Below are 142,496 nucleotides of genomic sequence, written 5' to 3'. Positions count from 1 at the left end.
AAGCAAAAAAAAAAAAAAAAAGCAGGGCATTCTTTGGTTTGGAATTGTGTTAGCCTACTACACTTTATCTTGGTATATACCCATGCAATAAATAATAATAATCTAAACCCATTTGTTTCTCTCTCTCTCCCTCACTCAACTTTTAAACCAAAGTATTTTAAATCAGTCTACTGCCAGAACTTTCTGACAAGAATCTTTGTTAAAAAGACTCACTGCTTGATTCCCAGAAACAAAAAGGAATCAAAACATCCCTGATGGCTAATGATTGTGTTTCCATACACATACCTCAAAGAAGGAGTATGGAGAAGTCCCATTCAACCCATTCAAATTAATATTCAATATTCAAATTAAAAAAACACAGGTCGGTTAGATTGAAATAGATTTAAAATCAGTGCAAAATAGATTCCATCCATGAGTTATTCCCTATCTTTGGTTTCATTAGTAGAATCCCCCACATCAGTCTTAAGGGGTTTCCTTTTAAGTAAGCAAATGAAATATCAGCCTGTAAATAAATTCAGCCAGGCCAGCAACAAAGTTTAGCAGCATATAGAAGGTGAAAGCAGCTTTCCCTGAAAATACATATAAATAAAATGTAAACATATCATCATATGCCTTTTGTGCCTTGAATCAGTTCTGTGTAAAACAGCAGGTTTTCATTCTATACAATGGACTTCTCCATGGTCAGCGTAAAACATAGTGCAATTATTGTCTTCTTTTGTACCTTGAATTCAAATTTGCATGATTTCATACTTTTCAGAGCTGTCTGATTTTTGCTTTTGAAGTTTTAAAGTCTTTTCAGTATCCTGCATCTGTATCCATTCTTAGTGTTGTCATAATGCCATAGTATTAAGGTGAGTTTTTGGTAGGAGAAGGAGCCACAGAGCACATCCCTGAATGTCTGGGGCTGGATACCGAAGGTGAGACTTGAGTAGGCACTCCAGGAATCACTATTCCTTCCCTTTCCCTTTTCTTCTGCTTCATCCTCCGATTTTGGAACCAGATTTTCACTTGAGTATCATTGAGGCCCAGAGACTTTGCTATTTCCACACGCCGGGCTCTGGTGAGGTACTTATTGAAATGGAACTCTTTCTCCAATTCGGTCAGTTGCTTAGTGCTGAAATTGGTTCTCACCACACTGGGAAGACTGGAAGACCCGCAAGCTGTGGGTTTACCTGAAAACAATAAGAAAAAGATGGGACTGTTACTGATGGTCATAAAATATGTAAATTCCTCAGATTAGATCATCAGGATAACACTGGGGGGGGGGGGGGGTTGCCACTTTTAATTCAAAGTTATGCATTTATGGAGCCCTTGGAGGGGGGGGGGGGAGAGCCCACTATGTTTCTCTCTGGATTAGATAAGAGGATCGAAACGAATGAAATATATTAAGTCCAGCCCATCTCAGAGAGTTTCCAGCACTGAAAGCGACTGGGATCAGCACAGAGCACTAAATAAGTTTTTTAAAAAAGCTCTGCGTGGCTCTTTGTACAATGAGAAAGCTAAAAAAAAAAGTATTCGCATTTAGACAACTACACAGCAGCAACAATTCGGGCCCGAAGACCAACCCACCCAACCACCGGGCAGGCGCTGACGGAGCCCCGGCACTTACTTTTAGGGGGCGCGTTCCTCTTGACTTTCATCCACTCGAAAGTGCTGACCGACGCTTGGCCGCCGGCCTTGGGGCAGAAGTCCGGGGGTGGCGGCGGCCGCAGCAGCGCGTCCTTGGGGCAAGGCTGAAAAGTCTCGGCCAGTGCGGTGTAGTCCATTTGCAGGTAGGCGCCGCCGCCTCCTCCTCCGCCGCCGCCGCCGCCGCCAGGGAAAATGGACGTGGCGTAATGCAACGGCGCGCTCTCCTCCGGCCCCGCGTAGGGCGCCTCGGGACGGAGCAGGTTGAACTCGGCCGAGGGGAAAAGGTGCGAGGGAAGCGCGCAAGGTGCCAGCTGTTGCGGCTGGAGCCGGGGCGTCTGGCGGGGAGGCGCCAAGCGCTTGGAGAAGTCCGGCAAGCTACCCGCGGGAGGAGGAGGAGGAGGAGGAAGACCCGGGTAAGCGCCATCCACAGCATCGGCTGACAGGGCGCAGGACGACCGCAAAGCCACGCTGCCGGGCTCCGCGCTGCTAAACTTCCCGGCTAAACTCAAGCTGTCCCCGCCCCGCGACAGGTACTCCAGGAAAGAGTTCATGGTGGTTCCACCCCGAGGAAGGCACGTCGAGAAGGCACCGCGGCACCAGAGAGTGCGAAGGGGGCAGCAGCACCCGTCTCCTCCCTTTCTCCTCCTCTACCTGCTCCAGCACCAGCTTCGGCTGCTGCTGCCGCCTCCCCCCACCCTCCTCCTCCTCCTCCTCCTCTCAGCCCTCAGGAAAGTCGGCCGCGAGGCAACTATTCTCCTAATATAGAGCCAGGAGGACTGGCACGTGCTTGTCCGCCGGCCAATAGGGGCCTCGGGAGCCTTGGCGCGCGCGACCTGGGTTGCTGCTCCTGGCCCGGCTTTGGTCTTCGCCACTTCCAACTTTGAAGGGCGGCTGGGACGGGGCTCAGGCAGGGATGGGGTGGTGTCGTTCGGAGCCTGATCTCGTCCTGCCTAGAATCCAGGGAGTCGGATGGGAAGTGAATGAGAGGAAAGACCCTGACTGTAATGGTGAGTTAAAAAGTTAAAGGTTCCCCTCCTACATATGTGCTAGTCGTTCCTGACTCTAGGGTGCGGTGCTCATCTCCGTTTCAAAGCCGAAGAGCCAGCGCTGTCCGAAGACTTCTCTGTGGCCATGTGACTGACATGACTAAATGCCAAAGGCTCAGGGAACCCTGTTACCTTCCCACCAAAGGTGGTCCCTATTTTTCTACTTGCATTTTTACATGGTTTCGAACTGCTAGGTTGGCAGAAGCTGGAACAAGTAACGGGGTGCTAGGGATTCAAACTGCCGACCTAGCCACTGAGACATGGTAGCCTGTTTCCCCCTTCCTTACGGGAGGGAGACAGCTTAACATTAAGGGGGGCTTAACTGTTTCCATATACCCAGTAATGGGAAATACCTGGCTTTCTAGGCAGAGGAGAGCTTCCAATCATGGTGCAGATGATCCAATCTCAGCCCAAACTCTGCAGATCCTCCCTAACAGGTCAATGGAGATCATTCCTGATAGGGTCGGTGTTCAGGAAGTAGTGTGCCAGGGAAAGCAGGGGCTGGAAGGTGAAGGTGAAGTTAAGCCGTCCTTTCCATGAATCATCTTCTATTCTCCTCCAGTTTGGAATTCTATATCAACTTCTATGCTGCTAAAGATCTGAGAATTAGACTTGTGCTAAGTTTGTACAGGATGGCTACAGATAGACAGAAATGCCCCCTATTTCATGAGACTTTATAAAACTTCTCTGTTGAGGAGATGTGAACAACCTAAATGTTTTTTTTAAAAACTGTACAAGTATTCATTGTCTCAGTATCAGGCATTTGACAAAGATTTTTTATTTATTTAGTTGTTGCATTGTGAGGCTGCAATTCTGGGTAGAGTTCTGTAAAACTGCGAATGATTTACCGGAAGTACTTAACATTGCAGAGGATTAGACTATAAAGCACTTTGCTATGCTGCTAATGCTAATTATTTCTGATCTTTAAAAAAATGTATCTGATTTTTAACCAGTTCTTCTTAACCAAGATATTACTTTCCTGCTTTGTTTTCTGTAAAACGAATCTCTCAATGCAGGCCAGTTGCCCAAGATAATCCCTTTTTATTGTGAGCTATTGCAGGAGACAGTCTAAGGCAGCGGGCAGAAACTGGTGGTCCATGGACCACTGGTGATCCATGAGAACATTTTGGTGGTCCACAGAAAAATTATTTGCATTATTTATATATTGCACAAAATACTATTTTCTTTTTAAAAAAAATCATATTAGTGGTCCGCAGGATTTAAAATTATGAATTTAGTGGTCTCTAAATTGGTTGGTAACCCCTGGTCTAAGGTATACTGACTTTTTGATGGAAACCTCTTTTTTCTCCCCATGTGGCCTTTCAAACCTAAACTGAAAATTTCTCTTTTCTAACCTCTGACCTGAAAGGGGTGGATTTTGTGGGTGGAAAGATGATGGAAATTAAGGTTCTCTGTGTAATCCTGGCAACGGAGAGGCTCCCCCTATTTTTGAGCATAAAGAAACAAAAGTCAAGCAGCTGTCTGAATATGATGAAAAGGCAACAAATTTGTAATTGTTAATTTTTTTAGTATTGATGTGGATCCAAATTATCGTACTTTCAGTAAAATCACTGAAATAAATAACCTACATGTCATTCTTCTTAATGGCTATACTCAAAGTTTAGGTCCAATCATTCCTTTAATCAGAAGAGAAGAGGTGCTGATGGTTTTTCTCCCTTAGAATTAGAATCTCACGACTAGCCTTGTATCTCTACTATGGTAGGGTGGGACATTTGACACACTACTTTTGGAAGTCTCATACCTTAAACTAGTTTTGGTATTGGACGAAAGGGCTGCCTTTCTTTTAAATGTAGATCCTCAGCATCTTTAGGAAGAGCTGCACGATTAGCTTTCAGCAGAATTTACTCACAATTGCCCAAAAGGATGAGTCTGTGCAATATTTTAGTTTTGTCTTTATGATCTAAGAAGCATTTCATCTCTTGCTCCATGTGGGCTTTCTCTGATCTGGACTAAAAAGCATCCGGAAACCAATACAGATCAGGATGGTATCAACAATGCATGCTACTATACTGAGTAGTAGCTATTAATGGTCCTTGGCCAGCTTGTAAGTGCTCTGCGAGTCTTCCTTGCCAGTGAATGTGAGGCCTCATGATGATAATGGGTTTCGTTGTTTCCCTTGGTAATAATAATAACAGTCTTGTTGCTTAATGACTGCTTTCAGTTGGCATAGTAGAAAAACAGAAAGAAGAAGGCACACAAGTAGTACTTTTTAAAAACTAAAGTCTCAAACCTCTGTCTCCTTCACTGCTTTGAGGGAGGATATATTTTCCTTCAAAAACAGAAAAAATTCCCATGTTGGCATATTGAGTCATAACCTTTCTAAAATAATTCACAAATAATCATCTGAAGATGTGAACTTCTGGACCACAAAACACATTCCAAAACAGTTCTGAACTTTAAAAATTCACTTTGGGGATCTGTTCAAATCCAGGTGTGTCTATAATAATTTGTATTTAGAATTACCAGCCATCAATTTTAGCAAACAGTCACAGCTTAAACTTGGTCCAAAATAGTTCCCTGTGTCTTGTTTGAGGCTTGTTTTTCCAATATTAAAGGTAACTTACACAAAAAATCCCTAAAGCCTCTTCGTTATTATTTCTCATGTGTGAAGCATAGATAATGCAGAGTTTCACTATTAAATTCTTGAAAACTTTCTCAAAACTGCTACTTTAAGAGATAGTTCCTTGAAACAAACCTATTGAAGTCTTGGAGGTGGGAGGAAATGCAGTATCAGGTAGTCAGCAACAAAGTCCTAGACATGGAATAATCACCTATTAATTTCTAGAATTTATAGATGCTAATTGCTAATTTCAACTTTTTTGCAGTCAGATTGTATATAATGTATTTGAGCAGCGATTAGAATTTCAGCAGCCAGTGTTGGGAAAAATTGGAAGCTGAAGCATTGAGTTGAGAAAAATTCCTTCAGAGGACTCAAGTAACTATCAATTTTTTCCAGCATTACTTACATAATACCTATGCCGAGAGGTGAAAATTGCAAATTATTCTATGGCCTTTCAACCCATTCTTCCCAGATTTATCTTACTGAAGAAGCCTGTCTCAGAGAGCCCCATTCTCAGAGATACTCAGAGAATCCTATCGGTTCAGGTAGAACTGTCATAAAAGTACCTGGAGTTCTCTTTTTCAAAGACTTTACTTCAAAGTGTCATGAAAATACCGAGAACAAAAGATGAAGAAGATTGAAATAGGAGTTGTTTGTTCCATCATGGAATTAGTCACCCTCCTATAACCTCTTCCCTTTTATATTCCTGGAAATTCTCACCTGTTCAATTGTTTCTGCAAACAACCTGCAATAGAGGAGGATGTGACCACTATTCTGTCTGATTAGTAGAGAAACTGCATTCTGCTGCAGATTTTAAAGGGTGATTTAAACAAATATTGAATAGTAAAATCCAGACTATAGTGAACTGTACCCAAAATCAAAGACATATTGTCCTGAAAATCCAATGGATCCCCTTTTCATGCATGCTTGCTTGGCCTGTGTAGTTCCAATATTGCATTATATCTTACTTACAAGCTAAAACTGCAATTGTTCCTGTTGCTCCCCACAAATCCACATAGAAGTAATTTAGTGCTATACTAATTCATTGGTGCCTGTTCCCCACTCTACCACCAATAACTATACTGTACAGCGGATGTATAGAAAAACAAGTACTGATCCATAATTTCCATGACTTTTCCAACTAAGCCACTTTCTCTTCTCCCTTTTCAATTTTTTTTAAAGAAAAGAAATAGAGGCTAACAGTGTTCTTGGAAGGCCTGGTTTCTCACCCTGGCTTTATGCCATTATCTTCTGTTAAGAATTATCCTGGGGGCAAATATGTGGATGGAAAGTAATTCCTAAGATTAGATCCTAGAGTGATATAGCTAATATTGAGCCATATAAATGGTAGTTGTCCCTTCACCATATGCTGAGTTTACTGTAAAACATGGAACTGTTACAAAACAAATGGAAGATAAAACAGTAGGCTATAGTGATAAACAGGACACCTAATTGTCTTTTTATTAGAGCTGTATGTATTATTTATGGAAACTACTAATGTGGTCCTCATTCAACTCAGATGTTGGGCTTTGATTCTTTTAGTACTATTCTACATGTTGTCGCAATCTGTGTGATTTTTCCTCCATGTTTTAATTGTGGGAAATTTGTTGTCATGAATATACAGTTATAAAACTGAATCTCATGTACTTTGAATGGGTTTTGCATAGATTTAAATTTTAAACTGAACATATACATGAAGTTGTTTTTGTAAAATAGTACTATACAAACTCTGCAAGACTAAAATAAAATCTATATTTCTTTTTTTCATAATACAGGAAGTTTTTGGTGCTGAAGAAATGGGCAGATTGAAGATTTTTTTTACAGGAACCAAAAAGTAACTACAAATGGAGTGGCAAATGGCAAACACTAACTGCTGAGGAGGGGGTTGCCCATTTGTTACATACTTTTCTCTGCAGCTGCAAAGCAACACTTTGGTAGAGAGAGAGAAAAGAGAAACTCTTTAAAACATTCAATACGGTTTAATGGGAAGAATGGTGTAATAACTGGAACCGGAACTAATAATGGGAGAGGCTAAATGGTAGTACAAGTGGTATCTCCATTCCCAACCAATATTGGCTAGATTAGAAAAGTAAACATATGAACTGCAGTGGTGGGAACAAATGGAACAACAGTGCACCGAATCATCATTTCATGATCTCAGGTTTTTACGAGACATTTGGTACTCTAGGTAAGTACCAAAAGATTTATCTGCACAAACTGACCAGACTGCAGATGACTGCTACAACAGAAGAGCTTTTATCCTTTTTCAAACTGACGTTTGCAGATATGACAATTAACAGAACAAAAATAGGGAAGGTCTGCCTTCTCGTTCCTTGCTGAAACTATCTGTCACACAGCATCTCCTTCCTGGGACAGCCATAATGCTGTGCTTAATAGAAGGGCAAGACCTGTACACCCAGTTGCAAAAAATAGTCAGTGTAGCAGAACAGGGTGCTTGGAAGACATCCAATGATGAAAAGTCATAGCATTAAAGTTTCTAGAATGGGGTTGGGCAGATTTTGAAATCTTCCAAGATTGCATAGGAAAGAATTCCAGAGACATAAAAAGTGGGAGAAACACATTCAAAGTCTGTGAAACACCATATGACATGATGTTTGCATGAACAAACATTCACATTTGTTCCTCATGTGCAGTATAATGAGGTAACCAAATGGATAGAAATACCATTTTTAATGCTTTCCATTATGTAATATACTTTATGAAAACTGATGTTGAAGTTTTGGATTTGGTTTAATATTCCTCTTGCCTACAGGGATGAGATCCATATTGAATATAGAACAAAATAGTACAATCACACTATAATTCTATATAGAATAGAATAGAATAGAATAGAAGCTGGAAGAGATGTTGGAGGTCATCTAGTCCAGCCTGTTGCTCAAGCAGGAGAACCTATACCAGCGATGGCGAACCTTTTTTGGCTCGCGTGCCACAAGTGGGGGGAGCGCGGGGGGGGGTCATGTGCGGGCGTGCCGCACCCATAATGTAACGTGCGACCCCAGTGCGCATGCACGCACAACGCGCCCATTTTTGCATGCTTTTTTCGCCCTCCCCAGGCTCCAGAGACTTTATAGGAGCCTGGGGAGGGTGAAAAGAGCCTCCCCTGGCCCCCGGAGGCTTCAGGGAACGTCCGGAGGCCTCCCCGAAGCCTTCGGAACGCCCAAAACCACCCTCCGAGCAACCTGGGACTTCCAGGTTGCTCGGAGGGTCGTTCCAAGGGCTCCGAAGGTTCAGGGAAGCCTCGGGACAGTCCCTGCACAAGCACGAGACGTGCGTCTCCATCGCCCAGACCCGGATTGCCTCCGCCGCGTGGCGCCTCGGGCCCGGCATCCTTGCGCCGCTCCGCCCAGCCTCGGCGCGTTCGCCAGGGCCCGGCCTTCACATCGCCGCCGCCGCTGCCAGGACAGACTCGGCCGAAGGGAAGTCTGTCAGGCCTCGGCCGCGCTGCCCTCACCTCCTCCTCCTCTAGCCGCGCCACGCCGGCCGCACAGCCGCCTCAATCCTGGCCTCGGGCGGCGCCGCGCTGCATCGGGCTCAATAGTCGCAACTCGGCTGCCTGCCGCCTTTCCCCTCCTGTCTCCCAGCCAGGGCGGACCGCCGCCGAGTTGCGACTATTGCCGCCGCTGCTGCCACTGTTCAAAGGACCCGCCTCTCACCATCTTCCTCCAGTTGACAGGTTTCGATTCGTTTGCTGCCTGCCGGGGCCCGGCACCACGTTCGAGCCGGAGGGGGAAAGGAGGAGAAGGAGAAGAAGGAGGACAAAGCCCCCTTCGCTTTTCCCGTCCCCCTCCCTTTTGGCTTAATCCTTGCGACACCCGCGCAAAGCCCCAAGGGGACGGATTCCTGTGCGGGACGCATGGCAGGAAGGCTATAGAGTCCCCCCTCCTTCCGCCGTCCAGACGGTCCCTGAAGTCACTCCGGTTTGCTCGGAGGGTGGTTTTAAGCACTCCGAAGGCTTCAGGGAAGCCTCCGGACGGTCCTTGAAGCCTCTGGGGGGGGCGGGGGGGCTCTTTTCGCCCTCCCCAGGCTCCAGAGGCTTTATAGGAGGCGAAAAATAGCTTTTAAAAAGGTGAACTCAGCGGGCGCATGCACGCTGGCCAGCTGACAGGGCAGCGCCTCACGTGCCCTGACAAATGGTTCCGCGTGCCACTTGTGGCACACGTGCCATAGGTTCGCCATCACGGACCTATACCATCTAAACCTATACCACCAGACTAATCTTATTGCATTCTTTGATAATGTGACAAAATTAGTGGACCAGAGGAATGCCGTCGATATAGCTTACTTGGACTTCAGTAAGGCTTTTGATAAGGTAGACCATAACCTACTACTAGATAAAGTAGAAGAATGTGGGTTAGACAGCATCACCACCAGATGGATTCGTAACTGGCTGACCAACCGCACTCAACGTGTAGTTCTCAATGGAACTGCATCTACATGGAGGGAAGTATGCAGTGGAGTACCCCAAGGCTCTGTTTTAGGCCCAGTACTCTTCAACATCTTCATCAATAATTTGGATGAGGGAATAAATGGGGAACTCATCAAATTTGCAGATGACACCAAGCTGGCAGGAATAGCCAACACTCCAGAAGATAGGCTTAAGATACAGAAGGATCTTGACAAACTTGAACATTGGGCACTATCTAATAAAATGAAATTCAATGGTGAAAAGAGTAAGGTTCTACATTTAGGCAACAAAAAATGGAATGCACAGGTACAGTATAGGTGATACCTTGCTCAGTAGTAGTAACTGTGAAAGGGATCTTGGAGTCCTAGTGGACAACCATTTAAATATGAGCCAGCAGTGTGCAGCAGCTGCCAAAAACGCCAACACAGTCCTAGGCTGCATCAACAGAGGGATAGAATCAAGATCACATGAAGTGTTAATACCACTTTATAATGCCTTGGTAAGGCCCCACTTGGAATACTGCATTCAGTTCTGGTCGCCACGATGTAAAAAAGATGTGGAGACTCTAGAAAGAGTGCAGAGAAGAGCAACAAAGATGATTAGGGGACTGGAGACTAAAACACATGAAGAACGGTTGCAGGAACTGGGTATGTTTAGCTTAAGAGAAAGAAGGACTAGGGGAGACATGATAGCAGTGTTCCAATATCTCAGGAGTTGCCACAAAGAAGAGGGAGTCAAACTATTCTCCAAGGCACCTGAGGGTAGAACAAGAAGCAATGGGTGGAAACTAATCAAGGAGAGAAGCAACTTAGAACTGAGGAGAAACTTCCTGACAGTTAGAACAATTAATCAGTGGAACAGCTTGCCTCCAGAAGTTGTGAATGCCCCAACACTGGAAGTCTTTAAGAAGATGTTGGATAGCTATTTGTCTGAAACAGTATAGGGTTTCCTGCCTAGGCAGGGGGTTGGACTAGAAGACCTCCAAGGTCCCTTCCAACTCTACTATTGTATTGTATTGTATCTCAGACAAGCGACTCTCCAGTCTCTTCTTAAAAACTTAGTTCATTGACTCACATTTGGTGGGGATATAGAGAAAAATAGTAGGGGTTGCTGAGAGAGACTATAGTGTTCTTAGTGTTGTCCGAACTTGGTTATTTGGTTGCAGGTGCTTCATTTGCTTGCAGAAATGTCATTTCCCAGCTAGGTAACATTTATCTAATGATATTACTTAGTTGGGTAATGAAACATCTGCAAGCAAACAACCAAGTTCAGACAGCACAAATACTCCACAGTTCATATAATTCATATAAATATAATCTCTTCTATTAAAATTTTTAACTTCATCAGTGGAGTGCTCAGATGAAACAAATGTGTCCATGCATGCATGTACATACAATCCTGTGGGTGGAACTACAGGATCCCAGTCTAAGAAATGCAAGCAACATACCATATTTATATGTTGCTAACGAAAGTCTTCCAAATTTTGCTTTGTATAATTGAATGCCTTTAGCAAGAATCCCATCTTCTTGATTTAAGTTTAATACATCTGAGTTAGATTTTGTTTTCATTTCTTGAGTTATTTCTCAGTGGTCTTCAGAAGTTGAAATATACTAGTTCAAAAACCACTGGTTTCCATGTTCGGTTGCTCCTTTGCAGAAGGATTATCATTTTTCTTTATCAAAAGTAATTATAGATCGATCCAGTTTACTCTGGGTAAAAAACAAAAGCTCAAGGATGCCTCTGTGATGTTGGAAGAGGAATATTTTAATGAGCTTATGGCCAGCCCAGTCCAAAATAAATGATTTCCCAAAGAAAAGCAAATGATGGCTGTCTCCTTATCACCCACACAAGTTAGGATGCATAATATACCAGAGTATTTTGATACCAGATCCCCCAAAACAGGAATCTTCTAATTGAATTTTCTTGATACAACTAATGATTTGCTTGTGATTCCTATCATAAGCTAATCTGAGATAATTGATTATCTTATAGTGGGAATCATAAGCAAATCATTAGTTTATTCTCCTGCCCAAGTGCAGTTTGAATCTGATAATATAAACTGCTAGTCCTCAAGATATTCAACACTTTCTGATGTTTTTGTTACAGCATGTAAACACTTACACTTTTTGAGCAATATTTTAAGAGGCCTTATCTAGCTTATGGGATTTCTTTCCTAGTTCTTACTTATACAATTACATACTGGACCATCATTAATAAAAAAACACAAAATTTGCTTTATTCTAATACTATACAAAGTAATATCCAAATCTTTATTCCTATTTTACAAATGTCTCTGAAAAAAAACAATTTGCCCAGGAAATTCACTTTGTTATGAAAAACACAAATTTTGAACTTGGCTTTGCTCCCCTGTTTTAAATGCTGAAAAGTTGCCTGAGAATTTTATTATTATGTTTTTAGCCCATTTATATATATATATATATATATATATATATATATATATATATATATATATATATATATATATATATATATATATATATATATATATATATATATATATATATATATATATATATATATATATATATATATATATATATATATATATATATATATATATATATATATATATATATATATATATATATATATATATATATATATATATATATATATATATATATATATTGTAACTCAAGGTAGCGAACACATCGCTTCCTACTCACACTTTCTACTTTCTCCACAACAGCAGCCCTGTGAGATAGATTGGACTGAGAAAGTGACTGAGAAGTCACCCACCTGGCTTTTATTGTCTAAGGGAGGACTAGAACTCACCACCTCCTGGTTTCTAGCCCAGCTTCTTCACCGTTTCACCAAACTGGCTGTTACAGTAACAGCCTTCTCTGTGGTAAAAAGTCATGCTTATGGAAGTTCACTCTTCCATAACCTTAAAGAGAGGGGATTTGCAATAGCAGTTGGACATCATTTGATGCTTGGGGCTAACCCACATCACAGTGTTAAAATAGGTTGCCTAGAGTTTGTGGATGACACAGCTTTAAAAAGGCCTTCATGTTGGTCTCAGCCTGTCACTAAGGCGGATCAAAGAGATCAACAGGAGACCAATGTTTTCATTTGGAAAATGAATATGCCTACCTAAACATTTTGTGATACGTGAGGGAGGTTAGTGACCTATAGGGCTTCAATTTACCTGCTCCTATCCTGCCAGAAGGCTCCATGCTTCCACAGCTGTTTCTCATTTGGCTACCAGATTGATCAGGGCCTCCCTGGAAACTAAAGTCCTTTTTGTTTTCTCAAAGGAATATCAACCTCATGGAAGGCTTTCCATGGTCAATGTTGCCATTTGTACCCCCCCCCCAAAAAAGTTCTATGTTTATCCTATTTCTGGGACCTACCTTGATGTTCTTCCCACCTCCTCCTGTTGGTAACACCATTGCTTCTCTTAACAGCTGCTGTGATCATTCACAGCCAATCCAAGCACCCGCATCTATCTGGGCACTGCAAGAAACTGAGGGCCATAGAAGACCTGAATGGGGAGGGGGCAGTAGCTTTACAGGTAGTCCTTGACTTCCTGTTCTGACCTAGGCTTCCTTAACATGCCTGAAGCAGAGTCTTGGTCCTGGCAAAACCTCTTTTATTTACACGACACCGAATTCCTTTCATTCACAGTCAGGAAGGCTTGGAAAACAGTCTTTCAGAGGAATATTTATCAACACAAACCTTATTCCACTTAATTATCTTGCCGCCAGATAATTAGTTACCAAACGCAGGGCAAGGCAGCACTTGGCACAGAGTCTCTTATAATTACAAATGGAACTTGCCTCTCTTGAAACGAAAGGAACTAATTGTTTCCTGCAAAAGCTCACTCCCCATTCGCTCCTCTTTTGTTTCCTCTGGGAGGGGCCAATCACTTCCAAGGTGTGTCTTTACTCCCAAGTCGACCCTGCTTTCTTAGTTGTTCTTGTCTTCTGGCAGCTCTGCATATGCGCACACTGCGAACAGGCTCCAGCTGTTCCTCTGCTTCACTGCTGTCTAGCTCCCTCTCTGCCTCTGATGCAGAGCCCTTGTCTGAGCTTTCCTCAACCCCAACAAGGACTGGTCCATGTTCCTCCCCAACCTCTTCACTGTCCGACTGCTGCCAGCTCTGCTGGTTGCTGGCGGGCCACAACACTTACAACCACAATAGGGATTGGAAAATTTGTCAGGAAACAACAGAGCCATTAAATGAGGCATCACGTGACCACACCCAATTTTACAGCCTTTTCTTGCCATGGTTTTAAGGGAATCATTACAGTCATAATGGAGGACATCATGTGACTACAATTTGCAACCTTTCCTGTCAGCTTCTCTATTGAGTTTGCTTATCAGAAACTGACTTGGAAGGTTGCAAATACTGATCACGTGACTCTGGGACGCTGCAAACATCATAAATGCATGATGGTTGCCAAGCACCCAATCACAATTGTATGACCAAGACATTGCAATGGTCCAATGTTCAGGTCCTAAATTGCTTTTTCAGCATCATCTTAACTTTAAACAAGTCACTAAACAAATGGTCATAAGTTGAGAATTACCTGTAGTAGAATCAATGTCAGGGTTCCAAGTAATATCCCTAAAGAAAGAAGACTTGAGTTTCCTCAAAGTTCCATTTTATTAGAGATGTCAAATTGGCACATCTGAGAAAACCTGAATCTGAAAGTTTCCAGGTTTTCCCCACCCAAATGAAAGTTCAAGTCCCTGTCCAGCAACCACATGTCCATCACACGGTCCAATCAGGCACTGTCTCAACTGGAGATGTCTCCCAGTAACACCATCACAGCTGCAGGGCAAGGTGAGCTTGACTCTCTGAGAAAGCAATGTTATTTTGACTATATATCACCCTTATTCTATATCAGCGAAAAATAAACTTTTTTGGCTCGAGTGCCAAAAGTGGGGGGAGCACAGGAGGGTCGTGCGAGGGCGTGCCACACCCATAATGCTAGGCGCACAACCCCAGCGTGCATATGCGCATTACCAACGCTCCCCCCCCCCCATTTTTGGCATGCTTTTTCACCCTCCTCAAGCTCCAGAGGCTTTATAGGAGCCTGGGGAGGGTGAAAACAGCCTCCTGTGCCCTCCCCAGGAGGCCCTCCGGAGGCTTCAGGAGCTTAAACCAGACCTACGGGCAAACCGGAAGTTTGGGAACTGACTTTCAGTTTGCTCGTAGAGCCGGTTTAAGCCCTCCAGAGCCTTCAGGGGCCTTCAGGAGGCTTCCCTGAAGGCTCTAGAGCAGTGTTTCTCAAACTTGGTGACTTTAAGTCCTGTGGACTTCAACTCCCAGAATCCCCCAGCCAGCATAGCTGGCTGGGGAATTCTGGGAGTTGAAGTCCACAGGACTTAAAGTGGCCAAGTTTGAGAAACACTGCTCTAGAGGGCAAAAAATGACTCTAAGAGCAAACCAGTTTACCTGTAGCATTGTTTTTTGCCCTCCAATGCTTTCAGGGAAGCCTCCAGAAGGCTCCGGTGGGCTAAAACCGGCCCTGCAAGCAAACTGGAAGTCAGTTCCTGAACTTCTGGTTTGCCTGTAGGGTCAGATTTTCATGCTCCAGAGGCTTCCTAAAGTCTCTGGAGGGCGAAAAAGGCCTCAAAATAAGGCTGAAGTCAGCGCGCGCTGGCCAGCTGACAGGGTAACACCACACGTGCCCTGACAAATGGCTCCATGTGCCACCTGTGGCACGCGTGCCATAGGTTTGCCATTACAGCTCTATATAATCCCCCCATCCATTTTCCCACAGTAGAAAATGTGGCAGGCCTGAAGGCCCAATGCAAAAGATGGCTTCCAGGCCTGACAATCAAGAAAATGAGCAGCTAGCACTTATGATAACCATTCTTGTCTATTGTATACTAATATTCATTATTTGTAAACCTCAAGATGGACTCTGGAATGAGTCCATCTTGAGCGATACAACTCTTATGGCATAATTAAACTAAGATACATTTCAAACTGAGGAGCTTATTTTTAGACGTTGGAACTGGGCCTTAATTTCTTAGCAACAGCAATATTTCTTTTAAGAATTATTTCACAGAAATTCTTGTTTTCCCCACTATTCTCTCTCTGTCTCTGGAAAAGATTCAGCTACTCAAAATTTAATGTATCTTGACTTTGAAATATTAGATAGAAGGCAATTTAAATGGCCATCACCATTTCAAACTTTGGCATTTACCGGTAACTCCAAAACGGACTTTTGACCCAGTTAAAATGATTTCCGGAACCATCAGTAATGAAACTTGAGTGGATTAGTGGCTGGGATGGATCAGGCATATTATGGAACATGGACATGTGCTGTGGGAACCCGGGTTAATGGTTAATTTAGGGATTCATGTATTGATCAAATTCAGAACTGAGTTCATTTAATAAATGATGGTTCCCTTAACCATAGCAAAAATTGTTGTGAGTATAGCTATACTGAGAAAGGAATTTAACAGATATGGATCCTAATCTCACTTTTTAAGGCAGGATATATGGAGTTTAGGCATTTCCAGGATACTCAAGTACCTTAAAAACTTATATGGAAACTTATCAAGTTCCTAAGAAACTTCCAGAACTGGGAAACCCGAAAATCCTTTGTATCATGCCAAATTACCTACTCCCAAATTCCTCACAATTTCTTATGCTGACTGAGCAGTGGTGGGTTCTGGCAGAGACTATTGCTGGTTTGTGCACTACATGTGCATGTGCAGTACAACGAAACCCTGTGCATGCGCAGAAGAAGAAAAAGATTATGGCGCCACTGGGAGAACCAGTTCAGGGGCATGGCAGCCGTGGGTCACTGCTGGTTCCAGCGACCCAGGCTGCCAAGCTACTACCGGTTTGGCCGAACCAGTCCCAGCTGGTAGGAACCCACCACTGTGGCTGAGGCTACTGGGAGTTGTATTCGGCAGCAGCTAGAGAGCCACAGGTTTGCCACTTTAGATTTCTTCTATTTCCAAATTGCTTTTTGGCATGGAAATGTTTTCCTGTAATGTTTAGGTTAAAAGAACATTCTAAAATTTGAAGTGATAGGAAATGTAAGTATAAATATTGAAGGAGGGTGGTTTCTATTTCAGATACATTTGACCTCAGAATTAAACTCTGATCAATTGGGGGGGGGGGTTTGACAGCAGCTGCTATCTCCAAAGCCATATCCAAAAATGCTTTTGAAAATCCATTTTAAAAATGCTTTTGTACTTTATGTAAGGATAGTGAATACACAACAAATGTCTAGCATGTACTTAAGCAGATAAAACTAACGGTTTCTGAGATTCTAGTTTATATGTTCAGTACTGCTAATATATCAACATTATTGTTTATTTAAAGCACACTTTTTGTTTTTTATTCTTTTTGTTTTTAATAAAGAATTCAAGGTGACGAATATACCAAATATTCTTCCCTCCTTCTATTTTCCCCACAACAATAATCCTATGACATGGGTTGGGTTGAGACAGAGTGACTGGTCCAAAGTCACCCTGCTAACTTTCATTTCTAAGGCAAGACTAGAACTCAGTCTCCCAGTTAGTAGCCTAACGCCTTAAACATTAAAACAAACTGGCTCTTTTGTATATGCATATCTATTTAAATGCAGCCTTTATCACACACTTACATGAAGTTTCTTTGTAGATACATAGAACTGCAAGCCAACAGTAAAATTCTATTACTTAGAAATGTCACTGAATTCAATAGACATTATTCCTAGATTAACAGCAATCAAATCTGACATTTAAAACTGCTCTAGAAATTTCTATATGTAGACAAATCATTAAACTGATATGAACATACTTTTGATTCAGACTTGTTTCTATGAAGTAGTCTAAAGAGCTGTTATTTGGAATCAGAATCAGAATAACAGAGTTGGAAAGGACCTTGGAGGTCTTCTAGTCCAACCCTTTGCCTAAGCAGGAGACCTTACACCATTTCAGACAAGTGACTGCCCAGTCTCTTCTTAAAATGAAGAAGAATGATGAAGCATCCACAACTTCTGATGGCAAACTGTTCCACTGGTTATTTATCCAAGAAATGTCAAGAAATTACTGCTGAGTTCTAGGTTGCTTCTCTCCTTGATTAGTTTCCATCCATTGCTTCTTGTCCTACCCACAGGTGCTTTGGAAGAGGTTGTTCCCCCTTTCTTTGTGGAAGCCTCTCAAATATTGGAACACTGCTATCATGTCACTCTAGTTCTTCTTCACCCAATTTCTGCAACCATTCTTCATATGTTTAATCTCAAGGTCCCTAATCAGCATGCTGCTGGCTCATAGACTCCAAGATCCCTCTCGCAGTTACTGCTATTGAGCAGGTTTCACCTATTCTGTACCTGTACGTTTGGTTTTTCTTGTGTAAGTGTAGAACCTTACTTTTCTCTACACTGAATTTAATTTTGTTAGATAGGCCTCAGCATTCAAATGTCAAAATCTATTTGGATCTTGAGCCTATCTTCTGGGATATTGGCTATTCCTGCCAGCTTGGTGTTATCTGCAAATTTGATGGGTTCCCTTTTATTCTCTCATCTAAATAGTTTATGAAGATGTTGAAGATGTTGGGCATAGAACAGAACCTTGAAGTACCCACTACTTGCTTCCTCCATGTAGATGCAGTTCTGTTGAGGACTACACCTTGAGTGTGATTTGTCAGCCAGTTACAAATCCATCTGATTGTGATGCTATCTATCCCCCATTTCTCTAGCTTACCAAGAGGTAGGCTGTAGTTCTTGGTAAGTAGGGTGTACCTAGATTTAATTTTGACCATAAAAAATCTGTGATATGAAAGGTGTCTGTTTTGTTATGTCTCCAAACATGTTATCTCCTTGGAATTTGCTGAAGCTAGAAATGATTTTTATACGATATATTTCAAAACTTGCATCCCCTGGAAGAGGCAGACTCATCTGAAAGCTGGATATCTTGTGAAAGAAGAAATAATTTCCAAAGCTGAGAAGGAGGCTGCAAAAAAGATTAACTCTCTAGCACCTGCTGTGGGTGAAGCAGCTATTGCAACTTTCTTGCTTTATATTTGAGACAACACTGTATTTGGAGAGGAGGGGGTAGTCCACCCAGTTCTTCCTCTGCTCTTTGGGATGGAAAGGCTGAAGATAAAAGGGCAACATGCTGGTTTGGGAAGCAGACCTATCAAAAGATCTTCTGGGGGGGAAATCTGCATTTTGTATAGAATAAAATGTACATGCACATAAAGGCAATTTAGTGCCTTCAGATCTTCAAGACTACAATTTCCATCAGACCATGCTGCCACAGAACTGGACGATTCCAAGTTAGAAGTTGTTATTCCAGCATCTGGTCGGCACCACGGCTTCTACACCCTCTTATTAAATACACAGGCTGTAAAAAGAGAGATGGAGAGAGAGAGAGAGGGAGGGAGAGAGAGAGAGAGAGAGATCTGGTGACTCGTACTAGTCTCTCGCTACGCAATCCGCAGTTTCTGTAAGCTGCTACTTACAAGTAGCGGAGGTAGCCAGATGTAGAATATAAGCAAGCAGAGGATGGATGTTAACGCAACAAATTTCTTTCTCTGTAGTTCTCCGGTGTACTTTCCTCTGCGGGCTATTCGAAAGTTAGTGGAGGAGGTTTAGGGGACGTGTTGGCTTCCGCCCAGCCCTGGGCCGGTGCTTCTGGTCGGGTCCCAGCTGCTCCCGGACTGGAGCGTACAGAGGAGGGGCGGCTGTCGAGCGGAGAATGCACACGCGGCGTGATTGATGAGCCCTCAATAAAACAGCCCCCCTCTCCCCCTGTTTGCTCTTGCTCTCAGCAACGCGCTCCCAGTGAAAGCAACTGCTCGGTTGTAAAGAGGAAACGTGCTACTCTCCTGGGGGAGTCGCTTCCCTTGGAGCTCCTTAGAAATCCCGCACCAGATCCCGCGTCTTTTTCAAAATTGCGGCTTTGATTGCATGCGGTGCCGGGGCGGGTCTTCCACGCAAGCCTCACAAAGCGTCCCCTTTCTGGCTAAACTCAGCCGGTCGGGGACGAGAGGAGGAGCCTGGTGGCTCGCCCGCCCGTGATCCCGGTTTCTTTTCGCTCTTGGGCCTGTTGGTGGCACTGTTCTCCAGAATGGTTACTGCCTGGCCTGGCTGTCCGAAGTGGGAGCAGACTGCGGAGTCGGGAATTCATCCCTGAGCTCGAGTTTTCTTTCGGGCACAAACTATATGCAAAGCAGAAACCAAGGCAGTGTGTAGGCCAGCCAACATGTGAGCGTGGCCAGAAGAGAGCAAAGAGCAAACATTCTAAATCCCATCTTTACTGCTGTTTTGCTTCAAGCTGAAGCCATACAGATTTGCCTAACCCGGATACTGTATAGAATCAAAAGTTAGCCTTGGTGTGTTCTGCAGCTAATGGGTATTTCAAAATCTCAGAAGGTGACAGGACTAGAATGATCTCATTCCGGTTCAAAATTTAAGTAGAGTCAAGGTTGTTTAAGTAAGTAAATGAGAGAAGAGAATCCCAGGAATGTAGACTAGATGGGTAAGTAAAACAAAAACAAAAATCTGACAGAACAGAAGTGAGAAACCACTTCTGTTTTGCTGTCTGGAAAACTACCTGGACATATCTGTTAAAGCACCAGGAGTCAAGCTTGACTGTAGGAAACTTTTACCATTATTAATCAGAAAAGTTACATTGCTTTAAGGTGGGCTTAGAGGGACAGTATGTATGTAGTGGATAAGGCAGCAAGCTAGAAGTCGGGAAGCTGTGAGTTCTAGTCTCACTTAAGGCACAAAGCCAGGTGTGCCACACTCTCTCAGAAGAAGGCAAGGGCAAAATCACTTCTGAAATCTTGTCAAGAAAATTGCAAGGACTTGTCAAGGCAGTCACCGGGATCAATACTGACTCAAAGACAACGTTTGCGTGCACGCACACATGCACGAACACACACATTCACAATCAGGCTTACTATTAAAATATTCACATAAATGTTTGGACTCTAGCCCTCAGCATTCCCAGTGCCCCCATGTTTATGATGGCCATTGAAGTTGGATGCTTTCCTAGATGCCTGAAAGGTGACAAGTTGGAGAAACTCAACTAAAAAACTCATTGGGATGTCCCACTGGTAGTTTAAAAAAGATAGTCATGCAGGTCCATGAAGAAAACAGAAAAATACTGTAAGTGCCTTAACCATTTCTATTTATCAAATGACACAAAGAACTTTTTCCCAGATGCCCTTAAGGCACAAATTTTGCCAGGAAATATCTTTTTTTTTCTGTATGACCCCAATGTTACCTTCAGCTCATCACCAGAAACAGGCATCAGAGGCAGTATTGGAATTGGCAATAGGATCAGCCAATTCTAGGCCAACATAGTTTCCCTAACTCAGGGATGGGTAAGAAACAACTCAGCTGTGGGGAAGGGTTAAAACAGATACTTGAGTTCTTCTAATGTTGTAAAATGAAACAATATATAAACCCTGATAAAGAAATCCAGAAAGCACACTTTTAAAAATCATTTTTATTGATCCTAATAGAAGAGTTAATCTACTCTGACAGGGATACCCAAGGCCTTTTTCCATTACTGAAGTACAGGACTGCCCAACATAAGGATAGCAAACAGATCCAACAGAAAAGATTAAGGGCTCACTGCTCTCTTGCAAGTTTGCCTTTTGCAGATGTCTGGAAATAACCCTCATTGAAATCAATGACGATTTAATATGTTGGGACCAGGACACAACCTTTCCCAATGTCATTTAAAACCATTGCATCTGATTTAGACAGAAATGAACATCACTCGTATTCTATGCACCTTCACTGTGAAGAAATTCATAGAATTTGATGGTGCTTGTTTTCATATTTGACTGATCTTGGTAAAAATGTCCTCAATTGACCTTGATTTCAGTTCTTTCAACTAAATATAAGAGAAGATAGCTTTGTGTGCTCAGTGCAGTACTTGAAGTCAGAAAAATTAGAAAATGAGAAATTACTTTGCTCAACCTATTCATTTTAATGGTACATTCCATGTGATGATACATTCTCATCTGGCGATTTTAGCACTAAGGGCCACGTCATAGATGAAGAGTTCAATCGTGAATTTTCTCATATGTTTAAGAATGTGTATTCATTCTGCAGGGCTGAATGTTGTGTATGTAGAACAGAAACAGCATGGTTGCTCTAGCAGACAACCTTGTTTGGGACTGAATGGGAGGATCTCACAGAGCAGCCCTCTTAATCCCATTTGACCTCTGATTTGTGTCCAGTATCACTGGCTATGGTATTTTCTCTCCTAGATTACCTGTGAGGGTCGGTGGTTGGGGTAATGCTTTATACTAATTCCACTCCTTTCTAAATTGACAGTACCCATCAGTGGCAGGTCTCATCCCATTCAAGCCCTCTTGTGCAATTCTTCGGCATCTTGAGCCTTTCTCTGGATGATGTAAGGCCAGAATGGGATGGAACAGGTTGAAGCTGAACCCTAATAAGATGGAACTGATGCTGCTCCACAGCAGAAATGTTGTGTTGTTGCTCTGGTCTTAACTCTTGAGTGGGGTGGTAATTCTTCAGAAGAAAGAAATCTAGCATTTAGGTATCCTCCTGGTCTTGCTGATATTATAGATTTCCAGGTGAAAGTTTTGGCTGGGTGGGCTTTTGCCAATTTTGGTTGATACATCAGTTGCAGTTGCATCATTTAAAGCAGGAAATCCTGGTAACAGCACACTGTCATTGCCACTTCAATTCATTTTACATAGACTTTGAAGTCTACTCGGAAACTATAATTGGTGGGTAAGAACTGTTAGGGACATATTATACTCTATGTATTATAGAGACTGCTGTGGGTTTCAGCAGATTTCTCAGTAGAATTAAAAGTGTTATTTTACATCTGCAAAGCCCTATGTGGCTTGGCTTCTAGGTATCTTAATGACCTCTTCCTCCAAACTGAACGAGCCTTCTGGTACATTTGCTCCTGGTGGGAACACTCACTTCTCTGCAAGAACTCATAGCCAGAATTTTTACAAGGTAGCTCCAACCTGTGGAACAGCCTATTCTCAAGAAGACAAGTTAATGTTCCCATTACATTTTAGCTATATAGATTTGCATTTAAAATAACTGTTTTACTACGGTATTTGTATCCTACTGCTTTCAATGAGATAACTTTTTTTAAGTCAGAAAGATTAGTTCCCTCACTATGGAGATGGCCTCTTGTTGTGCTATGGTTGCTGGGAGTTTGGAAATTGTGATCTTAAGATCTAAAAAGGGAAGGTTAGATTAAATATAACAATGTCTCAAAATGTTATTCAAATAATGCAATTATTGAATCATTATTTGGATAATACAATAATAATAATGGAATGCAAATATCAATGGACATTTGTTTTGAACAAAATCAATAAACAGAATAACATACTTGCATTAATATCTACCTAAGCCCAATCAAAATATAGTGTTTCACCAAGAATAAAAAGTTTCCTGGAGTATCTTGCCCAATGTTGTTTTAATAAATTTATGAATGGTTTATATAATTATGTTTGTGTTTCTGATAAGTAATTTTAGGTGCTCCTAAAATCATATCATTGCAATAAATGCTTTAAAAATTATCTTTTTAAATGATTTGGACTAAGTAGGGACAATCATATCTATCTATTTCTGTGTGATACATTTGCAGAGAGCCATCCTGCCCCAGACCCTGGCATGCGTTCCCGAGAATCTCCAAAAGCTGCTGCTAAACACTTTTCATGTGATAGAAGGAATTAAATTTCTACCCTCTTCTTTATTCTGCTTCTACCCACTTTTTGAGTGTATCCACATGCTTGATTCTCAAAGTCAAGAAACATTCTTGAGTTTTGGAATCATGCTAGAGAATACACTCAAAAAATGGGTAGAAGCAGAATAAAGAAGATAGAAATTTAATTCCTTGCTCCAAAAGGTTTATTTAATTTATTGCTCCAAAAATGTAATTCCTTGCTCCAAAAATAGTTTATTCACTCCTGCCCTGGAGACAAAAAGAAAGTTCAAGATGATTTTGACAAAATATAAACTAAAGTTTCCAAACATAGAAAAATCCAAAGTTTTGTATTTAGGGCTAATGTAGTCAACAGAGGTATTGTATGCTACAGGCACTACAAGTAAATGAACCGGTCTATTTGATTTTGAGAAAACTTCATCCAGACTGCTTACCATTTAATAAGAATTTCCATAAAATTAAGTACGTACCAATGAGAGCAACAAAGTTGGTTATAACCTTAAAAACAAAGTCCTGAGGGAATACTGCTAGTTAGGTTTGTTTAGCTTTACTACAAGCTAAATCACAACTAAGAGTCTGAACTATAGCAATGAAAATTACTAGTGCTGAAGGGCTGCCATATAGCTGATGAACAAATGTGCTTTCTGGTGCTCCAGATGATAGAACTTGAACCAATGAGTACAAATTTCAGTAAAATTAAACATTAACTAGAACTTAATAGAAGCTGTTTGGCAGTTGAACAGAATGACTAAAAAGGAACTGGAATTTTTTAAATTAAGTTTTCTGACTAGAATTATGTTCTGTATTAGTACAGGATTGACTAGACTAGATGTCCTTTGATGTTATTTCCAATCCTATGAGTCTATAAGAATAATTTAGCTTATTCCTGTGCTAAAAGAACTTGCTTACTAATACAGGGTAGAAGTGTATTTTTAATTTGCAATTAACTATTCAAATGATTAGTTAGAACCATAGAATTAGAAATGGGTGAGGGTCACCTATTTTATTTCCTGCCAGTTAGGATCAGCAGTATAGAATTCAATTAAAACATCCTTAACGGCTGGTTGTCCAGTCTGTGCTTAAATACCTTCAGCAGTAGAGTCTTTGCTACCTTATAAATCAGTCCTTTCTGCTGTTGAATAGCTTGTGCTTTCAGAGAGTTTCTTCTATTGTTAAACTGACATCGGCTTCTCTGTCATTTCCACCCAACAGCTGTAGTCTCTCTGAAGCAATGGAGAAAGGTTTTCTTTTCCATCCTCTGCAGGTTACCTTTTCAAGTTTTGAAAGTATCTGCATATCTCCCCTTAATCTTCTCTTCTCTAGGGCTTGAACACCCACTTTCCTCCCCTCATTCTACATCTGCGATATGGGCAGCTACATAAATATGATGCATAGATATAATAGAACTTGTATGACATCTTGCTCTTCCATCTCTGTTTATCCATGTGGCCTTCAGGCCTCCTTGCCCTAGCTCCGAGACAACTTGTTGATTATTTGTTGAGGAAACATCTTTTACAATAAAGTCCCCATCCTGGGACGATACCATTGTTAAGCAGGTTCAAGATTGTTCAAGGTAAGCAGGTAGGAAAATTATTTTTCTTTTTTTTTTAAATGACAAATTTATGCAAACATTCAATTTCATATGAAAGTCATCTTTAGAGGGTTCTTGACCTGTTGCGTACAGTTGGCCAACTACAGGACTGCCCTTCCAATTTTAAAACGGGCTCTGGTTCCTCCATGGCCATTTCTATTTTGGCTGTTGGAGAGAACAAATCTCTCAGAAATGTTTTTCTTTTTCTTTGTTTGGGGAGAGGGTGACAGCAGTAAGTTAGTCAAGGAAATATCAACCAGGAAAGATCTTTCAGGTCAAAATTATCACTGGAAAATGCCCAGTTAGAGTGGGCAGATGTACCAATTGCAAATTTAAAAGGCAACCTTGCATCTCATTTCCACCTCCTCCTCCAGTTCATTTTGGAGACAATTCTCTGTGTCTGTCTTGGTCCTTTACAATGCACAAGATCCTAATTAAGGGGGGGGGTGCCTCATCTCCAGATGCGTCTTCAGGTCTCCTCTTCCTTCTGCCTTTCTTTAGCACCGCTCCCTACCATTTCCCCCAGCAGCAACTGCCCTTGTTTGATAGCAAAAATTCTGCTGGCATCCAAATTCTGTCTATTGCAGAAACAAGACAATTTCCTAAAGCAACAATGTCTTATTGCACCATACTGGCTAGCAAATATACGACATATTTTTTCGACATATTTTGTATGGACCATAGTCCACTTCATCATATACTCACTATCATTTGAACATAAGTGTATTTATTGTATTTGCTAAGGTTCCTTCAAACTCCATTGTTGGCTCCCTGTATAGATTAGACATGTAATTCCTTATATTTAGTCCCAATCATTGCCTCGTTTAGACAGTGTAATATTTCTAATATCTTTCAGCATTTTTCAGAAAAGCTGCAAAAGATTGAATACTGGCTTAATTATACAAAGACATTACTCTATTTCATTATATTCTATTTCACTTAAGGTGTTTTTGAGCTGGTTATACATTGGTCACTTGAAACTAGGAGATCTACTATGCCCTTGTAATTCAGTACTTGCATTTAGGATGACATGTAATCTCAAATTCAAGTATTTCATCTGAATCTCTGCAATGGATCCAAGACAAGACATTTTCCCACCAAAATTACACTACTTGCTTTGAGTTACCATTCTTTAAAAAAAACATTGATACAATACTCTTTGCCTGATCTTTTGCATCTTACTATTTCAACCAAAGGGAACTGCTTTAGCTAGCATACACGGTGCGCTACTGTTGGGGGGTGGGGGGGGGGAAGGAACTCATCCTGTTAGAAGGAAAAGCTGCCAAGTAAATGTACAATGACTGATGCCCTCCCAATGGCAGACAATAGCATAGCAACTCCCAATTTTACTCCACAAGGCCTGTTCTCAGAGGTGGTAAGCCTTACGAGGCTATCTATCCTCCATTTCTTAGATGCACCGGGTGAGCCTGCTGGAGTTTATTCTGAGGGATGCCCCTTGGTTGAGTGTGGCGGCTGTAACTTATAACCTCTTCTGGAAGGAAGAAGCATTTCGGGCTCCCCCCACCCCCACCCCCTCCCCAAGAACAGGAGCCGCCCCATCCTGAAAGATCTCTCCCGTCTCTCTCCCCCCCCCCTCCAGGATCCAACCGCGCCGCCTTGCAGACACGGGCGACTTCGGCATTTGAGGGAAGACTGAGAGAAAAAAACATGGCTACCGGGGGGCCCTTTGTTCGCACAGACGGCAGCGCGAGCGGCAAGAGAAAGGAGAGGCGGGAAAGCGGGAAGACTGGGCAGAGGCGAAGCGAGGCGCGTCTCTCTGCAGCCTGGCGCAGCATTCGGCTCAGCGATCCCCGTTGACCCCGCCTTAGCGGTGCCCTCTCCGCGCGAGGTTGCTTAGCTACCGGGCTCCGCTCCGAGCCAATGAGGGAAGAGGACGCCGGCGGCAATTTTCCTCAAGTGTGGGAGGGTGAATCCCCTGAGCGCCTCGAGCCCTTCCTCCGCGCCGCTGCCCTTTGGAACGAAGCCTCGCGTTAGGGGGAAAGATGGGGGAAAAAACAACCTTCTAGGGTTCTTCGGCGCGCCGAGGCGCTCGCTACTGCCCCCTCCTTTTTTTTTCCTTTTAGCCCCGCGGGTCGCAGCTCCCGACTGCAAGGGGAAATAGGAATCCGCGGGCAGGTTGCTGGCGATTTCAACCGAGTAGAATAGATCCCGCGTGATCTATCCAACCCTGGCCAGCTCGACAAGCTCATCCGCCGATGGAGAAGAAGGGAAGAATGGAGGAAAGGGGGGGGGCAGGAAAAAGGATGAGGGAGGAGATAGGCAGGCAGGGCAAGCAATGCATGCTTTCTTTTGACCACGGGGACAAAGAACGTTGAGGGAGCAAGACGGTCGCGATCCACTCAAAGTTCCTCCCCGAAATTATTGCTCTGCTGCTAGGATTGCTGTGGTTTCACGCTACCGTATTGCTATCTGACTACTGACTACCAATAAATTGCTATTTCCAGCTTTAGGAAGGTCGGCAATTTTGCGTAGAAAGAGGGGGAAGTAGGGTATAGCTGAAAAAGAAAGAGAGAAAATAGATACCCGCTCCATTTAGGGATTATGGAGAGGCATTCGCACAAACTTCCTTGTAATTCAGCCCAGTGCATTTGATTGAGATTTATTTCTCAAGAAATGTATGCTTAGGCATGCAGCCCTAAAGGGAGAAGAGAATGGTTTCAACAAAGTTCCTACACTACAGATGTAATCTTTAGTACTGCTCTTCTTCCCACGCCATATGCTGCAGAAAACAAGAGTGGGGGCAATCGATAATAAACTTTAAGGTGAAACAACGGTAAGTCTGAAGTGAAAGTTGCTGTAGTACAGAATTGAAAAAGGCTGTATTTCAAAATCTCATGGCGTTTTGTTTTTGGTGCAGCTTTAGGACCCGAGATAGCTAAATAAAGACACCTAGCCCCAAGGTTGGACCTTAAGCTTCAAATAATTAAAAAGAGGCACATCTTCAAGAAATGCATTTTCAGCTTTGTATGATTTTGTCAAGTTACATGGAAATATCCTCCTCTGTCCTTCCCTATTCTCCTTAGAAACCACAGAGCCTGGAAGTTCCTTGGGAAAAAATGCTGTTTTTTTCACAAAGGCTGAGATTTTAGATCCTAGTCCAGTATGCTGTAGTTCTTTCAGATAACACGATAGTTCAGGGACAGAAGCAGATTTTATATGTGGAAATGGTTCGTTTCTACATTACTAAAATCTAAATAGCAGGAGAAACTTTGAGCCACAAATTGTTTTTTATTATAAGACAACATTACACTCAGGAGCAAGAATCAATTGGATTGCTATGTGCAGGTATAGAAATTGAATAAAATAGAATTTTGCCATTGAAAAAAAATGGCATTCTATCTCTCTTCCTTCTTAAATACAAATCCCACACCTGTTTATATAGAAGTAAATGCTAGGGAAATAGGAGAGGCTTTTTGCCAAGTAATTTGTTTTAACCCCTGAATAGTGGTGTTCTTGGCCTCCTGTAGTCAGACCAAAAAAAAAAAAACCCAGTAGAAAATAGAGCCAAGGCAAGATTTATTTCCAATTGGTTTATGATTTTCCCATCTCAACATACATCACCCAACACAATTCTAAACATGTGGTCTTTCAGGCACGACTTGACTTCAGTCAAAAGAAATAAAAATCTTTGTGCAACCATCTTGATCACAGTTTAATTATCAAAATCCCAGACTTGATTTGCAAGATTTCCCAATGAAAAGTTTGAAGATAAAATTATCTCTATACCAAGACTAGTTGTGTTTATCTGTGTGTATGAATAGTTCTGTTTCTCTCCCATTCCCAGAAGGTTCATAACTTGCTTTTAACTTAATGTGAGTTCAGGGAAGAAAAATGACACAAAATAATTCAGATGCCATTTGAAGTTAAGCCCATAAAACATAAAGCGGTGGATCATATCAGGACATCCTATAAAGCCCTACCAAATTACATTCCGCATGCCTAGTTTTGATTTATTGGCGTTGAATGTCATAGAAAGCAACTTTAGATCCAAAAGTGGTTAAAATATTTCTTCATTCGAAGCTGTTTATTCTGTCTTGTTTACAGATTTACAACACTTGGATAAAAGTGAGATTTAACAAAAGGATACATATTCCATCTTCATTGTTAACATGGTATATTTTAAATAAAAAAAAACAGCAAAAGGAATGAAGGGCAATAACATGATTTTTTAAACATACTGTCACCATCATTGTCCAGCCAGACACAAATGTAAGAGTGAAAATCCTCTTCCAACAAAAAGAACTGCAGGAGCTGCCATCAGGATGCACAGAAATGGAATGGCACTATTAGTCAAGCCGAAATGGGAGGTTTCCCTCTGCCCCTGTCCAAGGCATTTCCAAAGATCTGCATCCTAACTGAGCAGTCTGGAAGACAGTAAGAAATGCTTATTTCTGAATGAATGGACAGCTGTAGCTTCTAACATCTACCTAGTGTCACTTTTATGCTGAGGAACACTTTATAATAAATCCAGGGAGAGATTAAATACAATACATAAATAAAGAAAGTGGGAGCCCAGGAATGATGTTTGTGTTCCTTGTCCATTTTAGGCTTCAGGCAGAAACATTTGTTTACATGAGGATTGCATCAATGCCTGCCACAAACAACTATTAAATATTGATAGATCTAGTAATTTCCTATCTCAAAAGCCATTCAGATTTCCCTACACCCTACTACAGTCTTTCCTTGTAGATACTTGATTGTCAATATTTCATTCAAAATTTGTCTTCTCCTTTTCCTCCTTAATCAGCAAAAGTAAGTTCTGGTTTCTGATAAGGTGTACAAAATTGATCTATGATTAGCATAAATAGCATATAAATAATATAACAACAATAATAATAACAACTGAAAGGGATAGTTCTTAGTTTGAATTACTGTGGAAATACTAAATGACATCAATAGCATTATATTGTTTCTAATCTATCTGAAGGTTTTGGCTATTTTACGATAAAACAACACAGACAAAATGGTCTCTGTAATAGTAAAGATGTTATTTGAGACACTCATAGCTGAAGTAATTCCATTATACTCAATGGGGCTTACCTCTGAGAAAAATAAGTATGGAACTGCATTGTAACTTAATAGTTTCTTCGATGGTTTATGGATGTCAAAGGTGGCCAAAACCCAATTTGCCAGAGGAGAGAATAATTTTAAATAAGATGCACTCCCACCCTAAACATTTTAAAACATTTTAAAAGTAAAAGGATACCAAATAATCATGGAATAAATTAATATGCTGTATATTTATATGTTTTAAAATGTAACAGCTGTTTGTGATAATGTTTCAATTTTGTATTAATCTATGACTTGACTTACAATTTGCTTAATCCTTACATAAACTACAAACACCAGCCACTGTTACAACTGTTCAAAACTACTCTTTCTATTTCAGATCAAATATACTAAATAGGTGAAAATGTATAGTTATCAAAGACCTGAATTAAACTTTCAAAATTAGGGAGAAGGGAATGAAGAAATTCTACAAATATCCACATAAATACATTGAAGGCCAAGATTAAATAATGAGTATTTTTAAAAAGTTATTAAAATAATAAATACATCTTATTTCAGTCCAAAGCAATTGTCCACATTGCTGAAGAACCCCATAAATTAACATCTCTGGAATAAGGTCCTCATTTTGGTCCCAAATGTCTTAAACTCATCAGTTCTCATGTTTTGCTAATACTAAAAAATTTCTACAACTTACTTTTCAGTACATCTTTACCAATTAATTTTCCCTTGTGGGAATTATTTTTAAAGGATATTGCACTGTCATGCTTTAAACTTTTTTAATTCAAAAAGAAAGCAAAACAAAACCATAGAGTTCAGGAGTTGTCAATGAAATAAAAAAGATAATTTAGCTGTTACTGGACACACACGCATACACACAATCCACTAACACTCAGGATTCTGAAAAATAATTATCAGGAAAAAGTGAGGTAATTGAAACATGAGGATCTTTTTCTTTCTTTCTTTCATTCCTTTTTTTTCTTTTTCTTTCTTTTCTCTTTCCCCCTTTCTCCCTCTCTTTCTCTCCATATGTTCCATTTTACTACAGATGTGTTAGTTTGGGGGCTTCCTGAATCCTTCCCTGAGATGTGTGATGAGAAGTGAGATCTGTGTAGGTGGGGTGGGGGTCACAAGGTCCATGATGATGGTTGCCGGGGATCTGAGCCGCGCAGCTGTAGTCCACGCTAGCAGAGGAAGGGTGAGAGAGATGGCTGATGTTGAACATCGGGCCAGAGGCTGGCATGGAATCCACGAAGTTCCCTCCAACGTAGACAGGGCTACCCTGCAAACTAGGGTTGGCAAAACCACCCCCATTGCTTTGCATGGTGTGGTGGTCATACTCAGCTCCAGGGTATCTTTTCTGCTGGGGCAAACAGCTGCTGAGCGGAGCTGTGTAGGCAGCCAGGCCATACAGATTTTGCTGCGACTTGGCAAAGGAGGTTGGTGATGGGGCAGTGTCGTAGCTCAGGGTCCCAACACTGGGCAACTGGCTGGTATAGCCAACATGACTCGGACCACTTAAGGGTGGACTTCGATCTGGAGACTGGCCGACTGGGGAGTGCATAATCCCTTTGGCTTTCTGGTCCTTTTTGTATTTCATCCTCCGGTTCTGAAACCAGATCTTGATCTGACGCTCAGTCAGGTTGAGAAGGTTTGCCATCTCCACACGGCGCGGACGGCAGAGATAGCGGTTGAAGTGGAATTCTTTTTCCAGCTCCACCAGCTGAGCGCTGGTATAGGCTGTGCGGACTCTCTTGGAAGCTGGGCCAGGCGGGCTCTTGTCTTCACAATTCTCTCCTGTCAAAGAGAAAGAAAAAAGATGGGTCAACGGGCTGCTTGAGTTACCCCACTGGGTGGCATCCACCATGCAGAGTGCCCTGGCAGATGTGGGCAGAGGTTGTTGTAGAATGGGAAGCTGAAGACCCTTTGGTATTCCGAAGCTGCAGTGGACCGAATGCCAATGTGAAAAATATGCCTGAACAACTCTGAATACCCAGTTCGGATCCAGCCATTCACACTGCTCTCTGAACTGACACTATTCAGTAATTTTCAGAGCAGTCTCTGGGGTAGATAATCAATGCAGGGCACCAACAGCGCCACCACCACTGCAGTTTCAGCTGTATTCCCTTCCCTTAATTCCTGCCCTCCTCCCCTTCCTTCCTTTTGAAGCTGGCTTTCACAGTAAATTCAAAAGAGCCCAGGTCTCAGCGCTTTGCACAATTGCAATCAATATGTGAAGGTCCCTGCCTTATAATAAGGGAAAGCAAAATGCATATCAAGGGACATTTCCAACAAAGCCTTAGATCATTTTGGTATTTCTCTTCTCACCAGCCATACCATTGAAATTCTTAGCCCTCCACCCCATCTCATCCACCCATTCCACAAAGTGGATAGCAAGAAACTAGGCTCATCTTTATATCTATTTGGACAGCCAGTGATTGAAGCTGGATGCTGGGGAAGTGGGGGTGGGAGGGGCCTCAAAGGGATAGGAAAGTTCCAGTTTCTGACAAGAGAGCTGTAAATCATCTAATTTAATTGGATAAATCAATTGATCCCCTGACAAAACCCAGGAAGATCTGTTGAAGGGATCCAAACAGGACAGGACCCAGGCTCCAAAATCTGAAGACAATACAGCAGTGAGAGCCCCAAGTGTGCTGATTATCTCTGAGATAGTGCTCTAACTATTGGGAAGGCTGCAGAGCTGGGGATCCCCATGGGAAAAGTCCTCCCCCTCTCTCCCTCATCCAACTGAGCAGCCATTTCAACACCAGAAAGAGTCAACTATCAGGATCTGTGTCTGCATTGCTCCTCCTCCTCTCTGCACATCAGACAATTTTGAAAAGGTGAACAATGTAGGCCCATCAAGTACTGTCCCAGCACTTCCTTCTGCTGGATTAGAAAATTATGTCAGCAGGCTGGCTTAAGAGGAGAAGGACACAGTCTCAACTCTCATTTCATCATCCATTTTGGAATACCTAGCATTTAGGCACCTCAAATGACTTTGTAGATTATCTATAAAAGAGCAAAAGAAATGGAGAGGGATGATCTCCTAAAGACAGCCATTAAGCTGACCAATGCAACTGCCCCAGGCTTCAAATCTATGCATATCACAAAGGGCAGTGTTGTTGTTGTTGTTGTTGTTTTGGTAATGTGGTGGTATAGAGAAGAACTTGAGGGATTTATTTTTCCTATGCCATAATTAGTTGCCTAATTTTGAGTAGAACATACCATGACTTGACAGAGCTGGGGAAAGTATAATTTGGTAATTGGCTTGAAGCAAGGACCAGCTAGCCCTGGCTGTACAATTTGTTATTTTTTTTAAAAAAAGTTAAGCAGCATGGTTAGTATTTAGTTCAGAGCCATGACATGCTAGCATAAAGGCTCTTTGAAAAAGAAAAGATGTATTTTAAAAATAAAGAACATCTGGCAACCTACTTTGAAAAATACATTGAGTTACTCAACTTTGAAATACTGTATCACGGAGTGTGAGCTCCTCAAATATCTCATTTCTTTTCTGTTCAATTTACAAACTCAGCCAAGTAAGAACTAAATCCCATAGGTTTATACAGGACATTTTCAGGTACATGTTCTTACACAAAGTGGCATTCATTTTAATATAATTTATAAAGTTTGTTTTCAGTAGGGAACTTCTTATGAGGAATCCTGCATTATCAAGTATAGAAGAAGAATACATTTAAAACAACGATGGATTGATGTTACAAGCTGTGCCTATGTCTACAAGATGTTTCCATCCAGCTGCCTATGACAGACAGCTAAGTTTCAAAAACTGGGATGTGACACCACAAAACCTTTTCACCACACTGGAGTGGGGTGGGGGGACAGAATCTTGAATCCTGCCTACACACATTTTCATGTTCATTAAAGGCTGCTCCCCCCCACCCCAAACTAGTGAAGTTAAAATGTGTAAGATTACAATTCCTATCATGCTCAACCAGTCTCACCAACAGGCCCCAAGTGTGGAAGGAGAAATCATGCCTTCACCTGGCTGTTACAAGAAGTGGCTTTGGCTGATAGCTCAACAAATGGCTCTAAAAGGGCAATGAAAGAACTATGGTTATGCAGTTATTTGCTTTTAGGGCATTCTTCCTCTCCCAGGGAAGAAAGGGGCTGTCAGGGGGCACCACAAAATGGTGTCTTGGTTTCAGAGGCAGATTGCTAGAAGCAGGCCAACTACTGAGAGCATTCCCTGGATATCAGTTTAGTAGCAAGGGGGAGGATGTTGGATGGGTTTTGGGTGTGCCCTACAAGGGCTTCTTATGTTTCAATGACTTCCATATGTGACATCATCCTCTCAGATTGAGCAGGCGGCAAGAAGAATCCCGCCCTCATAGGTACCCAGGTAAGCGAGCTGAATACCTGCGGGCGGGCAATTATTTTTCTGCTTGGAGTTTTGCCGCGATTCTTTCATCCAGGGGAAGATCTGCTTACTAATGGTGGGCGGGGAGCCGTTGGAAGAATTAGGCCCGTTTTTGCCCTTCTTGGCAGAGCCCACGTGGGCGGCGTTGTTAGGCGGGGAGGGAGACGGCAGCGTAGGGGGCGGCGGCGGTTGTTGTTGAGGCGGCTGCTGGTCGCCCAGACCCGGCGGCGGCTGAGGGACCGCCTGGCTTCCCCCGCCGGGCCGCATGCAGCTTCCGCCGAGCTCCGAGCTCTTGTGGGCAGCCGGCGCTCCTCGGATAGGGGCAGCGCCTTGGAGGGAGCAAGCCGACCCGGGGTAGTCAGTCTCCAGAGCGGGCTGGGCGTAGGGCTGAGGCGGGCCTGTGGTGTAGCCGTAGGCGTCCGCTTTGCCGTAGCCGCCGCTGCCGCCGTAGGCCCCGAAAAGCGTCGAGTTGTCGTAGTAGGCGGTTTTCTGCATCTTGGGCTCTGCGGTCGCCAAGGCCTCGGGCGGCGCCTGCTCAAACAACATTGACCGTCACGGCCCTCCCGTCGCTCGGCCTTTGCTTTCTCACGTCTTGGGCTCCGGCCAGTCGCTGCTCGCGGAACACCTGGAGGAGAGAAGGGAGACGAGAAGCCATTTGAGGCCGGACAGCGCACGTGTCTGAAGGCCTGACTGGGCCGCTTCCACATATTTTCCTCAAACATGGTGCGGCTCTGTTTTCGAATTATGCACTATAGGACTCCTGTCACTCTCCCACCCCACCTCGGTTACCTTAATACAGACACCCAGCTACAGGCCAGCAAGCAATGTTGACCCAAACCGTTACTGAAGTCTTAGAATAACTTTATTGTCCCTTTGAATGTCCACTAAAATGAAATTTCGTTACATACAGCTCTCAAAGGGAACTTCTAATGTACATTACGTAAACATAGCTACAAAATACAAAACTATGCATATAATTTTACTGAGGCACATTTGCTATGGTTTTATAAGTCAAGCGAAGGAGAAGTGGAGGTGGTTATCGCCTGGAAATGTTATCCTCATTCAGATACATTAAAGTGTGAGATAAATACAATTCCTGCCATTCCAACTGCATTTTGGCTATTGGAATAGTTCCCAAGGTTTCACAAATAGCACAACTGTCTATGGTCCAGACACGTAATTCCAGAAGAAAGCTATCTTGAGGTCTTTTTAACCCAGGTCTGTACATTGTACAATATTGTACCTCATCACAATGCAGAGAGAACTACAAGCCCCATTGCTTTGGTTTGCAGAGGGCATATTAGCTGGTGATTCTGGAAGTTGCAGTGCAATTTTTCTCCAGGGCACCAATTTGAGAAAGATGGTCTAGACTCTAGAGAATGACTTTGAGCAGTTCCTACACCAGATTTTGTGATGCACCCTACCCACTTGTATGTGATGCACCCTACTCACTTGTATGTGAGGAAGACTTTTAGAGATGGATGAAGAGATACTGCCATGGGAATAGTCAGATAAGAAATGGCATAGCCCACAGCTACAAAGCAGAGCAAAATGCTCTGAAGGGACCCTCACTAGCTTTTCAGACTCTAAAGGAGATGGCAGCAGATAAATACTTTCAGAATTTCAAGATTCTGTTAATTAAGACTTATAATAAAGGCTATGTTATTTCTGATATTTCCTGTCTGGTTTACCTGGCAAGGCTGACACTGCCCAATGCTTTAAGCACAACCTGTCAATGACAAGCATGGGTTCAAACAGTAGAGTCCCGTTAGTTCACTTCTTCCTTAATCATCACAGACCTTCAGTAATCTAGTCTAACATTTGACTTATCTGCCCCTCCACAGCAAGAAAGTCCTTGTCATTTATGGGTGGTTTCTGCTGCTGTGCTCTATACCTGCACGTTCACCCTTGAATACACACGAAGGCAGCCATCCAAGCATTTCACACATTTCATCATTGGCCTCACTTGCCAACTTTCTTTCTCCCTTTTTCCCTTCCAACTAAGCAGATATCTGGCTGTCAGCTATTACTAGATTTCATCCCCATCCTAAAAAAAGTTACATGCCACAAATGGCATTGAAATCAATTGCTTTCTCTTCCAATATGAATACTGAGAATCAGGATATGCAAAGAGTAGTCCTGATTCAGTCAGGGTCTTATACTCTTGCATTCCCATTCACATAGAAGTGTGCCTCTACAAAACCCAGGAAGATAGAAATTTTAACTTAATCAGCCTCAGGCAAGCAAAAAGGCACAAACATTTCCCGACAATGTTTGGGTAATACCTTCTTTTGCCTAAACTGATACTTTCCAGAGGTCTTAATCTAGAATACCTAATGTTAGATTGGGTAATGGATAGGCACACACAGGCTTAATGGTAACAACAGCTCTTTATTAAGTACAACAAATGAGAACAATCCAGCGAAGGTTGAGTCTGACAGCAGCCCTTTTATAAGGAGCTGTCAGACCCGTCGACCAATAGGATTAAACCTCTGTTCCTGCCAGAACAAAGGACCTTGGTGGAAACCACTGTAGTTAGAACAAGTATCTAACACCCCTCCCCTCTTGGATGGAACAATCCTACTTGTTACGTAGTCATGCAGGTAGGCGGGCTTTTGAGTAGCTCTGGCTGACCTGCACAGTTCAGTAGGAAGGGTTTCCTTGGGCAGGTCGGATGGACCTGTTTGCTCCGCAGCTCCACTTGGTGGAAATTCCTGGAAACTTTCATAGGCCGCGGCTGGAGCTTCTAGAGCCAGTTCGCTCAGAGCTCGCTGCGGGCCTGCAACATAACCAGATAAGTTTCCTAGTACCCTCAGTCTTGAGCTGGCTGTGGAAGGAGTGAGTGTTTGCTCCGTTTGGGTAGGGCTTGGGCTAACTCGTGCAGGAGTTACCTCTGGTTATCTAATAGTGGAGTTGGAGAGGCAGCCACGGAGTTGGTCAATATGCCTTCTCCAATTCCTACCATCCTCGAGCTCTAGGAGGTAAGAGCGAGGGCCGGTGATGCCAATCACTGTGGCAAGAATCCAAAGAGTTTCCCCAGTGTAGTTGTGGGTGTATACCGAATCTCCTATGCTAAATGTCTGGATCTTGCTTGTGGAGTCTGGGGGCGATGAGGCAGAATAATTGGGGTGCAGCCAGTTTAAGTGGGACCTTAGCCGGCAACCCATGAGAAGCTCAGAGGGGCTTCTCCGTGTAGTGGCACTGGGTGTGATGTGCTGAATTAGAAAATAGTGGTCAACCCGTGTTTGCCAAACTCCCGGGCCCATCCTAGAGAGGGCCTCTTTTGCAGAGCTCACCATTCTCTCCGCCTAATCATTGGAGGCCGGATGGAATGGCATGCCTGATTCCCTGAGATCTCAAATTGCATGGCCATGAATTGGGGCTCATTGTCAGAGACCAAGACGTCGGGCAGGCCGTGCGTGGAGAAAAGTCTCCGTAGCACCTTGATGACCGCTTCTGCCATAGTGGAGGTCATCAGGACTACCTCTAACCATTTCGAATAGGCGTCCACAACTACGAGAAATGTCTGGCCATGAAGTGGGCCAGCAAAGTCAATGTGCACGCTAGACCATAGTGCTTGAGGTCGCTCCCACTCCTTAGCTGGCGCCTCTGGGGAAGCTGGCTTGGACTCCTGGCACGGTGTGTAGGTAGCCACCCATTCTTCGATCTCCCTGTCCATGTTAGGCTACCACACGTAACTCCTGGCCAAAGACTTCATCCTGACAATTCCAGGATGCCCGACGTGTAAAGCCTCTAATATTGCAATGCGCAGTTTGGGTGGAACAACGACCCATTCCACCCACAGTAAACAGCCACTAACAACCGATAACTCATCACGTTTGGTAAAATACATTTTGAAATCAACCCCAACAAGCCCCTTGGGCTACCCCTTCCACATCCACTTCAAAATTTGCTTGATGGTGGAGTCCTTTGCAGAGTGACGGGCAATGTCACTGGATGAGACAGGCCCAGTCTCAAGGTAGTCAATGAAGAGGACTGGCGTCTTGGGGGTAGGGTCAGTGAGAAGTTCCGGCAGCGGGCAGCGGCTTAACGCATCAGCCTGCCCCAAAGTGGACCCTGATCGGTGGATGAGGCGGTAGGAGTAGGCATCTAAGAAGATGGTCCACCTGGTCATGCGAGGTGACAATGACACTGGGGTAGGTCGGTCCCCAGCCAGTAAGCCCAACAACGGCTTGTGGTCCATAACCAGTTCGAAGTCCCGGCCATATAGATACTCATGGAACCTCTTTACTCTGTTCATTGCAGCCAAAGCTTCACGGTCCAGCTGGCAGTAGTTCTGCTCTGCGGAGGACAAGGTCCTGGAGTAAAATGCAATAGGGGCTTCAGTTCTGTTGGGCATGTGGTGACTGAGGACGGTGCCGACGCCGAACGGGGAAGCGTTGCAGGTCAGCACCAACGGCAGGGTCTGGCTGTATTGTACTAGAAAGGAGTCCGCTGACAGGAGTCGCTTTACCACAGCAAATGTGGCAGCCTCGGCTCTGCCCCAGGACCACTTTGCATTCTTAGCCAGGAGACAGTATAAGGGCTCAGCAACGGTGGCTTTCTGTTTGAGAAAGACGCTGTAGAAATTAAGGAGCCCGAGGAAAGTTTGCAGCTCAGTTTGATTGCAAGGTGTGGGGACCTTTGTCTCTAATTCAAGCCAAAACTGTTCATACACGTTTCAAAAGTTGCGCCTCATTTGCAGCCGATACTAAGATGTCGTTGAAATAGGGGACAACTCCTGGAATTCCCTGCAAAAGCCATTCCATGACGCTTTGGAACAGTCCAGGGGCGATACTAACGCCGAATTGCAGGCGGTGACATTTGAATGCAGCCCTGTGCATCACAGTGGTTTGGGCCTCCGCCATAGCGCCATCTACAGGCAATTGTTGGTATGCCTGCGCCATGTGCAATTTTGCGAAAAATTTTCCGGGGCCTAGTGAATGAAGTAGGTGCTGTACAATGTGTACAGGACAGGCGCTTTGTTGTAGCGCTTTATTTACTGTGCACTTGTAGTCCACGCAGATGCGGACAGACCCATCAGATTTGACAGGTGTCACTATAGGGGTCTCCCAGCATGTGTGATTGACCGGCTCTAGGATTCCTGGCCTATGAGCTTGTCAATTTCCCTGTCAATTTTGGGGCTGAGACCAAAAGGTACTCTCCTGGGTTTTAGCCTTATTGTGACTATGTAACAAGTAGGATTGTTCCATCCAAGAGGGGAGGGGTGTTAGATACTTGTTCTAACTACAGTGGTTTCCATCAAGGTCCTCTGTTCTGGCGGGAACAGAGGTTTAATCCTATTGGTCGAAGGGTCTGTCAGCTCCCTATAAAAGGGCTGCTGTCAGACTCAACCTTCGCTGGATTGTTCTCACTTGTTGTACTTAATAAAGAGTTGTTGTTACCGTTAAGCCTGTGTGTGCCTATCCATTACCCAATCTAACACTGGCGACAAAGGTGGGATTGGAAGGCAACTAGGTGAACCAAAAAGAGCGTAGCAATCCAGCAAGTACATCCAGCCCAGAGCTCAGCATGGCTTCAAGCAGCCATTTTTGAGCGGCAGACTCAAAACGCCCTCAGAACACAAAATGGCCATACACGCCACACCGACTCTGTATGACCCAGAAACCGAGCACTGGGACTCGTACATGCTACGATTTGACTTCTTCCTCGAGGCAAACGACATCATGGCCTTTCTGAAGGCCGCAAGAAGCACAAGTATCTAACACCTAACATGCCCATCCTGTTTGGTATGATAAAACAAGAATTACAATCTCACAGGCATGGAGAATGCCAGTCCTGAAAAGCTAACCTAGACAGAAATATTCCTCACTCCTTTCTCAGGAAGGTATACTTTTGGAGGACATCTTTTTGGAGATTTGATATTGACATTATTTATTGTCAGAGGGGGCAGACTATTAGTGTCAGAATGAGCCTCAAGATTCATCACATTGGGCAATAGGGGAGAGATACTTTTGATATAATTTTTATCAATAAAAATATAAATCTAGAGTGAAATGTATGGCCACTACCTTAAGCAGCCAGCTAGCATTTAATAATAATATTTAATATAGTCTATTTTTACAGTACATTCAAGCTTGGTCTCTTCCTCCCCCCCCCCCCCCCCCCAATCACCCAGATGGCATCATATCTTATCAGTCTGAAATAACAAAGATGAAAATAAGGGCAATAACAGAGGGGAAACAAGTTGCTTCAAATATAGTGATTAATATCACTTTTGGTAGTTTATACAAATCAATCTCCTGGGGAAGTCCAAAAGACACTATTACCCAGGCTCCCCGAAAGACAACCACTGCCTATTATAAACCTCATTTAATTACTTGCTTACTTTAAAAGGTCATAGACTTTTAGCAAAAGAATGGAGAGTTGTTGCCATTTAGTTTGCCTTGTTAAATAAGAATCTGCCATTTAAAAGGAAATGTTGATTTAAACTTTGTCTGCATTTCATCCTACAGTTTCACAATGCAGTCTTATTGCTTTTGTGTGGATTATCTTAATTGTTTTTAGAAAATATAAAGTCTTCTCTACCTTCTTGTACTCAGTATATCTGTATCCTCAGTGTTTGACTGCTATTCTATTTTGGTATAAATATTAACCAACATTTTTGTTGTTGTTGTATTTTCTCTTTCACCCCCTTATCTTGTTTTGTTTTTCCCCCTCACATTGCGCATGCGTGCATTAATAGCCAAGGGTGACATGATGGATTGAACCAGAACTGGAACCTGAAAAACCGGAGAAAAGTCGATCTGTATTGTAAATCCTGACTCTTAGCTTTTTGTTTTGTTTTTCCTGGGAAGAGTTCTAAGAAGTTAAAGTGTAACTGAGGGCATTCAGTAACTTTCATTTGCAATCTAAAGAGAGAGAAAACCCTACGTCAGCTATCTTCTTTTCTGTTTCAGACATATTTCAGCAGATGTTTGTGGTGGGGTAGTTTGACCTAAAAGCTACATAAACTAGAGGAGATTATTTTCAGACTCCTCTTTTCATTGAGAAGCTGTTCTGTAGGTTTATTGCTGAAAATCCCATTTCTGTTTTAAAAAAAAAAAAGAATTGCTCATATACAAAAAAGACACCCCCTACCCCCAATATTCATAATGGTCTGTGCATTGTTATTTCTTTGCTCCCTTCTGAGTATAAACATGGCCTTCAATGCTTGGGCGAAACATTAAGATTTCCTTTCTTAGTGTTTAGGGCTGTCTCCATATCTCATTAGCTCTATATGGGCCAATGACTTGAAATATCAAGGGGGGGGAGAAGAGGGGGGATTATGATTTAGCTTGGCAAGGCCAGACTTTTCATTTCTGTTCATCCACTGGTTGACCCTGGGACCACAAGTCTATCTGAACAGAAGTTATCTAATAGATGTCTTCGGAGAAAATTAGAAAGCAGACTAAGTATATTAATAAATAAACAAATGCATGATAATTGATGCTTGATATCAAATGCACAATGCATTTACACAGAAGTCAAACCCATGAATTTAGTTTTAAGCAAAGTGTTTAAGTCTGAATCTTCTCAAATACATATGCTAAGTATCCTATTTGATAAGAAGAGAAGTAGCATCAAACAATCTAGAAAAAACAGGTAAATACTTTAGAAACGAGACTTATTGTTCCCAATTTAACAGTATTTATAAATAAGCATCGAACAGTTCAATGTTATGCCTTGTTTATTCAGAAGGCCTACTGGGATCAGTGGAATAAATCCATGGCTAAAGTGTAGGGAAGGTTGCACCACAGGGATTATAACTATAAGGTTTCCCATTCCTACTGCTATAAAGTTCTGTTTCTCCAGACGTGGCCCTAATATAGTTTACACATTAGCTCATTAAGTGCTGAACACATATGCCATTGAACCAAAATGCATTTTCCATTGTTTTCACTTTCACCATTCGAAATCACTGAACTTTTGTGTCCCTGAATAAACTCAAAAAGTAGTGTTGTTCAAATTGAAGCAGGTTAGCTTTTTTGTGATCATTTACATTTTTATTTTCAGATAACAAAGTTAGAATCACAGACTACAGGCATTTAAATTGGTTTACATAGAGACCACAAAAAAAGGAGGAGTTATTAATTTTTTTGAAACATTTGTATTTCTGTACTAGTTCCTGGTAAAGATACTGATATCTTTTATTTCACATTACAAAACACTGTTCAGGTATCACTTTGGGACATCATGGTTGTAATTGACATAATACAAAATATTTATACTTAAAATATTTTAAATTTGCTGTATTTCCCCATCTTTGTAATACAAAACATTTTAAATTATAATAGGTTTCACAAGTTCCTTTAATGTATTTTAATTTTGAAAATTATTTAAAATAAATGTAAATAAGCTATAGTGAGAAAATAGGGAAGTATTGTATTGTTAGTGCTTACTTCAAAACACTGAAAATATACACATGCATATACCCTTAAACAGCTAAAATACTGTGAGAATTTTGAAAGGAAAAATGAGATATAAATGCACTAAGTAAATGAAAAACAAACTTCCAGAAATCTTTGGCTTCAAGTTTTATAAACCTACAGTGGCATGAAAGATGATGAAGTGGTGTTCATTTTATGAAATGTTTTATCTTTATTGGAAGATATACTTATTTATAAATGCACATTCCCAAGAATCTAGAGGGGGGAAAAAGAAAGTGGAAAAATATATAAAGTGGGTCCCAAGTAAAAAAGCAGATTGAAATAAAACAAAAATTTACCTAGAGGATGTCCAGGATTTCCTTCCATTGGTGTGTGTATTATTAGCCTTCAAGGCCGCATTTATTCACAAATAATCATTCATAAGCATAAATTCCACCTCTTAGCCTATTACAACCTTACTAGTTCATAGGGGTTTTTGTTTATTCTGGATCAACACATGACTTGGTGCCTCCTGGTTCATTCATTAAAACCAGGTTTTCTCAAACAACACACAAGATCTTCAGAGAGAATATTACAGCAAAGTGAGAACTATCTTTCTTTCTTTCTTTCTTTCTTTCTTTCTTTCTTTCTTTCTTTCTTTCTTTCTTTCTTTCTTTCTTTCTTTCTTTCTTTCTTTCTCTACATACCAACTGCTTGTGAACTCTGCTTGAACCTAAAAAGGAGGCAGAGGGCCATAAATCACATGGACAATGCTCTACTGTTTGGGGGGCTCATCTTTTAGATCTCACACAGACACACACTCAGAGTTGTGAACGCATACATACAGACCTCCCCTCCCCCCTCCTTTCTTTTCTTTCCCTTCTTCTTCCTCACAAGATTTGGCTTTACAAGGCTGGCCTAAGTGGAAAGCGCCTTTTTAATATATTTTTTTGGAAAGCAAGGGGAAAATTTGAGGATACAGCTTTTTAGGTGGGAGGCTGTAGAGAAGTCCTTCTCTATCCAGGACCCTAAGCATCTCCAGAGGTTAACCTTGTCTGAACCGTAGCGCCTTTAGGCCATTCCTTCATCTCCTCAACCTTCTCCATTTCACCCTAGAAACCAAAGGGCACTAAAAGAAGCGCAGCCTCCTCCTCTTCCTCCTCCTCTTCCTCCTCCCTGGCGGACCCCAAAGGTACCACGTGCCACGGGGTGAGGGGGGAGACGAACGACCCCGAGCTATGCCGGGCTCTTGATAACTTCCCGGCGCGCACAAACTGCTTTCGATCCGGTGCCTAGCCAAGGCATTCATACCAACCCAGTTCTCGACCAATGCGTCCCACTGCACTTAATTCTGCTGGGGATCAATATCTAATATGATACCGAATAAATAAAAGGCACTAAGAGAGGCCGGAGGAGTGGTTATTAAGCAGCCGAGTTCTCGCAGCGCATATCAATGCACCTGTCACGGCGGCGTGTAGCAAAATTTATGACTGTTGGCGCTGGGCAGTAAACGCTTCAGTAAGAAATGGAAAGCGGAGAAAGGAGAAGCAGAAGAAGCAGCCACAACAGCTGCGTAGGAGGGGGGGAAGGCCGGCCATAGAAAGAAAGCTTTTCCCCCCTCCCCTCCCGACGCTGCCCGACGCCGCCAAAAGTGCCTGCGAGGCGGAGAATCTGTATATAAAAGGCCGCCGCGACGGTCTGTCTTTCTTTTTTTTTGGCAGTACCCTTGCTTCGGAGGTGAAGAGACTGTTTCGCCCACAGGGAGCCCCGCCGCATATTTTAGCTCGAAAAATGCCATTCCCCCCCCCCCCCCCCCCCCTAGCCAGAGATGATTTTCCAGGTCTTCGGTGGAAGACAGGCCTGCAGCGCCCGCCGGGAAGAAAAAAAAACACCCCGCGTTTCTACCGGGCGAGGAAGGGGTGATGGATGAAAATGGACCGTGACGGCCCGCCACCCCGTATCACTGGGGTTGGAGAAGCCCCGCTAGCCATCCAAAAAATCCGCTTCGCCTTTTCTGTCCCGCGGCCCTCTTCGCCCTCTTACCGCTAAGTTTGCAACGCAAGTGGGGCTGCTAGTAGGGGCTTTTCCAGATCTGATCCGAATTCAGCCTTTGTAAGCTCCCTCGGTCTGGTGTCGGACCTTGGGAGCTTTCTCTCCAGTCCACCCCCTCCCCCAAACGGGGAGACGGGGCTTGCTGGACCAGTACCGAGGCGACCCAGTTCTTTGAGCGTCCGGTCCGATCAGGATGAAGGTTTAGAATGGCGGCAGAAAGTACATTTTGTGGGCTTGACAGGGATCATTGGGATATGGGTCCATTAAAGACTTTTCCCATTCCTTAAAAAAAAAAAAGAATAAATAATGATCTACTAAAGCCTGGGATGGATATAAATGTTACTGAGGGCGGAGGATAACGTTTATGGTAGCAATAACCTTTTATCTGTGCGCTCCAAGTGCATTTTTAAGGCAGTTGTAGATCAACCTTTTTATGAATAGTCAGGTACTTTACATTACATTATGTGTATTAAAGCTCCAGAGGGAGCCACGGGGAGAGAGAGAGAGAGAATGTTTTTTTTTTCTTTTCTTTTCCGACCTCTTCCATTGGAAACAACATTTATCGGTAATAACCCACGTGGAGGAGAGAGGCAATGTGCACAGAACCATTGGAGTTTTTTTAAAAAAAAATTTTTTTTTTGCAGACAAACTCACCCCTTTCACGTTTTTTCTTGAATTTTATCTGCAAAGCTGTGGGGACGGTCTTGTGGTTCCCTCGGATAAAACAATGAGATGCACCTGGAACAAAGGGGCACATTCAGTGGATGCATTTTTATCTCGCCCCCCCCCTCCCCACCCGCAGTTCTGAACCACTGACTTCATAAATAATGTATCCGTGAGGCAGAGCTATTTCTCTCACAGGGCTCTAATACAATGGCTCTTATTTTATTTTATTTTTTGCCAAAAGCTCTTTATTCTTAGAGTCACAGGCCTGGAACAGCAGCCTCTTTTGATTTACTCTCTATCAGGAGTATAGATCTGAATTCGGTTACTTTTAAAGGCAATTCATATTTGCCAACTATTATTGTCCAACCCTCGAATAATTTTATTGTATCCGGTATACATGAAGGAACATCACCTCCTAATATTTAACCATTTAAGGACATAAGTAATTGCAAAAGCATGCTAGGATATCAATTGTGGCTATCTCTCTCCCTCTCTCTCTTTCTCTCTTTCTCTCTGTCTCACACACACACCATATTTAAGTTGAACATTTGCAATGAGGAAGAGCCTTTCTTGCTTTTGTTTGTCTTTGTGTAGGAGTGTTTAAAGAAATACTGAAGTTAGACTACTCGGGTAATAACTTTTTTCTGAACCGAGAAAGAAGGCGGAGGGAGTTGATTGTACATAACCTTGTGCCCAGCGATAGGCCCATGTTTCCGGCGGTTTAAGGAGAAAGGAGACTCCATGCATACTATTGCACCCAAAAGACCTAATCCGTTGCAAAACCCACACACTTAATTCAGTGTCTTCTAGTTTAAATGTCTCAAGGCTGGCTAGAGTTTATTGCCTCTCCTCTCCCCAGAAAAGTCCAACCGTCGGACTGACTCCCCAACCAGTCTTTTAGCTCACCCTTGTTCAGATTTCACACCAAGGGCGTGCTGGGCAGAGCTTAGGCAGGCGTTTGCTTTGTTTTAATCGAAGACAATATCAATTTTAAACCTCACCCCCCCCCGTGCACCTAAAACCATTCCCACGCTGTGCGTATAGCCGCCTGTACCCCTAACTCTGCTCCCCCAACTTGGAGGACATTAATAGAACTACTGCGGGGCGGGAGTGGGGGGGAGGCTCCCCCACAATGAAGCCTCAGTCATTAGAAAGAGACCGTTTCACCAGCCTAAGCCTTTGAAATGACCTTTGGCTGGAATAGCAATAACTCACCGCTCAATCAAGAACCCAGCTTCGGGAACCCCCTCCAAGACCGGCCTCGAAGCCAGCTCCCAACTTCTTCTCTTAGCCTGAGCCAAAGGCAGCTGGGAGGCAGCCGCCTTCTTTCTCGCTCTCCAGCCACTTTCAATTTATGGGATTTCGGGAAAGCGGAGCTGACTGGCCGCCCCTCCCGATGCTGCAACCTGGATCCCAGGTCCTCCAAGGCCTGGCCTGGCCTTGCCCAGCCGGTATTTTACAGCATATATTCACGTGGAGGTGGGTGGGTGGGCCACTTTTAGGGCTTTTATTTATTTTTCTCCTTTCTCCCTTCCCCACCCAAAACACCCCGGAATTCCTTAGAAATAGCTTTTGCGTACAGTAGCAGAGTAAGGCTTAATTGGGGGGGGGGGGGGAGAGAGAAAACCAAGTGGCGGCGGTAAAGGGAGGGCACCCTATAGAAGAGTGTGTGGCGGAAGGGTCATTATTTGCCAAAGCTGGCGGTTGATTAACGTGGTAAGTTTTTCCTTTTGTGCCTAATTAATTATAGACTTCTGAATCCTTCTGCAGAAGCAAACGCGACCCGGCAGGGGGGAAAAGCTGCTTGGAAATGTGGCTTTTTCCCCAGATCGTGAGAAAGAAGCGGAGTCATCTGCAGCCTTTTTACTCCGACCGTTTCGAGCTGGCTGGGGAGCGGCCCCATCTTGGAACAGGAAAGGAAGCTCCGTCCGGCTGTCCTGGCTCCTCCAATCCTGCGCTCTTTCCTCCTGCACCTCCTCCTGCTGCTGCTGCCGCTGCCGCGCATCCCAATTGGAAGCCCTCAACCTGTGCTCTTTCCCCAGTTCAGGATCTGTGCTGAGATCGCAGCAGGGCCGGCCTCGGATGTGGTTGCAGGCCCACGGGAAGGAAGGAAGGAAAGAAGGAAGGAAGGAAGGAAGGAAGGAAGGAAGGAAGGAAGGAAGGAAGGAAATAGATGATTGAAATTTTAGGTGAAGTTCCCTGCCAGAGGGTTCCCTGTCGCGTAACAAAATGAAATGCCACTTTCCTTAATTGGATTCAGATGACTAACTTGTCAGGCCCGCGGCTTGAAGGCCTGAGAGCTAACGGGAAAGGAAGAGGGCGGCGGGGTGTGTGCGTGGAAATTCGGGCTGCTGGATTTTCCCAACCAGACCGGTCTGAAACAGCAACGCAAACCCATCATATTTTTAACGCTTTTCTATTGCTTGGCAGCATTGTAAATGATGTCGCTAATATGTATATAAAACGAAGGAGAGCTGGTTATCCGTATCTTGAAGTCCGGGCAAACTTTAGATTCCTCGCCAAAAAAAACGTTATTTACTTCCCTATTGAATTTCGTCGGGTTTGACCTCCGGGGTAAATATGCCTAGGACCAAAACTTCTTGTGACTTGGCCATAACTTTTAAGATCAGTTCCAACGAAAATCCAATCCGGCTTCAACAGCGTCGCTATAAGGGACGGAAGAAGTCAGTTCTATTGTAACCTATATTCAGTCCAAGCAAAGATCTTTAAATCTGGCAAGCTTTAATGTCCCTTAGTGTAAAAAGATTCGTTCAGGGAGTAGAAGCAAAAACGGCTAACACTTTATATACATTTTTTTTGGCGAATGGTTTAATTATTAACCATATTCCAGCAGAAAAGGAGGGGACGGGCCCCTGTTTTGTCATCCTAAGGAAACCTTGTTAGCGAGTCCCATTGAGATCAGCGGGGCTTGTCCGCAAAAGAGCAGGCTGCCCAGCTCATAAGAATAGAAGGGAACAGGTAGCTTTCACCGTCCTAGATTGTGACTGCTCTGTTGAAACGCTCAAAAGACACGAACTTTTCAACCGCTGGTATCTTACACATCCGTAAAAATAGGGTGGAATAATGACAACCTGCTTCATCAGCGTGTGGTTTATTGGGGGTGGGGGGAGGGGAGAAAACGAAAGAAACCTGACAGAATAAACCAAAAAGGCAAAGTAAGGGGAAGTCACTGCTTTTTAGAAAGAGTCAGTCCAGAGGCAGTGGCATCATTTTCACCCCGGGGGTTTTCAAATATAACTGCATAACCTGATCTTGGGATCCTGTGAACCCCACTATCCCGAAGCAAAAAAAGCTCTGTCTTTTTTCCTTCTCCCCTTTTTTCGGTTAAGAGAAATCCTGGTGGTCGTCGCCCCCCCCCCCGAAAAAAAATTACCCAACCCCCAAGTTATTTTGGAGGAAAATGGCCATTTAGAAAAGCGTTGAGTGTCCAACAAAGGCTCCAGTCCCAGCTTAAATGAGGTGCCCCGACAGACGACAGACGTTGGGACATTCTGCAGTTCTTTGCAGAACGAATTCATGCCCATGAAAACGCATGCAATGCAATTGCTTACCTGGAACCTTGTTTATCCTAAAGCTGTCCTTCTAGGTCAAAATCTGGAGGTTGGCCGTTTTGAGAATATATCCTTCCTCCTTTGTTCTGGAGACAATACGCTCCTAAACCTGATCTTGCGGATTTGCCCAGGCATTTCCATAGACCAGTATTCCCGGTAGAATAAAAACAACTGTTGGAGCTCCAATAAAAGAGAGCGAATGGACCCTGGTTTTGCTGGCTTTCATAACAGCAATTATATACTTTTCAAACAAAAAATCATTCAGGAACAAGCCCACAAAATAAATTAAAAAACCATGCCAGTTTAAGGTTTTCTTTTGTTCGTAAATAATAAGCGATGGGGCTTATTATATGAATATGAATGAATATCTATATCTATATCTATTCAATATATATTCAATCACTGGAGGAAGCCTCGTATAATAAAAAATACAGGCGCTGCCTTAAAATACGAGCATATTTGTTCACGTGATCCTGAGAGTGGCGATGGTGTTGATTAAGGCTGAAACTTCCAACCGGTTTGTCCTCAGTGATCCAGCCCCGAGATCCTTCAGATGGGGGTCTGTGCCATACAGACGGGTTGAGCCCACTGGGTCAAAGGCTCCCCCAGACCTTCCGACAGAGAAAAGGTCTCTTCAGAAAATCTGGCACTTCCGCGGCAGTGTCCTTTAACTATCCAGTGCCAAGGGGCATCGCAGCATGGACTTCAAGGTTTCTTTGTAAATCCTGATAACATCTGGGTGGTGCGATCCTTCTTAGTCAAGTCTTTCTCCGGCTAAGTGATGCGAGGGTGGGCAGACTTTGTTGTCTTTTGGTGATAAATTAAGCTACCAAAGTTAACCTAGTTAAAGTACCTATATAGGACTAAATCATCTTCCTAATCATCACCACCACCACTACCATTGCCATCATCTGTGAGCAGAAAGGCAGGGGGTGGGGGCTCATATAAATGGTACAAGAGGGGCTTCTCCCTCTTGGCTCGACTTAACTTCTGTCTCAAAGCTTCAGGGTGGTAGGGAGATGTTTGCATTGGGTGCTGATCCAGGAAGCCCGGCTTGGCAACACTGGATTCCTAGCCATTCTCTGTTCGATCTGCTGTATGGTTGCAAGTCTGCCTCAATCCGGCAGAATGGAATCATCCGACTGTTTGCATGCCAGGGTGAAGTGAGACTCCGAGACAAATATAGAGAAAGTTGGGTTTGGCCAGTCAGCACTGAGATTAAAAAAACCACAGTGTTGGCGCTTTCACTATGCATCTATCTATCTCCTTCCTTCCTTCCTTCCTTCCTTCCTTCCTTCCTTCCTTCCTTCCTTCCTTCCTTCCTTCCTTCCTTCCTTCCTTCCTTCCTTCCTTCCTTCCTCTCCCTGTCTGGTAACGCTTGATGATTTGCCTGTACACAAAGCCGGTTTGGCCAAAACAATAGTTTTTGTTGTTGTTTCTACAAAGGATATCACAACACCTACTATTCGTCCCAGCGAAAGGAACGCATCTCTTGTGTTGTCTCTCACTACTCCAAAGTTTAACTTTGAAGTTGTGGAAGTGCCCAGTTTAATCCAGGATATGCTAAGATTTCTTTACCATTCAAAATCTGACAATTGGACAGACATTTATGTATGCATATTTCATTTCAGTTATCTACACCGTTCTGCTTTCTAAGGGTTGAGCGACTGAGACTAAGGCTGGAGTCCAGACATCAAGGTCTAGAGGAAACTTTTATTCAAGCATTGATCACCTCAGGGAGCACAATCCAGTCAAATGTAGCTCTTGGAAAGTGGCTTTAGGGATATATCCAGGGGAGTCAGTCACCCCTTTTGATGTGAGGCTTACTTCCCATAAAGTGGCTTCATAGAATTTTATCCCAATAATCTTAATAGGAAGCTAAGCACAGGAACCAGACTGGAAAGCTGTGAGCCTGGGCATCCCCTTTATAATCTATTAACCTGCCAAAGAACCTTCCAGTATCGGAAATGGAAGGACTCCTCTAACATTTAACACTTGCGGAAGAGGGAAGTGATGCATTTTCTTCTCGCATTTTCCCCATTAGGTAGAGCAAAGCCTGAAACACCCATCACCAATCAAAGGGGGAAAAAGACAAAAGAAGAAATTTTAAAAAAAACAACTTGCAAAGATCATTGCGGGAGGGGAGGGAAGTAGTAATAAAAGAAATCGCACATGCGGGGGCCCCTATAAATTGTGTTTCAGGCAAACAAATGAGGAGCAAACGAAAGTAAAGCTGCGGATCCTACAAGCCAAGTGTGAAACTGGTCGAGTGAGGGGAAATCCAGTTGGTCGAGATGTGGCTGGAGAAAAGGATCTAAGGCTTTTCCCTTCTAAGCATCTGTTCATAGGGCAATAAAATGGAAAGATTTACAATCCTTGCAGGGCCTTCTCTGCCTCTCCCTCTCCGTCTGTCTTTTACCCCACCCCTCCATCGTTTGCACGCAGACACACACACACACACACACACAAATATATACACACATGCACGAGCACCCTTCCAGGAATTACTTACGATGATTTATAACAACAAACACGGCAATTGTCAAACTGATAAAATATTCTGGGCGATATGCAGGAATCAGCGTTATCATTAAAGGGACTTCTCCATTTAGGTTCTGAGTTTCTTTCTTCCCTCTCCCTCTTTCCCTCCCACCCTCCCTCTCTCTCCCTCTCTCTTCCCTCCCTCCCTCCCTTCCTCTTGTAATTTTTGGCCTCTCACTGGGACCAACAGAGAGAATAGGCAACCTGCATGTGTGTGCATTCAGATTCTGAAAGAGCAAATATGTTTCTTAGTCACTAACCCAAAGAAAAATCATTTGTCATATCTGAATAATTGAATTAATGTGTTATTGTTTGAATGTATAATTCATAACACAGGAAACTCCGTCTATGTCCTGACACACAACGGAAGTCATAAAAAAGCAACAATCTGAAGAGAAGACAAGAGAAAGGGAGCCTTAATAAAGACTATGCTGTTTACAAAAGAGAGAGAGAGAGAGAGAGATCTCCAAACAGGCAGAAATTTCATCGCTTTGTTCCATACCTATCACAATCAATGTGGGAGCCTCCTTAGTTATAGATCTGACTACTGGCAAACCCGCCCCTTCCACACACAAAAATTTATAGCTATATTACTCAAGCCTTTAACAGTCCCATTTTTTTAAAAAAAAGTTATTTCAATCACAAAGCCACGTGTTTGTTCGTTTGCTTGCTTGTTTACAATAGAGCATCTTTCACAAAAGGAATCAAAGGCTGCACTCCCTCCAGTGGGAATATTCCCCCTTTTAGATCTTGGTTCCTCTAGATCCTTCCGGGTTAGCCATCCTCCTCCCGGCACAAGGAGCCCTAAAACCGAAGTATCCGAAACCACCCGGGCTCTTCCGTGGACTGGATGGAACCACGCCGGCAGCCTCGCGAGGTGGTGGTGGTGCAGAAGTACCTTCAGAATTCATTATCTCTTAGTTAAAGTCTGCCTGGGGTAAAATTTCGCCTCGATTTTATAGCCTTCTATTATTATGACGCAAAGCAAAATTTACGACCTTTGCTTGAAAAGAAGTTCAGGCCCTTTCTCACCGCTTCAGAATGGGTAGCAGATGCCCTGACAGCTAATATTGTTTCCCCAGCAAGAGAGAAACGACCAGTATTTCTTTACCCCTATTTCTCTCCTCGGCAGCCTTTGGCCAAAACCGTCCCTTTCCTCTCTCCCCCACCGCGGTCCCCAGAAGGCTCCCGTTTCTTAATCTCACATCATCAAGAGTCAAACACATTGGGGCGTCTCTCGCCCCCCAACAGGCACTCACTCACACGCCCGGCCCGCCGAGAACCGCGTCGGGCTAGGGCAGGGTTACAAATCAGGAAAAGAAGGCCCCCTATTTGTCAAGCATTTTGACAGCTAAGTTCATTAAGGATTTCGAAATATAAAAGAAAAGAAAGAAAATGTGTACATACCAAGCTCCGCTTTCTTTCTTTCTTTTATTAGTGGCAAATGTACATATATATTTAGTTTTGTGTTGTTTTGTTTTCCCCCCTTCGGCTTTAGCCAAAGAGCCTAGGTGTGCATGGAAAGAGCCCGCGCCCCTTTGTATATTATATTCTTGGGATCTCTTCAGTTTTCAAGTCTGATAGAGTCCTTTGCTTGGCAGATTAATGACGACTCCGCGTTTCTTAAGGGACGCGCTGAATTAATTATTTCGCCCATCACGTGGTCGGGACTTGGAGAAAAATCTATTCTTATCATCTTCCTTCGCACTTCAAGAAGCTGTCTGTCTGCCGCGGCTCTTCCAGAGCAAGATGATTTGGGTCTACATCGTTATATTTAACCTTCTCCTCCTCCTCCTCCTCCTCCGCCAACCCTCCCCCCTCTTCATTACACACGCGCGCGCGCTAATACACACACACACACACACACACACACCACCACCACCACCACCACCACCAGGGAGAAGGTTTGGAGAACATAGCTGCGGCGAGCAGCGCCAGGCTTCTCATTTATTGTAAGGGTGGAGGGAGGCTTGTTCTCGGCGCTGCCTTCCAACATCTCCGTCTCTTGGAAAGATGCTCAGGGCATCGGGAGAGACGCAGCAGCAGCCGAAGGCACTGGGAAAAGCCTTGCTCTGGGTGGCGATGGTTGTTGAGGGCAGGGAGGCCTCTCCCCACCCCCGAGACTGCGCCTTCACCCACTCCCGAATGAAAGGGAGGTCAGACCACGATCCCCACCCACCCCGCCGCTGGCTAGATCTTTGGGGTTTGGCCTCCAGCCTTGGCACTCTTCGGGAGAAGATAAGCCAACGTGTGCTGGGCGGGCGAGGGAGGGCTTGGCTGGTGGAATCAAAATATCTCCGTTATAAATACTGTAGCGCCATCGACTTCGTGGAAAGAGAAATGTTTTACTACGGGCTGTCAGGGTTGTTTTATGGTGGAAGGGAAGGAGGGGCTCTCCGACAGAAGCAGCTCCAGGAACTTTGCAGTCCTTATTACTACCTCGGTCCCCCGGTTCCTGACGTTGGCCGCCGGAAGGTCTGGCTTGCCCTTCTGTCTTCTCCCCTCCCCCCCTCCCCCGGGCGCCCTCCAGATGGGCTGGTTGCGACGCCCATCAGCCACATGTCCAAAGGGCAGATAAGAGGGCGATTTCGAACAGCTGAAGAAAGCCACGCAGGCTTTCCCGTTGACTGACCTTCCTTCCTTCCTTCCTTCTTTCCTTTCTTTCTTTCTTTCTTTCTTTCTTTCTTTCTTTCTTTCTTTCTTTCTTTCCTTCTTTCCTTCCTTCCTTCCTTCCTTCCTTCCTTCCTTCCTTCCTTCCTTCCTTCCTTCCCTCCCTCCCTTCCTTTGCAGGAAGGAAAGCAGCAGCAGCAATCTGGCCTCAACTGCTTGGGGGGTAAGGGGCTCCTCCAGATCCGGCTTGCCAAAAATGGAAGGAGCCACGACAGAAGCCCAAATGCAATTGAAGTGTCATTAACATTACATTAAGTACATTTACTTCCCATGATTACTTCCCATGCATATACTAATTTTCCCTTTGGGTCTCATTAACAATTACAACTTGGGAGAAAATTAGCAGAGACTCTATGAGCTGCGTCTAAATTTAGAAAGGGATATGGGCCTGTAGCCTTAGGTTGGGGGCTCTTGCAAAAAAAAAAAAAAGGCCCGAGTACAAAAGGCCATTGGCCATTCTGGGGTTCAACTTTCTTACTATGCCCTCACCACAGCCTTAGGTCACAAACAAGCAAGAATGGTCTCCATTATAGCCCGAATGGACCTCTCCAGTCAAAGGATACAAACACTTCATTTGGCCCCTGGCAATCGGATTTGAACTCCTTCTACAGGAATGTGGATTCTTGTCCAAGGTAACCTTCCTTAGAAAGGTAAAGGTGGAAAATAAAGAAATAAAACAGCAAGGGAGGAGCAATTTCACCCAAATTTAAATTCTATGCTTCTTTTATCCTCAACTTTTATCCTTCTTCTAGATTTAAATAGCCCAAATGTACAGATAAGAGACTTCTGACCTTGGCAATGTTTTTTGATCCAGAAATAAATTTCATTCAAATTTTTGCCTTCTCTTGGATAAGCATTTAGGAACATGCACACCCTCTGCAAAACTCTAGTGAGTAAATTTGGGGTGGGGGTGGGGGGAGAGGAAGAGAAGAAGAGTGATTTGGAGTTGAAATTATTTACTGAAACGAAGCCACCACTATTTTTTCTCTAGCTTGATTTTTTGCCCTGAAGAAACGGAAGGAGGGTCTGACATGCGACTTGACTAGGTGCAGCAAGTCGACTTTTAACCTCAACAAGGAGAACTGATTAATTGTGTGGTGCTGGATTGGAGAAGTTGGAATATATTGGGAAATGAATAGGCTAATGTTCACCTTCAGACTCCAGCTGCAATATTAGTCATTTTAAATTGTACTGCAGTGGTTTACTTTATTCATACTACTATCCCAGCCAAAGCATCTAACATCCTTTAGAAAGGGGGGAGATTATGGGTAAGTTTATGATTCATAGCATCCTACTCTTCATCCCTCTAGCCTTGATTCAAATAGACATTTCCCCAAATTCAATGTTGTTGTTTTAACATGGGTTGGTATACGCATATGCAGACATAGACCAGCAGCAGCAGATGGAAGCCATAATATAAACTGTATATGAAACTTCCCTCAGATTCTAATGCAGATGTTCTAAACACTTCTAAAAGGAGTTGGGACCAAATCACAACTTTCTCTGGAAAGGAAAACCCATTGGATTAAGAAGCGCCTGTGAAGTAACAGTTTCGGGATCAGGATACAGGACAAGTATTATACATACACAAAATGCCATTAAAAGGTCGCTGGGTTTTTCTTTCTTTCTAAAAGTAAATAATACTAGTGAAAGTAAATAACATTGCAGGGTATTTTAAAGCACCCTGAAAACTTCCCAGTTGTACAATGGAAATAACTTTGGCTAAATGAGTAGTTTCAACTAAACCAAGAAATATTTCAAAGTATGTTCTCTTTTTTCCCTCCTGATATAGGGAACTCTTGATCCTGCAATATCTGCTGGTGACTTCGCTCCACTGAATGGAGTGATTTACAACGTGATCCTAGGCATGTTTACTCAGAAGGAAGCGGCTTTAGGTTCGGTAGAATTTATTCCCAGGCAAGCAGGAAGGAGACTGCAGCCTCAAATTCAGCTGTAATCTCAAGTATGTTTATTTAGAAGCAGCTGGTCCTGGAATCAGACTTATTTCTAAGTAGCTATGCATAGAACTGAAACGTGGAGTGCAGTTCCATGCAGAACAGTTTGAGATTCCGCAGGCTGAAACCGAACCCTGTAAGGGAGAGTGTGTAAAGATGGAGACTTTTACATATTATTTTGAGAACAGGACCTCCTAAAATCAGAGAGAGAGAGAGAGAGAAGGGGTGGGGATTCTTAACTAACAATCTCACTCGCTCTTTTTCTGCTTGTTCCTTGAAATATTTTGTACTGAAGACACCATCTTGTCTTTTTTAAAAAAAACCATACTGTGACAAGCATCCACCGTCCCTATCCTGGGCAAAATCCTCAATGTAGAATATCAGTCTTCACATTTTATATGTGCATCAAAACTGGGTTTGCAAATGATGATACCAAAGCCGTTTGTATAAATAGTTGTTTATTCAGAGGCAGCAAAACATTGATAAAATTTGGGAAACAGAGATTGTTTGCTGGACAATGCAATTGGACCCAAAGGCGATAGTCCTACGCAGAGGAACGAAAATGACTTACACTTCTATTTGCTGGAGGTACCATCCTAGCTTAACTCCCAGCCAGAACAGTCTCCTTTGCTGCCTTCCTCCCAGAAACAGCGAAAAAGGAGAGTAGGAAGTAAACAGTGGGCACCCACGTGCATTTTCATTCACATTTTTGACCAAATGTTTACAATGTTGGAGCCATCAAATAGAAAACCTTTGATACTCGGCCACTTTATCATTTCCTTTCAAGAGTGAGCTAACATATATACCACCAAGATTTAAGGCTTAAAAAAAAAAAAGCTCAAAGAGGATTCCCCTGCACTCAAACACACTCTCTCAAGTCAACTTTAGTTTGAAGTAAACATTTGTCAAGAAGACATTAACATTACAAAGGACTTGGGCCAGTTCTGTTTTCTTCACACCTTCTGCATCCTCTTCAATTCATGGGTTTGAGGAGGGATGAGCTATATAGCGGAGTAAAATTTGTCCCGACAGCAGTTCTCTTCAGAACATATTTACTAGGAAATAGGTGTCATTGTGTGTGGGGAATGGGGGTGGCAGCGATGGAGAGGGATTATAGCTTTCCTAGGGTGTTTAATTTTACAGCCTTCCTCACCCTCATCCTGTTAGTCAACCAGAATTTGTGGCTAATTGGCCTTCGCTGTGCTCCAATCCCTGGAGTTTATTTCTGAACAAATATGATAGCATTATTTGGGTCTGTGGTCCTCAACAGGATTAAGTTTTTAAAAATCTAGCTCGACTAAAGTGGCGGGACTACAACTCCCCGGTTAAGTTGTTTGGAGGAGAAACGCTTAGTACCCCCAAAACACCAAAGAAATTTCCCTTCTTCTCTCGCCTTTCCCAGATTTTCTCCCAAGCAATCGTATTGAAATCTCTTACTGGGGAAATGACCCATTAGAATAAAAACTTCAGATTGTAAGATTTAGGCTGCTGAGAAAGCAGTGGGGACTTGCCTGCTAGTAAGTAGGCAAAGGTTGAGGTTGCCAAGGAACTGAGGCTGCCGGTTTCCTGCTCAGGCCAGAACAGGGCTGCGATAGTGGTTCAAACCAGGCCCAATGCGAACTCTCCCTTCCTCCGGATTCAAACAATTGCAGGAGCAGGATTTTGAAAAAGACCCAGAGACAACCCACCCCAGTTAGCAGTTAGGTGGGTGCTTCCAACAAAAAGAACCTCAGAATTTAGGCTTGAAGGGGGTTTGAAACAGTCTTGTGCTTTGCTGGGCAGCCGAAAAGGAAGGGGGACTCCCCCTGTCCAAGGGGTTAAGGGTTTAGAGGTCATTCCTCCAGGCTGCAATACGGCTAATCGCATAGAAAATTTGTCCTCTGGATGAACCTGTTTCTACAGTCGAGCTGAACTTCAGTAAAAACAAAAAGAAAGAAAGAAAAGGGGAGCGAGAGCAAAGAAATACCTTTTGAGCCTCTCAACGTGGAGGCGTCCTCTTCCCCGAATGGACGGGGGTGCTTTTTGTCATAGAGACAATGACACAAATAATGCCCAAATATCCATCTTTAATATCATGACGGGCACATATTCAAGGGAAAAACCGGAACGAGCCAGCGCTGGAGGCTGCGCCTGAGACCAAGAGGAGGTTCAGCTCAAAAGGGCACAAAGAAAGGGCTCTGGCACCGAAAGAGAAAGAAAGGAAGAGCCTGCTAGGAGATTAATCCTAAATTTTTCCTATCCGAAAGCTTTATAATTTAACTACCAGGTTTATTAAGAGCCACTAACATTAAGTGTGAGTCTCTGAGATGCCCACTATTTAGGAGGGGATGTCTTTTTGTTTCCCTTTCTTTATTATTACTTTTATTGTTTTCCTTTAAATCAACGAACATGCCTAGAAATCAATCTGCCTGGAAAAAGAAAGAAAGAAAGAAATGAGATGCCTGTATGTTAGTGTGAGGTTCCTGAGTTCAAAACTTTTCCATCGATAGAATTTGAGATGGTATATTCCACTAAACCTAGTGAATTTACTTTGAAATGAACACGCTTAAGCACAAATTGTAAATGTAAAGGGACTGTGAGTTTAATACTTGAACCCGGAACCTTTCTCCCTGCTTTTCCAACTGAAAATGGGCAGAAGGGACACATTTGCTTTGTTCCTTTCACAAGATAAGGTTGGAAAGAATAAATGATTTTAAGAAGGGGGGAAAACCCTCCTTTATGTCAGAATGGTGTGAGCTTAAATTTTTTTGGCCAAACCTAATTTTTTTTCAAAGAAGAAAAGAAAAAACAAAGAATACAAAAATCTTACTCATCTGTGCAAAAGACATAAATTTCTGCCAAAGTTTATCGTCACTTGTTCGTCTCTCAATAAGAGCTGCCTTTATGTTGAAAATCTGTTTAAAATATATCCAAGTTCTTGTATTTACATCTGAATCAGAAGAAAGCACTGATCTTTCCACCCAAACCATAGAATCTACCCCTTCTCTGTTTTGTTCTTTTGTTTTTTTAATTCCAACACAATAAATTAAATCAACAGAGGCTAATAAAAAAATAGTAATCTAGGATGAACATAAAATAAATTTGAGGATCACGAATCACGTGGAATATTTGCTACACTGGTGGGGGAGAGGCTTGGCTTTTGTGGTTGATTTAATCCACTTTCTCCCTCCTCCTTTCCTCTCCTCCTCCTCCTCTGTTGGATTAAAGTACCAGCCATGAACAAAAGGGTCCATTTCAAAATTTTAAAAGACCCCAGTTCTTTTTCATCTCATCTGAAAAAAAAAACCCACTGGGAAAAGATTTCCTATGTACAGAAACACCTGAAAGGAAAGCAGCAAAGGAAATCAAGTTTTTCCAAAAACAAAATCCAAGCAGCGGAGGGGGCAGGAGGGAGAGTAAGATTTGCTTTTAATTTCTGCTGATATTTTTGGTTTGATTCTTTTTTTTCTTTTCCTAACTAACAAATAAATACATAGGCTAATAACAATATCACCAAACACATGAAAATAACCCGTTTTCACTTCATTGTTTAAAGATCTTCCTGAAAAGGTGGAGGAATTGGGTAAGCTTTTAATTTAAGGTTGTTTATTGAAAGTACTCGAAGAAATGGAAAGAGAATGTTTTGCCTCTTTTCAAGGCAAAGGTCGTTTTTTGGATCTGCCCTGCTCTACAACACCTGGAATGATGAAAACCAAGCAAAAGCAGCTAATCTCAGGGCACCCAAACCCTTCCTGGTCGATTACAAGGGCAATCCCAAATGGGTTGTCTGCAATAGCGCCTGACTGTGTGCTGCCAGGGGAATTTCATTTGAAAATATTAATATGATTCATTTACGCTTTCCATATATATATATGTATAGACAGATAGATATACAGTATATCACTTTCTCACCACCTGGAAGCAGAATTGGTTTGTTTGAATGTTTAGGTTGACTTCCATCACTCCTGTGGTCCCCGTAACATTGGTCTCCACTGTCTTAGAAAACAGGAGGCGACCCATTGGGAAGTTGTCAACTGTTACACCTTGCTTTCCCTTTCATCAGGATGAGTATCGGTGTCACTATGTGCTTGTATTTTGACTGCCTGCATTCTGGGCAGCCTAATTCCGAAGGAAAAAAAACTCCTGGGAAAAAAATACAGGCTTGTTTCCAAGTTTCCTATAAAGTAGTCAAATCCGTTTGGTGTTCCTTGGAAACAGTTTGTAAGTGTTGGCTGGAGGCGGAGGACGAACTGGATGTGCGGCCTTTGGTATTGGGGAGTTTGTGGTCTTTTTTCCACTTCATCCTTCGGTTCTGAAACCAGATCTTAATTTGCCGCTCGGAGAGACACAATGTATGGGCGATTTCAATTCGGCGGCGCCTGGTCAAGTACCGGTTAAAGTGAAATTCCTTTTCCAGTTCAAGGACTTGCTGCCTGGTATAAGCTGTGCGGGAGCGCTTTGGTTCTCCTCCTGTGTAGTTTGGGTTTACTGAGAGGAGGGAGGGAGGGGGAAAAAAATCAAAGGAAGCTGTTAACATCCTTCCTGCCCCAAATAATATTCATAAAGTCAATTTATGATTCCCCACCTCATTAGACTTGCCAAGGCTAAATAAACTCCACTGCAAACTCTATGACTAGCAAATAGGCTTTTCATTCATTGGTTGGTTGCCTTCCTCAGTCAAAGAGTGGACTTCACAAATCCTAGCACCCTTTGTGAAAGAGAATCTCTCCTTCTGCCTTAGGCACATGGCCAAGAGGCCTATTTCACCCAAGCCCCAAGCATTTACGGTAAGAGTAGTGGGCAACCTCGATTCCCACCTAACTTTCTCCTGGTGGAACCTGGAAAGGCCTTTGGAGGAGGGAGAGAGAGAGAGAGAGAGAGAGAGAGAAAGAGGGAGAGAGAGACACGTGGAGGAGAGATGGAGAAAAGAAAGGGAGGCTTACCAGAGTTAACGTGGACTTTCTTCATCCAGGGATACACCACGGCTGGCTGCTTGGCTGCTGCGGCTGCTGCTGCTGTGGCCGGTGACCCATTGGGGCTTTTGAGATTTGGGTGCTGGCTGCAAGTCCTGGAGGCAGGCACGGGAGCCGGGGGGCAGTGCTCCCCTTGCCCGGGAAAAGGGCCCGTCAGGCCGGCTTGCTCCTGCCCGTGACCCCGCGCTTGCACCGCCGAGCCCTGGCCATTGCCGCAGCTGTAGGGCTGCTGCCCGCTGTAGTTCGGCCGCGCGTAGAGTCCCTGGTGCTGGAAATCCGGGTCCGGCGAGGCGCCGTAGTAATCCGAGCCTTGCTCGGCCAGGTAGTTGTTCTGCAAATACTCCTCGCAAGGGGGGAATTTGGGGTCCACGTACTTCGAGTTCACCATATACGAACTCATGGCCATTAATTTCGGGAGATGGAAAATACTAATTTTTTTCCCCTTTCTGGCGCTGTCTTTTTTTTTCTCCCCCCTTCCAGAGAGCCCTCCTACTTGCTGTCAACTGAATAAAGTTGGGCGCCCACGTGACCGGCTGAGCCAATCGGGAGGCTGCGGGGCTTTATCGCCGGATTTGTTGTGTACAACCACAATTTCCTCAAATTTCACTCAATAATCGAACCGGGAATCAAGGGCGACCCGCGTGTTGTGCGTTGCTTCCCGTCCGTCCCCCCGCGCGGGTTTAAAGCCCCCGATTCCTCCATCGATGGCCAGCCCCCCCCTCCCAGGGCAGGGTGGCCCCCTCCATCCGATCCCCCTTTTCTCTCCCCTTTCCTCCCGCCGGGCTCCCCCCCCCAGGTGAAGGGTGCCCTTTGTCTCCCCTGCCTTTTCTAACCTTGGGATGCCCTTTGATTGAACAAGGTAAGGCGCCGCCAAAGAGGCTCGCGTCGTTTAGGCAGGGGCAGGAAAATGGAAACGAGGCAGCTGGGCGAGCCAGCCCCAGGATATTCAGGAAAAGGGCAGGAAAATCAGGAGCCAGCATCAAACGCCCCAGCAACCCCGCCTACCAGGGACCTGGTTCGCCTTTGTGGCCGGGGTCAATCCAAAGTTACCCTAGTATATAGATGGGGCGGCGTGCAATTAGGCAATGAGTAACTCGTTTCGGAGTCCTTATCCCCTCCCCGGTCAAAATTTTGCATTTTGCGTCAAAATGCAACACCAATTAGATAGCCCAGGAAACTATTGGGAAAGTTTGTAAGTTCAATTCTCTTTCTTTCTTTCTTTCTTTCTTTCTTTCTTTCTTTCTTTCTTTCTTTCTTTCTTTCTTTCTTCTTTCTTTCTTTCTTTCTTTCTCTCTCTCTCTTTCTTTCTTTCTCTCTATTTCTCTCTCTCTCTCTTCAAAAAAACAATCAGACACGAAAGACAAACAAAAGCAAACCCACACGTTAAGAAAAACCTCTACCTAATCATCAGCTCACCACATTTCTGCTACAAAGATACGAAAGCTTTCCAAGACCCCCGATATTAGTTTGGAAAGAAGGCACGTAAATAAAGAGGAGGGGGTGGAAACCACCCTCCGCCAATATCAAGATTTTATTCACCTTTCACAAACGGCCGCGGATATCGAAAGAGAAGGTTTTCAAGCAGCCAACTAGCCTTTTTCCGGGTTCTTTTGTACTGTGGGGGTGAGCATGTTTATGATGCGATGTGCTACCAAAGGACAATTAAAATGTGTCGAAGACCTTCGTGGCTCCTGTTCTAGCGCAAGGCAGGGCATCTTTGCAGATCTTCTCCCTTTAGGTCGCCTAACCATATGAGCCGAAAAGTGAAGTTTTTGCATCGACCATATATTCCCCTAGAATCGAATCTGTGACTACGTAAACACCACACAAATTCGGTTCTACAGGGTATATATAGACAACGGAACAACATTCTGGTCTCCTTTTTTTCTGAAAGGCAGCCACTCTCTCCTGTTTCCAGCCCTCTGACTTTCATCCAAGGAATACACACAACTGGGCTCTGTGGGGGGGGAAAGACCTGGCGTCATGGGTATGAAGGGAAGGATATGTATAATTTCATAGAAAAACGAATAAACAACCCCCCAAAAAGCAAAATTGGTGTGACAAGGAACAGCGAGCGGGACATCCAGATTTCTAAATTTCCAGAGCTGAGCCAGTCTAACAGAACCCAGAATCTTAGATACCTTCAGATTTGAATCGGGGCAAATGATTTGACAAGTTAAGTTCCTCTTAAGAGAGGAAGATATCCAAATTAAGACATAAAATCGTCTTTCATCACCAAAGAAAAGATGGAGAATCTCTTACAAGAAAAACAGGTATTTAGCTTTGTTTTTAATAATACAAGAGGGCGATGGTGGAAAGCCTCTTTTTAAAGATTCCAATGGTCTCTTAAAAGTAGAAAGGATCTGTTTAATATATATATATACATATATACTTATATAGGCAACAAAAGCTCTGTCTTCTGGTTTTCAGACAGTTGCGTTTATGCGAAGGGCAGGGCCGGAGGTCACCCTAAATCATTTACAAACATATCCCAGCGCTTTCATTCTTTTCTGTTTGTCGACAGCAGCACACTTGAGTCCAAAAGTTCAATGCATTGTGGCTGACCCATTTCTAAGTGCTGCCTTCCAGTCATCTCCCTTTAGTTCTCTGGTTTGGCTATTCAAAAATAACATCAAAATAAAACAAATATCGGGATACGTAGGTGTATCTTTGAGCATTAAGCTTAAAGGACTGCTCTTCTGGTTTTCGTTTGTTGAATTGGGAGGCAGAGCGCTTTTTACATCCAAAAGTGATTCTCCCTCCCTGTGGAAACAGAATCCAACTGGATCTCTTAACAAATTTCTGAGGCCATATCTATTTTCCAGAGTTGGCTGAAAATGTATTTTAGGGGGAAATTGGTGGCTCCTCCTACTCCTGCCCCTTTTTGCCTATTCAGTTAAAAAAATAATGAAATGTACTCAAACAGTCAATTCTTTGCAGGTTATATATGTGCGTGTGAAAGAGACAACACTTTGGAAGGCTCAGGTAGAAATCACTGAAAGAAGCAAAAAAAGAAATGGCCCCAATATTTTGTACAATGGCACAGATTTTCATATTTGTTAGACGCTGTGACCTGCGTTTCACCTTATTGCACGACTTGCTCAGACAGGTCAAAGCCAAAGAGTTATTGATGGACAAAAGCGTTAAATATTCACCTCCTGCTCAACTGCCCATACAAACTCTTTTGATCCATCAGGGCCTTTTTGTATGCTGGTTTATAATCAGTATGCTAAGACTAAGTTTAAAAAAGACTTTTTTAAAAAAAGAAGAGGAAAGAAAGACAGAATGAAAGGGAGGGTTTTTAAAAAAAAATTAAAGAGTTTTAGAGATAGAAAACGTGCCCCCAAAACAAGGGCAAAGCATACAGAGGTTTTATCTAGGGAAGAAAATGCAATAAATGGCTTTATTATGGTTTAGAGGTCTCAAAGCAATCCACAAGCGTAGAGATATACAGTATATCAGTTTGGATTTTAAGAGCAGTAAGGTAAGTTTTTAAAATTCGTGTGTGTGTGTGTGTGTGTGTGTGTGTGTGTGTGTGTAAGGGAGAGTCATAGACAATCACTTCAAAGAATGAGGTTTAGAAGCTGATTATTATAATAAACTAATGTGTTTCTTTTTTTAAACAAAAAAAATGCATTATAAATTCTCAGTAGTTCAGTTAACAGATTAAGTCATTATGCCTCAACCCTCCCCCCCCGCAATATTTAAGCAACCTCAACCTTCGTTTCCTTTCAGCTCACCTTCCCCCCATCTTTCTCTTTATTTTGACCTCACTTTTTTCTCTTCCCCTGTTTCTCTCTCTCATTTCTTGAAACAGATCCATCTTTTTCTCCTATTCTTTGTTCTTCCACACTGAATGACAATTAACCATATTTTTTTCTAAATTCATCCACCAATAATATCACCTTTCCTCTTATAATCCATCATCCTAGTGCAAAAAAACCCCTCTTCATTTAATCTGGTTAGCATTTAATTTCAATATTGTAGACTGCATTACATCATCGTGCTTCTGATTCTAAGCACAGCAGCTAGGCATAGATGTTTTCATTGAAACCAATGGGCCTTCATTTCCAGATATACTCCTTCAAGCTAAAGAAATATTCCCAGTTATGTTTAGAGCAGGTTATTTCCTTAGACAACCCCAAAGTACAATGCATTTTGAAGCCAATGAAGAGCCCAGATTTGCAAAGGGAGACATTATATTGCTTGAGCCAGTTAAAATGCTAATCCTGATCATTAGCTGGAAAATATTGATGAGAGGAAGATCATGACACCTTTCACCTGTGAAGCCCTGAAAATTACTTCCCTAGAAACTGCGATCAGCATTTGCAGCGATCTATCATCACAGCGATGGAAAAGGATGGAAGAAATCAAACTGATCGCCCTCCCCCTCCCCTTCCAGCCCAAAACTCTCAAGTACAAGTAACTTTAGAGAGACGTTTCATGAGCAGAGCAAAGGTGAATTCACTTTCTTGGTCTCAGCAAAAATGTATAAACAACATTTAGAAACCCAACAAGTTTAGCAAAAAGGAAGAGTTCACACTTACTGGAGCTGTCTTGCCATTGTCCCGAACCTGTTGTAATTAAAAAGAGAGAAAGAAAAAGAAGGTGAAGAAATCCTCTTGAATGCAGTTGAATTGTGCTGTGTTTCACATCTTGTGCTTTATCCTGGTTTTTTCTTTTCAAAAGGCATAAATAGGGTAGCCAAATGATTTTTTTTAAAAAATAAAACAAAACAAAACACATCTCTAAAATACAGTGAGAGTCCTGCTTTCTTTCCAAGGAGCACAGGGCAACTTTCCTTAAAACCATTACAATGGTAGAGAATCCCTGAAGACCCAACAGCCATCTAGTCTCATATTCTGGCAATCTGTAAATCCTCACTGGAAAGAACATTATTCACATAGGTTAGAGCAAGATGCTTATTTAATGCATTATCATTCTTGTCTTTCATCAAGTCTATGTTATCTCCCACTCATTCTTTAGAAACAATGCATAAAAAGGAACAAATCGTTTTTCTTTTTTTTAAAAAAAATCCCTTTATAACTTTTCATCCTTTTGTTTGCATTATCCCTGACGAGGGTTATAAAAACGCAGAGACAAATTTAAGTGGGTAGGGCATAATTTGTAGTAGCAGGAACTTTTTAGTCCCGAGGGATTTACTCTCTCTCTCTTCCCAACTCCTCCGATTTATTCCTAGACAACAACAGGCCAGCTTCTTGCATTGACGAAAATAAAAGCGTTGGTAATTATCCATTAGCTTTATGCAAACGAAATCAACAACAACAAGAGTAAAAGAAGCAATAAAAGTCGCTCGAGGTTGAGCCATCGATTGAGGCTGTATCTAGTTTTTCACGGGAACAAATCTGATCTCATCACTTCTTCGCGATTCTTGTATTCTACAATTTCGGCGAATAGACCTGCCCGCATCCAAACGCCCGTTCATGGGCAAAAATCGTTCTTCTGTCTAGGCTAGGGGGAATAAGAAGAGACTTACTGTAAGCTTTCCCTGAGGGAAGAGGCATGGAGAAACCCTTGGAGTTCAGTTTCAGCCAGAGGACTCCTGCTTTAAACACCCTTTCTGTCACTGCTTCCAGGAACGAAAAGCATCTGCACTTGTATGCTCTTAAACTAATTTATGGTGGGAATTATATTTTGGCTTGTCAACTCTCAGGCCATAAAACAAAGTTTATTGGAATCACGTGCTTCGAAAGAGCCACTTAGGACTTATCTCGACGGAACAATAAATAACCTCCAGCTTTAAACTTTTATTCACTTAAATAAAGAGAGCCCACAAGAAGAAGGAGGAAAAAGATCAAGAGGCGAAGGAGGGAGGGAAGGAAGGGAAGAGAAGGAGGGACAGACTGGGGTCGTTCGAAATTGAAATGGTTCAAAATAGCAAGAGGATCGCCGGGTGGATTTTTTTTTTTGTGTGTGTGTAGGTGTATGCGCAGTAGGCAGCGTTTAGGCCAGGATTTTAAAATAATTTGTTTGGCGGGCAAAACTGGTGGGTTGCCTAGCTCTTGAGGAGAAAGAACGGGTGAATTCCGTTGAGAGTGAGTACCGAATCAAAGTTTATTTGGATGAATATGCTTGGAAGGGAAATGGGAAGAGAAGGGAGGGAATGAGCCTGTGTGTGTGTGTGTGTGTGTGTGTGTGTTTCTATAAGTCCATCCCATTTGTAGAAACCCTCCCACCCCACCCTCTACAACTAGCTCATATCTTCAGCTCAAGGCTTCCACTCACATATTATGGCAGGGGAATCATCCCATCAAGGCTCACACATTTATTTAAAAATGTAATGCTGGGCCCAGAAATGGTGCATGTTCTTTCATCCAGGGGTTTCATGAGGTTTGCTACTTGCTAAGCAACTACCAGAAGTGGGTCTCTTGGAAGAAGAAGGGAAGAGTTGGGCTTGAAAACTGCAAACCCAAAGGGAGGCCATATATTTTTGAATTGGGGTAGGTGGGGGTGGGTTTAGACCAGTTGAAAAGACCACCATTCAGATGCTTCCAAGGGGTGTGTGGCTCTCAGAGGCAGAAAGCTGGGTGAACTGTTCCAAGCTTCTCCCCGGGGCTTTTGGGGAGCTGTCATCTCTAGCTAAAAATACTAAAAAGCAGAGACATCACCCTGCCAACAAAAGTGCATATAGTCAAGGCTATGATTGCAATGTATGGCTGTGAAAGTTGAACCATAAGAAAGGCTGAGCACCAAAGAATTGAGGCCTTTGGACTATGGTGCTGGAGAAGACTCCTGTGAGTCCCTTGGATTGCAAGGTGATCAAACCGGTCAGTCCTAGAGGAGATCAACCCTGACTGCTCTTTAGAAGGCCAGATCCTGAAGATGAAACTCAAATACTTGGCCACCTAATGAGAAGGAAGGACTCACTGGAGAAGAGCCTAATGCTGGGAACAAAAATTGAGGGCAAAAGAAGAAGGGGACAACAGAGAAAGAGGTGGGTGGATGGAGTTACCCAAGCAGTAGGCGTGAGCTTAAATGGACTCCAGAGGATGGTAGAGGATAGGAAGGCCTGGAGGATCATTGTCCATGGGGTCGCAATGGGTCGGACACCACTTCGCAACTAACAACAACATCTCTAGCAGAGCAAAAGGGAAGACCATGCAAGATTCGTTTTTTGTTTTTTTTAAAGGCAAAATTGCCAGGACTGTTCCCGTCTCCTTCCTCTGCTAGAAAACATGAAGAGCTGGTGCTTTGGGGAGGGCTGTAAAACAATAAAAAGTGTAGTGCGGAGGAAAAGTGGGAAGGTGTTGGAAGAAATGGAGGCTGGCAGTAAAAAACAAAGGGAATTTGAAAGGAAAGGCGTTCTAGAACGCAGGAAGTTACAGGTCCTTCAGAAAGACCTTGCTTGAGCAGGAAAAGCTTCACATCTTTCTTTATAGGTGTATCAGTAAAAAAGAAAGAAAGAAACAAGTTTTCCAGCTGGACAAGGCAATAGTTGTGGGTAGAATAAGGTTAAGAGTCTTGTCCCAAAATGAAAAAAAGACAGGACAATTATGCTTTGCCACTGGAAAAGGTGTAGGCCAAAAAGAGTGGATTGGAGATGGCTTCCAGGGGCCTCTTCTTCCTACCATTGCCTTGTGAATTCGCCCCAAGATGCCAACATTAGATTAGATACAACCCCCACCTTCTAATGTAGACACTGTGCTCTCTCTCAACAGGCTTTTAGTTCTGCAGGAGGTATTCTGCATCATTAAAGGAAGCAAAAGGTTGATGACCACTTCAAGGCCCAAAGGATTGTATTTTTTAAATAGACTTAAAAAAAAAGATTAGACCAGCATCAGCATGGGGAACCCTTCAAAAGTGTGTAGTCATTTCTTTAATCTTCCCAAACCTGCCATTCCTCATATATATATGGGATTACAGTGCTTACCATCCCTGACTCCTGGTTAGATTGTTAAGTCCAATATGTTCAAAAAGACGCTGTCAACTCTCTTGAAACAAGTAGATTTCCATGGGGAAAGGACTCCTTTCTTGCAGGGCTTCCAAAATGAATGGATCCAAAATTAATCATGGATTTTGGTAGGTCTACTTTAAGAATGACTTAGTCTGAATGCTACGATGCATAGAACCTACATTTACCTCTGGTTCCAACTGTATTTCCAATTCATTCCCTTCCATTCCAATGTTTCAGTCTTTTTGGAACAAAAAAAAAGTTCACAGCTCCCTCTGTTAAGTCCAATTTTATTTTATGAGATATCTTAAGGAACACCATGAAATAAATGGTCAGAAGTTGGAAAAGGTATTATTCCCATGATATTGTAAAGTGTTGCTCCAGGAATGTAATTTTTAGTAATAAAATACTACCAAGTCAAAAAGAAAAACCCACTTTGATGAAGGAAATAAGACTCCCAACAATGCCTACCCGAAAATGTGAAACAAATCTTTCAGAGTAACCAGGGTGCAAAGCAATCTGCATGGCTTGTATTCAGATCAGAACTCTTATCCCAAAAGTATGTAATAAAATAGGCTGATAGCAATAAATCCATTCAGTCAGTAAACTGTAGAAAGCTGGTTAGGTAACCTCAGGCCAACTGCTTTTCTCTCAGCCCAGTGCACTAATCCTCCCAGCTCAACCTACCAGGGTAGCTGTTGTAGGGAAAATAGGAGGTAGGAACATTAGGTATGTTTACCACCGATTGAGTGATATATAAAAAGGGATTTAAAAAACTAGCAATAATAATGTGTACCATTACTTAGGTATGATCAGATTTAGGTAAATCAAGTGGGCTCTTGTTGGATGAAATCTGTATTCAGTTGTGTTTGCTTAATAATTCAAGTGGCTAAGTCATATTTTAAAGAAAATAAATGGAATTGAAGCTAGACCTGTTTATACCCAATGACTCCAGATGAAGTTTTATGGAAAGGTTTATTGTGGTCCATCCTCAGTCAATCCTTCCCAGAAACTACTTTATTGTAATAAACCTGGTAACTTTTCAAATGTTTAAATAACTAAAACTAAAACAAACTAATGGTGGAGAAACACCCTTTTGCCGATCTAAGCCTGTCATTCATTCTCTGTTTCTGTCTTTCTTTCCCTTTCTCTATTGTTAGATGAAGGAAGGCTCAAGAAAAGGACGACTTCTGTACCCAATGTATGCCTACCACCTGGAAGGAAATCCATGTAAGGTTTACTCCTGCAGGAGCGGATGGAAATAGAGACCAGTGGATCTATCTAAAGGAATGGGACTTGCTTCCAAATAACGAAAATAGAAGAATATAGAAATTTTAGAAATTTGTCTGCTTGGAGTTTAGGGAAATACCATGGCAGGGAGATTGGCGTCCCACCTGTATTTTTTCAATATTTTAGGCTTCTGCTCTGCTGTAACCCAAGATATTTGGAGGACACAAAAATTCAAAAAGCAAAGAGTCGAATGAAATGAAAACAACAGAGCTGAATTTGATCTCACATAAAGTCAAGCCACTAAAGTCAATGTCTGTTCAGTTGATCTCTTGGATGAGGCTAGGTAAAATCCTAAGATTGACACTACTTTGATACTACTGACTTCAATAAGATTTGTCCTAATTTTTGGAACACTTTCCCAGTTTGAATCCTGCAAATGGGAGTTACACACCCTCTTACTATGGGCAAACCCTCAGACTGGGAGATCACATGACCTTTATGTTCCTTGATTCCATTGCACAGACTATCATGGTCGCATAATAGTAAAAAAACTGGTTCCCATATATCAGTAAACAGATACAGACATTTTCTACTGCAGGTTCCAAAATCCCTTTTGAGGGGACTTTGAGGCAGAATTTCTTAGGGAGGAAACACATCAAAGCTTCAGTGTAGATCCCAAATAGGTTCTGTTCAATTCAGAATACAAAGCAAACCTACAAACCTTATTTTTAGGAGAAAAACAGAAGATGAAAAGTGGATCTGTGGCCTTTCAATCACTGCTTCCCCAGTCTCTTAAATACAAGGTTTGGGCACCAAAAAAAATCCCTTAATAAAATGGCAGACTTAGCTATTTATCACACCAAATATTTTAACTGTGTTATTGAATCACAAAATAGTTCTAAAGACCAAAGTTTAATTCTGGGTGTATATTCTCATCTTTAACACAGCTTCTTCTTGCTTTGTGCACTTAGGAGTTGGATTCTTACTGCAAACATCCTACCTTAATTGGAATTATAGTATTATAATCTAGGAGGTGTGAAGGATATCTGTGTAGTTTTGGGAAGCCTGAACTAGAGAGATGAACCACCATGGATCTTTATTTGAACATTTATCAAATGAGTGGCAAGCATTTGGTAAAGGTGATTCCGGCCATGTGGAAAATCTGCCTAAGTTGCTTCTGGTATGGTCTAGATTGCATCCCTTTCATGGTTTGTGCCATTAGAATGTTAAGTTAAGACTAAAAAGATGTCTGTCCTTTATTAACAATAAATCTCTCTACATGGGAGCATCTTTGAGAATATACTATACATACTAATCCAATCCTATCCTATCCTATCCTATCCTATCCTATCCTATACCTATACCTATACCTTAACATAACATTGTAATGTAATGTAATGTAATATAATAAATATAAATATAATAAATATAAATATAATAAATATAATAGAAAAGAAAAGAATAGAATATTATAATAGAATAGAATAGAATAGAATAGAATAGAATAGAATAGAATAGAATAGAATAGAATAGAATAGAATTAATATAATATAATAAATACCATCAACCTCCTGCAGATATACATCAAGATTGGAATCTATAATCCTTCTGTGTGTCATCCAGTAGCTTTGATACAAGGACATTTATGTATGGTAAAGAGTATGGAACTTGTGAATTTCTATCTTTCGGTAATCAAATTGCCCATGTGTGTTTTTCCAGAGGTGATAAATAGGTCAACAAGAATCTTGATGCTTTATAAGGATACAAAATCAGTGACATAAGAGGCTAGAAGGCACAAAATACTATTTAGAATTCTTCTTAGGGGTAGGAAGAAGGCTTCGTATAATGCTACTCCGAAGCAGTTTACTCTTTGATTGGAGTGAGATGCCATCACCACCAACCACCTCCTGTAAAGACAGCACCCAGGGCAAGCAAAGTCTTTTGTTGCCCTGAGGCAGAAATCCCACAATAACCTTTTTCATTTGTCATCAGTAAAACATAAATAGCAATAGCACTTATACTTATATCACTTCATAGTGCTTTATAGCACTCTTTGAGCAGTTTACGTCAGCATATTGCCCCCAACAACCTGGGTCCTCATTTTACTGAACTCAGAAGGATGGACGGCTGAATCAAACTTGAGCCCCATCAGGATCGAATTCCAGACTGTGGGCAGAATTTACCTGCAATACTGCATTCTAACCACTGCACCACTAGGGCTCGCCACCTTATTAAAACTGTAATAAGGTTAACTAAAGTTGAACAATTTTTGAAATGGACCGTCCTTTTATAAGAAACTCTTCCCCCTAATCTCAGATGTGCCCTGAGTTATTTTCCTAGTGAGGAAAATGCACCGTATATATTTGGAGAACCTGTTTATGAGCCATGGTGGTGCAGTGGTTAGAGTGCAGTACTGCAGGCTACTTCTGCTGACTGCCAGCTGACTGCAATTCGGCAGTTCAAATCTGACCAGGCTCAAGTTTGACTCGGCCTTCCATCCTTCCAAGGTTGGTAAAATGAGAACCCAGATTGTTGGGGGCAATAGGCTGACTCTGTAAACCGCTTAGAGAGGGCTATAAAGCACTGTAAAGCAGTATATAGATCAAAGTGCTATTGCTAAGTGCTATTAATTTGCCCCTGAGCCTTGGCACAGCAATGCAAGTTCAGAGTCCAAACCTTGGAGTCTGTATTACATAGAACAGAGGCATTCAACTTGGACAGCTTTAAAACTAAGCATGGTTTGGTGGAAAATTCTGCGAGTTGAATTCCATTAGACTTAAAATTGCCAGAGTTGGACACCCTTGATCTACGCAATACACATTCCAAGGTTTCATACAGCGCATGAAGTCATTACAAGTTGGGTCTGTGTTTTCTCAAAAAAGTTATCAAGCCTGTCAAAAAAAAAAGTACAGTATTTTTATCTGATTTTTCTTTTTTTAATGCTATCTTCCATTGAAACCAAAACCGCTTATTAAGCTGTCACTAGAATTTCAGGAATCAGAATTTTTACAAAACAGCCTAAGCGCGGTTACAATTATGCAGCTTTTCAAATCTGGTGCTCTTAAAAATCTATTGAACTGCAAGCGCCATCATCCCAAACTCCATGACCATATAAACTGAAAAATAGGGATTGTAATTCAACACTTGAGGATGATGCCAGGTCAGGGGAAGGCCAATCTGTAGCAATGACTAGGATTGGAAGAACCAAGTTTAGATTCATTTTCACAATCATTTACTGAGTGATGTTAGGTCATATTACCTCTTAAGCCATATCTCCATAATCAATTAAATCACTAGCCACACCTTTGGGTGTAGAAGCAAAACAACCCTAATATAACACTGATGTCTACATCAGGGGTTCCCAATGGCAACCTTAAGCCACGTGGACTTCTAACTCCCAGAATTTCCCAGCTAGCCATGTTGAAGTCCACACATCTTAAAGTTGCCAAGATTGGGAACTCCTGGTCTACATCACCAATCCCTACATAGCCTGTTTTGTGTCGGTTCTGACTCAGTGCCCAATGGCGTTATCCACTTTTGTAAGGCTGCATGTGGGCGTGTTTTCTCTTCTAACTTCTCTGTTCTCTGTCCAGAGCACATGCCAAGTAGAGGAAGTCCATCCATGAGTACCCCTTAAAAGGCATGCAAAATTAAGAAATGTGGGAAAGTGACCCGCAATCATAAACAGGTGTTTACAAAAATTTTAATACTGAGCATCACCAAACAATTCTATTTAACAGAGGTATGTAATTAGACACTCTTGGAGAGAAAAACAGCTCCAGAAGAGAGACTGCCAAACAGAAGTGTGACACTTTTCTTTTTCAGGGGGAAGTGAATGAGACTGGCATATGTATGTATGTATGAATATGTATGTATGTATACATACACACACACACACACACACACACACACACACACAGAGGTGTGTGTGTGTGTGTGTGTGTGTGTGTGTGTGTGTGTGTGTTCCAGCAGTGCTGGAACGCCTTGAGTGATTTCAACCAAACTTGGTAGACAGATGACTTACTCTCTGGAAACAAATACTGTGGGGTAAGACACCCCTAACACCTCTCAGGGTATGTGTTCTGTTAAGATACAGCCTGTTGTGCCTTAAAATGGTTTTTACTGTACTGCCTTAAAATAGCTTCTACTGTACAGCTCAGTGGAGTTGCTCAGTGGAGAAGCCTACTGTAACGGCTTCACAGTACTCCACAAAGGGGCTCCCTCTGGTAAAGGTGAAAATTCAGCATTAGAAATTAGGTTACTGGGGGCACAGGGAAAACATTTTTAACTAATTCAATTACCGCCAAAATCAGGGCTCAGGGAGAAGTTGCTCTTGCAGGCTTCATAGTCCACAGTTTCCCTCTGGTAAGGGGGAAAATCCAACATTAGAAATTATGTTTGTTCCGGACATTTCCCCCCTATAAATAAATACCTGGCCAATGTTGGGTTATCGGCTTGTTACCTATAAAATATACTCATCGTTATTTTCAGGATATGGTTGGAAGATAAAGGTTGTCTGATACAATTGTCCTCTACTCTGCAAAGAGTTCCACAAATTACTGTACACCTGTTTCCTAAATTGAACCGGAAAAAAGTTTTGCTGCTTCTCTTCTACCTTGCTGGAAGCCCAGAGAGAAATTGGTTTCAAAAATAGGTAGGTCTAATATTGTGATGGCGAAGCTATGGCATGCATGCCACAGGTGGCACGCGGAAGCATACTTGCCGGCACACCAGCCCTCGCCAGCCCTCTGCTCTGGATTTTCAGCCTTCCGGAGAGCTGGGGGAAGTCGTTTTCGCCCTCTCCAGGCTTCAGGAAAGCCTCCAGAGCCTAGAGAGGGCGAAAAACAGGTCCAATGGCCGAACTGGAAGTTCAGACATAAAGTTTTGTTTGGCCCGTTGGGCCTGTTTTTGCCCTCCCAAGGCTCTGGAGGGTTTCCTAAAGCCTGGGGAGGGTGAAAAACGGCCCAAGAGGCAAACCGGAAGTTCATTTCTGAACTTCCAATTGGGCCATTGGACCTGTTTTTCACCCTCTCTAGGCTCTGGAGGCTTTCCTGAAGCCTGGGGAGGGCGAAAATGCCCTTCCCCCGCTCCCAGGGGAGGCTGTTTTCATCCTCCCCAGGCTTCAGGAAAGTCTCCGGAGTCTGGGGAGAGCTAAAATCTCCCCTGTGCAGGGATCGCTCTCTCATGCGTGGTGGGTGGGTCGCTCGTGCATGCGCAGGTGGGTGGGCACGCACACACACACACACAGTTTTAGCATACCTTAAAAAAAAGTTAGCCATCACTGGTCTAATAGGAAGCACAGCACTAGCAGAGAAGACAAGGGCTGGAAAAGAAATAGCTGCAGTGGAGACTGGCTAAGCCTAAAAGAGACAGAGCATGATTATCACTCTTTTCTCCATTTAGGTAGGCATCAGAGCCGTGGTGGCGCAATGGTTAGAAGGTGGTACTGCAGGCTAATTCTGCTGACTGCTGACTGACAGCAGTTTGGTAGTTCGAGTTTCACCGGCTCAAGGTAGACTCAGCCTTCCATCCCGTCAAGGTGGGTAAAATGAGGACCCAGATTGTTGGGAGCAACAGGCTGACTCTGTAAACTGTTTAGAGAGGGCTGTAAAGCACCGTGAAGCAGTATATAAGTCTAAGTGCTATTGCCATTGCTATTGTTGCACAAACAGTATTGGAGACTGTGTGTGGAACTCCTGTGGATTGCAACTTGTTTGATGCTACACAATTACATTTTAAAATCTGTAAAAACTAATTTATGTTTGGGAGCCAGGTTTTCGTGGGCTACCTCTCTCGACATGGGTTACTTTTAAATCTGAAAAATGTCCAACTGGGTATGGAAAGATGAGGCGGGAGGGCAGATAAACTAATTTAAAAAAAAAATCAGAATCCCAATTTGAAGAGTTGCACACTACTGTTGTCAGCCAAAATTGTGTAGCTCTACCATAAATCCAGATTGGCTTCATTTGTTTTGTAATGTGCACACCAGGTTGTTTTCTCATTGGCTAGATGGAAGAAAGCATAGTAGAAAAGCCAGATGAGGAAACCATTCAGACAGACTACATTACAGGGGTGTCAAACTGGTGGCTCGCGGACCGGATGTGTCATGCGCAGACCACGCCTACCCCAGCTCTATGAAGGGAAAAAAGTCACAATATGTCACATGATGGCAATGTGACACCGCATGTTTGACACCGTGGACTATAAGGACCAACACTGTTGAACATCTGGATAGTAACAGGGCAGGCAGAAGTCACAGATTTAGTCAAGGACAGAGCGGGATGTTCTATTTGGATGTTCTTTTATGCTGATATTAGTTTGAAAATCCACAAAGAGGAGTGGGTGTCACTTGAAATCTGAAATAGGAAAATGACCAACTATTGTAGGGAGTGGGGTATGTTTATTCTAGTGCTCAAAATAAAAATATAAGACTGTTTCAATTATGGGCTGGGGTAAGATGAGGCTGCATCAGCAATGTTCCAGTTATCAAGGCAAACGAACAAAAGATCTCAACCTAACCTAATCTGGGTTGTTCTGGGAGGGAGGGAAGGTTTTTCCAATTGCACAGAATCCAATTCAGAAACCTCCCATGGAAGACATGATGAATGGTATTTGGAAACAAATTACGAGAGTTATACTAAACAAAATTACACTCGCATTGGATCATGCTGGAAATGGCATAGTCAATGACCTGTTTATTTCTCAAAACGTCGAGGCCCGAAAGAAGAGAAATCAGGTTCTTTGTAGTTAATCCACACATTTCAGGATAAATGCCTCCCGTGGAAATTACTAGACAGTTTAATATTCCAAAATCATGCAGGGAGGAAATAAAGCAAATGGGCTAGAGGAACAGATGATGTGGCTTTTCATTAATGTGGTCAGGAATGCATCATTAGTAAGGGGAAGCAGAATGTTTTCAGGTGGAAAATGGCATGATTTTTTTAAAGGCTTCTGTTCAAAGCCATTGAAAAGCCTTCCCAAGAAGGTGAAGGCATGGGAGAGAGCAGTTCCAGCAGGGAAGCCAAACTCACACATAGTCTTTTGATCAAGAGACTAAGTCAAAATCAAGTTGATAAACTGATGTGCCAAATATTTGGGAAGGCAAATTCTAGAATAAGAAAATACAGGGCCTCTTTTTCTCTTGTTAAAGAAAAGCATTTTCCCACCATGGGGGACCTCAAGATCTTTGAACTGTAAGTCATCCATCCCAGAAAATGCGATTGATGTTCACCTGAGGAAGGCTGGCTCCAATAGATCTGGAGAACACTGCATTAAGAGGCACTGTAACATTTTCTTGGGAAAAAAATCCAACTTGCTTCCTGTATTCCATGCTTATGGATCTCCCCCTACTGGGAAATCTGTTGATCATTCAATAGGGGCTCAAGTAAAGACACCAAACATCTTCATACTTAAATTTGTGCTACTGCATTCTTTTTTAGAGGTTCACCCACAAACCTATTTTTAAATTTTTCATACTATCTTATATAGTATACATTGAATGTATTTTATTCTCTTATGTACACTGAGAGCATATGCACCAAAGACAAATTTCTTGTGTGTCCAATCACGCTTGACCAATAAAGAATTCAAAATGACAATAAAGTTATTATTGTTCTGTTCTATTCTATTCTATTCTATTCTATTCTATTCATTATATAAACTAAGGATGCCTATTAAATAAAAAGACTTGACAGAATAAGGTTCAGTTTCTGGTGATTCCATGAGTCCATGTAGGTGGCCTAGAGAATGTCATACAAAGCTTATCATTACATCTTCCAGGATTTTTTTTCCAGCATGCCAGCATAGCCTAAATTTTCTGGTAGCCTCCTACCCAACTAGTGTTCTGCTAAAGTTGCCTTTCTTTCAAGCTACCCTATGTTTGTGGAAACCCTAACTAACCCACTGAAATAAATATCAGTGGATTCATTGGGGTTTCCTTAGAAATAGGGTTTTTCCTTCCTACCTTCCTTAGGACCTTCCCGACAATTGTGATGAACTGGAACAAAAGTTTGCTTGTATCTATCAGGTTGCTTTGACCAACTGTGCATCTTTGATCAAAAGCAAGAAATATGTAATGGGCTTTTGTAGTCAGTAGCATTCTGTTAGACACAGCTAACATTTGCAGTGCTCTTTATCACTCCAACAACTAAACATTAGCCCAAGAAGAAACTTGCCAGACTACTCATACTTGACATAAACACTTGTTCCTTTTGGTCAGAAAAAAATTAAATCAGGAACTTCCTGAAGATACCAACCTGCAGGAGGTTTGTTTATTGGTTTCTGTTCATAGCAGGACTATGAATTATCTTATGCTGCCCAGCAATCTTCTTTCAGCCTGATGCTCCAGATGTTTCATAGCAAGTTCTAAATTCCCTTACTAGCAAGTAGGTGATTGGTGTTCAACCCCACTCATGTGGAAAATAGCCAAATTTGAGAAAAATGTTCAAACAGAATTCTTCCATCAAAAGAAATCAGAGATAATAGAACTCTGATCATTGTATTTTCACTTGGCTGTCAAAAAGATAGGTACAGCTTTCTTCAATCAGTAGATCAAAAGGGATCTCGTAGTACGGTACATTTCGTAGTACAGTTTGGTGTGCGGGGAGTCCTCCACTCACAAGCATTAGTTCAATGACCATTCGAAGTCACAATACTGAAAAAAGTTATGACTGTTTTTCACACTTAAGACCATCACAACATCCCCATGGTCATGTGATCAAAATTCAGATGCTTGGCAACTGGCTCATATTTATGAAGGCTGCAGTGTCCCAGGGTCATGACAAACAAAGTCAGTGGGGAAGCCAGATTCACTTAACAACCTTATCACTAACTTGACAATTGCAGGGATTCACTTAACAACTGTGGCAAGAAAAGTCATAAAATGGGGGGGAGGGAAAACTCACTTAACAAATGTTTCCCTTAGCAACAGAAACTTTGGGCTCAATTGTGGTTGTCAGTCAAGGGCTACCTGTAGTGATTAAGCTAGAAACCAGGTGATCATGAGTTCTAGTTCTACCTTTGGTGCAAAGCAGTGGTGAGATTCAGCCAGTTTGCGCCACTTCAGGAGAGCCGGTGGTTAACTTTCTGAGCAGTTTGGTGAACTGGTTATTGGAAGAAATCATTAGGGCAGAGAACCAGTTGTTAAATTATTTGAATCCCACCACTGGCACAAAGCCAGCTGGATGACCTTGGGCCAGTCTCTCTCTCTCAGCCCTAGGAAGCAGGCAATCTTGCTAAGAAAATGGTAATTCCTGCAGTTGCTAGGAGTCAATATTGACTTAAAGATACCAAAAAAAGGTGTTTTGTAAAAAATCAGCAAAAGTACTAGAAGACTGCCAAAAGGCCAACAGTTTAACAATTTTCTGGTTAATGTTAAAATCCTAGATCAACTCAGATGCAGAGGTATAGTTTTTCATGGAGATAAGAAAATGTTTACCTTTGTTTTCTTACACCTGTTTGGCATCGAACATCCTAGAAAATTTTTTTAAAATTGTGCCAATCCAAACTCTGTCTTTCTCTGATTTCAATGAATCAGTATGGGCTGTATAATTCTAGGTACAGTATTATAAAGACAGATGGAAACATGAAGGGGACAGAAATTAGACACTGGATAGGTGGGCTGTGAACTATCCATCTCACCTGTGACAGTTACTTACCAGCAAGAGGGAAGTGGTGAAACGAGAGGTTGACTAAGTAGTGTGGAAGTTCAAGCTAGGGCAAGTACTTGTGTCATGACAGTGGAAGATGAACCTTGAAAGAGTCAGATGGATGGAACTGGGGCAGGAAGACAGACAGGAAGGAGGGAAAGTTAGGCTAGCAATTTGCTTTTATCGCCTTCTTTTGTGCAGGTTCTGCACCACCAGCCCAGTGATGATGGTGGCAAAAGACAAGCTTTTTAAGAATGACGGCTGTTTCCAATCAAAGGGACAACATCAAAGTCTAGGCGGATTATGATCCCCAAAGTAACTAGCTGTGACCACTTGTTTGCCATTATACAAAGGGACACTCATCTATATGGCCACATAAATAGGCTGTACTTGAGAATGAAGAAGGCTGGCTGAGGGTAGTTTAAATGGTTTCTGATTTAGTTAAGATGTGGAAATAGAGTATGATTAAGATCCTTTGTGGTGGTTTTATTGAGGCCGACATTCCTTTTTTTCTGAAAAAATTTACTGTAACCACACAGATTTGTATGTGGTAAAAAATGTAGATGACATAAATCTAGCTACACTGTTCTTATATTTTAGTATCAAGAGTCAGTTGTGCTGAAGATGCTGGCCTAAAAAACAGGAAACTGATTAGGCATGAAAGTTGCTGGGTGATTTGGGGCCTGTCACTCTTTCAACCTAATCTACCTGACTGGGAAAAACAGGAGGCTGAAGAATGAAGCATGCTTGGTACCTTGAAATTTTATTTTATTTATTTTATCTTATTTTTTATTTATTTTATACAGACACACACAATAATAATTGCGTGAGTATATAATAAAATAATAATAATAATAATAATTCCTTCACATGTGTCATATAACAATTACCAACCCAATCAGTGTCATGCAGTGGGATGTGGGGTACACTGGTTGGTGAAAGTGGGAACTAAAGTCCAAAGCACCTTTCAGACACCAGGTTGAGAAGGCTATTAATATGGCTGGCTTGGCTATTAATTACACAAGAGTCCCAATTCAGCCCTAAGGGATTTGCTTTCATAATGTTTTGATTGATAAACAATTGTGTGACTTCAAAATGAGTCCAATATCCTCCTTTAGCAAATTAGTTTAGGACTGAACCCAGAAAAATGGGGAAACCCATACATTTGAGTTTACTCAGAAGGAAGTGTTATTGGGATTCATTCTCGTAGTTCTGAAGGTTTGAACCTCAACCCTGTATGTTTTCTTGCAGATAAAAGTTTGCAGTTCAATAGTGCTGAATACAATTACTGGTATTAAACCATGGATTGTTTTACTATAGTTTATTGAATAAACTATAATTGACTGAATTCATGAACATGTGAAGTCACATTCACAAACAGTAATATAGAAAACCACAATGCCTGGGTTCATGTCCCATGTTAAACCAGGAGCAAATCAAGAAGGTTCTCATTTATCACGAGTGACTCCATCCTTAGGTGGACAATCAGAGTCTCTACCTGTCAGCAAGTCTCACAGAGTTCCACAGGCCTTACTTCCAAGTAAGCGTGCAGAGGGTAACCTTATATCGGGTAACCTTCTATCGGGTGCGTTTCAAGGTTTTGATAACAATCTTTAAAGCGCTCCATGGCTCAGGACCTAGTTACTTGTGGGATCGTATTCTGCCCCATACATCCCTGCGACCAATCCGCTCACACAGAGAGGGCCTCCTCCAGGTGCCGTCCACCAGACAGTGTCGAGGGGCGGCGCCTAGGAGTAGAGCCTTCTCTGTGGCGGGCCCAGCCCTGTGGAATGACCTCCCTCCGGATATTAGGAATACCTCTGACCTCCGCTCCTTTCGTGTAAAGCTCAAGACCCACCTTTTTCAAGTTGCTGGCCTGGCTCAACTTTGATCCAACTATATCGCTCCTGACGGGTTTTTTTTATTTGGGGTATTTTAATTGCATTCAATTTATTTAGGGGTTTTTAAACATTGTGTTTTTACTTGTTTTTATCTATCACTTCACCTCCTCCTTGCATATGTCGTGTATATGTCTTGGTATATGTTTTGTTATATGTATGTCGATATATTTATTTCCTATGTTTTGTTGTACGCCGCCCCGAGTCCTTCGGGAGAGGGTGCGGCTAAGAAATAAATATTTTATTATTATTATTATTATTATTATTATTATTATTATTATTATTATTATTATTATTATTATTATTATTATTATTATTATTATTATTATTATTATTATTATCATCTCTAGATGAGGGCCAAGAAATACAAACTGCATTGAAGCCAGTTCCTCTGCTTCAATTTTTCTATTTTTCCCCTTGAAATACAGCCGCAGATGTAAGTTGTTGATTTTTTTTAGAAGGCTGAGAACACAGAGACTCTGATAAAACTACGATTCCCAGGATTCTTGAGGTTTCGATCTGGGAGGAGTTTGACTTGGTTGCCATCGAGGATTTGGACAGATTGCGTGGACGACTGCGACCCACCACATGTTTATTGGACCCGTGTCCCTCCTGGCTTGTACTGGCATCCTGGGAGGTTACACGAGACTGGCTCCTGGGCCTAGTGAATGCTTCGTTGGGCGAGGGGTCCCTCCCGGCCGCCTTGAAAGAGGCGGTAGTGAGACCCTTGCTCAAGAAGCCTTCCCTGGACCCTTTGGAGCTAGCCAATTATCGTCCTGTCTCCAACCTTCCCTTTTTGGCGAAGGTTGTAGAGAGTGTGGTGGCCTACCAGTTCCCACGACATCTGGAGGAAAATGATTATCTAGACCCGCGCCAGTCCGGCTTCCGCCCCGGTCACAGCACGGAGACGGCCTTGGTCGCGTTGGTGGATGATCTCTGGAGGGCCAGAGATAGAGGCTGTTCCTCTATCCTGGTCCTATTAGACCTCTCGGCGGCTTTTGATACCATCGACCATGGTATCCTGCTGCGCCGGCTCGAGGGGCTGGGGGTCCGGGGCACCGTCTTGCGGTGGTTCGGCTCCTTCCTTTCTGACCGGACGCAGCGTGTGTTGACAGGAGAAGAGAGGTCGACCCTACGCCCCCTTACTTGTGGGGTGCCACAGGGGTCGGTCCTCTCGCCACTCCTGTTCAACACACATATGAAGCCGCTGGGTGAGATCATACGTGGTTTCGGGGTGGGATACCATCTGTACGCTGATGATACTCAGCTGTACTTTTCCACCCCGAACCACCCCAACGAGGCCATCGAAGTGATGTCCCGGTGTGTGGAAGCCGTACGGATCTGGATGGATGACAACCGACTCAAGCTCAACCCTTCCAAGACGGAGTGGCTGTGGGTACCAGCCCCCCGGTTCAGCCAATTAATTCCATCATTGGCCATTGGGGGCATTCATCTTGCCCCCGTGGAGCGGGCGCGCAATTTGGGCGTCCTCCTGGATGCCCGGCTGTCCATGGATGACCATGTGACAGCCGTGGCAAGGGGGGCGTTCCACCAGGTTCGCCTGGTGCGCCAATTGCGCCCCCTACTGGACCGGGATGCCTTGCGCACAGTCACTCATGCGCTGGTGACGTCTCGCTTGGACTACTGTAACGCTCTCTACATGGGGCTTCCCTTGAAATGCACCCGGAGGCTTCAGTTGGTCCAGAATGCAGCCGCGCGGGTAATTATGGGGAGTACTAGGTACTCCCATGTGACACCGCTCCTGCGCGAGCTGCACTGGCTTCCTGTGGTCTATCGGGTGCGTTTCAAGGTTTTGATAACTATCTTTAAAGCGCTCCATGGCTTAGGACCTAGTTACTTGCGGGATCGTATTCTGCCCCATACATCCCTGCGACCAATTCGCTCGCACAGAGAGGGGCTCCTCCAGGTGCCGTCCGCTAGACAATGTCGTGGGGCGGCGCCTAGGAGTAGAGCCTTCTCTGTGGCGGGCCCAGCCCTGTGGAATGACCTCCCCCCGGATATTAGGAATACCTCTGACCTCCGCTCCTTCCGTATTAAGCTTAAGACCCACCTATTCCAAGCAGCTGGCCTGGCTCAACTTTGATCTAACCATATCGCTCCTGACGGGTTTTTAACCGGGTATTTTAATTATATTTAATTTCTAGGGGTTTTATATTTTGTATTTTAATTGTTTTTATCAATCGACCTCCTCCTTGTGTATGTCTCAGTGTATGTTTTTGCTTTATGTTTGTTTTGTTTACATATTTATTTCGTATGTTTTGTTGTACGCCGCCCCGAGTCCTTCGGGAGAGGGTGCGGCTAAGAAATAAATATATTATTATTATTATTTATTATTATTCCCAGGTCCGTAGACTGTTTTTCCGAAGGTGGTTTAGGCACGAAGCTGCAGGGGCTCAAGAGAAATGCCATCTTCGTCGAGTCCCCCCCGCCCGCTCCCGATCTCCTAAGTGATAATCGCGGATGGGATTATTTGGAGGAGATGCAGGCGTCGCGCTTCTTTAAGAAGCCAGGCCCCCAAAGAAAGCCGTTTCTATGGCCGGCTGCGCAGCGCTCCTTTGAGGAGCTGCTGTTTCTGCCGTGGCGGTCAGCCGGATCCCGGGGCCGGTGGTCGAGCCAGGCCGCAGCGGCTCCTGCTCTCTCTCTCTCTCGGGGGGCCGAGGGAAAGGCTTCAGACCCAGACGCTGCAGGCTTGTCCTATAGCGCCTTCTCCTGGACAAGAGAAGGGACTCCTAGAGCAAAAGGCAGGCGGTGGGGAGGGGGCCGGAGGTCTCCTTGGTGCTGGGTCGCCCGTCCTTGCAGGAGGGGCCGGAGAAGATATTGGCAAGTCTTGGCGGCGGTGAAGAAATAATTAGGAGCCTGGGAAGAAAGCTGCATTCCCACCTAGGGCTTTCCTAACTCAAATCAGGGCAACTATTGTGGGGAAGACCTATTTCTTAGAAAGGTTTCCGAATTACACAGCACCGCGTGGTAGAGAAGAGAGAGATTAGGGGCATTTTAGACACGAGCAATGGTTAGTGTGGCAGCGTTCGCGCCATGCCCCCCTCCTCCCCTTGCATCGGAGTGGTAGCTGAACGCTTCTGCCACCCACATTCTTGATTCTCGCCTGCCACCGCAGGCATTACACGGTCCCCTTCCAAAAGCTAGAAGGGCGCCCCCAGCAGAGGTCGAGAAGGAAACACGGGGCTGAGCTGCTTTGTTGCCTGGGTGGGATGGCCAAGGCGGAAGAGGGAAAAGCTTTGGCGATTTGCTTAAGGCACGGCGCAGGCACGTCCGCAGGACCCGGTTGGAGGAAAAAGCAAGGAAAAGAGCAAGAGAAATGGGCCAGTCGAGGTTGGGCCCTTTTCCAATGCGCTTCTACTAGCTCTTATCTCATTTTGTGGAATGAGAAGACATTAAATTCTGGGCTTCAGTGATGTCCCCCTTTTGTGCAGCGTTTCTCAATCCAAAGGTGCCTTTCATTTACAGAACTCAAGGTAATAAGCAGCTCTCAGTTGTGCCTTTCCCTTTGTTCTCACAACAACCCTGTATAGGGATTGAGGGACTAACTAAGGAAACATAGGAATTGGCCCTTCACGACTGGTCACAATTTGAATCTGGGTCTCCTGGTCTCAAACCACTGATCAGGGCCAGGCACTGGATGTTTTTTACCTTTGTTCAAGTGAAGGAAATCTTGTCGCTTAGTCCAGGAGTCACCAACCTTTCGAACCTCAGAGACCACTACATTCATAATTTTAAATCCCGTGGACTACTAATATGATTTTTTTAAAACATAAAAAGTATTTGGTGCAATATAAAAAATGCAAATAATTTTTCTATGGACCATCAAAATGACCAATGGCTTAGTCAATTTCTGAGGCAGATTGGGATGGGCTTTTTTTTTTTTTAAAGGAACTGCTATCAAAAATACCAAGGTAAAAGGTATCAAATTTCCTACAATAAGCCTTTCTCATTCCATTGTATCTATAATAATAGTTTGGTATTTGTTCCCATTTCATTCTCATAAATGTTCCTAATGTAATCCTACTCCTGTATAGTTACAAGGTAGAGCTGTAATGATACAGTCACTTGTCATCCCCCCTTACAATACCATATAAGAAAAGGGAACCAATGGTCTACCACATTTGTTGAACTGCAGTTCCCAGCATCCCCCATAATTAGCAGCACTAGCAAGGGTTGCTGAGAATTGTGGTTCAACAGCAGCTAAGGAGCCACAGATTCCCCACCCCTGCTGGGCAATCCCTGCAGAGGACTGCAGAGGGTCTTTATCTTGAATGCCATCCACACAATTTCCTGGACTCCACTGGAAAGCTTTGAAATGTGGTGGGCATAATAACATTGTTAGAGATTATTATTTTGCCTCCCTACTAACTCAGCACTCATTGGGGAAGGGTTTTTGTTAATTTGCTTCCTAGATGCCTTGACCATTCAAGAAAGTAACCTTGCCTTGAACAGTTTTGGCTTCCTATATTGTGCTAAGCCAGGTGTTCGGCTTTGTATGAGTTGTGTGCAAACAAAGCCATAATGATCAAGACATTAAACCAGGGTTTATGGTTTATTGTGATTTGGGAACCAGAGGGCAATGTTCCGTCAAACAGCAGTTAAAGCAAACTTCATCTAAGAGCAAGGTGTGAAACGATCTAAAAATGTGGAACACAACAGACAACTGAGAAGCAACAAAGTGCTTCCAAAAGAAGGTAAGTCCCAGCATTAATTACGAAGAACTGAGCCCAGTGCCCGATTTCCTCTCTTCAAAAGCCCATCCTGGTTTTCCTTCAATTCTGCCCCCCCCCCCAAGTTAGGAACACAAACGAACGTCCTCCCATTCACATTTGTTTTATTGTGGGTAGTTTTCCCCCTCGTGCTGCTTCCTCTTTAGAAGATAATGGAAAGGGGGGGGATACCCCCTCTCCTATCCCAATTACTGTATAAGTACCAATTCGAATATAACTCCTCGTTAGGAAAATAGTAGTTTTCACAATGCAAAGTGTTTTAATGTTCTCTTATTATCTCTGGGGTGGGTGCATTTTTCTATCTTGTACCCATCGACCAAATGAAGTGTTTATGGCGACTCCTCCCCCCACTTCACTTCCTGTTTTTTAGCTCTAACACTCGCTGTAGCTGCATTCAGTGCCGCAATGCAGTAGAGCTGTAAATACCTTTAACAGCTGCCTGCCAACCAAGGAGTGAAATACTGTCTTTGTTCCGAATCTCTCTCTCTCCCCCCCCCCCCAATCCCAGCTCCAGGATCTCATAAAACAGCCCACCAGAAATACATTTCTCTCAGAAATCACACAAACACAAATCAGTTCAACAAGAAGCCATGAAACGAACGAATGAATATGTGTGTGTGTATGTGTGAACACACACACACTCATCTTGCAGGATTACCATTAATATGCACACAACTAGTGGTTTAAGTGTTATTTTTGCCCTCTTTGCTTCCCATACAAAACATCTGCAACTATAGGATCATTAAGAATGAGTGGTTTTATGTCGTACAAATTACCCTTTACACAAATCCTTGATGTGGCTCTCCTCCCCATTTTTTATATTTTAATTTTAGGCAGCTATTAAACTATTTTCTTCTTCTTCTTTTTTGCTTGATTAGCAAGGCTTCACTTTCTTAATACGCGGATGTTATAAATTTTCTTTGAAAAATGAATAGAGCTTGACAGCACTGGATCCTAAGAAATACATTTGTACAATTTTTGACATTTCTTAATAGAACTTAAAATCAGAGGAGTCTGGTAGCATTCTTTCCAACTAACAAATACCATATTTTTTTGAGAAGAAGCAAGCCATGTCAAAGATATTTGCTAACTACTTTTTTTTAAAGGGGTGGGACTGGCCTGAAATCAATGGAATTTCTTTCACTGGAGGGACATGTCCAGAAACAGGAATTTGATCCAGAGTCTTGTCAATTTAGCCTATTAATTAGTTTGTATTATGTATCCCAATATAGTTTCTTTCCATCTCCTAAATTTAGATAGGAAAGAAGAATTACTTTTATTTAAATACTAATCTTAATTGGGTTATGTATTGAGACAGATTTCCAGCTGAAAACCCCCATTGCGAAAGGAATGAGAACAATAAGATTTCAGGAATTGAATCCTAAATACCTCTAGCTAAGGTGTGTATTGTGTCATCAATGCAGCTACACTAAACTCAATTCCAATGGCTAGAGTTAAGGGGGAGGAGAGATGTTGTATAGCAGAAGAAAAAGTGGGCGGACTTCTCTAATCACAGATGAATATTATTGTTTGTAATGCTTTGCCAATCTCAGATATCAATGGGAGCCATTACGATATGCAGTAATCCTACAATCACCTTGCACTTTGGGCTAGAGTTTTTAATGATGTTTTATTCTTCCATCTAGAATGGGTGCTAATATTTAGAAAGTGGTGTTCTACAAAAGTAATTAAAATATGTATTCAACTGAATATACATTCCCCTTAATAATTCAAGAGAAGAGAAACATTACACACTTTATATTTTTCAGCATCAACTACAAAAAAGAGGATTATTCCTATCACTCTGGTTGGTTATTGAGCCATTAAACATTTTATAATACAGTATTTGTGTATAAATTCAGAAATAATACAAATCTAGCAATTACACAGTGCACATTTGCTTTTCAATGAGATAATAAATAACAGACTTTGGGGAACTGTATTAATTTTATTTAGGAATATATAGAAAAATAAAACATTTTCCTTACCCAGGCAACAATGCAGAACCTATCATACATTGCAAAGAATGAATCATTTAAAAAGTAAAAGACAATAACATTATTGGGCAAATGTAATATATTGTCTGCAATCTTACCTATATTTATTTAACAAAAAGCCTTACTGAAATAACTTACTTACACATATCAGAGATATAGCTGGAAAAAAATTCATTCTGCTGTTATTATGAACACAACAGATCTTCCAATACATGCATATACACACCCACCCACAGTTCATTCATTAAGCCGTAGGCTGTAAAGCATATTCGTAATGTCTGAATCCTAAATGTGTGTATATTTAGATGACCACAATGGATATCATTCATACCTGTGCCATTTTTCCCATTGCACTGTACCATTGAAATCTGTTAGGATTTTCAGTGCAGATCAGATTTGCAGGATTGTATATTATAGGACAGTTTAATTGCTCTGCTGAAAATACATGCATTCAAGCGAGCAAGCAAAAGAAACAAAAAAGAAGCAAGATCCCAGTTTTTAAAAGTGGCCAGGAATTCTCAACATTGTCTGGAGAGAATCTTATGAACGCCCCCCCACCCCCCCACCCTATACAAAAGAAACCAGAAATGTAACGCGAACCTGGGCTGTCGTTTTCTGCCTTGCGAGAGAAGGGAGGGTCGAGCTGTCGAGACATCTCGGCGCGGCTACTCCGATCGAAAAGAGACGTTTAACTCAGTCGGAGGGATTCCCGCACCTAAGCTGCCAGAGGACCTCTCTGGCTGGCGCATGAAGCGCAATCGCCCTGCAGCAAAAGCAAACCTGGGTGCAAGCCGCACCTCAGGTTTGCGCCTTCTTAGGGACCCGGATGAGACAGGGAGGGGAGGGGAGGGGAGGGAGGGGGGGAGGGAAGGAGAGCCACCTGTTGCTCATTAGACGCTGGAATTCTACGATTAGTAGACCAAACATTAAGGGGGGGGGGGTTGTTCTAAAATGGGGAAGAGGGGGTGGTGGAAGAGAGGAAGCCGCAGAGGAGGGAATTCAATGAGGCTTTCTTTCTTTCTTTCTTTCTTTCTTTCTTTCTTTCTTTCTTTCTTTCTTTCTTTCTTTCTTTCAGGAATCGCTCTGGTTCTTTGTGGGTTTGCCCGCTGATAGTTTTATTATTATTATTATTATTATTATTATTATTATTATTATTATTATTATTATTATTATTATTATTATTATTATTATTATTATTATTATCGAGCTTCTCCGAGGCTCAGCGCACTTCACAAAGCCGCTGAAGCCCCGTCGAGGAGAGGCTCAGGTGGGTCCGAAGGGCAGGGAAGCCTCCGTAGGGGGCAGGCAGGGGGCACAAAAGGCGCCGACGGGGCAGTTGTCCCACCTCTCCCTTCCTTCCTCCCGGCTACCGTCCTACTACTACTAACTGCAGGGCGCAGGGTGGGTGCTTGTTCTGTCGGGCTTTCCCTCCCCCCCTCTCCTTCCACTTTCTTTTATGACTTCTGGAGTGGCGTCTCCAAGCGCCGAAAGGGAAAGGGAAGCCCCCGCGGCGAGAGTCAGACACGAAAACGAAAGGACTTCCTTACCCGATGGCTGCCAGGTCGGAGCGGCGAGGACTCCGGGCGCGTCCCTGTAATCCATTGCGAGGCGCCTCAGGTTCGGGAGCCGCCTCCAGTTATAACCTGAAGAGGCGGCAGGCGCCGGCGGGCAGGCAGGTAGGGCGTGAAGGAAACGGAGCTTTTGTGGCCAAGCTGCCCCGCTGGCTAGGCTCGCCGCCCGCCCGCCACCGCCGACGCTCCCCGCCCACCCGTCTTGCCCGCACTCCGCGCCTCGTCCAAAGGGTGGCAAAGGCGAGGAGGGCGGACTGGCTGGTTGAAGGGGAGCGTTGGGGACGGAGGCTTGCAAAGAAACAAACAACAAAAAAGCCCTTCCCCGGTTCGGTCGGATCGGCGAGCCTAACCAGCCGGAATGCGCCACACATCGGAGACAAAGGTTGGGAAAAGACGGGGGGTTGAGGCGCTGGGAAAGGAGGATGCAGGGGTGAAATTCGCCAGGGAAATCAGGCGGAGGGGGGGAGAGGGGAGGGGGGAAAGAGGGCCCGGAGAGCCAGCAGCCCTCGCACATGACCAGGCGCAGCCAATGACGCGCCCAAGTCGGTCGTAAAAGGTCTATTACCGAGCTGTAAATTTTCTTCAAACAAAAAGGAATTTACTGCAATTCCTTGCGGATTTTTTTTTTAGCTCGGGCCGCTGCAACTGCCCCCCCCCACACCTCCCACCCCCAGTAGAATACGTTTTCCTCCTTCCCTCCCTCTGCCTCCCTCTCTCTTTCTCTCCTGCTCCCGCCATGGCGCTTTCCTGCTCTCAGCTCCACCAGAACCGCGTCCGAGGCCTGAGAGAAGAGTGGCTGCTGACTGGGCCTGGATTGCGCAGTTTAGAAAGAGGGAGGGAAGCCAGAGGGGAGGTCTGTAGAGCCAAGCTTTCCAGAGGAGTCTCCTTCTACGCTGGATTTTCCTCATTCAGGCCCAGTTGGAAGCGGCACACATCCCTGGCTTGTGTGCCAGGCGAAGCTGTCTGTCTCCTTAGCCCTAACCCTTCCTTCCTGGCTAAGCGGTTCTGGCAGGCCTCTGAAGGTAGAAAAACAGGCCCCTAACTTGTTCTTGTCCCGTTTTCCAAATGTGGGAGATCCTTTCACATCAAAACATGGGTCGGTCATCTATCTATCTATCTATCTATCTATCTATCTATCTATCTATCTATCTATCTATCTATCTATCTATCTATCTATCTATCTATCTATCATCTATCATCTATCTATCTATCTATCAATCATCTATCATCTATCTATCTATCATTTATCTTTCTTTCTTTCTTTCTTTCTTTCTTTCTTTCTTTCTTCTTCTTTCTTTCTTTCTTTCTTTCTTTCTTTCTTTCTTTCTTTCTTTCTATCTCTCAATTTGGAGTACAGTGTTGGAATTGCTGTTCGGGCAGGAGCAGGGCTCCTCCTTGAGAAAGGGCTACTTCTAGCGGAGATGCCTAAAGCAACTTTCTTGGGGGGAACAAATAAAAATCACAGGCCCTCACAACTCCTTTTCTGGCTGCAGAAAATGGCTTTCTCCAGAGAGGCCTTGTGGGGATCCAGTTACCTTGCAGCATGGAGAAGTGCAGAACTCCAAAGAAGTAAGAAAGAATGCACCAAGAATTGCCAAAAAGAAAAAAGAAAAGGGAAACCACTGGCTTTCCAAAGCTCAGCTGAATCTGGATATATGACTCCGCCACAGTGACTTGTTCCTCTATTCTTTCTTGGGGAATTAGCCATACAAAAACCCCTCCTCTTTTTTTTTAATCGCCATTGCCTAAATCTTGTTGCATTGGGCACTGTTTATGTACAGTGGAGTGAAATAAATCTTTTAGCAATTGTTGACTGCAATTATTGACAAGTCGGTACACGATTCTATTCAAAAAGAAAAAAACACCTAAAAACGAAATCTTAATTGTTGTTGGAAATGACTATTTTTATGTGGACATAAAGTAGGATTGAAATCTAAAAGACTTTCTTCTAAGGAAGATGTTAAGGCTGGAGAGGGCAGCGAAAGAAATCATTATATTCACTGCCCTAGATCTAGAAAAGCAAACAAGTGAAATTCGCTGTACTAAATGTTTTTGCCTCTTGCTGTAAACCCATTAATGCTTTCTCTCTGTGTGTGAAGTTGTATGAAATAAAAATTTATGGGTCATGTGGTGGAATTGGTTTATGAAGTGGGCTGTAGAAGGCAAGAGGCCATTCTGGCAAATTTGTGCACGCTTGGGTTTTGCTCCCAAATCAGTAACACAAACAGATTCAGTTTCCATGTTTAAAATGCAGATGTGTCACCTTGAAGGGCTATATAGTCTCTACTTCCAAAATGGCTGCTACCTTCAAAGAAAGGACACAAAGGGTGGTGTTGCTTTTGATGCCAATTTTTAGACTTGCCATGAAGAGGAAGCCCCGCTTTGGGGGTGATTTTTACTATAGAATGCTAAAGAAAAGCGACACTTTACAGTTAGCAAAAAAACAGCAAAGAATAAGACTTTCCTCATTCAAAGCATCCTCCTTTAATTTTGAACTAGCTTTGCCTAAAAGTGAGTTTGTTCAACTTGGAAAAAAATGGGTGTCTCCTTCAGTTAAGGTGCTGCCGGTTGTATGAAATCTCCAAAATCCAACACAGACACACCAGCCCCCCTCCCCCATTGATTCTCCAAATAATCCTGCTTTCATGCATATATTAACCTGGAATTAAGTTTTCCCTCACCTTTCAGGACTTAACTTTCTGAGGAAACTGTACTTGTAGAAAGCCTGTATTGCAACATTCAGCTTGGTCTTGCTGTTCTCCAGCAAGATATATTTCATCTCTATTTTATGATTATTATTTTTAGATTTAATATAGACATCCACCATCAGCTCCGGTGGACTCTGGGTGGCTTACAAAATACAATACTAATTTAGAACAATTACAAATATTTACTGCAGACTGTTCATTGTTTAATATGTACACTTAGAACAAATGCGCTTTTTCCTTTGCCAGGTTTTTGGGCTGCTTCCCTAGACTTAATCTGTATAAGTTAAGAGCAGAATGACCAGCAAGGCGTTTTGCCGCATTTATGCAAATTCCTGCACCAAATCCTCTGCTTTGCAGTTTTTGCCGCAGACCCTTCACGTGGATGAGCTCCCCGGCCTGCTACTATAATGCTGAAAATATGGGGGGAGGGTGTTTCAGGCTGGGAGGGACCCTTTGGATCCAAGAAAGAGCCTAGCTAGGCTAATGGTTCAGCAGATAGTCCATAGAGCAAAGACCTCTCTGTGTGCAACATTCATTCAAGCCCAGACTAGGTTTCTTAAAAGAAAACAAAATATACGGTTGGGGGGGTGGGGGGTGGGGGGAGCTTCTATACACAAGTTAGGAAAAAGCAGCTCTTAAGTGACAGAAATGGTGTGTGGGGGGGTGATACACAGGGTGATGACCTTCAGTTTCTTAAGTTTTCAAAAAACTGTTGAGGTGTACCATATCACAAAGGTTGCCAGAGACTGTTCTCTGCTTGCCTTTTAGCATTTTGGGGGACTTCTAATCTTTGGAGGAGGGAGGGAGAAGAGACAGAGGAAGAAGATAGTGACTTTTTAAAAAAATATCTTGGTTAGCTCTGCAACAAGAAGACAATTCCTATGGGCTAGTTTGTTCTTGGTTTCAAAAAGATGTAACCCAGATTCACTGTATGGAATGCTGCTTTCTATGTACCGGTCAGTTGTAAACCTATCCCTTTCAACTACCGATTTCTAGATACAGTGGATGAGACCCATATTCCCCACTGCCAGCTGTGGTTGATAGGTGCAGGAATTCCAAAGACAGGGCTGTGAATTGCTTGGGGAAGCACTATTCTAAACAATTATCTTGGAGCTGTGAAACGAAAAAGAAAGCTGTTCAGAGGACAGACTTCTGAACCACAATCAACCAGGGGCTTCTTGATGGAGAAAGCTCTTTGTTTAGCTTAGCTGCATCTCTAAGGTGCAAAAGCATCCTGTTTAAAATTGTCAAGAGAATACTAATGGTTTCTTCACTGGGCGATGTGGAAAAAATACAATTCCTCATTAAAGGCTATAAGTGCTAGCTTGGACTACATCATACAATTTCATTGAAATAAATGGAGATTGATAGGATAAGAGTTGCCATAGATATGAAAAGGTGCTGTTTTATATTTCTTTCTTGGATGGTGGGAAAGATGGATCTCCCCACGGGTGAGTGAGGCGAATTATGCCGGAGAAAATAATGTAAAATAAAACAGTTGTGTACAAGTTTACAAACCAGAAAAAAAGCAGGGTAGGAGACCAATCCCTCTCAGTAATTCTATTGTAAATTATAAATTTGGGATGTGTGTGTGAGTTATTTGTAAAAATAATAAAGGCAGGATACAAATAAAAATAAATACTCAATAAATGCACACAAGCAAACTCATTCCATTTTCTAAATAGAGGAGGAAGAGGAAATGAATTCACCCAAGAGAGATTTAAGCAAATTCTAGAGGAATCTATAAACCTTCTACTCTACCTATTATCTACAAACATGACACACACACAATGGCCACACACTCCAGCATAGAGGAAAGTTCTCTGAAGGTGCTTAAAGAGGCTCCTCTCTTTCTATGAGATATGGGGGCTGCTACAGACCTGTGAGTTTAGTTGTTACTAGCTGCAGTCTGCACCTTAGTTATGGCAACAGCATGGTAGTTAAAAGCCTGAGCTGCAGAATCTTCAACAAAAACCACTTCCAAATCTTGACCCAGTTATTCTAGAATTCTTTAGACGGTTTTAGGTAAACTAGCCTCCCCCTTTCACACCTCAATAACAAGGATCCCACCATGTTGGTCCCTCTGAGGAGGCTGTTGTAAGGCTTTCAGAGAGAAGGTCTATAGGAATGTCCTTGCTGTTGCTAGGACCGCCTCCTCAACTTTCCTTTGTTTCTGATTCCGCAATCAGCCTTCTGAACATCTCCATATCTTCCTAGATATAGACCAGCATGCTTGGGCTGCTATTTACAAGAAGAAAAGAAAAAAAGATACTGCACCAATCGATCCAAATGAAAGCACCACTCCCAAAATGAAGATAATCCCAGCAGATTGAGCCTAGTAGCCAGAATGACTGAGCACGACATAGATAGATAGATAGATAGATAGATAGATAGATAGATAGATAGATAGATATAGATAGATAGATAAATAGGTAGGTAGAGAGGTACAGAGGTAGGTAGGTAGGTAGGTAGGTAGGTAGGTAGGTAGGTAGATAGATAGATAGATAGATAGATAGATAGATAGATAGATAGATAGATAGATAGATAGATAGATAGATAGATGATAGATAGATAGATTTTGGAAATACCCAGATTAAAGATAATCCCAGCAAATCTCCTATTTAGTCAGAACGACTAAGAAAGGCAAGTGTTTATAAATAGGGAATAACAGATATCTGAATGAGTTATTAATAGGAAAATTAAATAAGAATCATATTTCTAAGAAAGCTTCTATTTCACTCTGAACTGTAAAAAAAAAAAAACCCACATATGCGCATGCAAGTTTGATAGATTGTATGTGGATAGCACACTGGGTGTGTAACTAGACGTCCTTTTCCAGATACCCAAATCCAACCTTTTGTCTTTAAGAAGATCCGGTGGGAACTTGTGGTGGTGGCCAATACGTGAGCACAAACTAGCCAACTTCATTTTAGCCAAGCGTATTGTTAGTAAAAGCAGCCCAGGGTCTGGTTCGGCGGCTCATGCAAATGCAGAACATGGTGTTCATTTAGTAAGCCATGGCTAACAACAACCAACCTTGAATAAGCCTGCGCTTAATGTTGCAAGGGCTCCTTTATTGGAGAGAAAGAGAAAGAAAAAGAAAGAAAGAAGCGTGCATTTAAATTTATATGCCCACATTCCTTCTCAACAATATGCGAGAATGCACAATACTCATTCTCAACAATATGCACGAGAATGTACAATGTCCATTCTCAACAATGGAGGTGAGAATATACACAATAGCCATTCCCAACCGCGGACTTATGCAGAAGGAACATTGGGTGTAAAAGAACGGTCTGGGTAGCCCACGGTTTGTGGGAGAAGTCAGCCTTGGCTTTTGGGCCTTTCGCTCTCTCCCAAACCCGAGGAAATCGGCGCTCGCTTTGAAATCCCATGAAAATCAATCGGGAGCTGATCTTCGCACTCGCGTATCCGGCAGGAATCTAGGAGGCTTTGCGTGGACAGTGGGGGCTCCGCGGCCTGCCGGACAGAAGCCTGGCGGCCTTAATACTTTGCTGCCTTCAACTGGGCGCTAATCTAGCTGGTCTTTCCAGCGTGCAAGCACAGCGAAACGCGTTTACCTGAAGCCACGTGAAACAAAACAAAACGGGCTTGCCCTTCCTCCCCGAAGCACGCGGGTTAAGGAAGGGGCTTCGATTTCCCGTCGCATGCGCTGGGCTCACGGCTCGGGTCTCGAGTCAGGCTCAGCTTTCCCAGAGAGGAGGGCAAGGAACGCTGGAAAGGGGTCCCGGAACAAAGCGCTTTCGAGGTCCCTTCCGAGAAACGGGGCCCAAATGCTCCCGTAGCTTGCCCGCTTGCCTTGAGCTAATTTCTACGCTAGACGAAAACATGAAGGAAGAAGCTGGGTCATAAATAACACGTCGGATTTTTTTTTAATTATTATTTTGATCATCGATAATGAAAAAAAAATCAGTGTTTAAAATTAAAATAGTTCATTACGTCCATCATCGGCCCACAAGTTATTTCCTTTTTCAATTAACTTAGTTTAGGAAAGAAAGGGGGAACTGAAGAATTTGAAAGAAGTGCACTTGATTTTTAAAATATAATAAGAGAGGCAGGACGTTGCGTCCTTGTAGGAAAACATAAATCCCCAGTAAAAATCTGTAGGTAAAAAACTGCTACCCTTTTTAGTATTAAAGGCCAAGGGGAAATGGGAGGGGGGGGGAAGAGAGAGGAAGGAAGGAAGGAAGGACAATAAAAAATGTAGAAAGTGCAGCAGCGGTAGCCATATGGGAATGGAGCTAAGAAGGCGCCCAGTGCAGTAACAAAAGCCTAACTCTCATCTAGCCCAGAAATGTCAGAAGGTAGTTTCAAAGACAACAAAAGGTGCCTTGAGATTAGTCCCAATCATGGTGGACGTGGCAGAGACCTAGACAAACACCTGGCCCCTCCATCCGTTGATGCCCCAAAGTCTTTGGCCAAGGTTCCCAGCAGCAACAGCAGTAGCAGGAGGAGGAGGAGGAGGAGGAGGAGGAGGAAGAGGAGGAGGAGGAAGAATTTAATTTGCCTAGGCTTGTTCTTCGAGGTCTCTGTCGGCTTCCCTTTTGACCTCTCCTTCCTTCCCCTCTTGCCGAGTGGCAGGGAACTTGTCCTTGTTGTTCTCTTTTTTCCATTTCATTCTCCGGTTCTGGAACCAGATCTTGACCTGCCGCTCGGTCAGTCCTAGCGCGTGGGAGACCTCGATTCTCCTCTTCCTGGTCAGGTAGGGGTTAAACAGGAACTCCTTTTCCAGCTCCAAAGTCTGGAAGCGGCTGTAGGTTTGCCTCCCTCTCCGCCTCCCGGGAGCTGCTGTTGGAAACAAAAACCACAGCGTTTCTTTACAAAAGGAAAGAAAGGGGAAAAAAATAAACCAGGAAACAAAACAACCAAAAGCAGCGGCTTGGCTCGCAGCCCCAGCGCTTTTAGCTTTCCTGCCCCAGAGAGTAAAGTTATGTTGAACAAATTATTTTCCAATGCACAAAGCATGAGCTCCGGCTATTTGTTCAAATCTCTTTCTCATTTACAACTAACCAAGTGAATCAACTCGCTGTAAATCCAAGTACTCGGAGTGTGCCCTACGTGATCCAAACGCAGTAACACTCGGCATAAAATCTGAAATATGATCTGGTCTGTTCTTGTTTCTTTCAAAATATCGGTTTAATGCCACAGTTCAAATCATCTGTGGTTTGGACGTTTTTAAGAAAGCCTAATATTGTCAGAAACAATTGTATGGAGTGTGTTCTTAACAAGGAACTATCACTATAACAACAGCATTAATGTAACTGTAAAAGGAGAACGAAAGAAAGAAAAAGGGGATTGGTGGAAAAACTGGCAGCTTGGTTTAAGAGAGAAAGAAAAGAAAGGGGGGGAAAGTAACAGAAAGAAAGAAAAAACAGAAAGGAGAGAGACAGACAGATTGAAAGGAAAGAAAGAGAAAGAAAGAGAAAGAAAAAAGAAAACGGCAGGGAGAAAAGTGAGGGAAAAGAAAGAAAAAGAGAGAGAAGAGTGAGGGACAGGAAAGAAAGAAAAGAAAAGAGAGAGAGAGAGAAAGAAAGAAAGAAAGAAAGAAAGAAAGAAAGAAAGAAAGAAAAAGGCAGGGAGAAAAGTAAGGGAAAAGAAAGAAAAAGAGAGAAAAGTGAGGGAAAGGAAAAGAAAGGGAGGGAAAGGAAAGGAAGGGAAAGGGAGAAAGAAGTTAAGTTCACCGCCGCAGAGAAAGGGAAGGGAGAGGGAGAAAGGCAAGGAGTTTGGGTCCAACCTTGTGGTCTCATCCAGGGAAAAACTGGAGAAGGAGACGCGCTCTGATTTAAGGGCCTTGGTTCCTCGCCAATATTAGCACAGGACGATTTACAGTCGGGATACTGAAGCAGCTCGGCCTCTTGGTGTGTCGTAAAAATCGTCGGTCGCTGTAAGTTATCGTATCCGTAAAACTTGGTCGGCTCCGCTGAACAAGGCAGGCCGGAGCAGGGGGCTTGCAAGGGAGGCGGGGGAGGCGGGTAAGGCGAGGGGCTCCCCCCGGCCAGGTGCGGCGGCGGCGGCTGCGAGTGGGCAGGAGGAGGAAGGGGAGCGTGGGGAGAAGGGTGGAAGTAGTCCGCGCCACTGACGGCCGGGCCGGGCCCAGGACCCGTTGGCGCAGGGGGATAGCCTGAGGCGGCGGCTGCAGCGGCGGCGGCCGCGGCGGCGGCAGCGCTGTTCCCGTAGAGCAGGGCGGCGGCGGCGGCCGCAGCGGGCGCAAAGTGACAGTCGTAGTAAGCGGGATTGATGGGCGGCTCGCCCCCTCCTGCCGCCGCCGCCGCCGCCGCCTTGTACTTGGAGTACAGCGGATTGACAAAGTAGGAGCTCATCGGAGGGCGGGGGGCGAGCGGAGGCGCCGCCAGCCGCAACAGCAGCAGCAGCAGCAAGGCAAGGAAAGCAGCAGCAGCAGCAGCAGCAGAGCCCGCCGCCGCCGCCACCCGAGGCCTGCGCAGCCGCCGCCCGGATAATCCAGCTGCTCGGCCAGGCTGCCCCGGCGGCTGCCTTCGCGGAGTGGAGCTGGCGGCGTGGAGCAGAGCCGGGCCGTAATCGCTGATCGACTGACCTGCCTCACTGCTTTTACAATTTCCTATTAGGCACACACCAACCAGCCGTCCCGCCGCCACACACTCACTCCCTCACTCGCTCACTCACTCACAGGGGCCAGAGTTCAGGGCAAGGCAGGAGAGCGGCTTGGCTTGGCGCGCTCAACGTCCGGAGGCCAAAACCAAGTCCCAAACTAAGTAGGCAGAGTTGGGGGGGGGGGGAGAGGGAACCGGATTCCCAGCCGCTTGCCTGGCCTCTTTCCTCGATGCCCCTGGCAAGCAGCCTCTACTCTCTGCCCCCCCCTGCCCCCCACCCCCCTTCTCCACAGCGAGCCCTGGCCGCAAAAAGCCCGAGCGGAGAGCGATCAAGGGCAGATAAAGCCCAGCGCTGGAGGGGCTGGAAGGGAAGGCACAGCAGAGGACTACGGATCTCCCCGACAGGGGGGAGGAGGAGGAGAAGCCATGGAGTGGAGAAGGCCCTTAGGACTTCAGGGGAAGCAGGCAACCTTTGGGACTGGCTACAGAAGGGGAGGGCTGGGGTGGAGGGGGGTGGGGAGATCGCTCAGGATGTGCTGTCGTTGTGATCTGGACTAAGGTTATAATCCTTCTGCGAAGTCATTTCTTCCAGAAGCCGGACCTCCGAACATGTGCTAAGTGAACATGTGCTAAGTGGTGGCCAGCCTAGATAGGGAAGAGGACTTCTGATTCCAGATCAAATGGGCCTTGACCAGCTTCCCCAAAAGACAAAGCATGGCCTGTTAGGAGAGGTCGATGCAATTCCCTGGCCCAACGCTCTTGTCAGTATCCCACCGCTGGTGTCTTTGGTTGGTCGGGCCTGGGCATCTCGACTGAATTGGGATGTTTGTGATGTGCTGCTAGGTGGGTCAGAGGAGGAGGAAAGCACAGAAGACCGAAGCCAGCTGAGCGGGGGAGGAGAGGAGAGGGGGGATGGCGGATACAGCAGGAAGGCCGCGGGCAAATGAGATGCCCATTTCCCCTTGACGCAGTGCTGCAGCTCCCGGGTTCATAGGCCCTTAATGGCAATCATGCCCATGAATACGCTTTCCACAATTTCCCCATTCGGCGGGGGCGTCATTAGCCCAACCAAGCAAGAGAACGTAAACCCAGCAAGGGGGCCGCGGCAGAGGTGGGGGAAGGTTTCCCCTAGGAGAGGTGGCACAAAGTCGGGGGAGGGGGGGGAAAACAGCTGAATTCGGCTGTTCCACAAAGACTGTAACCCTGTCCCTCCACTCTCAAGAGCTGCTTTTCCAACACAGGGGTAGTGGTGATGGGTATCTTCAGCCAAAGTGTGTCCCTGGAGCCTGAATCGGACGGAGGGTCTTCGGGTAACGTCCAGGCAGGCAGGCAGGCAGGCAGGCAGGCAGGCAGGCAAGGAGTGATGTGACTGGTGTGAGAAAGATCAGAGAAATCTTTCTAACCCCTCCTGCTCAGCTGAGCCTTCTTCAATTGTAGGCCCTGGCAATTCCCCAGCCAAATGCTGCACCCCGGCGAGAACTCTCGCTCAGTGGGAAAGCTATGGTGCCCGGCCTGGGCAAGAAAACAGAACTTGCAGAAGGCATTTGTTTTAGGGCTGTCCAGGCCAGGGATTCAAATCCTTTATTTGGGAGTCTGGCAAGTGATAAGAGAAATTCTGCCCCAATGCTCAGCCTGCACCGAGCAAGCCATAAAGTCGGAGGCCCCAGCCCGGCATGATCCTTAAAAGAGCCCCTCCAGTTTGTGTAGTCTTCTTCAGGGTGGGGGTGAAGTGGCAGAGGATCTGAGCCCTGTTAACACACAAATACTGTTTCTTTTGATTAGCCATTGTCATGGGCTGCGCTTTCGAATAAATGTCTCTTTTTAAGCTACGTGTCTGTGTTTTTATTCTGAACTCTCATACAGCAAGGATATTAAAGGTGAGACTATTGGCAACACACCGCAACAGATTTTGGATTGTCTTCATAGTTTTTCCCATTCTCTCGCACACACAGAAAGCCTTATTTGTCTTCCAGTCACCCTGTGTATTTCCAGGAATGTAAAAAGTCAAACTGGGCTCCGGTCACTTCATGGACACGTTTGAGCAGTTTTCTTAGCAGGAGTGGTTTAACCATTTGGCTGCTTCTGGGACTCCCAGCCTACCCCTGCTGGATCTCTGAGATTTCCTGATGGTGTTCCTTCCAAGTTGTGTCCCTGCTTAATTTGGGCTCATCCAAGTGCTGCCATCTGCTGAGACCTTTAACTGAATGTTATAGTTGCTGCATTTGAAAGCAGGACGGAGGAACAAAAGATTATAAAACTTGACACCAGATTTCGCTTCCCCCATCTCTTTAATGACTAATTGGGTATGGTGTTTTTTGCTTACCAATATAAATTTGTTGTTTTAATATTAATATGTAAGGCACTGTAAGTTGCCTCTGGGATTGAGGCAGTGTACAAGTTTAATTAATGAAAGGTCCCTAAGTGCAACTTGAAGCCCCTTAGGTGGCAAATCTGCAAGCTCTCTTTTGTTTCCATAAAATCAACATTGACCTCTTGATAAAAAAAAGTAAAATAAACACGCAATAAAGTACGCATTTCTATAGGCCTCATTTAATTTCCTAACTTGTGCTTTAAATACAAAAGAATGGCTTGAAAATTCATATTTTTCATTGGCGCTTATGCAATCTTTAATAATTAAGTTTAATTGATAAATTATCATAAGTACTTTGGAAGTGCTGAATTGCTTCTTTTACCCCATAATTAATTAAAGCATGCTAAATAACAGTCATGTTCACTTATGCTGATGGGAAAAAAGTAAAATCCATGTTTTTTCTTCTTTTCTGTTTTTTCCCCAAACAGACTGTATACATATTTTTAAACAATTATTCTCTTGGGCAAAGCTGGGAAATTATAAAATTATATAGAGCGATATCGCCCTCTAGTGGCAAAACAAAAAAATCTAAACACTCTTTCCGAATAAAATCCCATCTTTATCTCTTTTTTTTCCCAACAAAGATTAGGAAATTAACTCTATTGTCTTTTAATCTCCATTAATAAGGAAAAAAACCTCCTACGCTAGCTTTCCTTGTATCAATATGACCTAATCCAAAATTTAAAGCAAAGTGTGCATTATTGCAAAATTACCAGTGAACTTTATAATCAGAACTGTAAGAGAAAGTATTATTGTATATATGCCTTATTTGACATTTTTAGAGATTGCAAAATAGATACAGTAAATTTCAGTGTTGTCCTTTATTAGCATGCACATAGGGTATTTCATTACTAGATCTTTTTCTTAACCAAATGCCTTATTTAAGAGGAAAATATAAAAATATTTTAAAGCCATTATGAAATCTGAACTAATTTGATGCAGCGTGAATTTTTCACATTTATTCTTATTTTAATATTATATACTTCCCCTGTTGAACTTACTTTTTAACTTATTTTAAATTTAAAAACCCTCACCCTAACCTTTATTTCCCTGCCTATGATTGATGTTACAGTAATAATTCTTTCCTTCCACATCATGCTAAAAATGGACTCTCAAGCACATGTAAGAACAGGCAACTTGGAAGGGATTTAAGATGCCCATATTTCCAGCCAGAATCTGCCAGACTAGCTAATGACATTTTGAAATCAATACACATGGACTTGGATTAACCCTGGGAAGTTTAGAATCAGTTCAGCTCAATTCCAAAGACTGAAATGAGCCTTTTCTTGCTCTAAATTGCTATGTCTGTAAGTCTGAGAGGGGGGTCTAATTTTGTCACATCTGTTAACCCACTTCTAGCCCCCTCCCAATTTGTTTAAAAACAATTTCTGTTTTTCTAAACTGTTCCTCCAATGGCAATCCTGACCCAAGAAATGTCCCAACTTTTCAGATGTTGGCGTCTAAACATTGATATTTATGGTCCAACATTTTAAGACCTTACTTTGTTAGCGTTTGTGTTTCACTCTTTTCCAAAAAAAAACCCCCACAAACATCAAAATAATGATAGTCTCAAAGTACCGTCCCATATCGTAAACTCATTAGGTCCAGACGTCTGCTCTTTTCAATGGTTTTATTATACTTTGGCTCTTCCTGTTTTCAAAAAGAATGATAGGCAGAGGACTGGCAATGAATAGAACACCAATCCAGCACCTTTTTCTTGGGCCTTTATCCTTCGCCTGCTGGGTGTGGAGCAGAGAAAAGAGAAGTGCGATACCATCTCCAGATCTGAGAAGACTCAAAGCCCGTGAGGCAGTTTCTCTGTATTTAAATAGTTGTTCAGATACCTTAAAGGGCTCTTCTTTATTTCTAGATTCTTAAATTTGGCATGGAGCAATACTTCCGTCTTTTCAAAAAATATTTATGCCTCTGTGTTTTCTCTCTTTCTCTCTCTTTCTCCCTCTCTCTCCTTCTCCATCACTCCATCCATCCACCCATCCATCCATCCACCCATCCATCCATCTATCCCTGGCTTTTAAATCTAATTTCCTGAAATCAATAGGACTTCACAGTCTTGTTAGTGCATTGGAGCAAGGTTTTTTTTAAAAAAAAACTACAGGCATGTAAACATAGTTACAAGAAGTTACTTGGGTAAATGTTTGATTGATATAAGGCCAGGATTAAATAGGCATATTGGCACAACTGGCCAGGTAAAAGCGGGATTTATCTTTTTTTTTTCCTGGCACAAGTTAATTTAAAAAAAAAAAAGTCCCAGGAGATACCATTTGGAGGTACAGAATACCATAATTATAACTGATTTCTGCTTCTTCTTCTTTTTTAAAAAATATCTCAAATATAAATTGGTTAATCGCACCATCCTCCCATGTCCACAAAAAGAAATAGGTCCAGAAACTTCTGTACTATTTTTGTTTTAATTTTCTGAACAAGCGATATGTTTGTAGGATGCCAGCAGGAAAACTACTGTTGTTTCCTAGGTTGGTAATCTCTTGGGAGTGGAAGAAAATCCTTTGGTCACCGAAAAGACTTTTGAAGAATGGAGTTGGGTTTTTCTGTGCTGCCAGTCACTGTATTTAGACTAAAGATGATCTGGTAGAAATGGCGGGGGGGGGGGGGCGTGTTTGCAGGCAATTTTGGTGATATAGAGAGACAAGATGTACGATTGGGCCCTATGGCACCTATGTCACACTTAGATAATCTGTCTTCCCACTTCAAAAGCTGAAGATTTAATTTTCATGAGCTCAAATTTTATTCCAGAACCTAGGACATATACAAGCAAGCAAGCAAACAAAAAAGAGGGAACAACAATAAAATTAATAATAGGAGATAATGAATTGTAAAATTCTTTATCACAAGGTATCAAGATCTGAAAATCAGAATTGAAAGATTATGGCATAAACCGGCTGCGGCTGTCCTAGTGGTTTTCAGCATGCTGGGTGCCTTCCCCCAAAATCTTGGATGCACTTATAAAAACGGCGTATTGACAACATTTCCATCTGTCAACCGTAAAAGGCCACAGTTTTGAGCCACATATATACTTCGGCAATATATTACAGATATCTTATGGCAGATCTCGGTACGTATAAAGGCCAACACTAGCTAAAGAACTGGCAGATGTGCTTCACATTGTTGTGAACAGATAATAAGAATTCATTCTTAAATAGGATCGCAAATCAAACAAAAATACAGACTGTGAGCCAAAAGTGTTTTAGGTCTACGGATATTAATAAAGTTTCAAGTGCCACTCTTAATACACTGCATGGAAGAAAGGAAGCTATGTTTTAATAATAATAATAATAATAATAATAATAATAATAATAATAATAATAATAATAATAATAATAATAATAATAATAATAATAATAATAATAATAATGATGGCACCCTGGATGCCATACCAAAACATCTTGGATGGCATTTAGAAAACTTCTCCGTGACAAACATTTCCATCTGTCAATTCCAAAAGGCCACTGCTTGGATCCATACATATACTATGCTGATTAGGATTACAATTATTACATCTTAGGTTCTTGGGAAGAACCCAATGAGAAGGAATGCCAGTTTCATAACTGGCAGCTGTGATTTCACCTTTTTTTTAAAAAAACATCTGGCTATTTAATCAACCATAATAATAATAATAATAATAATAATAATAATAATAATAATAATAATAATAATAATAATAATAATAATAATAATAATAATAATAATCCCCCTGAATTTTAGAAAGAAAGAAAATATATCTACCCTGCTTGGAATTGCCTGTATTCTTGGAGTCTACCTGAATAATTCTTAGGTTCTTGATTAAGAGTTGAATTATTAAGTTTGCCCCAGTCCTAGACTGTGAATCTAACCGTAGATTAGCCTCACATAAAAATCCTCATCCGCGCTCGTCCTCCTCTCTGACACGACTTTTGGAAAACAAAGTATACAGAACCCAGAGAGATTTGGGGGCAAGACAAGTCAAGCTGTCTTTGAGGAAGTGCAGGCTTTGTGTGCTAATGCCTTAAAAAAAAAGCTTGCTTGATCCTTCAGCTCCATCCTGAAGCTCTTTAACTTTGCTGTAACTCTGGGCAAAGACCCTGGAAAGGAGAGTGTTCTAAGTCACTTGTGCAAAGCACATCAAACAATAACCCCCCCCCCCAAAAAATATGCATACACTGTATCTCAAAGTCAAGTGGAAGGGGAAAGAACCCCCCCAGCTTTTCGCAGAAGGCTTTCCTATTCACCCCTTTTCCTTCTAAAGTACCAAGCACCACATTAAATGATATCTTTCATTTTTTTAAAAAAAAGGATGTTATGATCTAAAGTTTGAATTAATGCACCTGAGAAAATAACACGAAGAACAATTAATTGCTGCAGCGCCGTGTATACATGTGATTGTGTGCATCATAAAATAATAATAATAATAATAATACGCTACAATATTTTCAAAAATACAGGCTCCCCAAGTTTTAAGTCTCCTTTATTCCCTTTATTCCTTTGTTCATTTTTTTCATTTTCATCCTGCGGTTCTGGAACCAGATTTTAACCTGCCTCTCCGTGAGGTTTAAAATCCTGGCCACTTCATAGCGCCGTTCTCGGGTGAGGTACATATTAAAGAGGAATTCCTTTTCCAGTTCCAGAGTCTGGAATTTGGTGTAAGGGCAACGCTTTTTCCTGGCGGACCGAGCCTGAATCCAGTTTGCAGCCGGGTTATCTGGAAAAGGAGGAGGACAGGAGGAGAGGGGAAGAAAATAAGGGAGATGGGGGTTTGGGGAGGAGGTGAAGGGCACGGGGAAGCGGGAGAAACGAGACGATGGTCGTTAAATTAATTTCAGAAGGATCCCTGCGCTTTTGAGAGATTATCATAAAAGCCTGAAAGGCCCAGTCTGTTTGCTGGATGAGGGAGGGCGTCTTGATGATAGAAGGCGGTTATGGGGTTCCCTTTTAATGGGTATCTGTGGGTGCTTTGCTGGGATAGGAGTCTAGACGTTTTTATAGGTTTGTAAAACTACCCCTTTCGCACACTGGAGCCATACAGGTTGGGGCAATCAATCAGCTCTTGTGTGTGTGGCTTCTTTTCTCTCTCTTTTCCCTCCTTCCTCCCTTTTTTATTTTCTCGTTTAAAAAACTTACTTGAGCCAAACTGCTGCTCCTCTTTTTCCTCCTTCAGGTCGCTGAGCGGGCTGGGATTAGGGCTGCCTCCGGAGGCTGGCTTGGCCGGGCTGAGACTGGAGTTGCTGGCCGGGGAAGCGAGAGCGGGGGCACCAAGCCCGGCAGTCGCCGCCGCCGCCGCCGCCTTTTCGCCGGCCGCTGCCAGAAAAGAGTCGCACGTGTAGTCGGGCCCGCGGGGACGGGCGGCGGCCGAGAAGCTCTCCGTCCGTGGGGCTGGAGAACCGGAGGCGCAGGACGGGACGGAGGCGGCGGAAGCGAAGGCTCGGGGCTCAAGCGACGCGGAGGCGGCGGGCTCCGGCTTGCCGATCCCGTAGAGGCGTCCGGGGGCTCGGTCGGAGACGGCGGGCGCAGCCGAGAGGGCGGCGTGGCTGCCGCGAAAGGAAGCGTAGGGATCGAGCCAGGGAGGGACGTACCTGGCCCCCTCGCCCGACCTTCCGAGGTGCGGCGGGGCCACGTACGGAGGGTAGATGCCCGGCAGCGGGGTGGAGGGTTGAGCGGGAGGAGGACTGGCCGGCCAGGAGGAGAAGACGGACGGCTTTGGGGTGAAGCTGCACGGGGAGAACTCCGATCCCTCGGTCGCCACACCTGGAGGCAACCGCGGGGCGGTGAAGGGAGGACCTCCTGGTAGGAACTGGCCGGGGCCTCCGCCTGCTCTTCCTCCGTACCCTCCTTCCTCGGTGTCGGGGCCTATGAGCGAGTCCACGTAGTAGTTACGGAGGGTGCCACCGCCCGAAGACATTTTGGGGAGATTCCCTCCGTGGCACGGCATGGGGGGGGGGGGGGAGGCGGGAGAGAGAGAGATCCGAAAAAAGAAAAAAGAAAAAAAGGTTGATACTGTTAACTGGGGATTTTCTCCCGGTCCTGGGAAAAAATCCTGCGGGAATTTTGCAGCCTTCCCAGCTGCAACCATTGGTCCCTCCGCCCACGTGATCATATTTACCAATACTCGGAGTAAATCAATCCGCTACATTGGCGTTCGGAAAAGGTGGCTGGTATGGTGATTCCATAAAACAATCACTCACTCACAAGCACACACACACACACACTTACTCTCTCTCACTCATCGGCCATAGGGAGCTCAGCCCTCCCAACTGACATTGTGTGCCGAGGGCGGGGGGGGGCAAGAGAGCAGAAGAGCCGAATCCTTCCACGGCAGCCCTGCCTCAGCCCAGAGTCCGGCAGGGCGTGGCCCTCCCGCAGAGGGAGCAGCGCAAGTTGGCGGACTATTTCTTCGCCGCCTTGGGCTGCGGTTTCTGTCAGGCGTTTCCGCGCGTATCCGACGAGCGGGGAGGGTTGGCCCGGCTGAGCTCGTCCCTCTCGCTGCCAGGAACCCCTGAAAGATCGCCAGGAGGAGGAGGAGGAGGGAAGGAAGGAAGGAAGGAAGGAGGGAGGGAGGGAGGGAGGGAGGAAAGGAAGGAAGGAGGGAGGGAGGGAGGAAAGGAAGGAAGGAAGGAAGGAAGGAAGGAAGGAAGGAAGGAAGGAAGGAAGGAAGGGAGGAAAGAAAGGTGGGAAGGAAGAATGGATCCCTGGTCCAGAGAAGCGAACGCCGAGGCCAGGCGCCTCGTGCAACTGCGCAATGCGGGGCTCGATTTGCCAGAGCGAAAGTCGGGAATCTCTTTGACACAAACCGAGCGATAAACGCCGCTGAACGGGAGAGCCCGAGTGAAATGGGAACCCCTGAATAAGTGGAAGAAGGGGGGGAGGGAGGGAGGGTTGCCCCTGGTCTTGTTTGAAAACAGGTGGAAGTCGAGACCTCTCTCTTTCTCTCCCCGCGATGATTTTATGCTTTTCAATAAATCTTTTATGAGATGCATTTGATTACAGATTAAGGTGCTCGTCGTCTAATAAAACGGGCTGATGGCACGGAGCCTCTCTCTTTCTCCCTCCCTCCCTTTCTCTCTTTCTCCCTCCCTCTCTCTCCCTTTCCATCCGTTTCTCTCCCCCTCCCCGTCTCTCTCCTTCCCCCCCTTTTGCGTTCAGGGCTAACATCAAGCTGAATGCCGGCGCTTCCCAGAGGTCTGAACCGCAAGGACTTCAAAGAAGCGGTAGTATAACTTCCAGGAGTTCGGAAAGAGAATAAACATGAATGAGTGCCCCTCGTGAATGGAGCGGTCTCGGCCTTGCTACGCCCAGCCCGCTGGAAGACAGCAGCCGGGAAGAAAAAGGGGTGGGGGCGCCCCTGCCAACTTCCAGGAAGAAATACTTTTTTAAAAAAAACTGAGCCTCCAGCCACTTCTATTCGCTTCCCCCCACCCAATTAAATCAAGGGGTTTCAGCCGCCTTTCACCGCCTTTATTATGGCCTGGTGGAGGCCAAGTTTCCTGCTGTAGGTTTTAGCACTAAAGGAAGAATGGTCTCGCCGGTCTTCTAGTAATTCAACTGCCTCTCCCCCCTCCTTTTTTGTATGTGCAAGCGCTCCCTTTTTTCTTTTCGGAAAGGCTAAACCTGGGTTTGCTTTGAACGAGGGGCAAGAGCCCTGCGAACCATGAAACAAGCCGGAGGCTGCTATCTGGCTCCCAAAAGGCGGAGAAAGACGAGGTGGAGCATTTCCCCCCCCCTGTTATATATATATATATACACCCCTCCTTTCGGAGATTCGCTTAGAAGGCGGCGTGTTGTGAGTTTACAGCTCTGTTCCTTTTAATTTCGAACGACGCGAAAGCCTTCTGTTTATTACGGCAAAACGCGGACGTTTAGAGGGGGATGCCCGTGCCTGCGTGCCTCTGTCTCTATGCACAAGCACGCACAACCAGCCAGCCACGCGTAAGGCTGAGAAACATACCGATCCTAATTGGTATTAACAGTGTGGAATCCATTGGCCTCGGCTGGCGCAGAATTTATGTCCAAAATAAAGTGGGGCTCGGAGACGCTGCCGAAGAAGGCAACGCGTGGGTGTTTCTTGAAAGCATGAGGATGTTAACAAATCCAAATTACGTTACGTAGAGCAAAGTGATACCAAACTGACTGACATCTCAAACAAGTAACGTGTAAAGGGAGAACATGCTCGATCCGCCAGATCAAAAGGCATGAGTTTAGAAACGTGCGAAATATATTACATCAGCAGATAAATAAATAAAAAACTAAAGTTTTCTCAAATACATCCCTGGAAGTTAGTAATACTCAAATAGTTTCCTCAGGACGGCTCGCCAGCTCAAGCTTTCTTCTCAAAAAAAACCACAAAACCCTTTCTTCAGGGGCTAAAAGCAGCGAACCAAACAAATGTTCTTTTCCGACGTACTCGGGTATCGCTAGGGAAGCAATGCAGTATTTTCGGAAGGTTTTGGTTTAGGACACAACGTGGGTCGGTGGGCTGCCTGCTCTTTGAAGCTGAACACGGATCCAAGCATCTGGACTTCCGTGGAGTCCTTGGTAGTCGCTGAGCTTGGTAGTCTTCTTACAGACAAACGTGACTTGGTAATGAAACGTCTGAAGAAAGCAACCAAGCACAGAGACCACCAAGGACCCCACCGGTTCAACCCTGAGTTACAAATATTCTCTTCCAAAGATACTTCCAATGGTACCATTTGGACTTCATTTGAGGATGACGCTCATTTGCAAACTCCCACTAAAGGTCGTTTCTGCTTCAATGCTTCTTTGCCCCAAGCTCGCTCGCTCGCTCTCTCTCTCTCTCTCTCTCTCTCTCTCTCTCTCTCTCTCTCTCTCTCTCTCTCTCTCTCTCTCTCTCTCTCTCTCTCCCTCCCTCCCTCCCTCCCTCCCTCCCTCCCTCCCTCCCTCTCCTTTTCCTCATCCTTCTCCCTTCCTCCCTTTCTTCCTCCCTCTCTTCCAGCCTCTTTTTTTTTCAGAAGATAAAGTGACTGCTGGCAATATTTATTTTGCAGGAATGTGGGATGCAAAAAGTCCCAAGCTCCATTATCTTGACATTTGGTACAAGAACAATCAAAACAGACAAGATTGCAGGGAAACTGAAACAGATTTGCATTGATCCATGCCCACACAAATACCATTTGACGGGGCAACTTTTCAAAGTGGAGAGGAAAGGGCTGGGTAAGATAGGTGGACAAAATTATTTCTCTGACTTTCAGAAGGCGACTGAATAATCCTCTTTGTAGTTTCCTCTGCCTAGTTAAACACACACAGAGAGAGCAAATAAAACACTATGTGTGGGAGGCTTCACTTAAGTTTCCCTTGCCTGCTAGATTGCCCATGGCCAATATTTACAAAATATCCTGTTTATCCTGCTCCAAAGATTGCCTGACTTTGGTTTGAGGTTTCGGCTTTGCTTGTTTTTAAAGCCACTGACCATGTAATTGTGGGAAGGAGGCTTGTGTCGGCCTTAAGTCAAAGATTTTGTCAATCCTAAAAGGTTCCCGGCCACATTGCAACCTGCGCTTAGCCATTGCATTTGATCTTACACTTAACAGTCCCCAGAAAAGAAAGAGAAGGAGGAAGAGGAAGATGAAAATGGGAAGTAGTCAGTGACCAGCAGCTTCCCTTTCCTGCATGCTTGTCTTTTCCCAGGCCCGCAGGAAGGAATCCAGCCAATTCTTTGCGGCTCAGATTTTCTGGAAAGACGAATAGAACTCAATAACTTTACAGAATTTATTGCATTAGACATGCAAATAAGACATGCACAAAAAGGAGACATATTGCTTGTAAAGACCACGATTCCACGTTATGCACCACGATGAGAGAGAGAAAGAATACGTCCATAGCTGTGGATGGAAGAGACCTTGATATGTGAAGCACAAACCCAACACATGGAAGGATGGAGGTGGAGATTTTACATCATCAAATGTGCTAGCTTGTCCTTTCTTTCGCTCCCCAATTCCAGGAAGCACATTTATTAATTTATTTTATTCAATTATTGTTTAACTGTTGCATATAATTCCAAATGTCATGGCCCATGTAGTAACCCCCACATAAATACCCCTTGTTTAGTTAAAAACATAAAAAAGTACATTGTCGGAATTAGTCAACAGCTCTAATAAGTTAAGACCAACTTATAAGGATCAATCAGAGGGTACCCTGCATTACGATGAAGAAAAACAAATAAACTATACATGTGAACCCAAGAGAGACGGAGAGAGAGACGGAGAGAGAGACAGAGAGACAGAAACAGAGAGAGACAGAGAGAGTCAGAGAGAAAGACATATCATAAGAATATACATGGACATTTGCACCACTAAAAATAATAACAAAAGGACACATTATATCAGAAATTTTTAAAAATGGAACACGAAGGCATGTACCCCTCACCGCTACCCACCCACCCACTCACCCACCTGGGCTAGTCTTTCTTAATCATGGGGCAACCAATGGCAACAGCATGATGGCCAGCCCAGGTTGTGCAGTTTAAGAGAAGGTCAGATTAGCAGTCAGTTCTCGGATTCGGTTCTCCCTACTCATCTTCTTGAGTTTCATTCTGCGGTTTTGGAACCAGATCTTGACCTGTCTGTCAGTGAGGTTTACGCTCTTACTGATCTCTAGGCGGCGCTCTCGGGTGAGATACATATTGAACAAGAATTCTTTTTCTAATTCCAGTGTTTGGTGTTTAGTGTAAGGGCATCTCTTCTTTCTGCCACTCTTTGCTGTTAACCAATTGCTGGTTGGAGTATCAGACTTGGCTTCCTCTAGTGAAATCGAAGGGAGAAGGAAGTGGGAGGGGGAGGAAGACAAGACAAAACAAAACAGAAAAGAAAGGACCTCAGTCTCTTATACTATAGCCTTGGCCATGAACCCATTTCCATTGTGTCTGATAGAAAGGATGCCTTTTCCCCCCTTGTGGGTATGAAACATTGCCAGCTAGGTGTCATCATTAATTCAGGAAGTAGTGTGGTTTTTTTTTTTAAAAAAAACACACATTTTTTCCACATTAGCTTTTTTTTTTTTTTTTAAATGCCGGTAATACACAATTTACCATGATAGGGTCTGTTCAGTTATATTCTTTGGGGCATATAGAATATATACTAGAATATAGAATACTTTATTTGGGCGACTGCGATTAGGCACACAAGGAATTTGTCTCCTGCGCTGAAACTCTCAGGGTACATGCAAAGCAACAAAGTAACCATCATCATCATCATCTCTCGAAGTAAGAGAGGTTAGCAAAGACAATAAGGATAATAATGATAATAATAATACCATACAACATGGGTAAATAGACATAAACAGTATTGTGAGAATTAGGTGATGGCACGAGAATATCTGCACACTCTGACACATTTTGGTTCAACTACAACCCTTTCATGGGGACTGTTTCAATCCTGCCGCCTGTCAACAATGCTACCTTAATGGGTGTGACTTTTACAATCAGCCCATGTCCTGTAAAACACCGATTTAGACCAAATCAATAAATAAAGACTTAGACTTAACCAAAAGATTGGACGGAAAGCCTAAGTTTAAAAACTCTCTGATCTCACTCATTTCAAAAGGGCCTCACCTATAACTCTCCTGCCATTGAATATTAAAGCAGGGATGTTTTAAACTCTCAGTTTAACCCCAAAGTTTGAACAATGAATACCAAACTGTATATGTATTTCATTTTACGAATTCTCCACACTCCATCCTCACGTTAGATGCAGAATTTATCTTTGATCTGTGTGTAATGCCCGTTGTTGTCCTTTATTTCAAATGTACACAATAAGATCAAATGCTCACCAGCGGCTGCAAAATTATTTGTGGGCGGGGGCTTATTGTCCCTCCACCCCTCCGGGGGATGAAATCGCCTGTGGCTCGCCACCTATTCCTTTTAAAGAATAATGAACGAAGCACATTTATTTTAAGGATTTCATAAAATTCTCTCGTCCAAACTATAATCAGCCGTTGGATATTTAAGCTGGATTCAAATACTGGACATCCTAGTTTAGTATTTCTTTTTTTTTTTAAAGGTTGTTTCTAACTGCCTCCCTTTTTCAAACTTTTATCTGGTCCTGCGCCTCTGGAAGAGGAATACTCTTATTTTGAAGTGCCTGTACCCCAGTTAGATTAATGAAAACCCACAGAGGAAAGCTTGGGTCTTAGTGGGACTGGGGTGGAGGCTGGGGATGTTGGACCGACCGTCATTTCACAATTCTTGGAATGTCCTGTTTGGACGCCCAGCCCAACCAAGGGGCAAAAAGCAAGTTCCAGAGCCAGGAAGAAGAGAAGTAGGAGAGCGATGGCAGGGAGCCCCTAGCTTCTCCCGCTTTCCCTGGGCGTCTAACCACCTGGAGTACCCAACCGAGGGGAAGAGGGGCGAGCGGGCGAGTGAGGACAGGACGGGACGGCGGAAGGGAGGGAGGGAAAGAGCGTCTTTCCTGCTGAGCAACGGTGGCAGCCTTTTCCTCGCATTTACGGACGTTCCCAACTTGGCAAACCAATACCGACCTTTGCTCTCTTTCCCTGGGCTTTCTGGGCTGGAGACGGCGGCTTCGGCCAGGCAGCTTCGCTCGTCCGGCAGCGCGGACTTAGACTCGGGACTTTCCACTTGGGGGGAGGCTTTGGCGGAGTTCTCCGGCTGGTGTTGGTGCTGGTGGCCGCCGCTGCCGCTACTGTGGCCGGGGGCGTTGGCGTTGGCGCTGGGGTTTTCATTCATTTTCTTCTCCATCGGCGCTTGCGAGGCGACCTGCGGTTTGGAAACGCCGCGCGGGTTTAACTGCAGCATGAGCGTGGAGCTGGCTTCAGGGCTGCTGTGGTACTCTTGGGCTTTTCCCCCGGCGTAGGTCTGGCTCAGCCTGAAATACCCTGGGACGGGGACCTCGGGGTTCTCAATGGGGCACGAGTCAGAGACCAACCTCTGGTAGGAAGGAACGTCGGAAGAGGCGGCCAACTTGGACCTCTTGTCCGAATACATGCAGCAATTGGTCTCTTCCTTAATATTGGCCGCAAAGGAACAAGTGGGCACCTGCTGGCTAACAGGTTGTTCTATTCGGCACGGCCTGTTGGGCTCGGTCCAATTGTCTACCGGAGGGATGTAGGGATGGACGTTCATGCCCATGGCTTGATGATTGACTTCTCTCTTGGCCAGGGACGGTAGGAGTCCACAGGTTTGCATCCCGTAGGTGCCAAGGTCTGTGCTGGGCGGCATGTACATGCTGGCGCCGTTGGAATAAAAGCTATCGCTCCTGCAGGCGCTGATCAGGGAGTCGACTAGGAAGGTGTTGGCGGCAGGAGAGCTGTTGGGAAAGGACATTTTGGGGAGGGATGGGAAGGCGAAAGAGGGTCTCCTTTGTAGGCTGACATCTCTACGAAAACATTCCCGGTGTAATTGTGGATGCCTCCGCACGACCACATGACGGGCGAGCCAATGAGATTCGAAAACGGCCCGGGAGCCGCGACCTCCCCGCCGGTCACGTGCTCCCCGAGACACGCCGAGCTGCGGCGCAAAGGTGGACAACAGCGGCACCTAGGATGCCCGCGAGGAAATGCACGCGCTCAGCCGGCCCGCCGCAGCCCCCTGCCACCTTTCTCCTCCTCTTCCTCTCTTTCTCTTCCCCTCTCTCCCCCCCCCACCTCTCTCTGTGTCTGTACCCTCCCCGAACCCCCGTTTTAGGGATGCGTGTATTTACACAAATCAACCCCGCTGCTGATTTAAAACAAGGAAATGCAATAGGCTGCTTATAATTCTTCTTTCCCCCTGTTCCTTTTTATTACAACCGAAGCGAGTGAGTTGAGCCTGAATTTAAAGCAGCTTCTGCTGTTTTTTTTGTTCCAAAAATGTAGAACATCTACTCCAGTTCTAAGACTGGATAAGCTACACAGAGGGCAAAAGGAAGGTAGGGGGGAAGATAGCACCGAAACATGCATTGAAAGAATGCAAAATGTTGAGCATTGGCCATCATCCTAGTGTGTTTCTGTCTCCAACGGCACTATGGTCCACTTCCATAAACTGGCCTCTACTGGGCCCTCAGAAGCACTGACCTTAGACCATACAGACTTTTGTCTTTCTCTTCAAAATTACTCTTGGTGGGGAGGGGGAATCCCCAACCAGTAAGATCTCCCTGACAAAAGAAAGGCATGGAGGGTGAGTTGGGAACAGAGAGAATATCCGCGGGATGTTTGTTCTCCAGAAATGTCATTGTTTGGGAAGAATGCAGGGGTGGGAGACGTTTCCCTTTTATGGCTTTTCTAAAAGCATTGGCTTCTGACAAGATCCAAAAGGTAACAGAATTGATTAATATAGATTAAGAGGAATCAGAGCGATCAATACAATCCTCATCTACATGCAGTTGGTAATTTTCTTGCTTCTGAAGCTTTTTCAAGAGTTATTCCCTCTGTAGCCACACGCAAGAAAGATACTTTATTAACAAATCAATCTAGACTTTGTAAAGGATAAGATTAATAGTTCAGATTTAGCATAATAGTGTTCACGTTATGAATTACTGAAAATTATACCATTGATTTTTCCTTTCCCCCACTCCTAACCGAGAAGGTCAACTTTTGTTTTAATACAAATTGTCAGATATAAAAGCCCTTATTACGATAAGGGCTTATTCTGGTTTTTTTTGTGTGTGTGTGTGTGTGACGTTCCCCCTCCCCCCCGTTTTATTAGGTTAAAGAAAAGAGGGGATCACAAACTTTTCTTTTAATATACATATGAACAATATCACATTGCCCAATACAACAGAACAAAAAAAGCTATTTATGTTAAAAGATACTTTACAGTAATGTTATATAATACTGAACTGCTTAAACTCCAATGAACTCACCTAAAAGAAAAGCAAACAAAAAATATAGTTTTCTTGGCCTAACTTCATACATTTCAAAAACTGCAAGGATGTACAAACTGACCAACGTAAAAATAGAACATTACCTCTGCCTTTTTGGAAATCTAGAGGCTTTTGTCTTTAAATATACTTTTTTTCCAATCTAGCTTAGGATAAAGTTTTTTCTTCTTCTCTCTCATATGAAATAAGGCATGACTGTGAAATGACTGGGTTTCAATTAAAATTTAGAATACGCCTTTCTCCCTTCTCCAGCCCTCTCCCTTCCTTTCCAAAATGTATCTGATGTGCTCAGCCCAGCATCCCACAATCACCCTCCATTTTTAAAGGACAAATATTGTGCTGCTTCATGGGCATATTTGCGGCCATCAGCTCGTCTTTGTTAATTGAATTGGTCCCCCTCTCTTTCTCCTCCTTTCTTTTCAAGCAAAACTTCAGTCAAACCAAACCTCAAACCTTTTCAAGGTCGATTCCTATGCCTCCTTGACCATCTATTGTTGACAAAGTGCTCCTTCACCAGCCTACTTATCTTCAAAATCATTTTCTATCCTTGGGATGGCCGGGAACGGTTTTCTTCTTCTCCCCCCCCTCCCCTCTTGCTTTTAAAAATACTTTCTTGGCCTTTTTCTGCATACCTCCCCCAGCTTTTTTTTTTAAAAGAAAATTTCTCCCTGTGACAATGAGACAGACCTTTCAGAAGCTAATCGCAGCTGTTCAAATACAACATCAATGCCAGGTTAAAAGCGGCGGCGCCTTTTACAGCTTTTGTCTGCACGGGATCCATTGCGACCGAAGACTTTTTAACCTTCCTATCCCCACCCAACCACCGTCCAGGTTTTGCCAAACCCTCTCCCATCCTTGGGGGCGACTCTGGGCCGTGTCCCGCCTTGGTGCGGGGAGCAGAATCCAGACAAGAAGGAGTCTAAAACGGCCGCCTAGGGTGACGGCGAGCAGAATCCCGCTCGCTCACCTTCAATTTTGAGATCATTATCAGAGCCATGGCTAAGCGTTTGGCCGGCTGGGAAGCAGACAAAAGTGGAGGTCACGACGCTCTCTCTTTGGGGGGGCTGAGGGTTTTATGGGCTTCCCAGCCATTTCTCCTCGCCCCCCTCCCTCCCTTCTCCTCTGAAAACAAGAAGCCAGACGGGCCACCGAGTTTAAAGCAATCCAATACCTCCTTTCCCCCTTTCCCTTCGCCTGCGCTTTTTAAAATTTTGCCGTGAAATCTAATCAGGGATTTTAATTCCCATCAAACGGCCATTCCGGACTTCGCAGTCGTTTGAAGAAGGGCCCTAGCAGTAGACCACCGAGGGCATTGTCCGTGGTTTTACTTTTTTGTTTTATTTTACCTATTCTATTTTATTGGCGTTTGTAGCCCAGTTGTCACGTTTAAAACAATAAGCCAGGACTCGCTCTCCTTTATATCCTGAGAAACTTTAAGGAGTTGGCTTGCTTTCGATTTTGCATTTTTTTTTAAAAAAAGTTGGGGTGTCGGATATTACCGCCCCAAAGTCTAACCTCCAATGATTTCCAGATAAAGATGAATTAGAGTGGTGCCCTCCTGCGCCTAAGGAAACCTCGCCATGTCCAAAGGCTCCTTTAAAAAAAAAAACCTACTTTCAGCTGAGCAGGCAAAGTAATTTGAACAGAAGAAATGGGTATATAAATCCAAACGTAACATTTGTGTAACGCTTCCAGAGGGCGAATAAACATCTTTCTAAGAAGCTGGTTCTTTAGACTCTGCATGCTTAATGTCACTCAAGTTTTAAATCATATTAAGCCGGAATTGGAGTAATTAACACGAATAAATAAATCAATATTGTGCCATAAATGAGATATACAATCTGCATTACCGCAAACGGTTTCCTGTTGACTGTTCCATATTTTTTCCTCCAAAAGAGTAAAAGCCTTAGGAGCTCCATTTATACGTCCATGATTATTTGCAGTAAAATATGTGTTGACGCTACTCTTTTCTGTCTGAATAAATAATCGAAGGTAAAAACTGGGGAGGGAGGGGACGTCGTTGCTTAACATTTTAATTTTAATCCTTCAGATTTATGCCATGTGTTATATACCTGGGCAGGGGTTCCCCATTCAAACTCCCATCCGCCCCGAATTCTTGCTGGGTTCCCCCCCCTCCTTTTATTCGCCCTGATTATTAAAGAGGAGAAGGGGAGACGCCTATCAATCGAGAAACATTAAACTGTAAAAACGGAAAGCGGAACTTTTGATTATTAAATATCCCGAAAAGGCTGGAATTTATCAGAAACCGACAGAACTGGGCTAAAGATGAACTTCTTCTTTTCGTTTCATTTTTTTTTCTCCTGCAGGAGGAATTTATAAACAGAACTATTTGCTTACGTTTCTCCCTGGTGTGGAGCTGGGTGCATTAGAAAGCTTCCTTTTAATTAAGGCCCATTAACATACTGCCAAACAGCACCGAAGTGCCCCACTCTTAATAATATGAAAATTAAATTATTTCATCTTCCCCATCTATTTCACCATATGCAGCAGCCCAAATATTTCTATGCAGTGTGGGGGAAGAGATATTATTATAGTATTGTGCAAAGCCAAATCCACAGACAAAAATCCGGATCATATTTGGACAGCTCCACCCATGATGTTGGTTACACAAATGATATTCTTTTTATAGGCAGGGGGTGCATAGGATTCCCCCTTAGAGAAATGCATATTTTGCCTTTGTTTCCCAGCGAATTGGGAAGCTCCGAGTTCCATACCAAACGCTATAAGCTTTTTTCCCCGAAGTGTGGGGAGCTGGAAGGGGTCTGGCAAGACGAATTGGCTTATAGCTGTTTATATATAGTCTTTCTGTTCATCAGAACAGAAGCCCTGGAAAAAACCCGGACATAAAGGTATTCGAGTGGCCGGATAAGTCTTAGGTTTAAAATCTCGAGCCAGTGTAGTTTTTTGGAGGAGGGAAATAGTCATCATAATTTAAAAGCTGATATACGCACACAACAACATAGACAACAAGATTTTCACTGTCCGAGTTTAGAAACCATGAAGAGAAATCATGAAATAATATTCTAACAAAGCTAGCCAGAATCGGGATCGCTGGTGTTTTAAAGTCCCCAAAAGGACAAAGCAAATATTACGAATATTTATCCAATAGCCAGAGGAGAGACAAACAGATACTTATATAACACAAAAATCCTTCAATCAATGTTACATTTTAAAAGCATACTAGAAACAGTAGAAGAAAGGCTTCAGGGGAGAAATCTGTTCTCATCTTCAGAGTGATGGTTTACAGCACGAGCTTCAACTGAAGAAGGAAAGGCAACCAGGCGTTTTGACATTGTCCATTCTCAGAGTATTTTGCCGTTTTCTTTATGTTTGATTCAAACAGGTCACTAATCAGTTCCAAGACTTTCAATTTTTCACGAGTATTTTTCAGAAATTATTTCGTATTTTTTTTAAAAAAATCATTGTTTTAGGTAACCAGAGTAACCATGGGTTTCCTTTTAAATAAAAATAAATATGGTGAACAAAGAATCCTGCATCTATTTCTCAAATATGACTTTATTTGGTTTCTTATTTCCTTTCCTTTTGGGGGGGGAGGGGGCTCTCTCATTTGTTAGGTTGTTTGTATTATGTTTGTGAATTAGCTTGGTAATAATTCTTGATTCTGCTGTGTTTTCTCACTTCTAGTTGCTTATACATGTTATTGGTGACATTATTATTGTGGGGAAATACCAGAGTATCAGGACAAATGTATATTCTGGAATATGAGTGCGCCCTCACGTGGAATCTAGGTGCATAGCATATGGAGTGTTCTGTTTTCAATCCCTGCATTTGCTTCTTCTTTTTCTTTTGACCATTTTGTTCCCATTCTTTGTTAAAGAAGAATATAAGGATAAATATAGACATGTACAATATATTTAGAATTCCTTTAAATGCTTACAGTATTTATTTATAAGGGAATGCAAATTCAACTCCCCTTTGTAAAAATGGTTAGACATTGAATAGGGCTGATATATATTTTTCATCCTGTAAAGATAATTTTGTGCCTTTATCTTAAGGCAGCAATTTAGATTATTTGCATTTCCTGTGAAACACAGACTAGCATCTGCATGTCAAAGTATCAATTTTTGAAGTAACCAGTGTTCCATAGGAAACCAAGGATTCTTTCTCATTTATTTTAGAGGGATTGCGTCAATTTGCTTGTTCTTTTCTTTTAAACAATGTTTCACAAGGCATGATTTACCTACATAAAGAGCAATAATACTTTTGCAATTAATAACGTTACATAGAAAAAAATCCTTATAACAATAGTTTTAAAAGAAAAATGTTATTTAAATGGCATTTGAAAAGGATTTTTATAATACACACACTCGTGAAATATCCTACATGTTTCATTCTAGATAACTACAGAGGAGTGCTCTAAGGTTAGATTGATGGATCCATTGATTTGAATTGGTATGTGGTCCTTCTTTGTTATGCACCTATGAGGACATGCCAGTGTGAGGCAGAAAAAGGAGAGGGAGAAAACAGGAAGTGAGGAATGGGGTAGGAAGCCCAGAAGAGTAGGTGGTAGTTGAATATAAGAGGCAAAGCTTTGAGGCTTCTAATTATTCAGAAAGGTTAAAGGTGATGACCTTGACATCTTGGAAGTTCAAAGGCATATACTTAATTTTTCTGGTTTAAATTTTAAAAAATTAAATTATTCTCCAAGTCTTCTTTCATTTTATTAGTTTAAGCATACTTTGTGCATTTCCTGGTATTTTATTCCTCCAATATGGCCTTTTAATGAACACCAAGAGAATGCAAACGGTTCCCTTTCTCTTTTTTTCTTTTCCCTTTTCTGTTTCTCTCTCTTTTTTAAAAAGTCAAATTGTTTTCTCACTTGCCTCTTTTATTACACTTGTGGAAATCTCTTTCTTTTTCCCAGCCAGCACAAGGTGTACAATACAGCCTAATTAAGCTGTTACAGATCCTGGGTTTTTATGGTGTTGTCTAGACAGTTCAAGGTTTTGTAAACAGCTTAAACAGGCCACAACAACAAAGTGGAGAGAAGAACCTCTACCAAATTCCTTCGGGAAAGAGAGAGAGAGAAAAAATAAGGGTTAGCCATTTAGTAGCAAAACAGAGAGTTCCCCAATCCTTTTATTAGTTTGTCTTTGCATGTCAGTAATATGGAAGAATGCCTTTAAAAATTGCTCTCTTTAATGCAGTTCCTCCGACCCCCCATGAATAAGTTTAAGTTCTGGAGCTGGAAGTTTCTAAGAGTGGTTTGCATTTAAGACCACAGTTGAGTGTCTCCAAACCTTACAACATAGTGAAAATTTCATCTTATGACTTTACAACTGAAATCTAATCAGGGTTGATTTTTATGAGCCCATTTAGGCTCCTGGGATAAAATGCTTGCAATGTTCAGTGATAACGGTAGAATGGATTTTGCGCGTGTACGGCTAATTCAGCCCTCAGTGTGGAAAACATTCCCTGTCTGGATTTTCCCCTCTTAAAATGTAAGCTCCTGGGACTAGATGCACTGGGATTCAGTTTCATGTGGGCTCAGAAAGGACACAGCGGTGCTTCTTCAGCAATGGGTAATTTAGCAGATGATGGAAGTGGAAAATACAGTTTCAGCTTTACTAGCAAATCACAGAAGGCACAAAAGAAGAAGGCAGTGTCTCGTGCCTTGATATGAAAACGGAGTTCCCAATCTTCTCTAACCAGCATGAGGTTATGGATCCAATGCACATTATCTCCTTTACCCATGATATATGGTGCACACGGACAAAATGTATTCCTGTCTCAAAGCTCAAAGGGGGAGAAAAGAATAACCGAGGATGCTTAAAGGATGCCTGATTTTAAAACTGTCAGAATCACACAAGGTCTCTGATTGCAGCCACGAAAAGCCAGGGAGAAAATAAAATAAATGAACGTTGGGAGTGATTTGGAGTTCCCCCCTTTTGTTAAAGAAGTAAGACAACGCTACAGCATTGGGATGGAGTGTTGGGTTTACCCCAGTTGCTTTTAGGAGGGGTTTTGCTCTATCAATCCCATGAGATCACCAGGAGACAAAGAAATAGCATAAACCAAAATAATAATAATAATTAAAAAAAGCTTCTTAGGGTGGCTATCATGTTAACCTCTAGGTTTTGTGTGCTCATAAGTCTGGTTGAATAATAAAGGGGAGATCTGTCCTTCCTCCTCCACTCTCCCCGCTTCTCCTCTCAAAATAAGGGGTTTCCTGTGAAATATTGCATACGGTCTCGGTTGAGTTTCTTTTCTTTCATCCTTCGGTTTTGGAACCAAATTTTGACTTGTCGATCTGTGAGATTCAACATTCTGGACAACTGGAGTCTTTTCTCTTTGTTGATGTACACGTTGAAGAAAAATTCCCGTTCCAGGACTCTAATCTGATACTTGGTATAAGGACATCTCTTTTTCCGCGATCTCTGGGGGAGTGCTGAAAATGGTCAGAAAAAGAAGGAAAGGGGTGGGGTGGGGTGATGGCAGTGACAGGAGAGGCCTCATTCCAAAATCTTCATGACAGTTAGACCGACTATTATTCCCTGGAAAACTGACTCCTTTCTCTCTCCCCCCCCCCCCCATCCAGAACTGCTGCCCATAATTTGGGCGAAGTGCCTTGGAAAGGAAAGAAGGAAAGGCAAAGGAGGAAGAAAAGTCTTCCTAGGTTCCCACTCTTATTATGTTGCTTTCTAAGGCTGAAGTCCCACTGAACTCAATGGGAATTGGTCCCAGGTGAGGACGTTTGGGCTCCGGCTTTTTCTGAATGGAAAGCGATTTGGAGGGGGTGAAAGGAACACCGTTACTCGTTCCTCTCTTCAGCAGCCCCCTTTTACCCTATCGGACAGCCCCCCCCTTTGACTGACTTCCTTTGTTGGGTTGAGTGCTTTTAAGAGGCTTCGCACAGATCTTCCTTCCAATCTCTTTCCAAGTTCTCCTCCAAAAAAGAGAGAAAAGAATCGAAGCCCAAACAGGTTTTATGACCGGAGAAGATGTAAAGAGCGCTAGTTAAAGTGCTTATAAAATGGAATCTGAAAACTTGAGGGACTGATGGATTGTAGTCTGCCTCTTCTCTCTCTGTCTCTCTCCCTCTCTCTCCCTCTCTGTCTCTCTCTGTCTCTCTTTCTCTCATTCTATCTGTCTCCCACTCCCCCCCTCTCTCTATTTCTCTGTCTCTCTCTGTCTTTCCATTCACCTTTCTCGACCTGGGATCCCCGCTATTGAGCAAGGAGGAAGCCGAGGGCCGAGCCACCCTCCACCTTACCTGAGCTCTGGGTTTTGGGAGTGCGGGCCTCCTCCGAGGAGGAATCCGCGATGCCTTCGTTCCCCGCTTTCCTCTTGGGCCTGGGAAGGTGGGAGCTTGGATCGCCAGCGTCCCTTGACTGTGGCGGCGACTTGAGGTCCTTGTTTCTCTCCTTTTCTGCCTGGGTCGGGGAAGGGGCGCAGCCGCGGGCAGCCTCGTAAAATTGGTCGAAGCCCTGCGGGAGAACGCCATTCCTGCCTACGGCGCCATAGAAAGGTGCGGGGTGGGCACCGCCAAAGTCGTCACTTTTGAGGAAGGCGTCGCTCCTGTTGGCGGTCGGTGGTGAGAGGAAGTCCCGGCTGTGGAAGACCTCCTCGTAGTAACCCGGACTGTAAGCGCTCCGGTAAGCCCACTTGCTGCTTCCACCTCCTCCAGCGTAATCGCGGAAGGCGGCGGGCACTTCGCCCACCGGTTGCACCTGGCCGGGCAAGGCGGAGGCGTAAGACAAAGCCATTTGACAGGAAGGAGGCGGCTGGGACAGAAACGGGGTCTTGCCAGAAAAATCGGAGGGGGAGATGTAATAGGCCGAGGGGAGGTAGACCCCGGGGGCCCCGTGGCCGCCGCAGTTGTCCAAGTTACTCATGGCTGCTTCTCCACCTCCTCCTCCTCCGCCGCCGGCCTCGGGGGGAGTGGAAGCAGGCGGAAGCAGCCTCCACGGAGCGGAGCTCTTCTTGGCATCTTCCGAAGCCCCATCTAGGTGCCCGCCAGGCTTTGGGCACGAGCCGCCCCGGAAAAAGGGGAAGCAATCCCGCCGCGGGCTGACGCGCAATTCATCTTGATTGATTCGAGGGCTAATTATGTCACGTGACGGAGGCGATGGAGAAGCGTCCTTATAGCTACACCAGCCTCTCCCTCCTCCACCCCCCCCCCCCGGGGCCGGCTTCCTGGCTTCCTGCCCGCTTGCCTTGGCTGGAACGTCGCTCCAAGCGCTCTCTACGCCAAGTCCCCGGCCTCGGCGGAGTCCAACCGCGTGCCGGCTCGCACTAATGGGATCTTTTCTAGTCCTCGAGCGCTTTCCGTCCCGCCCCCCCCGCCCCCAGCTCTTCCTCCCCTCTCCTTCCGAAGCAGAAGCAGAAAGCGACCTATAGGTGATGGGGCCTGGAGTCACCTGGGCTTGCCAGCAATGCCCACAGATGCCCAGCAACGCTAAACCGGGACGTCTCTGCTACTCCCCTCCCTCCTTTTCTCCTCTCTTTATGAACGCAAGCAGCCCCCGACCAGGCAGCCAGAGAGCCCTTAAGGCCAAACGGTGCCCCAGAGGAATTCTGCCCTCCCCTCCCTCCCTCCCTCGCTACTCCACCAACCAACCCCCCTAATATCGGATTATGGCATCTGCATTAAAAGTGACAGGCTAGCTTGTTGCTAAGCGCTTTCTTTCTCCCTCCCCTCCCCTCCTCTCTCTTTGCTCTGCTCTTCCTCTGGCAGCCTCTCAGGTTCTGGGAGAAGGCAGAATGGGGCTCTTCGCCTACTACTTCACCCCTTTCCCCGCTTTTATTTTTGAAACGGATTTCCCCAAATCTCCCTCGGGCAGAAGGACCTCCTTCTCTAAGCCTTCTGTCCGGTTATTCCCTCACTCACACCCCGATAAACATGCGCGTTTCATACCCTCTGGGGTTGCACAAGCCAGAGAGGAAGGGGCGGGGGTGGGGAGGAGATGACACCCGAAATCTCTGCATGAAAGTGGCCAGATACTCAGCTCCCCTCTGAGGGCTTCTGACCTTGCAGGCGAGGGGCTCTGCATCAGACATTTTAGGGTGGGTTGCAAAGGAAGATTCCTTTAGAGAGTCAAAGGGCTGTTCTAGATCCCGCTTTCGCCGGTCAAGATCATTCGAAGGCGAAGGTGAACAACTCTTCCGCCTTCGGCTTTTCAATAGGGAGTACAGGATCACCTTTTGTTCCCCTTTCATCTCAGTTATTTGAAACAGCCCCTGATCCTCCACCCTCTGGGTGCTCCTCTTCCCCTTGGGTGGCACATTTGAACGAAGGAAGGAAGGAAGGAAGGAAGGAAGGAAGGAAGGAAGGAAGGAAGGAAGGAAGGAAGGAAAAGAAAGAAGGAAAAGAAAGGAAGGAAGGAACAAAGGAAGGAAAGAAGGAAGGAAGGAAAAGGGAAAGAGGAAGGAAGGAAGGAAGGAAGGAAGGAAGAAAGAAAGAAAGAAAGAAAGAAAGAAAGAGTGACTGAGCAAGCCACCGAGAAAATCCCAACAAGAAGAGGCACATTCCACAAGTCAGAATTCAAATGTTTCTAGAAGGCCCATCTGTTTCACTTCCTTTCTTTTCCCCAACCAACCTAATTAAGCTGCCACAGTCAAGTTTAACTCCAGGAGATTGCTTTGCCTTTCAAATGAAAGTACATCTTTCTAAATAAGCATCTTTTTAAAGACATCAAGCTGAAAAACAATTCCAAGTGTATTTCTATATCTTCTCTCCACATTACTTAATTATTTAAACACATTTGAGAACACTCGAGAAAGCAACTAGCTGTTTCTTTTCCCACCTGGCTTGATTAGCTACCTAGTCAAGTTTAACCCCAGGAGGTTGTTTTGCTTTTCAAAACACGTATTTTTAAAATGCATCAAACTGAAAAGTAATTCCAAATGCATTTCTATATCTTCTCACCAAATTACATCTAACTAAATGAGTTACATCAGACTCTAAAACGCAAACTAGCTGTGATGATTCTAACAATAGCAATCCAAAATATGTGAGACATTATCCATATTACAACCAAAAATCACTGCAAAAGATAGTTAATGGATGAGGTTTTTCTTTTGTTTAATATTAGCAGTATGGCGAACTAAGGAAAGAAGAAAGGGAAGGGAAGGGAATTTGTAAACTGTAATAATGAAAGACCAAAACCAAATAATTCTGTAGACAACTGTATAAAATTCTATGCCAGAAATTATTTGCGAGCACGGCTAATCATAGCCTGTTTTAAATGTTTTATTTATAAAAGTATTTAAGCAGATAAGCACCGCGTGCCTGTATGTGCGATTATATAACATATTCCTATATACAATTATACATATGCCACTCATATGAGTCTCCTCCGGCAAATAAATTTAATTATGATTACTGTTATTATGTTTCCACACACCTCCCAACAGATGCCAACAGAGCTGAGCCAACAAGTGTTTTCGGTATTGTGTACATAATGCATCTTAGTATCAAATTAGTTGGAACACATAAATATCGCAGGCATGTAATTTAAAAAAAACACATTACACTGTGCAGAAAAGAGCAGATTAACGTTGGCAATCAAACAGAAGGAAGAATCAGAGTATTATAAGATATGGGGACGTTTTTATCACTGGATAGAAAATGAATATAGACAAAAAGAAACCGAAAATTTAATAATTTGGAACAGAACGCAGAATTATAGGGGAAGAGTTGAATTAAAAGGCAATTGAAATGTAAAGGGAAAGGGAAGGTAAAAATAGATTTAAAATGATGTAACTGTTAAATATGACGACACAAAGATTGCATCCAGCTGGCACACTGTAAGGTTACTGATGTAAGAAGTGGTGATGGAAAAGTAAAATAAAAAAACTTTTCAAATAAATAAATGAATAAATATCGCAGGCGGACTGGCGATGCATCTGGTTTCCGTAGAGGGGGGAGAAAGCCCCCCCCCCCCACTTCTCTAGAAGAGAAGGCGAGGACGAGAGACAACATGGCTGGCTAAATACCTTCCAGCAGAGCCAAATCAACGCCACTTTCCCTCTTTGGAAAAGGAGGGAGGAGGGAGCTATCCTGCGTCTCAAGGCGGTCCCCGGTCTTCCTTCAAGGTTTAGCCGTAGAGCACAGCCGCCTGCTCCCTTGGAAATCTCCACCTCGGGCGCCCCTTGGATCCAACCAACACCTGAGATTCGACCATCGCCGAGCATCTCCCCGCAAAGACAACCCAAAAGGGCTCAGTTTCACCTCTCGCTTTTTCCAAGGCGCAGCATTTCGAGTTCTGCTTCTGCTGTCAACGGACGCATCCTACCCCCTCCTCCTTTCCCAAACCGGCGCGGCGTAGCTAAAATGGCCCCTGTAGTCCAAAATCCGCCAAAAGCGAAGGCTGGGTGTTTCTTAGGGGTTTAACAATCCTCTCCGGTCATCTCCGGACTAAACCCATGAAAAAACCTTGGCGACGGTCCCACCAGGACCTCTTTCTCATTCTACCTTCCCCCTCCCCCACCCACAAAACCCGGGCACCGACAGCTCAGCCCAGAAACCGACCCGAAGCTCAAAGCCAAACCCGCCGAGAGACTTACGCTTCTGCAGCTGCAAGAGAACCAAGTCCCACCATTTCAAGTTCAAGGACGTGCGGCTACCATTTGCTGGCCAGAAGGGGGAAAAAAGCAGGGCGGGCGCGGCAGCGATCAGAGCAAAGAGGGAGCAAAAAAGCTTTCCTCTCTCTCGCTCTCCATCCCAAAAGCCGAGGAACCGACCGCAAGCAGCGGGGATCTTCCCGGTGGCTCAGACCTCCCGAACTGGAAGAAACGGCTGACTCGCTTCGGGATTCGGCCGCCTCTTAATAAATACCATCCCTGCTCCCCCTCCCTCTTCCACCCCCCCCCCCGCTCCTCATCCGCTGCAAAGGAGCGCTCGGGGTAGCGTCGCTGCGGAGACGTTACCGTTTGCCGTCTTGGAAGCCTGCCGAGGTGAGGTGAGGCGAGCGGCAGCTCCGAAGAGCCTCCGGGGCAAAGAGCGGGAACGAGTCGCCCAGCTGTTGAGGAAGGGTGCGCTGGCTCCTGTCCCCGCGCTTCGCCTGGAGGAGAAGGAGGAGAAGCAGCAGCAGCGGCATTGTGCCACCCAAGATAAGGCACTAACTTGACCTTAACTTTGTTATGGCGAACGTGAACAGACACTGTCTGGCATCTCTCGTAAAAGCTTGACTGGAGAAACGATCCTGCGTCATTTCATTTATGGCCGCTCCAGGTCTGCGTCTCTCCTGCCTGTCAAAATTTGGTTATTTATGCGCTTTTCGGAAGCACAAAAGCGCGCCCGCCGCCGCCGCCGCGGAAAGACAATCCCAGCAACCTGCCCTCCCTTCGCCTTATCAAAGTCTCGGGGACTGCACCAGCGGCCCCGGCTCAGCCTATCAGAGAGAAGGACAGCGCCTTCCACGCCAGCCAGATGCGGATCCAGGGGAGAAGAGCGGTTTGCGCGCGCCTGTGTCTGCTGCCTGACAAACCAGCTTGAGCGTGGTTTTTTTTTTTTTTTGCCTTGGGGTGCGCGCTCCGTGCGCCCTCCCTGCCACCCCTCCCCGCACGCGCGGGCATGCTTATCTGCACACTAGCAACAAAAACCCAGAAATCCAACAGGCCACGCCACACCCGCGGGGGTTCACTCAGACCCGACGGTTGCAAACTGGGCTCGAGTCCAATTTTATTTTTCTAAAAACAAAACAAAACCGGAGAAGATAATTATCCCCTTGCCCAATTAACAAAGCACCCGCAATATTTTTGAAACGAAACCACACACACACACACACACACACACACACACACACACACACAGAGGTCTGTGTAAGGGAAGGCTGTCATAAGATCTTTTCCGTGTGTGTGTATGAGGGGGGAGGCCTCTGGGTTTTATAACGGAGCTTTCATTGGAGTGAAGAATTGCAAGGGCTGCATTCGTGGTAACCGAGGAGAAATTGATTTAAAGTTGATGAAGAAGAACGAATCCCCATAGACGTGAATATCTGAGTTCTTACAGAGGGATGTTTGTACTGCATTCGTCAGGATTATATGGACGATCTATGGTTGTAATAAAAGAAAAGAACAAAAATATGTATTGAAAATACCGAGAAACGGACTGTCAATTTATCTAACAACTAGCTATCTTTCTATCTCTAAATTAGCCCTAAATAATCTAGGATTATTATCTTTCACATGCTTGCCATCGCACACCGAAATATGAATGTCAAATGCCCCTGGGTGTCATACAGAAAAAAACCATTTTATATCCTTGATGAATTAACGTTGCATATGTATTTCACTGGCCTAATCGAAATAAATATATCGACAAAGCACCTAGAAAGCATACCAGACAAAGCGTTGTTTCTGCTTCTTTCTTATTTTTATTTAGTTTAAGGATAAATATTGGTAAGGAAACATATTGCAAAAAGACAATACCCACAAACAGCACAGGCATAATTACACTAAATAAATAATATATTGAAGCAACTGTATTTTTCTACAGCAATAACTTGTAGAAACGAACGAAAGGACTCATTGGTTTTATGGTCTAAAGGCTAATATGAGAAAGTGCTTGGTTTTTAACGGCTTTAATGCATTACTAAAACATTGAGACCTATTGCGCCCTCGGTAGCATAGCAGAAAATGTATTCTATAAAATTCAGAGGAAATGGGTATGAATCTTGTTCTTGGAATTCAGCTTTTTTTGGGGGGGGGTGTTTTAAAAATCATTAAATATTTAGACTATAATAATAATATGAAATTAAATACTGCAGTATTTGTGTTTTCCCTTTAGAAGTTTGCAGTATTTTTAAGCAAGGTTTGTAAATGACTGTAACCACTATTCATTTACTTACGAGATTCACAGATTTTTTTTTAAAAAAAGACTGCCTAGATAGAATTATATTTCAGAAAGAGTGACTATAACCACTAATTCCACATTAAATAAAATAATAGATGCCTTCACACATGACATATATCACTGTTATCATTATACTTTACTGATTTAAATTCAAATACATCTCAGCACGGATGTGGCATAGTGTTACATTTGATTCTTCAAATTACATTAAGATTTAATCTATAAATTAATATAAATCATCTACTATTTTCTCCTTTTTGGTAGGTCGCAGGGATTTTTTTTTTCTTACAGAAGGCGTTGGTAGAATTTTTTTTTAATCATGAAAGTTCAGAATAGAAATATTGTCTGAAGGGAAAGGAAAGGAGTGCAATCTTACTGCACAAAACCTTTTGTTCTCTTTTGTGGGAGAAAGGATAAAATGCACGTCCGATGCTTAATATTTAAAATAATCCCGCTCAACCATTGTGGTTTAGAAAACGACGCCAGCCGATTTTTAGGATGAGCCGCTCAGGATTCTTCTGAGCTCTGCGCCTGGGAGCCCCTCGAGCCAACTGGAAACTTCCAAACTGCAGCGACGGAATGAGGGTGGGGGGGGGGAGGGGAGGGGAAGCCGGACTGGGGAGACGGAAGGGTTTTTTTGTGCGTTTGGCCTGCCCGTTGTCTGTAGCTTCGGGACAAGGCCAAAGTCAAGCTAAGCCACGAAGGGACGGCCTGTGGGAAGGAAAGGCGGAGTGCAAAGCTCAAGGGCAGCGGATGGGGAAGCGAAAGAAAACTTGGGGAAAAACCAACAGCAGGCTTCGCCTACTCGCATGACAAAGCGATTTGGCTTTGGCCAGCGGGACCGGTGTGCGCGCGCATGTGTGTGTGTGTGAGAGAGAGAATGAAGGACACACTATATAAAAGAAGCAAGACGTGAAATAAGGAAGAGTGTCGGAGCCTCTTTCTTCTAAATGAAGAAAAAATGAATTGGTCCTTGACAATGGGTGGACTACTGTTTTATGTCTAAGTATATTCAACCATGTTGTATGGCTGCAGCATTATCATTACCTTTCTCCTTTCCCCGCCCTTGCCAGGGATGTTTCTAGGGCAGTGGTTCTCAACCTGTGGGTCGGGACCCCTTTGGGGGTCGAACGACCTAAGACCATTGGAAAACACATATTTTCGAATAAATACGAAAAACATAAAATAATCTTATGGTTGGGGGTCACCACAACATGAGGAACTGTATTAAAGGGCACTAGGAAGGTTGAGACCCACTGTTCTAGGGAATGATGATAATCTCTCCCCCCCCACACACACTTTCTCACACACACATTCATCCCACCCAACAGGGATGGCTTATCGCCCGGCGTTTTTTCTATTTAAAAGTGGCCAGATTGGGGTTTAGGAGACACGGGCGGAGTCCGGCGGACAAACAGGAACAGCGGAGGTTTCGAATCACCGACAGTAGTAGAAGGGAAACTCCGGAACACACCCAGGGATGGCAAAGAGCTTTTCATCTGCCCGGCCCCGCTCCGACGAAGCTCCGATGCCCAGATGAACAAAACGTTCTTAGAAATCCGGATTTCGATTCCGATTGCGGGGAAGGGCTTGCGCGGAGGAGCCAGCAAACGGAGGGCCTCTGAGCGAGGGGCAGCGCTCGAATTCCAAAGATTGAACTGCTTCCCGACCGAAGGAAGCCGGTTAGGCTTGGCAGAGGTTTGGCGGCCGGGAATTTCCCCAGGAAGCACAGGAAGAAAGGCAAGTAGGCTTCTAGCGCCCGTCACCCTCCTTCCTCTGCCAAAAGAGGGGAAAGGTATTTTCTCTCCTTCTGAAGCCGTAGAGAAACTGAAAAGGGAAGGCGGCATGGTGGTACCGGCTCGCCGGCTCCTGGAAAAAGAAATAGCGGCAGATTAAGCGGAAACTGGGAAGGGATGGTCACGTGACACCCCTGAAGGCCTCAGGTCGCCCCCGTAAAGCCAGAATAAAGCGCAATCGCACCAGGCAAACACCGGAGATGCTGAACCAAATACCCGGATTGCAAATAATCTGTGGGGAGTGGTGGTGGTGGTGCGATTTTTGCTTCTGCAAAATGCTTTGATTTTTCTTTTTTTGAATGCCCACCGGGAGCAATGGCGGATTAAGGCTGACTGGTGCCCTAAGCACTGACAAATCTGGATGACCCCCCTCCTTTGTATATATTTTTTATACATCTTCATTGGTTTTTTTTATTTTTCTCAACTTTGTGGTGCCCCCTTTGGGTCTGGTGCCCTAAGCACGTGCTTAGCCTGCTTAATCGTTAATACCCCACTGATCGGGAGATTGAGAAATGGAAAACCAGAGCTTCGTCGCCTTCTGTAAAAGAAACCGGGAGTCCCACATTATCCCCCCCCCCCCCACTGCCAGTCGGTTCCAGCCAACCCGTCTCGCACGCACTCTTTTTATATCCTCCTGTGAATTCAAGGCGGGGTGGAGGCGAGTGGCAAATCGGTGGAAGAAAAATCGGAGGGAAGGCCCGCATTTCTTTCCTTTTTTTCTCTTCCTCATCTTTTCTTTCTGAGAAAGGCGAACGCGGCCAACCCGCGGAACTCAAAACAGTGCGTGATCTTGGATCCCTTCTAAATCCCCACCCCACCCCTGGAAAAGAGTAGGAGAGAGGGTAGGAAAGGGAAGGGAAGAAGAGGGGAAGAGTGGGGGAGATGAAGGGGAAGTAGAGAAGGGAAAGGAGAGGAGGAAAGAAGAAAGCAGAGAAGGAGAGAAGAAAGGAGGGAAGGAAGGAAGAAGAAGTAGGGGTGTTGTAAAGTAAGATGGGTGTATGGGATGATAGAAAAGCAATCTCGATTGTAGTGTTAATTGTAGGGGAGAAAATTGCTATAAATGTTAAAAGATATCACACATTAATAATTATAGTTATGAAATTGTATATTTGTGAATGTATGTATGAGAAACAAAAATAAACCTTTTTCTAAAAAAGAAAAGAAGTCTCCACACCCCGAATGGAACGGTTCTGCGGATTGGTTGCTGGAAGCTCCAGAAGGAAGCTCCAGCGCGCAGCCCCTCCGAGTGAGAAGGGATGCCAAGCTCCTAGTCACGTTGGCGTGTCACCGCCGTCGCTTCTACATCCTCCCTCCCGTTCTGGAACCAGAGCTTCACTCTCTGATCGCCAAGACCGCGTCTGCGAGAGGATTCTCTCCTTTGCTGTCGACTGCTGAACTCCTTGAGGAGGACCGGGGCCTTCCAGTTTGGCCCTCCGCCTCTTGGTGTAAGGCGCCGCTTCCTTTGCGCCTTTCCTCGTCCAACATCCAAGGCAGGCCTGCAACAGACAGGGCCAGGGGTCGGGGTCTCCCAGAAGGAATCGTCTCCCAGTCTGCCGCCGGTGAGCGCCCGGGAGAGCTGCCCAGGAGGCGAAAAAGCCGGATCTGAGAAACAGGAAGGGAGCAGGGACCGGAGGCCTCCGGATGAAAGAGGTTTATAGCCACGCCAAAGCACTTTTCTCGGGGCTTAAGGCCACCGGAATACTAATATGCGCTCCCTGATACGGAGCAGGGCACGAGGATACCCAACCCTTTCCTCAAAGAAGCACATTTCTTGAAATCGGGCGCTCCTAAATGTTGGCTCGGGACATCGACGGGGTTGAAACCCGACCCGCCTGGAGTCTGGCATCGGGGGCGGCGCTGCCGGGCTGGAAGTCAAAGCAAAGAAATATGTTAATGACCACGGGTGCCTTTGAACGTACCGTCGTGCAGGCAAGGTCGCCGGTCAGGCTGGGCAATCTTGAATGGTAGCGCCAGGTTCAAGTTGACAGCTTGCTGAAGATCTACCCCAGAAGCCCGGAACGCGCGGGACCGACCTCCCAAAAAGATTCGCCGCTGGCCACGCCTGCAGCTCCCGGGGGAGGGGGGGATCTACCGCCCATCGCCATCTCCTCGCCGTGCTTTTCAGCCAAAGCTTCGCAGCTCCTTTGTCGATCGTTTTTCTCTCGGTTTAGCGTTCTTCGGTGAACGGCGAAGGCCTCGCTGGGATATCCGGGCGGGTTTTTTCGCTGCTTGCGGGAAACGGAGGTGCGAGAGAAGTTCGGCCGCTGGGCCGAAGTAAAGCGGACAAAGCATGAATAGCGTGGATGGGCCGGACCTGCACCAGAGGCCGCGAGCGCCCTTCCAAACCCTGGAATTCTCCGCACGAGGCAGGGCGGGGGAAGTAGAAGGAGTCGGTATCCGAGGGCAAGATCGAGAGGGGAGGCCGCACAGCCGAGATGGCCTGGTCGGATGCTGCAATGGCCCTGCAAGAGAAGAACTTGAAGGCGGCCCCGATTCCTTAACATCCAAGAAGGGAGTCTAACGTTCCCAACCTTCTCGCCAACCCCCACTTCTGCCACCGCCGCCTGGCTCACGTGCAAGGCTCTTTTTGCAGAAGTTCTACAAGAAACATGGTGAGGGGCCACAGTGCCTTGAGGAGGAAGAGGGGGAGGATACTGGCCCAGAGAGAGGGAAAGGGAGGGAAAGAGAAGGGACATTTCCAGCACAAGGATAAACGGATGGCGGGGGTGGGGGAAATGCCTTGGTGGGGAAGATGGTGCTGTAGACCCTCCTCTTTTCCCCTCCCCGCCGCCCTGGTCTGATTTCAGTAGTCGCCTTGCACAAAGCGAAACAGTTTCCTGCCGTCTTTACCCTCAATTAAACCCCGTTCTATTTCGGACTACACCTTGGCTTCTCCTGGAACTTCCAAAGTTAGTAAGAGTTCTGGATCCCTTCCTCCAGACCCCGTTCTGCCCTGATTGAGCCAATACGTGTGCCGGTGCACACGGGCCTTCCAGGAGGTAGAGAACGGTGGCTGTTTAGGTTCATTTAGAATTTGAACTTGGCAGCAACGTAGCTATGCAAGGCTGCTATCCGGCTTGCTGCAAAATGCAAACGGGTTGTGCTTTTGTGAGTGTGCAAAGGAACTGCAACCGGAAGGCGAGCTTCTAGCAGTTTGCGGAAGATTTTACAGATAGCCCGGCGAAATCGAAACGCATGCAAATTGAAAAGCTGCTTGTAAACCAACCAAAGATTATTAATACAAATTGTTCCGCGATAAGGGAGATCGCTCGCCATTGATAACGTATACACACACCCAAACAAACAAAAACCTCGCTTTATACTTACACTGAAATACCCAGAGCAATTTCTCCGGGCGGAAACTTCACTGTTCCTTTTATTATGAAACCGAGATCAGCAGGATGAAGCCTTAAAGGTTCCTGACGATGTAGCATAGCCATTTTTTTCTTTTTCTTCCCAGGATATCTTTTAACACGGCGCGCGGTGCTGTTGAATATTATTTCTCTCGATGGGTGTCTGCATTCTTTCCAATGAGTTTTAAGTACTTTGTGTATACATTCCTTTAAAAATCCCTGGGCATCGTTTAGAATCTTTCTAAACGACGGTGAAAAATAGCCAGCTTACCCCCGCTGGCTCCAGACTTCCCTAATCGTTTCTCTGGGACACTAAACTTTAGTGCCCAGACTGCGTTTCTGCTAATCACTACACTAAGAGACCTGGGATTCTTACCCTAAGCCGAGAGGTTGCAGAAGAAAACGCGGCGTCCTTTCGTTTGGAAAACAAATTAAGCCAAACCATTAATAGGGGGAAATGGAAAATCGCCTTCACCTCATTCCCGACTCTTCCCAAAATTAAGGGTAGACATATACTGCGGATTTGTTCAGCGGGGAGACTAGAAGGGACAGGGGGGGGGGGGATTAAGAGAATCTCCATTTTTTCTCCTGTTTTCCGCTCCCTTTCGGTTCTCTTCTCTACTCCTAAGCAAATTGACAGGAATTATTGTCTAACGTGCCTCGGAAGGTTTGAAGCAGGCAATCTCGGTTGAAGTAGGAACAGATCCCAACTGATTTTTTTTTAATCCTCAAACAAGGATTTTAAAGATCATACGCAGGAAAGGCGGGCCTAAGCAGATAAAGAACGCGGCCGAAGTATTGTTGGGGGAAATGCCTCCAATGCTTTCTGAAATGTCCACAGCCGCCGTGGGCGATTTCTCTCTCCAAAGTCGACCAGATGTTAAACCGATAGAAAGGAACTATCCTCGGCTGAAACCGGCTGGAAAGTGTTCAGCAAATAGGACTGAATCGGGCCAGGCCTTGGCGCTTGGTGATCAAAATTGCAGACAGGAGGCGCGGAAGGACTCAGCGTTCCACCCACCGAGCCTTGCTTGAGCCGTTTGTCAAAAACCTCAACCTGCGGCCTTTCGAACGGGTTGGTGGTCAACCCCGACCAGTCCATGCTTCAGGCTAAGGAAGCGGTTATACCAACTCCTATTAAATACCATACAGCAAACGGCAACACGGGGTGTGGTGTTCGTGTTGTCACATGTGGTGGACATGTACAAAAGCGAAAAAATACTGGGCAAGAATTCGAATGCGGTTAGAGAAGATGACCAGCAACATATTTATTATTATTATTATTATTATTATTATTATTATTATTATTATTATTATTATTATTATTATTATTATTATTATTATTATTATTATTTATTCGACTTATCAGTCTTGTCATATTGACTTTAAAACCTGGATTGTTTTTGTTGGCTATCTTACCAGGGAAAATATAGCCAAGAAAATGTATATTTGATTATTCATGTAATAACTGTGGCTAGAATTGTATTTGCACAAAATTGGAAAGCTGAAGAAATCCCTAAAGATGAAGATGTGGTTAAGAAAATATTAGACTGTGCAGAAATGAGTAGATTAACACTAGCAATTAAAGGAAAGGAAGAATCTGATTATTACAATACATGGGGGTTATTTTATCATTGGTTAGGAAATGAATATGGATAAAAATTATAAAACTTAATAATTCGGGAAGAGAAATGTTATAATAGGAGCTATGCTAAGTTGTAATATTAAAATAAGAACAGATGTATATAAAGAGTTTGGTGGTTAAGGTATAACTATTATGACACAAAAAAATTGTACTCAGACAACACACTGATTGATAAACGATGAAATGTTTGTTTTAAAAGAAAAAAAAATACAAAAAAAAATACCTTACAGCAAATTGTCCATGTTTTGGCTGGTCGGCGTAGGGGGGGGGGGTTGTTTTTTTTCCCTCTGCCGTTTCTCAAAGCCCAGAGATTTGCTGGAGTGCCTTTCTTGAGAAGTGAGGAAACTTTCCAGATGGGCCTTTGAGAAACCCCTAGCTAAACCTACGACTTCCTTTTGAGCCTCAGAAGTTCGCTGTGGCTTTCGTCCCGTCCCCCGTCCCCCAGACCTCCATGAACACCGAGGCTCCGAACCTGCGCTCCAGCTGGCCCAAGTTCAGAGTCATTATTTTAGGCGATGACTCACCGGTCCTCGCTTTAAGGTGCCTGTTGAATTGAGGTCCTCCGAGTGAACCTCGCTTTAAAACCCCGCTTTTCTCCTTTTGTTGTTGTTAGTTGAGACCCCTTGGATAACATTCCTCCAGGCCTTCCTGTCCTCTACCATCCTCTGGAGTCCATTTAAGCTCACGCCTACTGCTTCGGTGACTGCATCCAGCCACCTCATTCTCTGTTGTCCCCTTCTTCTTTTGCCCTCCATCTTTCCCAGGCTCTTCTCCAGTGAGTCTTTTCTTGTCATTAGGTCGACAAATTATTTGAGTTTCATCTCCAGGATCTGGCCTTCTAAAGAGCAGTCAGGGTTGATAGCCTCTAGGACTGACCGGTTTGATAGCTTTGCAGTCCAAGGGACTCCCAGGAGTCTTCTCCACCACTATAGTTTCAAACTTTTTTCCTAGGAAATATACAAACACTCTGAGCTCAGACCAATCCTCGCCTTTTAAATGGGGTTGGCCTTACTTTTCTGTCTTTATTTTATTTATAACCCGGGTTTTCTATCTGGCATTTCAAGGGCCTGTGGTTTGAACCTCACATTATCTTTATTATTATTACCACGAGCGCTAGATGTAAGGGGCAATCATTCAAAAGGCATTTCTTTGAAAAAACAACGCGCTGCTGCTGCGTGTTTGGGACATGAGGTGGAACCCAGCCTAATTCGACGAGGCAATAAATAATCCATTCGGTTCACTTCACGATATTGATTACATTTCGGAACCTGGTGGTCTGGTCGCATTCTCTTGAGACTCTGCGTTTCAGTTTTCTCCGTAGACTCCCTTTAATATCTCCAGTTTTGACTTTCCTTCTCTTAATAGGGACATTTCTCATGAAAAACTTCACCGGAAAAATTGTGAATCTTTAGTGACTTAGCTACAGTACTAGCTAGTTAGAGGTCTAAACAGGAAGATTCACATTATCAGGAGTGTGTGTGTGTGTGTGTGGATACGGTCAAAGAAGTCAGGATGGTGGCCACGATGGTGGGATGAACATAGAAAAACAGGCGGAGCTTGTATGGTACCATCGTGACTGCCACCTTGATTTTTTAGGACATTTCACGGACATCCCGCACGGAAGCTTCCTTAGATTTCTTAGCTGGAGGGAGAAGGGCTGGGCGGAAAGCGGTATGAACTTCCCTGCTGAACAAAGGAGGGGGGTGGGGTAGAAGGACAAGCCTTACTGATGACAGCCTTCATAGACATTTCATGCTGGGAAACCTTTAGAAACACCCCCCCTCCCCAAGGTTAAATTAGCCACAGCCCGCACACCCGCGTGCCCCAGTCTAACAATTATAACTTACAGCCAAACCATCTCCTGTTCTCCCTCCGGGGACGGACGGGAGCCCTGCAGCCCACGCAGGTCCCTGAAACGGGAATCCGGAAGCATCTTGGCACCTGGGTACTTCACTCCATCTGCAGACTTTTGGCATTAAAGGCCAATCAAGGCTAACAAATCAGAATTCTTTCTTTTGATCCAAAGGTATTTCTCTGGGTTGCTACACTATTGGGTGGGTGGGTGGGGGAGAGGAAATTGCCAAAAGAAAAACATTTGTACAAGATCCTTGCTTATCGGGAGTCAAAATATGGCTGACTCTTGAAGAGGACCAGGTGATTTCTCTACCTCCTGCACCCCTAATTCCAATATAATGGGGGTGTTTCATTTAGCAAAACCCCTAGGATTGCCACAAAAGAATGTATAGGCCCAAACCCAGCCAGGGGACTTACCTGTTGCCAATGAGAAGACCCATAACAGGCCAACATATTCAGATCCTTTCCCCTAGCATCAAGGAATCGAAAACACGCTGTCAAATTTTACTGACAGTGGGTTCTTCTGGCCGTCCCAACATAAAATAGAGTGCCTGCAGGAGAGAGAGAGAGATAACCAGGTAAGCAATAGAGTCTGCTTTCTAAGTGTTTCTCCCATATCTGCCCAGTTCTGCAGGGGAGCAATTTCATTTTAGCAGCGGCGACAGCAGCTCCCGGTTTCAAATCGTTTATCAAATAAATCACACCATTCTTTTTCCGATCCGACGGCCGGGAATCTCATCACGTGTGAACGCGGCCAGTACGTTTTCCCCGTGAAGGTGGCTCCTCCCGCTTTCTGGTGGCGTTCAAAGTGAGGTGCAAAAGAGAAACCTTCTTTGTGGGTGTTTTCGGAGGGTAGGGGGCTCCGGCAGCCAGAAGGCTGTCCTTAGTCTGGGGGATAGAGGGGAGGGAGGGGAATTTTCTTTTTAAGAGTGTGACTTGTTTTGTAAGCAGATCAGGTGAAAAAGATGGTGGTTTGGTGGGTGCGCCTGTGTGCAAATGAAGAAAAAAAGGGGGATTGGGGTTATTTTTTTCTTTTTTCCTCCCAGTTGTCTTGTTTACTCTGCATATGCGGGTAGGCAGTACTTTTTAGGTGCGATAAATAGGTACTGAGCGCTAAGCAATTGAGGCCTTTGAACTATGGTGCTGGAAAAGACTCCTGCGAGTCCCTTGGACTGCAAGGCCATCAAACCGGTCAGTTCTAGAGGAGATCAATCCTGACTGCTCTTTGGAAGGCCAAATCCTGAAGATGAAACTCAGATACTTTGGCCACCTAATGAAAAGGAAGGACTCACTGGAGAAGAGCCTCATGCTGGGAACGATTGAGGGCAAAAGAAGAAGGGGACAACAGAGAATGAGGTCGCGATGGGTCAAACATGACTTTGCAACTAACAACAACAAATGTATACTGCTCATGTGTTTATGTTTTCATTTGCAGGTGCCCACAAACTCACTGTCTCTTCCTTCCTCTCTTTCACACACACACACACACACACACACACACACACACACACAGAGAGAGAGAGAGAGAGAGAGAGAAAGAGAGAGAGAGAAACGACCACCTCTAGCCTCCATTGACACCTTCACGCTTCTGAAACCTCGCCCCCCCCCTCCCCTGCTGCTGCTGCTCCTCTTTTAAGGAAAACTCTGGTGGCTGATTCCTACGTAGCTACCTCAGTCCTGGTCATATTTGCTCCGGACAAATTCTCGGTGAATGCAGCATGTGTCATGCTTCAAAAGCCATACGCAAATGAATAAAAGGATTTTATATTACGGGACTGGGCCACCTCGCTTGGCTTGACTAGAGGTTTGATCCTGAGCGGCTGTTTTCTTTCCAGTGATTCCCCCCCCCCCCCGACAGGTCTGCCAAGGAAGGCCAATTTCAACTTTCCAGACAAAGAAGACATTCCTAGCACGAAGCTCCCTTTCACGGGTTGGCCGATTCTTTCAATTAGAACAGAAACGTTGATTGAAGAGCCTGTTTCTGGGGCGAGGGAGATTTCTCCTCGTTTCCAAGAGAGCTATATTGCGGTTTGTCCAGCAGATGGCACTCTGATTCCATACATTGCTCCCACAGAACCTGGTCCTCTAACTAACCGCGACGTCGCCTTTGTCTTACTGACTCTCGGGGATTGTCCACAATCAGTCATTACGGGAAACGCGCCGCTTCGCAAGCCAATGGCTATTTTTAGTTGGAGGGGGGGGGAGAGAAGAGGGCCGTGAGATGCTGCAGGAAACGCGGGACCTCTCGAGATCAATTCGACCTAGAATTTCAAATCCTAGCAACTTGCAGTTGAAAGAATCAAACAATGGGGGGGGGGGGGAGATGGAGGGACTTGGCCAGTGTGTCTTTGTGTGTGTGTGTTCCCGTAGCTCTTCCATTTGCTCTTCCGGCTGGCGCCCCCGTTGGATTTTATGCCAGGAATTGTCGGGGGGAAATAAGGCAGCCAAGGCAACTGGTGAAGCGACCTTCCTTTCCTCCCGCACCCTCAGCTGGGTCCAGGCTGGAGAGGGGCTGAGAGCTACCCGCGCAGCCGCCCTGCTCCTCTGGCTCTTCCCGCTTTCGTTCCTTCTCTCCGGAAAGAGAAGGGCGGCTGCGGGACAGGCTGGCCTGCCCTTTGACGCGCTATCAGTTTAAAATCCCTTCGCCCAAAGAATGATTTCTTTCCTTGTTTCCTTTCTTCCCTCCTTTCTTTCTCTCCCTCTCTCTTCCTTTCTCTCTTCCTTCCTCTCTTCTCTTCCCCCCTTCCAGTTCTCCCTTTTTTTCTCTTCTTTTTAGGTTTGCTCTTCGCTTTGCAAGAATATCTGTCCTGGGCTCCTGGAAATAGCTTCCATTCACAGTTTCAGTGAGTCTTTGGGCCAAGGGTGCCCCTCCCTCTTCTGCAGGAGGAAAAAAAAAAGAGAGCCCGGGGACTATTCCGCAAAGTGAAAGTAAGACCCCGCGAGGCTTCCTTTCTACATAGCTGTGGTCAGAGCTAACCAAAGCGTGGAAGAAAGAGGGGGGGAGGGAAGCTACAATAGGATGTGACTGCCATTGTGTGTGTACGTGTGTGTGAGTGTGTGTGTGAGTGAGAGAGAGAGAGACAGACAGAAAGACAGACAGACAGACAGACAGAGACAGAATGTGTGTGTTCTGTGTTTAAAAGAAAAATTAGAAAAGCTGTTGTGAGAAGTCAGAACTTTGGACTGTATACAAAATATCATACTATAATATATTTCAAAAGGCTGCAAAGCCTGGTTAGCACGAGAAACAAAACCATAATTGTGCAGCTACTTACTTTCCCCAATATTTATCCACATTCTTAGTGCTGGTATGGAGTTGATCCAACCAAAATAAGACTTGAAAGAAAGCTCCTAATGAATCTCAGCTGAATCCCTAAAGTA

At 44.1% G+C, this 142,496-nt stretch overlaps 7 protein-coding genes across 10 annotated transcripts in view; all 7 read right to left on the bottom strand.

Annotated features, from left to right (window-relative positions):
* Window positions 1–2,334, bottom strand: part of HOXD1 (homeobox D1) — a 3,017-nt gene extending 683 nt beyond the window's left edge. The window contains exons 1-2 of the mRNA XM_081937266.1: window positions 1,610–2,334; window positions 1–1,172 (exon numbers count right to left, since the gene is read on the bottom strand). The exon at window positions 1–1,172 is cut by the window's left edge and continues 683 nt beyond it. Coding sequence (XP_081793392.1) covers window positions 847–1,172; window positions 1,610–2,180 — 897 coding nt within the window. The 5' untranslated portion in view covers window positions 2,181–2,334 and the 3' untranslated portion in view covers window positions 1–846. The remainder of the gene's footprint in view (window positions 1,173–1,609) is intronic.
* A 25,892-nt stretch (window positions 2,335–28,226) lies between these two features.
* HOXD3 (homeobox D3) lies at window positions 28,227–90,219 on the bottom strand. 2 transcript variants are annotated; one of them, XM_081951285.1, is made up of 5 exons: window positions 89,151–90,219; window positions 65,663–65,689; window positions 45,414–45,497; window positions 34,338–34,963; window positions 28,227–31,757 (listed from the first exon to the last, which is right to left on the bottom strand). In XM_081951285.1, the coding sequence occupies exons 4-5, from the start codon at window positions 34,882–34,884 to the stop codon at window positions 31,003–31,005; spliced, it is 1,302 nt and encodes a 433-aa protein (XP_081807411.1). In that variant the 5' UTR covers window positions 34,885–34,963; window positions 45,414–45,497; window positions 65,663–65,689; window positions 89,151–90,219; the 3' UTR covers window positions 28,227–31,002. The 2 variants fall into 2 exon arrangements, with proteins under 2 accessions (XP_081807411.1, XP_081807412.1); XM_081951286.1 differs by having other exon boundaries at window positions 90,098–90,150.
* On the bottom strand, window positions 56,611–61,760 carry HOXD4 (homeobox D4). Of its 2 annotated transcripts, XR_014175228.1 has the most exons (3): window positions 61,086–61,760; window positions 59,484–60,630; window positions 56,611–59,430 (listed from the first exon to the last, which is right to left on the bottom strand). XR_014175228.1 is itself a non-coding variant. In XM_081951306.1 (2 exons), exons 1-2 carry the CDS (start codon window positions 61,519–61,521, stop codon window positions 60,320–60,322), a joined length of 747 nt encoding a protein of 248 aa, XP_081807432.1. In that variant the 5' UTR covers window positions 61,522–61,760; the 3' UTR covers window positions 56,611–60,319. The 2 variants fall into 2 exon arrangements, 1 of the variants encoding a protein (XP_081807432.1); XM_081951306.1 differs by having other exon boundaries at window positions 56,611–60,630.
* A 6,484-nt stretch (window positions 90,220–96,703) lies between the features above and the next one.
* On the bottom strand, window positions 96,704–99,350 carry HOXD8 (homeobox D8). Of its 2 annotated transcripts, none has more exons than XM_081934363.1 (2): window positions 98,585–99,350; window positions 96,704–97,638 (listed from the first exon to the last, which is right to left on the bottom strand). In XM_081934363.1, exons 1-2 carry the CDS (start codon window positions 99,168–99,170, stop codon window positions 97,358–97,360), a joined length of 867 nt encoding a protein of 288 aa, XP_081790489.1. In that variant the 5' UTR covers window positions 99,171–99,350; the 3' UTR covers window positions 96,704–97,357. The 2 variants fall into 2 exon arrangements, with proteins under 2 accessions (XP_081790489.1, XP_081790490.1); XM_081934364.1 differs by having other exon boundaries at window positions 96,704–97,635.
* A 5,073-nt stretch (window positions 99,351–104,423) lies between these two features.
* HOXD9 (homeobox D9) lies at window positions 104,424–107,873 on the bottom strand. The gene is made up of 2 exons (XM_081949640.1): window positions 106,924–107,873; window positions 104,424–106,504 (listed from the first exon to the last, which is right to left on the bottom strand). Exons 1-2 carry the CDS (start codon window positions 107,870–107,872, stop codon window positions 106,260–106,262), a joined length of 1,194 nt encoding a protein of 397 aa, XP_081805766.1. The 5' UTR covers window position 107,873; the 3' UTR covers window positions 104,424–106,259.
* Window positions 107,874–112,275: 4,402 nt separating this feature from the next.
* On the bottom strand, window positions 112,276–115,093 carry HOXD10 (homeobox D10; the record flags this gene model as incomplete). Its single annotated transcript, XM_081934646.1, has 2 exons — window positions 112,276–112,553; window positions 114,289–115,093. The coding sequence occupies 2 exons, from the start codon at window positions 115,091–115,093 to the stop codon at window positions 112,276–112,278; spliced, it is 1,083 nt and encodes a 360-aa protein (XP_081790772.1).
* An 8,742-nt stretch (window positions 115,094–123,835) lies between these two features.
* Window positions 123,836–124,504, bottom strand: HOXD11 (homeobox D11; the record flags this gene model as incomplete). Its single annotated transcript, XM_081956191.1, has 1 exon — window positions 123,836–124,504. One exon carries the CDS (start codon window positions 124,502–124,504, stop codon window positions 123,836–123,838), a length of 669 nt encoding a protein of 222 aa, XP_081812317.1.
* Between the last annotated feature and the right edge of the window lie 17,992 nt (window positions 124,505–142,496).

The sequence above is a fragment of the Natrix helvetica genome (assembly GCF_964273705.1).
Source record: "Natrix helvetica genome assembly, chromosome: 1".
In the NCBI taxonomy this organism is placed as follows: domain Eukaryota; kingdom Metazoa; phylum Chordata; class Lepidosauria; order Squamata; family Natricidae; genus Natrix; species Natrix helvetica.
Note: the sequence above shows the minus strand (reverse complement) of the source record. Positions and strands in the feature narration are given on the sequence as shown.

Excerpts from the sequence above, each read along its gene's own strand:
- HOXD8 (XM_081934363.1), bottom strand. The coding sequence starts at position 99,170 with ATGAGCTCCTACTTTGTCAATCCGCTGTACTCCAAGTACAAGGCGGCG. Across the intron at positions 97,639-98,584 it reads TCCCTGGATGAGACCACAAG|CAGCTCCCGGGAGGCGGAGA; the intron begins GTTGGACCCAAA and ends TGTTTCCAACAG.
- HOXD3 (XM_081951285.1), bottom strand. The coding sequence starts at position 34,884 with ATGTTGTTTGAGCAGGCGCCGCCCGAGGCCTTGGCGACCGCAGAGCCC. Across the intron at positions 31,758-34,337 it reads AAATAATTGCCCGCCCGCAG|GAGAGAATTGTGAAGACAAG; the intron begins GTATTCAGCTCG and ends TCTCTTTGACAG.
- HOXD4 (XM_081951306.1), bottom strand. The coding sequence starts at position 61,521 with ATGGCCATGAGTTCGTATATGGTGAACTCGAAGTACGTGGACCCCAAA. Across the intron at positions 60,631-61,085 it reads GAAAGTCCACGTTAACTCTG|TAAACCCAAACTACACAGGA; the intron begins GTAAGCCTCCCT and ends CCCTCCTCTCAG.
- HOXD9 (XM_081949640.1), bottom strand. The coding sequence starts at position 107,872 with ATGGTTGCAGCTGGGAAGGCTGCAAAATTCCCGCAGGATTTTTTCCCA. Across the intron at positions 106,505-106,923 it reads GGAGCAGCAGTTTGGCTCAA|ATAACCCGGCTGCAAACTGG; the intron begins GTAAGTTTTTTA and ends CTCCTTTTCCAG.